The 139,058-nt window shown below is 57.1% G+C and overlaps 5 protein-coding genes across 5 annotated transcripts in view; 3 read left to right on the top strand and 2 right to left on the bottom strand.

The window, feature by feature from the left end:
• FAM78B (family with sequence similarity 78 member B) overlaps positions 1-2,076 on the top strand; it is a 17,321-nt gene extending 15,245 nt beyond the window's left edge. Inside the window, exon 2 of the mRNA XM_004613737.2 lies at positions 1-2,076. This exon is cut by the window's left edge and continues 2 nt beyond it. Within this exon, the coding sequence (XP_004613794.1) occupies positions 1-521 (521 nt within the window). The 3' untranslated portion in view covers positions 522-2,076.
• A 38,283-nt stretch (positions 2,077-40,359) lies between these two features.
• UCK2 (uridine-cytidine kinase 2) lies at positions 40,360-68,187 on the bottom strand. Its single transcript, XM_055122972.1, has 7 exons — positions 68,009-68,187; positions 47,457-47,616; positions 46,255-46,351; positions 45,927-46,069; positions 43,410-43,507; positions 42,813-42,861; positions 40,360-42,521 (listed from the first exon to the last, which is right to left on the bottom strand). The coding sequence occupies exons 1-7, from the start codon at positions 68,102-68,104 to the stop codon at positions 42,382-42,384; spliced, it is 783 nt and encodes a 260-aa protein (XP_054978947.1). The 5' UTR covers positions 68,105-68,187; the 3' UTR covers positions 40,360-42,381.
• Positions 68,188-77,248: 9,061 nt separating this feature from the next.
• TMCO1 (transmembrane and coiled-coil domains 1) lies at positions 77,249-94,103 on the top strand. Its single transcript, XM_055121688.1, has 7 exons — positions 77,249-77,488; positions 78,538-78,615; positions 79,772-79,831; positions 81,179-81,225; positions 82,978-83,045; positions 84,727-84,871; positions 93,659-94,103. Exons 1-7 carry the CDS (start codon positions 77,419-77,421, stop codon positions 93,755-93,757), a joined length of 567 nt encoding a protein of 188 aa, XP_054977663.1. The 5' UTR covers positions 77,249-77,418; the 3' UTR covers positions 93,758-94,103.
• Positions 94,104-102,479: 8,376 nt separating this feature from the next.
• On the top strand, positions 102,480-113,360 carry ALDH9A1 (aldehyde dehydrogenase 9 family member A1). Its single transcript, XM_004613874.3, has 11 exons — positions 102,480-102,702; positions 104,708-104,853; positions 107,553-107,682; positions 107,868-108,002; positions 108,357-108,553; positions 109,313-109,453; positions 109,531-109,719; positions 109,809-109,896; positions 110,526-110,667; positions 111,550-111,662; positions 113,027-113,360. Exons 1-11 carry the CDS (start codon positions 102,534-102,536, stop codon positions 113,119-113,121), a joined length of 1,545 nt encoding a protein of 514 aa, XP_004613931.2. The 5' UTR covers positions 102,480-102,533; the 3' UTR covers positions 113,122-113,360.
• Positions 113,361-116,171: 2,811 nt separating this feature from the next.
• On the bottom strand, positions 116,172-125,733 carry MGST3 (microsomal glutathione S-transferase 3). Its single transcript, XM_004613875.2, has 6 exons — positions 125,578-125,733; positions 118,390-118,507; positions 117,974-118,047; positions 117,483-117,540; positions 116,592-116,664; positions 116,172-116,337 (listed from the first exon to the last, which is right to left on the bottom strand). Exons 2-6 carry the CDS (start codon positions 118,504-118,506, stop codon positions 116,204-116,206), a joined length of 456 nt encoding a protein of 151 aa, XP_004613932.2. The 5' UTR covers position 118,507; positions 125,578-125,733; the 3' UTR covers positions 116,172-116,203.
• Positions 125,734-139,058: the final 13,325 nt, after the last annotated feature.

Here is a 139,058-nt window from a genome sequence, read left to right as displayed (position 1 = left end):
CCAGCTGGGAGCTGCCTGACCTCCGGGAAGGGCGTGTCAAAGCCATCAGCGACTCGGACGGCGTGAGCTACCCGTGGTACGGAAACACCACCGAGACCGTGACCCTGGTGGGCCCCACCAACAAGATCTCCAGGTTCTCTGTCAGCATGAATGACAACTTCTACCCCAGCGTGACATGGGCGGTGCCCGTGAGTGACAGCAACGTGCCCCTGCTCACGCGGATCAAGAGGGACCAAAGCTTCACCACCTGGCTGGTGGCCATGAACACCAGCACCAAGGAGAAGATCATCCTCCAGACCATCAAGTGGAGGATGCGGGTGGACATCGAGGTGGACCCTCTGCAGCTCCTGGGGCAGCGGGCCCAGCTGGTGGGCAGGACTCAGCAGGAACAGCCCCGCATCCTGAGCCGGATGGAGCCCATCCCACCCAACGCGCTGGTCAAACCCAATGCCAATGACGCCCAGGTCCTCATGTGGAGGCCAAAGCGGGGTCCACCTCTGGTGGTCATCCCTCCTAAGTAGCAGTGCCCTGGCCGGACCATGCGGGGAGGGCGAGGACGGCGGGGGGAGGGGCCACCCGCGTCTCGGAGACGGCACAGGGAGGCAGCCAAGGGTGGCGGGAGCCAAACTTGAGTTTCTGAGCCAAAGCAGACCTCCGCGCTCTCGGAGAGGACAGGTGGAACCGTGATCTCTGGGCGGCGCCCCTTCCTTTTCCGGAATAAAGGAAACCGCAGGTTCCACAGACGCGCTGCTCACCGGGACGCTTCGTGCCACGTGCTCCGTCGTCTCCATCTTTCCTGGGAGACGGCGCCGGGGATGGAGGTGGAACGAGGCCGTGCCAGAGGCTCACGCCGCTTCCCCGGGAACGGAAACGTCCACCACGCTGGGTGTTTGTGTGACGGGAGCCGGGCGGGGGCTGGACAGGATGGTCAGTGGGGAGAGGAAGGAACGAGTCGTTACCAGCAATCCCCACGCAAGTCCCGTTGGCTGGGAGGGAGCAGAAAGAAGCTTCAGAAAAGCTCAAAGCTCAGGCCGGTGGGAACCGAGCCGCCTCGAGCCCAGCCGGGAGCTGTCCAGGGTGCTGTCGGGAGTAGCCCACGGGCCGGAGGCGGCTGGCCGGTCCGTCTCTGTCCAAAAACTGTGTCTTCAAAGTACCTTTCTTCACGGTGTCTGGAGGCCTGAGTTCCTGTGTCCTGCAGTAGCTGTTTTGGGGCCTCCACCCCGTCTTCAGTGAAAACCCCACACGGAGATTTTTTTGTTTGGTTTTGTTTACAGCTGCTTAGTCTGTCCCCACACCCAGCCCTAAATTTACAACAGTCTTTCCCGTGTAGAAGCCATGAAACGCTGTCGGGAGACTTTTCGATGGGAAGCGCGTCCCTGTTCTCTCCCTTTCGAAGTTCTGGAACGGTTTGCAGGAGGAAGGCACCACGGACGCTGGGGTGCCCACACTCTCCCTCAGCGGACAGGGCGGTGTGAGCTATGCCCAGCTTCTTCTCCCTACATGCAGCTCGTCTGCCGTGTGGCCACGTGTGTGTAGTTTAGCTCGATTTCCCAGAAGCTCAGCTCTCACGGGGTGAGCGTCTGTGGAAAAGTGCTCCCCAAGAGCTGTTTCGTGCAAATCTGAGCTGCTCACCTCAGTCCCGCGCTGGCTGTGGTGAGATGCGACCCTGGGGCAGAGAGGCAGTATTGACTCACGAGTCAGGTCAATACAAAAAAAAAAAAAGTTTCAGAGTTTCCAGTCTTGACAATAAGGAATTTTCTAACTTGAATCACACCACCCACTCCCAAAAAAAAGGCCTTTCTATTCTCAATAATGCTAATATATATTTATATATAGTGTTTTCTATGTATACATAGTTCCTTATTCAATGCCCCCTGTGAAAATAATGACCAAGTCCCCATCAGATCACGGTGGATTTTCTGGCTGGGCACCCCCCAGCCTGACTTCAGAGGTGAACAGAGTCACAGACCCAGGGCTGGCGCCAAAGATCCATCTTTGAAGATGGAGGAGGAGAAGCAAGAGAAGGGCTTGTTTATTACTTTTATTAAAAATTCAATTTAGTCTAATTTCTCTGTCTCTAGCCCCCAGTAGTAGTGCCTGTTTACAGGAGAGGCTCACGGAGATCCTCCACACTGTGCTGTGTGTTCACCTCACACCCAAACCACCAGCTGCACGAGTATAGATCAGTTATTGGCGGCAAGTGAAGCTATTTATAACAGCACATTAATGACACACCAGTGACTCACCGAAATCCTGGGGATGTTCCGTTTAGAGACAATTCGGCTGTTCCCTTTGGATCCCTCTGCCCCTTCCCATGCCTTCTTGTCCTTGGTGGCAGAGTTAGCCGTGGCTGACACAGAACCGTCTTTCATTGTTTTTGGTTTTGCTTTGGCCGGCCACACCCGGCAGTGCTGAGGAGTGACTCCTGGCTCTCTGCTCAAGAAATCACTCCTGCAGGGGCTGGAGCGATAGCACAGCGGGGAGGGCGTTTGCTTTGCACGCAGCCGACCCAGGTTCGATTCCCAGCATCCCATAGGGTCCTCTGAGCACCGCCAGGGGTAATTCCTGAGTTCAGAGCCAGGAATAACCCCTGTGCATCACCGGGTGTGACCCAAAAAGCAAAAAAAAAAATCACTCCTGCAATGCTCGGGGAATCGTATGTGATTCCGGGGAAATCAAGCTGGGGTGGGCTGCATGCAGGGCCAAGCCCACCCCGCTGTAGCAATACTCCAGCCCGGGCTCTGAGCACGTAGCTTCTCGGCGCCCCGAGGACTCTGACTGTAGCCCTGTGTGGGGGAGGGCCGCTTGGCAGGATTCACCGCCTTTGTCGGCGTAAAGATGGCAGACCTCAAAAGGAATGCAGTTCATTCAGTCCAAGAGCCTGAGCCTCCCAGATCTCACAGCTGAGACCTAGTGCCCTCTCCTGGTCTTTAACCTAAGTGTCACACCCGTCCCCCCTTGGGAGCCTATAGATTCTGAAGGACAGGGGACTGGTGGGGTGTGGGCTCAAGGGGGAGGTCTTGAGCTCTGTCCCCAACCCTGCAGAGCCCCCACCCTCCACCACCAGGCACCGCAGGGTCTGGCCCTACTGTTCCTGAGCACTGCGGGTATCCGCTAGGGGATGGAGGACAGAGACGGCCCGGGGGCCCAGGTCCCATCCCCTGGGCACTGCTGGGTGTGACCCCAAAACAAAGGATAATAACAGACAAAATATTTTGCTACATCCAAGAAATGAATGTTCCCGGCCCCCTTATCTGTGACAGCCACTTCCCCCCCCTCCCGTGCCCCTCCCCACCTCGGCCTGTGCCAGTGAGGAGAATGCATCGAGCACAAGCGTGTTGTGAGCCAGTGGGGGGTGGGGGGCTTTGCTCTGAGGAGTATTTTCCACACACATCTCCTTAGGGGTGCCATATTGTGGTGGAAACTGTTATCCCCACTCCACTGACAGCACGGGATGAAGTGATTTTGCCATGTAGGCACCCAACCAGAAAAAAGTGCCAGGATTCAAAGCGGGCTGGTGGCTCTGGGCCCCGTACCCGTGTCCCCTGCCTGGAGAGGACCCAGGAGGAGGAAGCTGCCGCCCGCACAACCCGGAGCCCCTGCGCCTCTCCTGAGTGGACACGTTAAACTGGAGAGAATCGGAGCTCTGCTTCTGCACAGAGCCTTCTCATCCCCAGGGGCCCAGGAAAATGCCGGTCAGGGCTGCAGTGGGGGGTGGGGGGAACTGCCGGGTTCCTGCAGCTCAGAACTCGGTGCCAGTAATTAGCAAAGTCAGAAATCTGCTCTCCAGGTTCCCCCGGGCCCCTTCAACACCAGCAGCACGAAAGGGGGAGGAAGGCGTGCACCCTGCAGCTGAGGCCCCGGCAGAGCCAGGCCCTGCCGCCGCCCCCCCCCCCCCCCGCCCCACCTCGGGGCAACCAGGCACAGAGCAGCCGGCGGGACAGGGGGCGGTCAAGGAAACAACAGCTCCCTAAGCCCCTTGGCACATGGAACGTTCTAAGGAGAATGGGAGGGCACAATTAGACATGTTCAGAGCCAGCTCCCGGCAGAGCTGCAAAGAAAGATGTAAGCACACACACACATATGCACACACACACACGCACACACACACACACACTCTTCCAGCTGAAAGGAAAATGGATCAAAACCCCAACCAAGCTGGAGCGCTGTAATTAAGTCTATTAAGTCTAAATAATCCTTAGAGGAGGGAGCTGGGCGAATGCGCAGATGTGTCTGCCCCAAGACATGTGGCCATCCACCTCGGGCCATCTTGAGGCCATCTGCCCCAGTCCGCAGTGAGATGCTAGCCAGCCCTTTGGCCAGGGAACAAGCCAGGTGTGGGCCATACCCAGAGAGGCAGGGAGTGGGAAGGGACCAGCCTCTCCCCAGGGCAGGAGTCCACTGTGATTTCAGCCACCTGGTGCTCGGGGGTGCCACGCTCCCCACTTTTCTACCTGGACTTGACATCGTGCCAACGGGACAGGAGAGGAGGTATCTGGGTCAGTCCCTAGGAAAGCAGCTCTGGAAGAGTTTGAGGCCAGAACACCTATGGGCCTTTTAAGGGGAGGAGGAGGAGGAGAATGTGGGACTAGAGCCAGGCGTAAAATCCCAGCAGGAATCACCTAGTTTCAGCAGCGGGCATAGCCATGGTTTCCTGCTTGGTGGTGTGTGTATGCATGTGTGTGTATGCGTGTGCGTGTGTGTGTGAGTGTGAGTGTGTGTGTATGCGTGTGCGTGTGTGTGTCTGGGGGCATACACTGAGGTGAGGGAGAAACAGAGGTGGCTAATAGCAATATAGATGGGGGAATCCCTGACCTCCTCTGGGCCCCGGTTGGCTAAGGGGGTCAGTCCTGGTGAGGTGGTGGTCCTCCCAGAAAGGGCTAGAGTGGTGCCAGAGACATCGATGAATGGTAGAGACAGAGAATAGAGATATTGATGATGGATAGTAAGATGATAGAGGTGGGGGCTGGAGTGATAGCACAGCGGGTAGGGCGTTTGCCTTGCACACCGCTGGCCCAGGTTCGAATCCCAGCATCCCATATGGTCCCCTGAGCACCGCCAGGAGTAATTCCTGAGTGCATGAGCCAGGAGTGACCCCTGAGCATCGCTGGGTGTGACCCAAAAAAGCAAAGAAGAAGAAAAAAAAAAACCAAAAGCCTTCTTCTTCCCATTGCTGTGTCTCCCCCACCAGCCGCACAAATGCCCTCAGCACTGCCTCCCACACCCCCTCCCAGCCTGGCCTCACCACTGCAGCTTTCCAGGGAATAGGTGCCCAGGAGGACCTGCCTGTCTCTCCTGCCAGAGCCACTGTGCAGCCAGGTGGCACCTCAGGGGCATCTCTCCGCCTCCAGGCCTGTGTCCTTGTCTGACCTCAGCACACCTGAGTTCTGGGTCAGCAACAAGTCGTGAGTTCCAAGGGAGGTGACCCAAGACGTAGACGACAGTGCCACTACAGCTGGCGTCGGGGAGAGGGTGGAGGTGCACCCAGCCCCCTGTGGTGACCGACAACTCAGCGGGTGGCAGCAGCAAGCAGAAGTGGTCTCAGATGAGTAGTCAGAGGAGGGAAGAAGGGTCTGCCAACCAGGCCCAGGACCTCTAAAGACCCTCGCCCAGGTGCCCTGAGTCTAGCCTCATCCTGTGCCTACCCGTGGGTGCCCAGGCTCTGGGCCCAGGCTGGCGAGGGGGGCCAGTCCTGGTGAGGTGGCAGGTCCTTCCAGAAAGGGCCTGAGCAGCTGCCCCCCTCTGGACATGCAGCAGGCCAGCGGAGAGACCGCTGCTGCCACTCCATCTGCTCCAGGCCCCTCACCCCACCAATTAGAATATTCCACACAGACGCCTTCCCATGCGATGCTAATTGGAAAAATAACAGGAGTGATTGGACGGGCACCTCGGGCTGAGCACTGCCTCATTAAACTGGGCTCTGGAAGCCAGACTGCCAAGTCCCGATGCACACCCCCGTGTGCGGCAACCGTAGAAGCTATTACTTCCGATTAATTAGGAGGCGAGAAGAACTCGGCATGTACAAAGCGAACCCCCCACTCAGTGCAGGTATGCACCCATACTCATTTCCAGTACAGGGGAACACACATGCAGCAGCGGCTGAAGGCTCCAAAAATGGGACCGGAGAGAGAGAGTAAAAGTGGCTTAAAGCACCTGCCTTGGGGCTGGAGAGGTAGCACAGTGGAGAGGGTATTTGCCTTGTTGGTCTTGCACGCAGTCGACCCGGGTTTGATCCCCGGCATCCCATAGGGTCCCCTGAGCACCGCCAGGAGTAATTCCTGAGTACAGAGCCCGAAGTAACCCCTGAGCATCGCTGGGTGTCACCCAAAAAGCAAAACAAAAACAAACGAACTAAAACAAGGCACTTGCCTCACACACGACCAACCCAGGTTTGATCCCCAACACCACAAAGGGGCCCCTAAGTCCTGCCGGGAATGATCCTTCAGCAGAGTCAGGAGTAAGCCGTGGGCATCGCCAGGGGTGACTCTCCCCCCAAAAAAACCTTTTTTTAAAAAAAATAAGAGACTTCTAGGACTGGAGCTGTAGCACAGCGGTAGGGCGTTTGCCTTGCATGTAGCCGACCTGGGTTCGATTCCTCCACCCCTCTCGGAGGGAGTATCCCGCTCACACGGCAGAGCCTGGCAAGCTCCCCGTGGCATATTCGAGATGCCAAACACAGTCACAACAAGTCTCACCATGGAGACGTTACTGGTGCCTGCTCGAGCAAATTGATGAACAATGGGATGACAGTGCTACAGTGCTTTCCCACTCCAAAAATAAGAGACTCCTAAATGTCACCTGAAGAATTTTGTTACTCTTCCCAAACAGCAGGAAAAAGGCCCATTCCTGGAGCCTCTCAAGTGCAAACAGGAAGTGACAGGGCCAGGCAAAGGGGCCTTTCCACAAGAAAATAAGCAGCTGGAAACCCAGCAGGTGCCCAGCCTCCTGCAGCAGAATCTGACGAAGGTGTGAAGGTGTCCTCTCGCTGAAGGAGGTGCGCCGGGCGGGGGCCAAGCCGAGACCCCCTCCCTGCTTCTGAGCAGGCTTGCTCCTGTGGGCCTCCTGCTGCAAGGTCCTGCTGAAGGACGGCCCATGGGGCAACTGGCATGACTCAGTGACCCTGGCCTGAGGCCTGTGTCTGAGGCACCATGTCCCTAAGGATGAGAAGCGACACCTCAGCCATCCCCACTTGTGACCCCTCGCCCCCCGCCATTTCTCCACAGCTCGGGGTCTGTGGGCTTGTGCAGTGGTCCCCCAAGTCAAACACAGACCCTTAACAAATCCTCCAGAAATCCATGCTGCAACAGAGATGCTCAGTCCCTCCCACCACCATGGAGTTACCTGAAGCAAGGCGGGGGGGGGGGGGGCTCGCTCACGAACCACAGTGCAGGAAATTGCCCTGTTACGGTTCAGCGTGTCGGATTTTCCAGACTTTCCCCACTCACGGGACCCATGGCCACAGCTCCAAATTCCTCGCTAAGAGACCCTCAGGCAGATCCCAGAGCAGCGCATAGATGTACATGCAACCCCCTCACCCCAGCCCTGTCATCCTGAACCAAACAAGCGCTGGCAGAGCCTCCAATCTGACGGCCCATGGCAGGAAGGGAAGTGAGCACTCCCAGGCACGAGACCACACTAGCCAGTCCAGTGTTGTGCCCGAGTTTCAGATTCCCAACTGTCGAGAGACCAAGTCCACACACGAGAGTGCAGAAGCAAAGGAACTTGATTATGAGCCCGAGCCAGCACTAGCCCGAGCTAGGGTCCGAGTCTCATCCAACACAGTGGAGTCTTGACAAGGACCCCGACTCCGAATCACAAGCAGTTTCTATAGGGGTCAGAGTTAAAAAGCAATTTATATACCGGTCTGTTTTTAGTATCGGCCCTATTACAACGGTGGTCAGCCATTAGGCAACGGTTAGCAACAGTTTCTAAGGAGGCGACATTAACCCCTCATGACCAGCCAGACCCAACTGCCCAATTCCTTACCTCAGCAAACTACTCAACTAGAGTTTACCAGAAACTGCAAGTACTGCACCGGGGAAACAGAAACTGAGGCCTCGTTGAGACTTAATGTTGACTGCACCCTGTCATGGCTGCTGAGGAGCCTGCTTTGGGGCCTCGCACCAGATAGGGAGAACATTCTAGAACGGTTCCTAGGGGTTTATCTCCGAGTCTGTAGGTCTAATCTCCACTGGCTGCCTTCAAACCACTGAATGCATTGGCTAGACCCCCGCTTTGTAAGATTTTGGGGTTTGTTTTCTCCCCCAAACTGAAACCAGGCCTCACACCTAGATATGCGCCCGCATTTGCTACTGATCACAAAAGCACACTGCACACATCACCCTGAACACAAGACCAGAATGCCTGGAATCAGGGGGTACCCAGCACAGCAAGTGAGGGGGAGCAAGAGCTGGAGCTTGATTCGCCCTCACCACCATTCTCCACACATGCAAAGGTTTTTCCATCCATTAAAAAAATCCCATTCAGGGGCTGGAGCAATAGCACAGCGGGGAGGGCGTTTACCTTGCACGCGACCCGGGTTCAATTCCCAGCATCCCATAGGTCCCCTGAGCCCACCAGGGGTGACCCCTGAGCACAGAGCCAGGAAAAACCTTTAAGCACCATCGAGTGTGGCCCCAAAACAAATATTTTTTAAAAACCTCCTATCCGTTTGTCTTTTTTTTTTTTTTTGCCTTTTGGGTCACACCTGGTGATGCACAAGGGTTACTCCTGCTTCTACAGTCAGGAATCACCCCTGATCACCCTTGGCGGTGCTCAGGGGACCCTATGGGATGCTGGGATTCGAACCCGGGTCGGCCACGTGCAAGGCAAATGCCCTCCCCGCTGTGCTATTGCTCCAGTCCCCATCATTTTTTTTAATATTGAAAATGTTTGGGGGGACGTGCCCAGCAATGCTCAGGAGATACTCCTGGCTGCATATGTGAGGGTCGGTCAGGTGGTGCTAGGGGACCACGTGGGCCTGCTGTGATGTCATGTCCGCCAACCAGTGCTCAGCCTGCTGCACTTTCTCCCATCTCCCTTTTAACCTAAGACCCTAACTGTGACCTAAAGCAATATAAATTAACAGATACACAAGCCCCCACCCCCCCCCCGCCAAAAAAAAAATAGTGGCATCAAGTTTTTGCTTTTTTTCAAGGACACACCTGGCAGTGCTCTGGGGATACTCCTGGAGGGACTTGGGGAAACTTCTAGACCAATTGAGACAGAGTACAGAAGACCCAAGCAGATCAGAGGTCGGAATCTGGGGAGATGACGGCGGGGGCAGAGGGGGGGTGCTGAGTTGGGTCATAGCTAGAACCGGAGTCACTCTCGGCTGCCAGTGCGACTGACAATATGTCAAACCCCACCTCAGCAGGTAGTCCCCTTCCACCTCTGTATTCAAGGCCTGACACAAGGCGCAATGTCAGAACCCACGCCTGGTTGCCCCCACACCACTGGGGAGAACCCTCCCTACACACACACACACAAAAAAAAAAAAAACCCTGCAAATTAAAAATTTAATCAGGGGTCTGGAGCAATAGCACAGCGGGTAAGGCATTTGCCTTGCACACGGCCAACCTGGGTTCAATTCCCAGCATCCCATATGGTGCCCTGAGTACCGCCCCGGGGTAATTCCTGAGTGCAGAGCCAGGAGTAACCCCTGTGCATCGCCGGGTGTGATCCAAAAAGCAATAAATAAATAAATAAATAAATAAATAAATAAATAAATAAATAAATAAAAATAAAAACTTAATCATCTCTGCATTAACAGACATCCCGACCCACGCTAGGGCTGACCTGGAGCAGGTCCCGGCGTCGCCTGTTCTGTCGAAGCAGGCTGCCCCCATGCTCCCCATGTGTGATTTGCAGAGTAAATAAATATAATTAAGAGGAGTTATTTTATTTTGTTTTTGGGTCACACCCGAGATGCACAGGGATTACTCCTGGCTCTGCACTCAGGAATCACTCCTGGCGGTGCTCGGGGCCCCTATGGGATGCTGGGAATCGAACCCGGGTCGGCCGCGTGCAAGGCAAACACCCTCCCCGCTGTGCTATCACTCCAGCCCCAAGAGGAGTTATTTTTATAATGCACGGCACACACTGTTCCTGAAGCCGGCCTTCTCAGTGCTGGAAAAATTAAAGCAGAATATATTACCGGGTGGTCTCGGTCTATGAACAGGCTTAACACCCTGTTAATCTGACTGCACTTAACACCGCAGAAGCCCACGTCTGGGGCTCTCTGCGATCACTGCGTGGACTATGCCCAGCAGTGCACCCTGGGCTCTGGGCACAATCCTTCTAGGACCTGTGAGCACTAGCTGGAAGAAAGGCCACCCCAGCAGTGGGGGGAGGAAGTGACCAGCAAGTCAGGGTCCTGGTCCTTCCCCAGGTCTGCTTTCCCTGCCATCAAGTGTCAGAGCCAAGGGGAGCACCAACCTGAAATGGGTCCAGTACCCAGGCTCCCAGCTCAGGGTTTACTCCTGACTCTGCACTCAGGGATCACTTCACTCCTTTTTCGTCTCTTTCTCTCTCTCTCTCTCCCTCTCTCTCTCTCCCTCTCTCTTTCCTTTTTGGATAAAACTTGGCAATCTCAGGAGTTACTCCTGGAGGAGTTAGGGGAACCCTATCCCCGTGAGATGCTGGGGATCCACCCCCAGTCAGTTTCGTGCAAGGCAAACACCTTTCCTGCCGTACTATCACTCTGGCCCTCCTTTTCTTTATTTTTTTGTCTCATTTGGGGGCCACACCTGGAAATGCTCAGGAATTACTGGGGTTGGCCACATGCAAGGCAAGCGCCCTCCCCACTGTACTGTCACTGCAGCCTTTGTTTTGTTTTGTTTTTTTAAAGGTAGGCATGTGTAAGTAGAAATACGTAGGTGGTATAATATAAATTCTTTTGGGTCATACCTGGCAGTGCTCAGGGCTTATGTTTGGCTCTACACATAGGCATTACTCTTGACAGTGCTCAGGGGACGATATGGGATGCCGGGGATTGGGCTGCGTGAAAGATAGTACAAGTGCTCTGCCGACTGTACTATCTCGCCAACACCCCCCTTTTTTTTGTTTACACCGGGCAATGCTCAGGGAAAAACTTCCAGCTCTGCACTCAAGAATTATTCCGGGGGGGGGCAGGGGGGCTGGAGCAATAGCACAGCGGGTAGGGCATTTGCCTTGCACGCAGCCAACCTGGGTTCGATTCCCAGCATCCCATATGGTCCCCTGAGCACGGCCAGGGGTAATTCCTGAGTTCAGAGTCAGGAGTGACCCCTGTGCATTGCCAGGTGTGACCCAAAAAGCAAAAAAAAAAAAAAAGAAAAGAATTATTCCTGGGGGCCAGAGTGATAGTACAGTGTATAAGGCACTTGCCTTGCTCACTGCTGACCTGGGTTCAATCCCTGGCTTGCTATATGGTCCCTTGAGCATCTCCAGGGGATAATTCCTGATGCAGAACCAGAAGTAACTGCTGAGCATCGCCAGGTGTGGCCCCCAAACCAATAAATGAATAAATAAATAAATTTGTTCGTGAAGGTTGAAAAAATAAAAAGAATTATTTCTGGCAGTTCTATGGGATGAAGAGGATTGAACTTGGGTGGGCTGCGGGCAAGGCCAGCACACCCCATCCTGTCTCTCCAGGCTCCTGTCTATACCCACGGTCTTCGAGCATGGGTCAGCGCCTTGTAATCAGTTGGAAGACACAGGTCCAGGCACTGCTCTGGGTACCAGGAGACCACAGCGGTGCGAGGAGGTGAGGCGGCAGAGTGGCTGGTCCGGGGATGCACAAGCACGATGGTATTTGTGGGGGGGACAGGGAGAGTCATGCCTGGCACTTGAGGCCCCAGGACCCACTCACCTGGCTGTCCCTCAGCCTTTTGCAAGCGGGATGCCCCCTCAGGTGGAGTGCATCTTCCGGCCGTCTCTTCAGGTGGGGCGTGTCTTCAGGGTGCCCCTCAAGTAAGACATGTTTGGGGCGCCCCCTCAGGTGAGGCACTCCCTCAGGTGGGGTGCGCCTTCGGGGCACCCCCTCAGGTGAGGCATCCCCTTGGTGGGTGGGGTGTGTCTTGGGGAGCCCCCTCAGATGAGATGTCCCCTCAGGTGGGGTGTGTCTTTGGGAGGCCCCGGCAGGTGGACACCCATCAGGTAGGGCGTGTCTTTGGGGGTGCCCCCTCAGGTGGAGCATGTTTTGGGGCGCCCCCTCAGGTTTGGTGCCCCCTCAGGTGGGGTGTGTCTTTGGAGTACCCCCTCAGGTGGGTGTCCCTTCAGATGGGGCATGTCTTCGGGGCACCCCCTCAGGTGGGCGCCCCTTCAGGTGGGGTGTGTATTCGGGGCACCCTCTCAGGTAGGGCGTGTCTTCAGGGCACCCCCTCAGGTAAGGTGCCCTCTCAGATGGGGTGTCTCTTCGGAGCACCCTCTCAGGTAGGGCGTGTCTTCGGGGCACCCCCTCAGGTAAGGTGCCCTCTCAGATGGGGTGTGTCTTCAGGGAACCCCCTCAGGTGGGCGCCCCTTCAGGTGGAGTGTGTATTCAGGGCACCCTCTCAGGGTGTGTCTTCGGGGCGCCCCCTCAGGTAAGGTGCCCTCTCAGATGGGGTGTGTCTTCAGGCCACCCCCTCAGGTGGGCGCCCCTTCAGGTGGAGTGTGTATTCGGGGCACCCTCTCAGGTAGGGCGTGTCTTCGGGGCGCCCCCTCAGGCTCTCAGATGGGGTGTGTCTTCAGGGCACCCTCTCAGATAGGGCGTGTCTTCGGGGCGCCCCCTCAGGTAAGGTGCCCTCTCGGATGGGGTCGTGTCTTCAGGCCACCCCCTCAGGTGGGCGCCCCTTCAGGTGGGGTGTGTATTCGGGGGCACCCTCTCAGGTAGGGCGTGTCTTCGGGCGCCCCCTCAGGTAAAGTGCCCTCTCAGATGGGGTGTGTCTTCAGGCCACCCCCTCAGGTGGGCGCCCCTTCAGGTGGGGCGTGTCTTGGGGGCGCCTCCTCAGGTGAGGCGCACCCTCAGGTGAAGCGCCCCCTCAGGTGACGCGTCCCCTCAGGTGGGGCATGCCTTTGGGGTCGCCCTTCCGAGGCCCAGGAGCTGACCCTAGGGAAGGGTCTGGCCCCTCGCGGGCCCCCGCAGGCCTGGCGGCCCCGCGGCCTGTTTTTTCACGCCGCGCTCCTGACTCACAAATTATTCACGAGCCGCTGTCTATTTTTAAACGCGAATTAGCGGGTGTTTGACGGGGCGGAAGGGCCCGTCCTCCCCCCGGTGCCGCTCTGGACTATTTTGGGGGACACCGTCCCATTTCGGGGTCGCTCACTTCCACCGGCCCGAAGTGGCCACGCCGGCCACGCCCCCGGATCTCCTGAACTAATCGGCAGCCGCGCGCCTAGCACGTGACTGCTCCCCGCCAATCAGAATCCGAGGCAGGTGCAGGGCGCGCCGCTCCGGTCTCCTGCAGGAGGCGCTTCTGAGCCACCTGGGACGCCTCAAGAATTTCCACGTGGGGGGGCTGGAGCGATAGCACAGCGGGGAGGGCGTTTGCCTTGCACGCGGCCAACCCGGGTTCGATTCCCAGCATCCCAGATGGTCCCCTGAGCACCGGGAGTGATTCCTGAGTGCAGAGCCAGGAGCAACCCCTGTGCATCACCCAAAAAGCAAAAAAAAAAAAAAAAAAAAAAATTTACACGAGGGCCTGATCCATAGCACAGCAGGGAGGGCGTTTGCCTTGCACACTCGGAACCCCAGATTCGATCCACAGTATCCCACAGGGTCCCCCGAGCACCGCCAGGAGTGATTTCTGAGTGCAGAGCCAGGAGGAACCCCTGAGCATAGTCGACGTGACCCCAAAAGAAAAATATAAAAATAAATAAATCGAGCCCGCGCGGCAGAGCCTGGCAAGCTACCAGTGGCGTATTGGATATGCCAAAAACAGTAACAATAAGTCTCTCAATGAGAGACGTTACTGGTGCCCGCTCGAACAAATCGATGAGCAACGGGATGACAGTGACAGGGAAATAAATTAAGAATTCCCACGGGGTGGGGGGACGCCCACTGAGAGGGGCCCTGAGAGGGGCACAGAGGGGAGGGCGCTGGCTTTGCATGCAGACTCCCCGGGTTCGATTCATGGTACTTGCTATGGTTTTGATTCATGGTACCCCAGGTTCGATTCATGGTACCTCCGAGCCCTGCCAGGAGTGATCCCTGAACAGGAAGTCAGCCCTGAACACTCCCGGGTGTGGTCCAAAAGTTAAAGGGGAAGAACTCCCACTAACAATCCAGAATTTTCAGACTGGGATCCAGGGATAAGTTCCAGTTCTCACATTGCAAATGGCTCCTTTGCTGGGAAGGAAAAGCCCGTCCACTTGTCTCTGGGCCCAGTCCTCTGCCCTGCTCTGCTGGGTGCTGTGAAAGGTCCTGTCAGCGGCTCCTCCATCCCTCATTACCACACCACGTCCTTTGGGCATCTGACTTGGGCTGTGGCGAGAAGGGGAAGGTACCATTTAGCAAAGTCAAAAGAGCAGAGGTGTGCATCTGGGCGAGAAGGAAGCAATGAGCCCACTCTACCTAGGACATTCCGGAATGTTCTGAACTATTGCAGGACATTCTGGAATATTGTCCCATTTAGCAAAGTCAGAAGAGCAGAGGTATGCATCTGGGCGAGAAGGAAGCAATGAGCCTACTCTACCTAGGACATTCTGGAATGTTCTGAACCATTCCAGGACATTCTGGAATATTCTGGAACATTCCAGACCGCCCCCTTTCCTGGCAGCCTGCTCCGTGCGCCACAGCAGCCACAGGAGCAGCTTCCTCCTCATGAACTCCTCCTGGAAAGCGTCACGTTTCCCCGATGCCTGCCAGCACGGTAACAGACAGATAATGTTCCGTGTCATTAACACATCCCTGTCTATTTAAAAACCTCCAGAGAAGCTGGCAGATGAGCCCAGAGTTAGCGCTGCAGCAGGGATGAGAGCTTCGCTAATTATAAACAGCGTCCTCAGAACTCCAGGGACACGGAGGTGGGGGGAGAGGCCCACGGCCCCCCCACCCACCAGGGCCCCGCCGGGCAGGGCACACATGTGAACACCCCAACCCCTCAGGCAAGACTCAGGTGGGGCCCTGCACGCGGGTGGACACAGGAGTGCAAGGATTTTAGGTCACTGTGTCAGCCAGCCCCTGGGCCCAGAAACCAGGCCTGCCACTGCAGGACACTGCCAGTGGGAAACTTCCCGACTTGAGCTTCTGGGTCGCCTTGGCCAGGACGCCCCTCCCCACATCTGTCCCCCTACCGCCTGGCAGCAGCATCTGGGGCGGACCTTCTGCCCGGCCCCCCCATTTCTGCACTAGCCTTCCTGCTGATGCTTCTCCCTCCCCCCCCCCAGGCGTGCTGCGTGTGTGAATCTTGTCAGCGGTGGTCCAGCTCTGACCGCAGTGAGGGCCTGGGGACCTGGGCTCAGGATCTGTGCGGCACTGCTGCTACAGTAGTGCTGGGGTTGCAGGAAACTCAGGGCCTCGAGCCTGCAAAACGCTGGAGGGTTCCAGTCCCCTGGACAGCCCTGGGTGATGATGGTGGATGCACAGGCAACTGCCTTCCTAAGAAAATCTGATTTGGGTCTGGGGATATGCCCATGGACAGGTGCAGGCATACACATACACAACTGCACATACATATACATGCACGTGCACATACACGCATGCACATACACATACATGCACATGCACATACACGCATGCACATACACATACATGCACATGCACACATATGTGCACATGCATGTGCACACATACACATACACGCATGCACATACACATACATGCCTATACGCACATATGTGCGCATGCACATACACATACATGCAAATACATGCTCATGTGTGCATGCAGATACACGTAAATACATGCACATGCATATACACACATGCAGGCACACACTTACATGTACACGCCTGCAGTGAGCACATGCATACACATATACCCATGTATGCATTCACATATACACAGTACACACACACACACACACACACACACACACAGAGCAAACACCTTCCTTTCCTTTCTGCTCAAGGAGTTCCTAACGCAGTCAAGGCCGTGGGTGGCAGAGAAAGCAGAATAGGGCTGTGGCCAGGGCAAAGGGTGAAGCCGAAGGTCAGTCCCAGGACGTCCTGGGGCAGCTGCCTTTTAACTGCAGCTGAGCCGGAGGCGGCCGCTAACAGCCGTCAGGGCTCTGCTCCTCGGAGCTCAGGAGCCGGGAGGCCTCGGAGCAGATGGCGGTGGATCTCTGCGGAAGGCTTCGCCGGGTAACGAGGCTGCCCAGGGCGCGAGAGCGGGCCTGCCAGCGGTGATTAGCAGGGATAAAGAAACCCAACCTGCCTGCTCGGAGGTCTGGGACTGCGCTGCTAACGCCTGTGGCGGAGGGGGCAAGGCAGCTCCAGCTCCCGGGGGCCAGGTCTGCACTGGGGTACTCGACCCAGCTTTTTCTTTTCTTTTTGGGTCACACCCGGCAGTGCACAGGGGTTACTCCTGGCTCTGCACTCAGGAATTACTCCTGGTGGTGCTCAGGGGACCATATGGGATGCTGGGAATCGAACCCGGGTCGGCCGCGTACAAGGCAAACACCCTAACCGCTGTGCTATCACTCCAGCCCCTCGGCCCAGCTCTGTTTGCAGCTGCCCACATCACACAGCAGCAGGTGCGTCCCCGAGCAGAGCACTCTTCAGTTTGATGGGGGGAGGGGGAAACGCCCCATTTTTTCCCAAGGTGCCACCATGCACCTCAGAGTCACTGGAGGTGCAAGGCTGTGGGCTGGGGGTCCCTCTGGACAGACACGTCCAACCTTGCTCTCAGCAACTGGCGTTGCTCTGAGCCTCTGAGCCTCCCTCCCCAAAAAACAAACAAATCGCAATTGATTATCACAAATTGATTTGTATTGATTTGTTTTCTAATAGCTCTACTTGCTATTCATTTCGTTTATTTTTTATTCCAAACAGTATGAAATAAATTTGTCATATACCAGCTGGGGGGGGGGCATCAGACACCCCAGGGGCAGAGATCGGATGGCAGGTCCCCGGCCCTGAGCAACACTGACAGCTCCCCAATAAATCAATCAATCAAGGACCTGCTCTCCCAGGGGAGGCGGCGCTGCCCCAAAAGGTTAAGAATGCAGGCAGGATGGGGGGTGCAGGTCATTTCTAGGGGTGCATGCCCCCCACGTACCCTAAAATGTGAGGCTGGTGGTAACACAGTGTGACCGAGACGGCACCCCGTCAACAGCGTCCTGGGGGCTTGCCCCTACTTCAGAGCCTGCGCAAAGCATTCCCGTGACAAACCAGAGTCCGGTGTACCCCCGACCCCGCTGGGACCCCCCAGAACACGCCCACCAGGGAAGCCCCACTTCAGACTCGTCCACTCAGCACCGTGGACAGAGCCAAAATCCTTGGCGGCTTGGGGTTCCACTCCCAGACATCTAAGGACGCAGATAATCAAATGGGGGGGGGTGCGGAGGGTTGGGGAGGGGGGTCCTCCAAGCCTTGCAAGCTGAGTTTGATCCTTGGCACGGCATGGGTCCAACATTGGAGAAAATGCAACGTGGGTCCTGCAACGTGGGTCCTGCAAAAACGCCCCCTCCCGCTAGTCGCCCCATGCTCGCTGAGGTTCAGGACGATGGGTGGGTGGGAACACCTAAAACGCTGCTCAGAATGCTTCTGTTGCAGGGGTCCCCGCCCACCCACTGCCCTGGGCTTGCAGACTGGCGGCACGCTCCCCCTAACGCAGCCCCGTCGCGCCCCCTGGTGGAGCGCTGGCGGCAGCACACCTCCCGCTGGGGCGTTCGTTGCACCCGCAACACGTGTGTGGACTTTCGAGCTCACCTGCGTCCATGTGCGTGCACACAGACGCATGCATACAGACGCAGGGAGATGCACGCACACACCCACCGCACCGCCAGGCCTGCGCCCGGGCGGGAACTTCCCCCACAAGTTGCAGAAACAGGAGCGGGGATGAATTCCATGAGCAGCAACTTCCCGTCTCTCTGGACCCCTCTCCTGCCCCAAGGCTGACCACCTTATCACAGCATTCCTGAAAAGCAGCCTGGGGGTCGGGGTGGAGTCTGGCTTTAGGGGTTCAGGCAGACCCCAACATACAGTGAGACTCCGGGTGGGGCCCGGAGGGGCACAGTCCTGCAGTAGTTCCGCTCTGCCCAGTCTGGGCTCTGCACTGAGGAGGTCCCGGGGGTCTGGAGGATGCACTGGATCAAAGCCTGACAACAGGAGAGGTGTGGGCTGGGGCAGCCGGGCCTCCCAGTCTGAAGGCGGAGGCCGGAACGGGGTGCTGAGCTCACTGCCGCCACCCTGTGGCGGCGTCAGGGAAGGCTCCCAGCCGCCCCCAGGACCCCATCCTCCCTACCGTTCACCCCTCCTTTGCCAACGGTGCCACGTGGCCAGAGCAGCAGGCAGTTCTTGCACACGCGCTCACAAGGAGCTCACTAGCTTTATTTTATTTTATCTTTTTGGGTCACACCCGGCGATGCACAGGGGTTCCTGCTGGCTCGTGCACTCAGGCATCACTCCTGGCGGTGCTCAGGGACCATATCAGATGGTGGGGATCGAACCCTTGTCGGCCGCGTGCAAGGCAAACAAAAGCCCTACCCGCTGTGCTATTGCTCCAACCCCTTATATTGATTTTTTGCTTTTTGGGTCACACCCAGCGATGCTCCGGGGTGACTCCTGGCTCTGCACTCAAGGATCACTCTTGGCGGTGTTCAGGGGACCCTATGGTATGCCGGGGATCGAACCTGGGTTGGCCGTGAGCAAGGGAAAATGCCCTCCCCGCTGTACTATTGCTGCAGTCCCGGCTCATGAGCTTTAAATACACATGGGTACCTTCAGCTTGTTGGAAGACCTCTCCTGGGGGCAAATTCAGTTCCTCCAAGGCTCCCCCCCAGAGGACCCTGGGGTCAGGCCCGAAGCCTCTATTTTAGAGCCCCAGGACACCCCCTCCCCCAATCCTATGCTCGAAGCAGGATTTTCAGCAGAAAATAACTCATTCTGGGGCTGGAGCAATAGCATAGCGGGTAGGGCATTTGCCTTGCACGCGGCCGACCAGGGGCCGACCCGGGTTCGATTCCCAGCATCCCATATGGTCCCCTGAGCACCGCCAGGGGTAATTCCTGAGTGCAGAGCCAGGAGTAACCCCTGTGCATTGCCAGGTGTGACCCAAAAAGCAAAAAAAAAATAAGAAAAAAAGAAAAAGAAAAAGAAAAGAAAAGAACTCATTCTGGGAAAACCAACAGTTGCTTTTATTTTGGGGCGCGGGGCCAAATTTATACTAATTTTCTCCCTTGAGTGAATCTGTTTGGGGCCAATCTATCTGTATATAGCCTAACTATCTTGGGCCAATCTATCTAATGTCTCTAGAACTTGGGCAATTATATCTTGACTCAACCTATATTGGACCAATCAATCTTGGGCCAATCTATTTAAGGCCAAACTCTTCTAAGACAATCTATACTAATTTCAGGGCCAAATTCTCTTGAGCCAGTCTATCTGGGGCCAATCTACTGGGGCAGTCTAATGGGGCCAAAATATGTTTGGCAAATCTAACCGGGGTAAAACTATACTGGGTTTGGGGGCTGGATCAATAGCACAGCGGGTAGGGCGTTTGCCTTGCACGCGGCCGACCCAGGTTCGATTCCCAGCATCCCATAGGGTCCCCCGAGCACCGCCAGGAGTAATTCCTGAGTGCAGAGCCAGGAGTGAGCCCTGAGCATAGCCAGGTGTGACCCAAAAAGCAAAAAAACAAAAATGAAAAACTATACTGGATTAATCTATCTTGGGTCAATCTATCTCAGGCCAATCAATGTGGGGCCTATCTATCTGGGGCCAATGTATCTTGGGCCAAACTACCTGGGGAAAAACTCTTGTGCTAATCCATCTGGGGCCATCTATCTTAGGCCAATCCATCTAGGGCCAAACTATCTGGGGCAAAGTAATCTGGCTCCTACCAAGTGGGGCTGTCCATCTTGGGACAATCTATCTTGAGTCCATCTAACTGCGGCCAGTCTATCTGGTGCCTGTCTCTCTCTGGCCAGTGTATCTTCAGCCAATCTACTTTCGGCCAATCTATCTTGAGCCAGGCATTCTTTTTTTTGTCCAATCAATCTTGTGCAAATCTGTCTGGGGTCAGTCTCTCTGGGGCCTATCTATCTGGGGCTATTCCAGTGGGGCCAGTCTATCTTTGGTCGCTCTACATTGAACCAATCTATCTAGGGTCACTGGGGCTGGAGCGATAGCACAGCAGGTAGAGCGTTTGCCTTGCACGCGGCCGACCCGGGTTCAATTCCCAGCATCCCATAGGGTCCCCTGAGCACGGGCAGGGATAATTCCTGAGTGCAGAGCCAGGAGTGACCCAGAAAGCAAAAAAAAAAAAATTATCTAGGGTCACTGTATCTAGTGCCAATCTATCTTGCATCTATCTATCTGGGGTCAATCTACGCTGGGACAATCTATCCCAGGCCATTCAGTCTTGGGCAAATCTGTCTTTGGCCAGTCTATCTGTGGCCAATGTATCTGCGACTTATGTATCTTGATCAAACTATGTTGAACCAAGATTGGTTCTCGGCCTGTTCTATGTGGGGTCAATCTATCTTGGAACAATCTATCTGGGGTTCATTTATCTTTGGCTAATCTATCTTGGCGAATCTATCTTGAGCCAGTCTACCTGGGGCCATTCTCTCCTGAGCCAGTCTATCTCCAGCCAATCTATCCTGGGCCCATCTTTCTTGGGTCTATCTCGAGCCAATTTTTCTCTGGTAAATCTATCTCTGGCCAATCTATCTCAGGAGAGTCTGACTTGGGAGAGTGTATCTCAAGCCGATCTATTTTGGGCCAATCTATCTTGGGCCGATCTATCTTTGCCATATGTATCTCTGGCCCATCTACCTTGGGCTAATATCACTGGATCACTGGATCATCATCCCGTTACTCATCGATTTGCTCGAGCGGGCACCAGTAACATCTCCATTGTGAGACTTGTTACTGTTTTTGGCTTATCAAATACGCCACAGGGAGCTTGCCAGGCTCTGCTGTGGGGGCTAGATACTCTCAGTAGCTTGCCGGGCTCTCCGAGAGGGGCGGAGGAATCAAACCCAAGTCTGCTGCATGCAAGCAGACCTACCCGCTGGGCTATCACTCCAGCCCTGGGCTAGTATTTACTGTCACTGTCATTCCGTTGCTCATCGATTTGTTCAAGCGGGCACCAGTAACGTCTCTCATTGTGAGACTTATTGTTACTGTCTTTGGCATATCCAATACGTCACGGGTAGCTTGCCAGGCTCTGCCGTGCGGGCTAGGTACTCTCTGTAGCTTGCCGGGCTCTCCGAGAGGGGCGGAGGAATCGAACACGGGTCGGCCGCGTGAAAGGCGAACGCCCTATCGCTGTGCTATCGCTCAAGCCCCTGTGAGTTTTTAACTACAAGATTAATTTGATTGGGTAACCTGGCAGATTCAGATATGTTATGACTTAGCCAGTTATGTTATGACTTATAGTTATCATATAACTATATGATAAAATATAGTTTCGTATTAGTATGAATGGGCTGGAGCAATAGCCAGCGGGGAGGGCATTTGAAAGACTGGGTATGTTGCCTGGTAATAACCTATATCAATTTTCTTGTCCAGCAATAATACTCAACTGTGTCTAATGCAGAGCCTAGGTTTACACTAATTTCAAAGACTTGCCCCAAGCCGGATTTCAACCTAGAGCCCTGCCAACATGAAGAAAATTGCAACTCAAGTCCAAAATGAAGGAGTCTTATCCCTATAATTAAGCCAGATAGTCAATAGCTCTGCGCCAGGCTGTTTTCACTTGGGGCGTCCCAGAAGAGGGCAGGTGAGAACCCTCCCCACCCCGAGGGACCCAGTCCCGGCAGCCAACCTCCACGACCCAACTGCTGCCACGCTCCAGGCCACTTTCCGGACCATTATAAGACACTTTCTACCCATTTTCCATAATTACCACACCATATTTGATGGAGTTCAGACAGTATGCAACAAATCATAGAGAGTAATATATGTGTACATATATATGCATACATACATACATACATACATATATATGTATAAAAATACATATATATTTACATACCTGTCAGAGAGCCCGGCAAGCTACCGAGAGTATCCCATCCACATGGGCAGAGCCTGGCAAGCTCCCTGTGGCATATTCAATATGCCAAAAACAGTAACGATAGGTCTCATTCCCCTGACCCTGAAAGAGCCTCCAATCATTGGGAAAGACAAGTAAGGAGAGGCTGCTAAAATCTCAGGCTAGGAACTAAGCCGCGGCCCTGTGCCCGCCTAGGAGGGGAAAGGTATTTCTCTCTCTCTCTCTCTCTCGCCTCTTTCTCTCCGGGGATGAAGGGCGCGGTGTCCGCCATATTATGACGACCACAGATGGGGTTTACAAGCGACCTCATTTTTCTCCACAGTAGGTCTGACTCTAGTGGGGTACTCCTAACAACAATAGTGAGGTTTGTGTTGAAATATTGAATGTAACCAAAGTAAACAGAAAGTAAAATGAAACTTATCAGTTACAAGGTGGGGGGGCGGGGGGTGGGGGGACGGGATGGGAGGTGTACTGTGTGGTTTTTTTTTTTTTGGTGGTGGTATATGGGCACTGGTGAAGGGATGGTTGTTTCAGCATTGTATAACTGAGACCTAAGCCTGAAAGCATTGTAATCTTCCACATGGTGATTTAATAAAATAAAATTTTTATTTAAGAAAAAATCTCAAGCTGGGAGGAATAGAGATGTTACTGATGCCCACTTGAGTAAATCGATGAAAAATGGTACGACATACATCAAAACAAGCATTAATCAAAACACTAACTACATAACACTTGCAGCTAAACCAGCAGAAACCATGTATTTAAGCCTAAACCCTCCCTAAACTGACCAAATATTGTCCATAATCATACAAGCATCTATACATAGCATGTAAGTTATGCATAACTCAAATTCATACATAGACTTACATTTTAAGCATAGCTGGCTTGTAAATTGGTGTTTCATGTATTAGACAGGTTCAGGCTCACATTGTACCTATCTTAACAAGATCAGAACTCTGTAAGTCAAAACAAGCATTAATCAATACCCTAAATAACACTTATACTAATCAGGCAGGAACTTAAGCCTAAATTGAACCCTAAACGAACCAAATAATGTCCCTAATCATACAAATATTTATTCATAACATGTATGCTACACATAAAACAATCCTGTACCTGGAATACTATGCAGCTGTTAGGAAAGATGAAGTCATGAAATTTGTATATAAGTGGATCTACACGGAAAGTATCATGTTAAGTGAAATGAGTCAGAAAGAGAGGGACAGACATAGAAAGATTGCACTCATCTGTGGAATATAAAATAACATAGTGGGAGACTACCACCCAAGAGTTGTAGAGATAAGGGCCAGGACGTCTGCCCTACAGCTTGGAAACTGGCCTCACATGCTAGGGGAAAAGGCAGCTCAGATAGAGAAGGGAACACCAAGTAGAGGATGTCGGGAGGACTCAGTCAGGTTGGAAGATGCGAACTGAAAGTAGACTATAGACCGAACATGATGGCCACTCAATACCTCTATTGCAAACTACAACACCCAAAAGGAGAGAGAACAAAGGGGAATGCCCTGCCACAGAGGCAGGGTGGGGTGGTGGGGGATGGGGTGGGGGTGGTGAGAGGGATACTGGGATCATTGGTGGAGGAGAATGGGCACTGGTGGAGGGATGGGTAAACGATCACTGTATCAGTAAAATGCAAACACAAAAGTTCATAAGTTTGTAACTGTATATCACAGTGAGTCTCTAGTAAAAAATTTTTTAAAAAAATCCTGTACCTAGCCTAACGTTTTAACCATAACTGACTAGGAAATTGAGGTTTCATATATTAGACATAGGTTCAGTTCACATGGTACCTCTCTTAATAAATGGGAATTTTATATGTCAACATGTCAACATAAGCAGTAATCAAACCCTAATTGAAATTTCAGCTAAAACAGCTTTCTGTAAGCTTTTTGATAAATCATACCAGGCCTCCTTTCCCTGATGTAAGGCCAATCTAAACTCCAGTACTCGAAAGTTAGGGTAGCTTAAGTTTTGAGTTAAGTTATATCTTATGCTTTTCCAACCCAAAACTGAACACAAACAGTAAAAATCACCCTGCTTAAACATATAGCAGACGTGGGCTGGAGCAATAGCACAGCGGGTAGAGTGTTTGCCTTGCACTCGTCCGACCCGAGTTCGAGTCCCAGCATCCCATAGGGTCCCCCGAGCACTGCCAGGAGTAATTCCTGAGTGCATGAGCCAGGAGTAACCCCTGTGCATCGCCAGGTGTGACCCAAAAACCAAGAAAAAAAAAACATATAGCAGACGATTTCTAACCTTGACTTAAGGCATGTTCAAAAGTTCGCTATCGGGGCCGGAGCGATAGCACAGCGGGTACGGCGTTTGCCTTGCACGCGGCCGACCTGGGTTCGATCCCCGGCATCCCATATGGTCCCCCAAGCACCGCCAGGAGTAATTCCTGAGTGCAAAGCCAGGAACAACCCCTGAGCATCGCTGGGTGTGACCCAAAAAGAAAAAAAAATTAAAAAAAAAAGTTCGCTATCACGAAGACAGTGTTGCTTTACATATAAGGGAACATGAGCTTTTTTATCCGCAAGCATAAGCCAAATAAATTTAATGAAAATGTATATGCAATTCTACAAAAATAATTCTTAGTGACCTAACAAAATTACCCTATTAATTCATCCGAAATCAACTTCAGGAAACCTAATTCTAGAGCCACCTGTTTCTAGATTGAAATAGGAACAGATAGAAAAAAAAAAGCCATATTGGAGAAGCCTGTGTCCTGAAACTCAATATTTACCTATATTTGTAAGAGAACATTGAATAAACAATTCAAATATAACACTTATCTCCTACATGGACATCTCAAGCGAACAACAATCTAATCAATAACCACGATAGTCATTAAACCTAACACTAACACAAAAACAACTAATCTCTTAGTGAACCAAAAAAATATAAAAGTCAAACTATGTCTGAAACTAAATGTGAAACTAAAGTGTAAGTCTGAAATTAAATACGAAAGTAAAACTAAAAGTTAACTTAAAAGTGAAAGTAAGGGCTGGAGTGATAGCACAACGGGTAGGGCTACCCGGGTTCGATTCCCAGCATCCCATATGGTCCCCTGAGCACGGCCAGGGGTGATTCCTGAGTGCAGAGCCAGGAGTGACCCTTGAGCATTGCTGGGTGTGACCCAAAAAGAAAAAAAGTGAAAGTAAAACGAAAGCTGAACTCCTGAAAAACCTTAAATCACCTGACTCCTACTCCTGCCTCCTAGGCAAATTCTAAACTTAAGAAAGCCAAACATTTTCACAATTCCGAAATCTGACCCTAGCCAAACTAAAGATTAGCCCAAACCAGACTCCTTTATACTACACTTAAAGCAAAACCCACCCCTAATTTAGAATCCCCAGACATTATACAAACTTGTTATAACAATAATTCTGTCCTGAATCTCACGAGAGTGAGGATTTATTGGGAAGGCATAAACCAAACAGAGAATGTTCATATACATAGTGGATCTTTGAACAAGGTACAAACCTAAAACTGTAACTGTAGTTAAAAGTGAACTGCAACTGGGGCTGGAGCGATAGCACAGCGGGTAGGGCGTTTGCCTTGCACGCGGCCGACCCGGGTTCTAAGCCCAGCATCCCATATGGTCCCCTGAGCACTGCCAGGGGTAATTCCTGAGTGAAGAGCCAGGAGTAACCCCTGTGCATCGCCGGGTGTGACCCAAAAACAAAAAAACAAAAAAAATTTTAAAAAAAGTGAACTGCAACTGATAAACTATAACTCTGACTTCAAAGAAACGCACTCACCAAAATGTTAGCCTAACTTCAAGGCCGTCTTAACCTTAATGTAACATTAACATTAAATATCATTTAATAAAATGATATTAAAACCCTTACCCTAAATTCATCCAAGCAAATGCCTTACTGTTACTATGACTAACAAACACTGTTGTGTACTTAAATCTAAAGTCTCTAAGCAAACCCTAATGGTAAAATATTGCACAAATTGTTACCTGATACCCTAAGACCGTTAAGCCTAACTCCTAATATCACATAAAACCTTAATGCTATCTATCAGTATGCTATAGATAATCATGTAAGTTAACATAAGAAAGGTGTGAAAGGGGCTGGAGCAATAGCACAGCGGGGAGGGCATTTGCCTTGCACGCGGCTGACCCAGGTTCAATTCCCAGCATCCCATAGGGTCCCCTGAGTATCACCAGGGGTAATTCCTGAGTGCAGAGCCAGGAGTAACCCCTGTGCATCGCCGGGTGTGACCCAAAAAGAAAAAAAAAAGAAAGGTGTGAAAAACACTCCAACTCGATGTACCATAATGGTCAAAAATCTCCATTGTGTAGTTTTTTCTGACAAATCCATACCAGACAATCACTGCTCCCCAGTGTGTTTTCCAGTCACTTCGTGAATCCAGAGTCCTACGTGTACTTGCTTATTCTTTCCTGTCATAGTGGTGGACTTGTGAGTTCTGAAGCTGACCTAATGGAGTTGTTAGAAGGGAGAAGGTTACAGATTATACACTGTGGTGAGTATCAGGCTAGTTTTCAGGTGGTCTACAATTAGGTTTTTGTTCTCATTTAACGATAGAGATGGGCTAGTGTTAAAGATTGGTATTAGGTAGTCATAAGTTCAAGGACAGTTTTGAATGTATTGTATAGGGGCTGGAGCAATAGCACAGCGGGTAGGGTGTTTGCCTTGCACTTGGCTGACCCAGGTTCGATTCCCAGCATCCTATATGGTCCCCTAAGCACTGCCAGGAGTGATTTCTGAGTGCAGAGCCAGGAGTAACCCTGTGCATTGCCAGGTGTGACCCAAAAAGCAAAAATAAATAAATAAATAAAATGAAATGAATGTATTGTACAATAAAGAATTTTGGATCTGGGAAGACATATAGTAATGTGCCGTCTTTGTTTCTAATTTCCCTCTAAAGACTAGGCCAAATATCTGATGTCATTTTCAGGATTATTTTAAGAGTATAGATTTCCATCTTATGAGTTTAGTTGCTTTCAGAGTTTGACTTAGGCTAAGTGGGTGGCATCAATTTTTCCCAAGCTCCGCCTCTGTTGGCAACAGATAATCTTAAAACAGTGATGATCAAAAGTCTCACTATCCAGGCTGTTTCATTCGGGGGCACCCCAGATAGGGGCCAGTGACCCAGCCCCCACAAGGGAAGCCTCCAGAACTGCGCATTCCCAAAGGCCGCGTGACATCTCTTACCTCATAACACAGATATTGATGAGGTTTTAAGTTAATGGCAGCCTATCTTAGATAAATAATTTTAAAGATACATATATAATTTATATCATACATATATATATTTAAGCACATAAGGTTCAACCTTAAAAACACGTTAGAAAGATGAAACTAAGAAATTTGCATATGTAGCACTGTTCACAATAGCCAAAATCTGGAAACAACCCGAGTGCCCTAAAACAGATGACTGGTTAAATAAATTTTGGTACATCTACACAATGGAATACTATGCAGCTGTTAGGAGAGATGAAGTCATGAAATTTGCTTATAAGTGGATAAACATGGAGAGTATCATGCTAAGTGAAATGAGTAAGAAAGAGAGGGACAGACATAGAGGGACTGCAGTCATTTGTGGAGTGTAGGATAGCATCACATGAGGCTGACGCCCAAGGTCGGTAGATACAAGGGCCAGGGGGATTGCCCCATAGCTGGAAGACTGCTTCATGAGTGGAGGGGAGAAGGCATATGGAATAGAGAAGGGATCACTAAGAAAATGATGGCTGGAGGAACCAGTTGGGATGGGAGATGCATGCCGAAAGTAGATAATGGACCAAACATGATGACCTCTCAGTGTCGGTGTTGCAAGCTATAATGCCCAAAAGTAAGAGAGAGAGTATGGGGAATATTGTCTGCCATGGAGGCAGGGGGAGGGTGGGAAAGGGGGGGTATACCCAGGATACTGGTGGTGGGGAATGTGCACTGGTGGAGGGATGGGTGTTTGATCATTGTGAGATTGTAACCCAAACATGAAAGCTTGTAACTATCTCACAGTGATTCAATAAAATTTTAAAAATTAAAAAAAAAGAAATTTGCATATATGTGGATCAACATTGGAGAGTATCATGCTAAATGAAATTAATCAGAAAGAGTGGGATAGACACAGAACAACTGCAACAAATTTGTGGAATATAAAGTAACATAATAGGAGAATAACACCTAAGGATAGTGTAGATAAAGGCCAGGAGGGGGGCCCCACAGCTCAGAAGCCAATCTCATTTGCTCTTGGAAGAGGCAGGTGGGATGGAGAAGAGATCACTAAGTAAATGATGATTAGAGGGATCACTCGGGGTGGTAGATGCTTGCCGAAAGTTGCTGTAGACCAAACATGATGATGACTGCCTAGTGCCTATGTTGATAACACCAAAAGCAGAGAGTGAGAGGGCCTATGTCAGTCACAGAGGTAGGGAGTCAGAAGGAGTTGTGGTGAGGGAAGGACACTGGGAACATTGGTGGTGGAAAATGGGCACTGGTGGAGGGATGGGTACTTGAACATTGTTTGACTGAAATGTAATCACGAAAATTTGGAAGCCTGTAGCTATATCTCACGATGATCCATTAAAATAAAAAAACAAATTGGGGCTGGAGCAATAGCACAGTGGGGAGGGCGTTTGCCTTGCACGTGGCCGACCCAGGGTTCATTCCCAGCATCCCATAGGGTGCCCTGTGCACTGCCAGGAGTGATTCCTGAGTGCATGAGCCAGGAGGAAACCCTGTGCATCGCCAGGTGTGACCCAAAAAGCAAAAATAAAATAAAATAAAAAACAAATTTAAAAATCCATGTAAGTAATATGATGGAAGGGTTAATAGCCCCTGTGTGAAATACACCAATCTTCACGCACTTTCTTGTAAGGAAACTTTTGGATACTTTTCAGTGGTTTTTCATAACAAACCATAGAAAATCAAGTATTTTGGTTCTGCTTTGGCACTGCAGTTTAGGATGAAAACTCCCAAATTATGGTGGTGGAAAGTGTAATGGTAGTGGGACCAGTTTGGTAATATTGAATGTAATATACATTTTTGGAAATACTTTATAAAATTAAAATGATATTTAAAAACATTTTGAAAAAAATAGAATGTCGAAGCGGTTATTTAAGGGTTTTCTGCTGAATGTTAGTCAGATAGATTTGCCCATGATAGATATATTGGTTCAGTTTGATTGTTCTAAGTAGGACTAACCAAAGATTTATTGGCCCAAGATAGATTGGCCCCTGACAGATTGACCCCAGAGAGATTGTCCCCAAGCCAGTCTACAACAAGTTAGATAGGCTCGGTATTGATTGGCCCAGAATCAATTTGTCTGGGATTTAATGGCATGGGATAGATTGGACCATGAAAGATTGGCCCACGATAGATTGATCCAAGATATATTGTCCAAAGAGAGATTGAACCAATAGATTGAATTCATCTAGATTGGCCCCAAATATACCAGGCAAAGAGAGATGGTCTCAAGTTTCATTGGCACAAGGTAGATTGACCCAAGAGACCTTGGCACAGGACAGATTGACCCAAAATTGACTGGGCCAAGATAGATTGGCCCCAGATAAATTGTACCTTGATAGACTGGCTCCAGATAGCTTGGCCCCAGGGAGATTGGCCGAAGATAGATTAGCCAAGATAGCTTTGTCCCAAATAGATTGGACCCATATAGACAGATTGGCCCGCATAGATTGGCCCTAGAGAGATAGTTGCAAGATAATTTGACCGAAGTTAGTTTGGCCCAGGAGCTGGAGTGATAGCACAGCGGGTAGGGCGTTTGCCTTGCACATGGCTGACCCAGGTTCGATTCTCAGCATCCCATAGGGTCCCCTGAGCACCGCCAGGAGTAATTCCTGAGTGCAGAGCCAGGAGTAACCCCTGTGCATCGCCGGATGTGACCCCTCAAAACAAAAAAAACAAAGTTAGTTTGGCCCAGGGTAGATTGGGTCCAAATAGTTTCGCCTACTCTATTTTGGCCCAACATAGATCAAACCAAGAGAGATGGGCCCAATGGAGAATGGGCCAATGATCTACTGGCTGAAGAAAGATTGGCACCAGATCTATGGGCCCCAGACAGATAGACCCAAGATAGAGTGGCACAAGATATATTAGACCCAGATAGATTAGCCCAAGATAGTTTGGTCCAAACAGATGGCTCAAGAGAGACTGGCCGGTGATAGATTGGCCCAAAATAGATGATTGGCCTGAGATATTAGCACCATGTTCTAACCAACAGAGCTAACCTCCCGGGATTGATTGGCCTGAGATAGATTGGCCCGAGAGATTTTGTCCCCAGATAGACTGACCACAGGTTTATGGTTCCAGAAATATTGGCACTAGAGAGACTGACCTGAAGTAGATTGGTCGAAGGTAGATTGGTGACAGATAGATTTGCCTCAGATTGAAAGGCCCAAATTAGATTGGCCACAGATAGATTGGCTCCAGATAAATTAGTCCATGGTAGATTAGGCCCATATAAATTGGCTCTATATAGATCATCCCAAGGTAGACTGTACCAAGATTAATTGGCCCCCGGTCAGTTTGCCGAAGATAGCTAGGCCCCAGATTGTACTGCCCCAGATAAATTGATCCCCATAGACAGGCCCAAGAGAGATTGACCAAGATGCAGTGGCACAAGAGAGATTGGTGCAAGAGAGATTGGCCCTAGTAGGATTAGTCCAAGATAGTTTGGCCCATTATACATTGGTCCAAGAGAGATTGGCCCTAGACAGATTGGCCCAAGGTAGTTTGGCTCAAGATGGATTGGAATAGGGGCTGGAGTGATAGTACAGCGGGTAGGGCGTTTGCCTTGCACGTGGCCGACCCGGGTTCAATTCCCAGCATCCCATATGGTCCCCTGAGCACCGCCAAGAGTAATCCCTGTGCATCGCCGGGTGTGGCCCAAAAAGCAAAAAAAAAAAAAAAAAAAAGATGGATTGGAACAATACAGTTGATTGACCCAAGGTAAATTTGCCCAGGATATATTGGCCTTAGATGAATGATTGGCGAAGACTGACTGGCTCAAGATAGATTGTCCCAAGATAAAACTAAGGTAGACGGTCCCAAGGAAGATTGGCCCGAGATAGAATGACTCAAGAAAAATTAGTCCCAGATAAAAAAAAAATTAGTCCCAGATAGATTGGCCCCCACATAGAAAGGCCCCAGACAGTTAGGCACAAGATAGACGGGCCCAAGAGAGTCTTGCACAAGATATATTGACCCATTAAGATCGTCCCAAGAGAGAATGGCCCAAGATTGACGGCACAACATAGATTGGCCTAAGCCAGTTAGGGCCCCAGATACCCAAGATAGATGGGACCAGATAGATTGGCCACAGACATAAGATCAGGAGAGATTAACGCAATATAGATTGGCCCAAGATACCTTTATCCAATATATATTGGGTACAGAAAGAGAGGCCCACGATAGAGTTGCCAAGATAGATCAACTCAAGATGTATTGGCACCAGGTCGATTGGCCGAGATATATTGACCTGAGATAGTTTGGCCAGAGGTAGATTGGCCTGAGATGGATTGGCCCAAGAGAGATCGGTCCAACATAGTTGGGCTGAAAATAGATTGACCCACAAGAGACTGGTTCCAGATAGATTGGCCGCAGAAACATTGGACTCAGCAGGATGGTCCAAGGTAGAATGACCCAAGATAGATTGGCCCAGCAGTAATTGGCCCCAGATAAATTGTCCTGAGATAGATTGGCACAGGATACAGTGGCCGAGGAGAGATTGTCCCAAGAGAAAATGGCCCCAGATATACAGGCCCACTATAGATTGGTCCAAGATTGATAGGTCCAAGATAGGTTGGCCCAAGAGAGTTTGACCCAAGATAGACTGGCCCTAGAGTGATGGGTCCGAGACAGATTGGCCCGAGATAGATTGTCCTGAGCAGGATTGGCCCAACATGGTTTGTCCGAAGACAGATAAGCCCCAGGTATATTGACGTTGGAGAGAATGGTCCTAGATCGTTTGGTTCGATCTAGATTTGCCAATCTCTCTCTCTCTTTTTTTTTTTTTTTTTGCTTTTTGTGTCATACCTGGCAATGCACAGGGGTTACTCCTGGCTCTGCACTCAGGAATTACTCCTGGTGGTGCTCAGGGAACCATATGGGATGCTGGGGATCGAACCTGGGTCGGCCACGTGCAAGGCAAACGCCCTACCCACTGTGCTATCGCTCCAGCCCCTTGCCAATCTCTCTTGGTCCAAACTCTCTCCATCCAAGTTATCTTGGGCAAATCTATCTGGAGCCAATCAATTTGGGGCCAATCTGTCAGTGGACAATTTCACTGGTGCCAATCTCTCTGGCACCAATTTCTCTGGGACCAATCTCTGCGTGGCCAGTCTCTCTTGTGCCAATGAATATTGGAGAAATCTCTGTGGGCCAGTCCCTCTGAGGCCAATCTATTTTGAGGCAATCTACCTCAGGCCAATCTCTTTGGCTAAACTCTCTCTGAACAACCTATCTTCGGCCAAACTATCTTAGGCCAATCTAGGTGGGGCCAATTCTATGTAGGGCCAATCTAACTTCGGCCAAAATATCTTAGGCCAATCTGTTTCGTACCAAGCTATTTCAGGTCCATCTATCTTTTTTTTTTTTTTTGCTTTTTTTTGGGGGGTCACACCTGGAGATGCACAAGGGTTACTCCTGGCTCTGCACTCAGGAATTACCCTTGGCCGTGCTCAGGGGACCATATGGGATGCTGGGATTTGAACCCGGGTCGGCCGCGTGCAAGGCAAACGCCCTACCCGCTGTGCTATCGCTCCAGCCCCAGGTCCATCTATCTTGTTCCAATCTATCTTAAGCAAATCAATCTCAATCTCAACTCCCTTGCCCTATCTATCTTGGTGCAATACATCTGGGACCAATCTATCTTCTGTCAATCAATCTGGGACCAATCTATTTGGGCCGATCTCTCTGGGGCCAATCTATCTTGGGCCAGAATAAATGGGGCCATAATACCTGGGGCTTATCTCTCTGGCCAATATAACTGAGGCCAGTCTATGTGGGGCCAATTTTGGGCCAAACTATCTTAGGCCAATCTACATGGGGCCAATCTATGTTGGTCCAATCTAAAATATCTTGGGGCTGGAGCGATAGCACAGCGGGTAGGGTGTTTGCCTTGCACGCGGCCAACCCGGGTTCAATTCCCAGCATCCCATATGGTCCCCCAAGCACCGCTAGGAGTAATTCCTGAGTGCAGAGCCAGGAGTAACCCCTGAGCATTGCAGGGTGTGACCCAAAAACCAATCTAAAATATCTTAGTCCAATCTATCTTGGCCAAAGTATCTTAGGCCAATCTATCTTGGACCAGTCTACCTTGTATCAACTGATATCAGACCAGTCTATTTGGGGGAAATCTGTCTTGGGCCAATTTCTCTTGAGTCAATCTATCATTGGCTAATCTATCTTGGACCAATCTACCTTGGGCAAATCTATCTTTGGAGAATATATATTGGGCCAATCGTTCTTGGGCTAATCTATCTTGGGCCAATCTATCATGGTCAGTTGATCTGGGGTGAATATATCTGGGACAAATTTATTTATGGCCAATCTATCTGGGGCCAATCTATCTGGTGCTAATATATCACAGGCCAATCTTCCATGGACAATGAACCTAGGGAACAATAGCTGGGGACATTTTATCTTTTGCAAATCTACGTCGAGCATATCTATCTTTGGCCATCAATCTGGGACCAATCTAATATTCGCCAATCTACCTGGAGACTGACTTGTTCTCGTCTATTTGGGAATAAACTGTCTTTGGCCAATCTACTGGCAATCTGCTCCCAACTATCTAGGGCTATCTATCTGGGACCCATCCACGCAGGGCCAATCTCTTCTGGTCCAATCTATCTTGGACCAATCTATCTGGGGCCAATCAATCTTTGTCCAACGTATCTGGGGTTAATCTTGCAGGATCCAACCTATCTGAGGCAATCCCTGGGAGGCCATTCTCTCTTGGGCCAACCTCCCTTGGGAAAGCTATCATGACCACTCTATTTGGGGCTAATCTTTCCTGGTCCATCTATCTCCGGCCTATCTATCTCTGATCAATCTATCTTGGGCCATTCTATGTGGGGCCCTCTATCTTGGCCTATCTAACTTGGGCCAATCTATCCTGAGACAATCTGTCCTGGGACAATCTACTTGAGCTAATTTATATTGGGCCAATCTATCTGGGGCCAATCTATCATGGGCCAATGTTACTTGGGCCAGTCTATCTCTGGCATGACTCTCTTAGGCCAATCTATCTGGGGCCGATTTCTCCTGAGACAATTTTTGATGGAATAATCAATCTGTGGACAAATTTTCTGGGGTCATCGATGTCAGCAAATCTATCTGGGCCAATCCATCTTCGGCCAGTCTATCTTAGCCAATCTCTATTGGATCAATCTCTCGTAGGCCAACCTATCTTGGGGAAATCTACCATGGCCGATATATCTTGGAACAATCTATATGGGCTCAATCTACCTGGGTCCATTCTATCTGGGGCCAATCTATCCGCGGCCAATCTCACTGGGGCCAACCTCTCTGAGTGAAATTTCTCTGGGGTCAACATATCTCAGGCTGACCAATGTAGGCCCAGTCTATCTTGGAACATTCTATATTGGGAAGATCTCTCTTGGGCCAATCTATTGTGGGACACTCTGTCCTGGGCCAATCGAAATGGGGACAGTATATCTGGCGCTAATCTCTCAGGGATATTCTATCTTGGGAAAATCAATATTCAGCCAATCTGAATATTGACTATCAGTCACTGACCAATCTATCTCGGCCAATCTATCTCGTTCCAGTCTACCTTGGGCCAATCTAACTTTGGCCAATCTACCTAAGGCCAATCAATCCTGGGTCAATCTGTCCTATGCCAATCTCCCTTGAGTTTGAGCCCATCTATTTAGAGCTAATCAATCTAGGGCCAATCTTTCTGTGGCGAATCTATCCTGGGCCAGTATCTGGCGTCAAAATATCGGGGCCAACATGTCTTGGGACGATCTATCTGGGACCTATCTACCTTTGGCTTATCTAGCTGGGGCCAATCTATATGGAGACTATCTACCTTGGATCATTCGATCTGGAGCCAATCCTTCTTGGGCCAGTCAATCTTGGGACAATCTATCTCTGGCCAATCACAATCAATCTGGGCCAATCAATCTTGGGCCATACTATCTTCCACCAATCCTGGGGAAGTCTATCTCGAGCCTTGCTCTCCCAGGCCAATCGTTCTGGGGCCCATCTATCAGTGGCCTTCTAACTGGATCCAATCTATCTGAGCAATGTCTCTGATGCCATTGCATCTGTGGCCAGTGTATGTGGGACAAATATATCTTGGACCAAACGATCTGGAACAATATATCTTCGGCCAACCTATCTTTGGACAATCAATCTTGGGCCAGTCTATCTTGGGTCAATCATTCTTGAGCCAATCTGTCTTGGGCCAGTCTACCTTGGGCCAGTCTCTCTTGGGAAAACCGAAATGGGGACAATCTCTCTGGGAACAATCTCTCAGACGTCACAATATCTTGTACAAAACTTACTGGGGCCAATCTCTCTTGGGCTCGTCTGCCTTGGGACAATCAATCTAGGGTGCACCTGCTGGGGACAATCTATCTTGGGGCAATCAATCTGTGGCCAATCTATATTGTGTTAATCTCTTGAGCCAATGCATCTAGGCCCAATCTATCTGGGGCCAAACATTTGGGCCCCATTTATCATGTCCCCAACTATATCGGGCAAACTCTACTTGGTCAAACTATTTTGGGCCAACCTATCTGGGGCCAATCTATCTGGGGACGATCTGTCTGTAGCCAATCTGTATTGGGGCCAGTCTATCTGGCGCAAACTATCTTGCGTCCATCTATCTTCAGCCACTATTTCATGGGACCATCTATCTAGAGACAATTTATCTGGAATCAAACTGCCTTGGGCCAATCTCGTTTGGGCAAATCTCTCTTGAGTCAATCTATCCCTGGCCAAACTATTTTAGGCCAAGTATTTGGGGCCAGTCTATCTTGTGCCATTCTAACTTTGGCCAAACTATCTTGGGCTTATCTCTCTGGGGCCAATTTATCTCGAGCCAATCAGACTACAGAGCAACAACTAATTAACGCCAGTCTATCTGGTCCCATTTAACTTGGGCCAATCTACCTGGACCCAATCAATAATGTGCCAATATATCTTGCGCCAATCTCCCTTGGACAAATCTATCTTGTGTCAGTCTAACTTGGGACAATCTACCTTTGGCCAATCTGTCTGGAGTTAATCTATCTTGGGTGTATCTACTTTGGGTCAATATGTCTTGGTTTAACCCATCTGGGAACAAGGTAGCTTGGGTCAATGTAGCCGGGCCTATGTATGTTGGGCCAATCTATATTTGGCAACACTATCTAAGGCAAATCTATATTTGTACCATGCAATCTTCGGCCATTCTATCTCAGATCAATATATCTGGGGCCCAACTATCTTCGGCCAATATATCTTTCGTCAACCTATCTTGGGGCCATTCCATCTCATTCGATATTTGAAGTGCTCAAATATATTGGGCCAATTTATAACTGGCCAACATATCTGAGGCCAATCTATCTGGGAGACCCTATCTCTGGACAATCTATCTTTGCCCAACATATCTTTGGTCAATCTATATTGGAAAGTCTCTCCTGGGGGAATTTCTCTGGGGCCATTCTATCCTTGGACAATCTATCTTTGGCCAGAATACATTGGGCCAATTTATGTGAAGTCAATCAATCTTTGGTCAATCTGTCTTGAGCCAATCTATCTGGGGCCAACCTATAGTGGGCCAATGAATATAGGACTGATCTCTCTTGGGCCAGTCTCTTTGGGCCAATATATCCTGTGCCAATATATCACGGGGCAATCTATCTTGGGCAAATCTGTCTTCAGCCAATCTATCAAGGGCCAAGCTTTTCGGAGGCCAACTATGCTGGACCAATTTGTCTTCGGCCAGGACATCTCTGGAGAATCTATTGGGGGTCGTTCTCTCTTTGCCAATCTCTTGGGCCAATCTATCTTCAGCCAAGGACTAGTTGCTAAACTATCTCTGGCCAATACATCTTGGCCTGAGCTACCTTTGGTCCATCAGTAAGGGACCAACCTATCTGGGTTCAATCAATCTGGGGCCAGCCTACCCTGCACAAGGCTATCTGGGGCAAATATCCCTGGAGCCATTCTCTCTGGGTTATTTTATGTGGATCCTATCTATCTTGGGCCAATCTATTTTGGACAATCAATCTTGGGCCAATCTATCTTGAACCATCTATCTTGGTCAATCGATGTTCACCCAAACTCTACTGGGCCATTGTTTCCTTTGAACGTACATCTCGGACCGATCTCTCTGGGCCAATCAATGCTCAGAAATCTATCCTGGGACAATCTCTCTAGTGCCAACCTGTCTTTGGCCAATCTCCCTTGAATCCATCTGTTTGGGACTAAGCTACCTGGAGCCAATCTTTCCTTGGCCACTGTATTTTTGGTCAAACTCTCTTGGGGCAATATGTTGGAGCCAACCTATTAGGGGCCAATATATCTGGGACCGAACTATCTCGAGACAATCTATATTGGACCACTCTCTGTGGGAGTCTATCTGGGGCCAATCTCTCTCGGTCAATCTATCTTCAGCCACACTTTCATGGGACAACCTATCTAGTGCCAAACTATCTTGGGTCCATCTACTTTGGCCAATCTCCTTTGGGTCAATCTATCCCTGGCCAAAGTAGCTTAGTATAAGCTATTTGGGGCCCGTCTATATTGTGCCATTCTAACTCCAGCAAAACGGTCTTGGGTTATCTAACTGGTGCTAGTGTATCATGGGCCAGTTTCACTAGATAGCGACAATCTATCTAGGGCCAGTCTGTCTGGGGCCCATTTATCTTGAGCCAATCTATCTGGACTCAATCAATAATGAGCCAATCTATCTTGCGCCAATCTTTCTTGGACCAATCTATCTTGTGCCAATTTAACTTGGGGCAATCTCGCTTTTGCCAGTCTATCTGGGGCCAATCTATCTTGGGTCAATATATCTTGGATTAAACCATCTGGGAACTAGGTAGCTTGGGCCAATGTAGCTTGAGCCAATGTATATTGTCAACTATATTCGGCAAATCTATCTTGGTCAGGGGCTGGAGTGATAGCACAGCGGGTAGGGCGTTTGCCTTGCATGCGGCCGACCCGGGTTCGATTCCCAGCATCCCATATGGTCCCCTGAGCACCGCCAAGAGTAATTCCTGAGTGCAGACCCAGGAGTGACCCCTGTGCATTGCTGGGTGTGACCCAAAAAGCAAAAAAAAAAAAAAAAAAAATCTATCTTGGTCAAATCTCACTTTTGCCAAGCATCTTGGGCATTCAATCTCAGGCCAATATATCTCAGGGCCAACTATCTTCATACAACCTACTTTTGGACAATGTATCTTTGGGCCGTGCTCATCTCTTACGGACCAATCTATCACTGGCCAATCTATCCAAGGCCAATTGATCTGGGCAAAACTATCTCTGGAAAACCTATCTTTGGACAACAACATATCTTTGGTCAATCTATATTGGAGAGTCTCACTTGGAGTAATTTCTCTGGGGCCATTCTATCCTTGGACAATCTATCTTTGGCCAGTATATATTGGGCCAATCTGTGTGTGACCAACCAATCTAGGGGCAATCTCTCTTAGCCCAACCTATCAGGGGAAATCTATTGTGACCAATCTCTCTTGTGCCAATCAATTTTGTACTTATCTTGGGCCAATATATCCTCTGCCAATCTATCGTGGGGCAACCTATCTTGAACAAATCTCTCTTCGGCCAATCTATCAAGGTCCAGTCCATTCGGGAGGTAAACTAACCTCGAGCAATTTGTTTTCAGCCAGGACATCTCTGGACAATCTACCTAGGGTCGAACACTCTTGAGTCAATCTCTCACGGGCCAGTATCTCTTGGGTCAGTCTCTCAGGCCAATCGCTTTTTTTTTTTTTCTTTTTGGGTCACACCCGGCAATGCACAGGGGTCATTCCTGGCTCATGCACTCAGGAATTACCCCTGGCGGTGCTCAGGGGACCATATGGGATGCTGGGATTCGAACCCGGGTCAGTTGCGTGCAAGGCAAACGCCCTACCCGCTATGCTATTACTCCAGACCCTCCTCCTCTTTTTTTTTGGGGGGGGGGGTCACACCTGGCGATGCACAGGGGTTACTCCTGGCTCTGCACTCAGGAATTACTCCTGGCGGTGCTCAGGGGACCATATGGGATGCTGGGATTTGAACCCGGGTCGGCTGCGTGCAAGGCAAACGCCCTACCCGCTATGCTAGCGCTCCAGCCCCTCAGGCCAATCGCTCTTCGGCCCATCTAACTGCTTCCAAGCAGTCTTGGGCTAAACTATCTCGGGTCTCAATATCTTGTCCTAATCTATCTTGGCCTAAGCTATCTTTGGCCAATCGATCAGGGGCCAATCTGAGTTCAATCTATCTGGGGCCAACCTATCTCGGGCACGTCTATTGGGGAAAGAATTTCTGGAGCAAATCTATCCGGGCCATTTTATGTGGGGTTCATCTATCCTGGGCCAATCTTTCTCGGGCCAATCTATTTTGGACAATCAATCTTTGGCCCATCTATCTGGAACCGATCTATCTTCCGCCAATCATCTATCTCACGCCAATCAATGTGGGATCTATCAATCTGGGGCCAATCTATCTTGGGCCAACTCCCTGGGGTCAAACTCTCTTGTGATCATCTGGAGCCATCTCTCTCAGGCCAATCCCAGTGGGCAAGGGGTCCACTGGGGTGCTCCGGAGTTAACTCCGGGCTCTGAGACCCCAAAGTGGCACGTGGGCGGACAGGAGGGGGGAGTCAGCGTCTGAAGCCAGACCAAATGCTGGGGTGTCCAGACGGAGACTCGGGCACAGCTGAGCTCTGCCCCTTTGTCCCCGCGGGGACAGTTTTCAAACAGTTAGACCTTGGTTACTGCAGGGGCTTCCCCAGGGAGGGGGGTGGTCTCAGATTCAGGTTGCAGGGGTGTGAGGGGCCAGAGAGGCGCCAGGGTTCACGGGTTCCCATTCTGCAGGGACAGAGTGAGACGGAAGCGCCGAGGATGCTCCTCCCCACTCCCCCCAGCGAGGATGGCAGTTGGGGAGACTGAGGCAGCCCCTCCCCGCCCAGGCTCCGCCCCCCCCGCCCCCACAGCTGCCGCTCCTTCGTTCGCAGGCATGCCCCGAAGTCGGCCAAGAGTCCTGGTTTTCTGTCCAGCCTTTATTTACAGTACACAGGACGGTCATTTCCGGAACGCGCGACAGTGGGGCGGGGGGAGTGGGCAGGCGGGCGGGGGGCCAGCGCAGAGCAAGCGTCTGAACAGAAACGAAAACATTGAGGGGGGCTCGCTCCGTCTCCCCGCCCACGGGGACCGGGCAGGGCGCCTCGGAGCTGCCGTCACGGCCCCGGAGACCAGGCTCAGAGGGGGAGGGGTCTCAGAGCCCCCACCCCACGCGTGTCCCAGCCTTGTGACACGTGACACCCGTAGCACCTGTGCCCGTGGTGCACTGCCCTCCTGCTCCCGGCTCCGGGGGTGTCCCCGCCCCCCTGCACAGGGCTGTGGAGCCCCAGGAAAAGGGTGGGAGGTGGTCTCACACTGCTCATGCAGAGGGAGGGGGGGCGAGGGGGCGCCTCCCAGGAAGCCCTCCTGGCCGGTTCCAGGAGCACACGGCTGGCACTTGGCGCCGGGGCACGGAGGGCAAAGCGAGCACCGTTAGCGGCCAGAAGCCAAGAGCCTCTAGAGAGTCTCCCCGGGGGGACAGTGGGGGACCCGGGGGGACGCAGGACCAGCCACGGGCTCTGGTCTGAGGACTCGACCCCTGACCTCCACCCCCACCCCTGACTCGCCCCAGCTGCCCCGCGCTGGTCCATCCTGGTCCCGCACACCCAGGAGGGGTGGGGGGTGGGGGGTGCCCTGGGGGGTCAGGGCCGAGGAGAAGCCCCCGCTCTGGGCCGCACAGCCAAGGCACTAAACGGTTTGGCACCTGGGAGCTTCAAGTACAGATGAGCGTCACCCGGCCGGCCTGGGACCCCCGGGGGGCTGGCCTCGCTCCCGCAGGCCGCGGCCGCTGCAGGGGGGCAGGTGGGGGGGTGGGGGGGTACACCTGGTGTGGACTTTGGGGGACAGAACAAGAAACCTGGGGTGCAGATGAGTCTACCAGGAAGGGAGGAAGAGCGACGGGGACGATGCCACGGGGGGCCGGGCCGGGCGGGCGGGCAGGGAGCAGCCCCTCATGTTGGCCCTGTACCCCAGCTTCCTGCAGGGGTCCCCGGAATGCGCACCCCCCCCCCCAGGGAGCACGCCTGGAGGCTGCGGGTGCCTGCGGGGGCGGGGACTCTGCCCCGCCAGCAGGCTACGGGCACCGCGCCCCCTCCAGACTGCTAGCACTCTGCAGAGTGGGTGGGCGGGCGGGGGCGGGGCTTGTGGCCATTCACCAGTCCCCAAGGACACCCAGGGGCCCCCGCCCGCCCAGCTGGCAGGAGTGTGTATGGGGGGGGGAGGGGGCGCGCCAGGGCCGCAGGGCAGCCTGCCCTGCCCGCCCTCCCCTACACTAGACCCCTTCCTGAGATTGGCTTTTGAGTTGAGGTCCTGCCCAATTTCAACTCAAAAGAAGCGGAATTTAAAAAAAAAAAAAAAAAACACCAAAACCAAAGAAAAAAAAACCAAAAACCCACAAAACCCCAAAGAGCAGAACAAAACAGAGAAAAGGGCTTTGCTCAGCATCAGTGCAGCCAAAGCTGGGGTCCCCGAAAGTGGCGGCCGGGGAGGGGAGGGGGTGGCGGTGGGGGTGGGGGGGGGGCGGGGGCGTGTGGACGGCCAAGGCTCCAGCGCTGTGCCCTGCACGCCGCATCTCCCGGGGGGTGGAGAGGGGACACACCCGCGCCACACCCCACCCCTCCCCGCAGACACTCGCCAGCGTCTAGCCGGCCTGCCGGGGTCTCGGGCGGAGAGCTTTACAGTACTCGTACGTGGACACAAAAATAGATCCTCTGGCTCCGTGTATTTCTGACGCGGCGGGCGGGCCGAGGCGGGCTCGGGCACCGCCGGGAGCGGTTGGCACAGTTTCTGGTTTAAGCGCAGGCGAGGGGGCAAGTTCTGTTTAGTTTGGCCGTTTCCAGAAGGGAGGGCGCAGGGCAGGGGTGGTGGTGGGGGGGGGGCGGGGGAGGGAACAGGACGGGGTGTCCGGGCTGGGAGGCGTATGTACAGGGGAGCGGCGGGCGGGTCAGTGCGGCCGGCTGCTGGACTCGGACGCCTGTCTCTTGCGAGCAGGGGTGTAGCCGTTGAGACAGCCGTTGCTCTGTCGTTTGCAGACGCCCCCGTTGAGAATGTCCTGGATGTGTTGCACGATCAGGTTGATGGCCACTGCGGGCAGACAGGGGTAGCGTCAGGCCATGGCTGCCAAGCCAGGCCCCCCTCACCCCCCCCCCAGTGGCATGGACCCCCCAGCATTGGCTGAGGACCCCATCCCCAAACGGAGGCAGAGAGGGGAGGGAGGGCCTTCCCCAACAGAAGGGCCCAAAGCTCTGAAACGTGCCAGACGCACCCTCGCTCTGGGGACCGACCCCAGAGCAGCCAACCGCAGCTCCCAGCCCCAGGGAGACGGTCCTGGGCCCCCAGGAAAGCCCCCCACGAAGCACCCTTGGGTGTCCTCACCGAGGTTATCGGCACCTCTGGGAATGATCACGTCGGCGTATTTCTTCGTCTGCAGGGGGAAGAGAGGCGGGCAGGGCACTCAGGGAGGGGTGCGGAAGCTTTTAGGTTTCGGGTGGCACCCGGCAATGCTTGGGGCTGACTCCTGGCTCCGTGCTCAGGGATCGGGGGTGCTCAGGGATGCTCCGGGGGGGGGGAAGGCATGGGATGCTGGGGATTAAACCCGGGTCGACCGCATACCAGGCAAGTGTCTTTACCCACTGTACTATCTCTCTGGCCCATAAATCCAGGCCTCTCCAACGCCCCCCATGGCAGAGAAATGCAAGGGGGGGGGGGTGGGGGGGTGCCAGAAACAGCCCAGGTTCACATCACCAAGGGCTGGGGGGTCCCTGGGTGCACAGGGGTCAGAAACCCATCAGGCACAGCAGCCCTCGTCCCTGGAACCCCTGACCGGGGCCCGGCGGCTGGAGGGGCTGTGGCAGGAGGGGCTGGAGAGACCCTGGGGGACTCGGCTGGAAGCTGTGCCTCAGTGAGGGAAACCTGGGCCCAGAGACCACCACCCCAAGCCCACCCCTGTGCCAGCACGGCGGGCACACTCACGGGCAGACAGAACTCCTCGAAGGCGGGCTTGACAAAGGTGATGTACTGAGAGAGGATCTGCTCCAGGTCCCGCCCTCGCTCGCTGATGTCCCTTAGAACTGCAGGGGATGGGGGACACGTGCATCAGGACCGACTCCCGCCAGGCCCCGCCCAGTCTCCACTAGGCCCCACCCACTCCTCCCAGGCCCCGCCCAGCATCCAACCAGTTTCCACTAGGCCCCACCCACTCCTGCTCAGCCTCCACCAGGCCCCGCCCAGCATCCACTAGGCTCTGCTCAATATCCACAAGGCCCCACCCACTCCTGCTCAGCTTCCACCAGGCCCCACCCAATCCTCCCAGACCCCGCCCAGCATCCACCCAGTTTCCACTAGGCCCCGCCCAGAACCGTCCAGAGGCCGTCAGAGCAGTTCTGGAGCGGTTCCAGAGCCATACGGGGGCACCAGGAACGGTCCCCTCAGGGATGCCGTGACCCCCACCGGCCTTCGTGCAGGCCAACCAGCCACAGCCTCCGTCCCCTTCCTCCAGGGAACCACAGTTCAGAACTTCGGAGCACTTTTTATGGGGGGGGGGTACGGGGGGTGGGGATTGGACCCACATCTGGGGATGCTCAGGGCTGACTCCTGGCTCTGCACTCAGGAATCACTCCTGGCGGTGCCCAGGGGACCCCATGGGATGACGGGGATCGAACCCGGGTCAGCTGTGTCCAAGGCCTGTGCCTCCCCGCTGTCCTATCAGCCTGGCCCCCTCAAGCCCCTTTTTTTAAAGCACAGTAAGGTCCTATGATGTGAGAGAAGGGGGGGCCTTAGCTCTGCAGCACCATGGCCTCCCCCGAAGCCTCAGTTTCCCCAAATGCAGCCATGAGAGCAGAGGGAGATTCCCAGGAGACAGACACTCGGGGAAAGTCGTCAGCCTCATTCTCTCACCCGGCACCACGACAGGCACGGCATGTGCGCATGTGTGTTCGAGTGGGCGTGCCCGACGGGTACAGGCCCTGGGGGAGACAGGGTCCCATTGCCCTCCTGGACCTGGGACTGGGAAGTGAGGCTCGGGAACAAACATAAGCCAAGGCCCAACGCGCGTCTGGAGGCCCCGAGTGACCACCTCACACAGGGCGCCCCCAGGAGCCAAGGACACGCCAACCCCCGCCTGCTGTACACGTGCTGGCCGGGAGGGGCCCTTCTGGTGAGTCAGGGCAGGGAGCCGCCCTGCTTGTCCTACCCAGACCAAGGGAAGAAGCAGGGTGTGGAGGACAGAGGGGCCCACTAGCCCGCTGAGAGGGGGTTGGTTGGCTTTGCACGCGGCCGACCTGGGTTCGATCCCCCAGCACCGCCAGGAGTGACTCCTGAGTGCAGAGCCAGGAGTCAGCCCTGAGCATCGCCGGGTGGGATCCAAAAAAAGAAGGAAAAAGGGGTTTTGGGTTAAGGTTGACTTGCCTGGGGGTGCACCAAGGGTCCCTCCCTGCTTCTCTGTCCCACCCAAGTCAGGACATGGAGAAGGCCAGGCCAGGAGCACGCAGGAACCCTGGGGTCCCTCCTCGGCACTGCCCGGCCCGGCCCTGAGCCCAGACTCCAAACCTCCGAGAAGAACCAAGACAAACTGAGACACACCCAGTCCCCCCCACCAATGCAGCTCAGACCTGCCTGCACCGAGGGGAACAGTATGTGGGGGCATCTTGGGCACACCCGGGAAAGTCGGTCACAGGAGGGGGCTTACCGCCTGTCGTGGGCCTCCTAGCACCCCTAAGCCCACCGGCCTCCCTTAGGGGGCAGCTCCCGGGCTTGTGGTTCATTCAGGGCCAGGGCGGGGTGGGCATCTCTGCCCTTCAGTCTCAGAGAGTGAAAGGCTGGAAGCCAGAGGCTCCGAGATGGATCCCTCATTCAGAACTTCTGTTGGAGGTTGGTCGGGGTGCACAGTGGTTAGAACCCACGTGTCTCCTGAGAGCCTCTCTGGTGGGGTGAGGCGTGGGGGGGCAGGGGGGCAGGCCAGGTGCCAGCTCTGACGACCCACAGCCTGACAGCAGCTGGGCTGGAAAGTCCCCGGTGGACGAGGGAGGAGGGGTGGGGGTGAGGGGGAGAGAGCGCGCCTCCCCTGCCCCCTCCTTCTCGAATCTCCCAGCTTCCTAATCTGTGACTAATCCCTTGTCAAATGTCACCCGTGTCTAGGAGGCAGACGGGACGTCCCAAGCCAGAATGACGTCCTGGGCTGGAATGACGCAGCTGGGCCTAGGCCACTTGTCCCCAGGGGACCCGGCTTTCAGACCCAGGATAACTGGTGGGGGTGGGGATGGGGAGATGGGGGTACCTTTACGGAGGGGCGGGGCAGAGGCGGGGCATCCCCTGGGAGGGCCCTGGCTCCTGCGAGAGGGCATGGCTCCCTGTGGGGTGGAGCGGGGGCGTGGCTCCCTACAGGAGGGGCGTGGCATAGCTGTGGGATGGAACAGGGGCGTGGCGCCCTACAGGAGGGGCGTGGTGTAGCCGTGGGAGGGCGTGGCTTCCCAGGGGGCAGGGCATTAGTACCTCTTCGGGACAGCCGTGTATCAGCGTCAGTGTCCACGAAGAGCTTCATCTGGAACAGATCTCGCACCTCCTGCGAGTAGAAGGCCAGGATGCCCTCGAAGAGCACCACGTCGGCGGGGTACACGGTCACCGTCTCCTCCTTCCTGCAGGAGCAATGAGACCCGTCAGGCCGGCCGCATGGCCCCACCGCCCGCCTGGCCACCCGGATGGATGCACCTGGCCAGCAGGGAGCCCCACGAGCGGCCATTGCTTCTCCTGCTGCGCTTACTTGCCTCCCTGGGGCCGCGCGGGGCAGGCGATGGGACCCCCGCCCCCACCACACACTCACCGGGAATGCGTGACAAAGTCGTACACGGGGATCTGCACGGTCTTGCCCTCCGTGATCTCTCTGAGCGTCTTGAAGATGAGTTCATTGTCAAAGGCATCTGCAGGGAAGCAGGCGGGCTGGCGAGGGGGGCTCGGACCCAGCTGCCCTGCGCTTACCTCCCTATGCCCCCAGCCCAGCCCCTGTGGCAGGTCCAATTTCCAGCCCGGCAGGCAAAGCTTCAAGGGGTGGGCGGGCGGGTGGGGGCTTCTGCTCTTCTCCCTGCACACCCCAGCCTGCCCTAATCCCGATTTCCCCCAAAACCCGAGGAGGAGGGACTCTGGGAAGAGTGGGGGAGGGGGCTGGGTTTGCCTGCAAGTCTAATTCGACCCCAGGATCACATAGGCCCGTGAGCACCTCAGGTGTGATTCCTGGACACTGCACAGGGTAAATAGCAGCCTGCCTGGAAAAAGCACAGGGTCCAACAACGACCTAGGAAATGCACGATGGCGCCTGGGAGCGGTAGGCGCAGAAGCCACGCCCCCTGAAGGGCGTGGCCTCACCCAGTGGCTGTCAGTGAGAAGCCACGCCCCCTGATGCAGGAGGGTGTGGCCTCACCCAGTACCTGTCAGTGAGAAGCACGCCCCTGGTACTGAAGGGCGTGGCCTCACCCAGCGGCTGTCAGTGAGAAGCCACGCCCCCTGATGCAGGAGGGTGTGGCCTCACCCAGTACCTGTCAGTGAGAAGCACGCCCCTGGTACTGAAGGGCGTGGCCTCACCCAGCGGCTGTCAGTGAGAAGCCACGCCCCCTGACGCAGGAAGGCATGGCCTCACCCAGTACCTGTCAGTGAGAAGCCACTACCCTGGTGCTCAAGGGCGTGGCCTCACCCAGTGTTGTTAGTGAGAAGCCACGCCCCCTAATGCAGGAGGGCGTGGCCTGACCCAGTACCTGTCAGTGAGAAGCCAGGCCCCCTGGTACCTGTGTTGGGGGGAAGTGGAAGAGGAGGTGGGAGACAGATACGAGGCGGTGGGAGATAGATAATAAGCGCCTCTGCAACCCCAGCCCCGGCTCTGCCGGCAATGTTGCAAAATAATACAAGCAGCGCCCTGCTCTTCCCAGGAAGCGCTTGCTCGTGGGTGGGAGACCCTCAGATACGTGGGCACAGGCAACAGCCCCCCTCCCAGGACGGACGGACACACACGCACGCACACACTCGCGCACTCACCCGGGTGATCGAAGTTGAACTGGCCCTTCAGGGCCTTGGCTTTCTGCTCGGAGGTGAGGACGCGGTAGAAGCTGTCCTGGCTCAGGATGACCACCTGCTTCTGCCGGTAGTCCACCTCGTTCTGGCCCAGGAGCTGCACGATCCTGGCGCACACGGAAGACTGCGGGGGAGAGGGGGAAAGAGGGGTGTCAGGGCACCTGCAACTAGAGGGGGTTCAGTGCTGCCTCCAACGGGACCGCACCGCTACCATTCCCCCAGGCAGACTAGCCACGGGCTCCACGCAACAGTCCCACAAAGCTGGAAAGTGCAAACGGCGGGGCCAAGTCCAGGAAGTAGGGGGTCCCCACCAACTCTGCCTCCGGGGAAGGCTGTTTCTATGTGTTTCCGTGGCCCACACAAGCCACGGTCCCTTCTACAATCAGCTTCGCCACACTCCTGCTTCCCAGTCTTATCTCACGGCCGAGAGAGGCCCCGAGTCCATCAGATAAACAGCAACGCAACAGCCAGCAGAAGTTCCGGCCAGGGCCCGCGCGATGGGACAGCGGGGAGGGCGTTTTGCGTTGCACACGGTTGACCCAGGTTCCATCCTCGACATCCCAGAGGTTCCCCCGAGCACTGCCAGAAGTGATTCCTGAGTGCAGAGCCGGGAGGAACCCCTGAGCACTGCCAGGTGGGACCCCCAAAAAAAAAAAAAACAGAAAAAAGAAAAGAAAAGAAAGAAATCCTGCCCAGCTTGGTCCAGGCTCTTCGGAAAAAGGAAGAACCCCAGGGGCTGGAGCGATAGCACAGCAGGGAGGGCATTTGCCTTGCACGACAGGAGTTCGATCCCCAGCATCCCATAGAGTCCCCTGAGCACCGCCAGGAGTAATTCCTGAGTGCAGAGCCAGGAGGAACCCCTGAGCATCACCGGGTGTGACCCAAAAAGAAAAAAAATCCTTCAGGAGTGCCAGGGGTGCACCCCCCCCCCAAAGTTGCTGAATTTCTCTATCCCTGAGAAGCTGAGAGCCCAGCAGGACCAGGGGCCACATTGTGTCACATGCACTAATATGACCCTCTCCGGAGCTTGAGCAGCTCCACAGGCGGGCATGTGACTGCTCGGTTCCCCCGGCATCTGGAAAGCCCCGTTTATGTCACCTTCCTAGAATGCCATAAGCAGAGGCAGGTGCGGGGCCGTCTGTCAGAAAACACACACACACACACACACACACACACACACACCTGTTCAAAAGATGTGAAACCCCAACTCGGTTGTCTGTCAGCACACACACACACACACACACACACACCTGTTCACACACACACACACACACACACACACACACACACACACACACACACACACACACACACACACCTGTTCAAAGGATGTGAAACCCCAACTCGGTCTAGGTTCAAAAGCGCCCAGCTGCGAGAACGTCCTGAGGGGCCCGGGAGGAGCCTTTGAAGACAAGACCCGCAGGACCCCCTGGGCCGGCCAGCTGCGCCCGGCGAAAGCCGCTGGGACCCCCACAGCCGGCACCTTCCCAGGCACTGCCGGGACAACAGCCATGTGCAGGGGGCTCGGGCTCGTGGCCATGCACACTGCCCCCCGCCGCTCCTGTCACCGGCTGCCTGGGTTCAGGATCAAGAGGAGCGCCCCAAACTAGGCAGCCCGGGGTGCAACCTGGCCAGCCAGCAACGGGGTTGGGGGGAGAGATGAAGCCCTCCCCCCTCCTTGCCCCCAGCACTAGGTCTGCGTGGACGGCAGTCTGGAACCCAGGACCAGAAGCCAAAGATGACCAAAGGCCAGAACCCTGTCCCCTTTCCGCCCCTCCCCAAATCCGTCCTGGGGCCAAAGGACGAGCCTGGAGTCTCAGTTCCACTTGGGGACGCTCGTAGGGGTGAGTTCCCACCCCGCCCCCACATCTCGGTTCTTATTTATGCCCCAGACCCAAATGCCTCGAAGGACACGGTCTCGGACCCCAGGGCGCTGCGCTGACCCCACCGGAGTGGACTGTGGTCACTGGTTCTCAGATGGAAACGGGGACCCGGAGTGTGCGGGCCTGGGGAGCAGGTGTCCCCAGCCCACTGCGCTGTCACAGGTGGCCGCGACCTGCCAATCACTTCCCCAAAGGCAGAGGAAGCTGGCGGCAGGGCCCGCCCTCTCCGAGGGGCCCCCACAGCTGGCAGAGGGGGAAGGAAACGGGCTCCGCACCCAGACGGGGGCCCCAGGTCTCCGGGGACAAGCGTAGCTGTCAATCACGCTGGAGTGAATGAACAGCGGGCAGGGCAGGGCGCTCGCCGTGCACACAGCTAGCTGACCAGGGTTCGATCCCCAGTGTCCCCCGACCCCACCAGGAGTGACCTTAACCCCCAAAAGAACGTCTGTCACCAGCTGGGCCAAGAGACAGCTAAGAGTTCCATCCAGCACCGAGCCCCCTGGACTTTGGGGTGTGCCCTGCAAAAAATAAAACTTTAAAAAAGGAAAAGCCGGGGCTGGAGCAATAGCATAGCAGGTAGGGTGTTTGCCTTGCACGCAGCCGACCCAGGTTTGATTCCCAGCATCCCATAGAGTCCCCTGAGCACCGCCAGGAGGAACCCCTATGCATCGCCGGGTGTGACCCAAAAAGCAAATTATATAATTACATATACATATATAAAATCAAGTCTTGTGAACTACTTTTTTAATTTTTATTTATTTATTTTCTTTTTGGGTCACACCCGGCAATGCACAGGGGTTACTCCTGGCTCTGCACTCAGGAATTACTCCTGGTGGTGCTCAGGGGCCCCTATGGGATGCTGGGAATCCGAACCCGAGTCAGCTGCATTCAAGGCAAAATGCCCTACCCAAGTGCTACCACTCCAGCCCCTAAGTATTGTGAACTACTTTATAAAATAAACTTTGAAAAAAAGAAAAAAACGGGGCATGGGGGAATGGAGTGATAGGACAGCAGGTAGGGCGTTTGCCTTGCACGCAGACGACCCGGGTTCGATTCCCAGCATCCCATAGGGTCCCCCGAGCACCGCCAGAAGTAATTCCTAAGGTGCATGAGCCAGGAGTAATCCCTGTGGATCACCGGGTGTGACCCAAAAACCAACAAAAAAAGAAAAGAAAAAGGGGTGAACATGGCACTGCCTTCCAGTCCTCTGTACACATGGACATGCACGTATGTGCACGTGTGGGCCTCTGTTCCTTCCAGGGGACAGGCTTCAGGGAATCGGCCCATGTGGCCGTCCCCACCCGCGGCCCGGGGAGCCAGCACGTCACCAAACATCCTGGTTTGGTTAATAATCACCACCAGAGTCAGGCCCATCCTTCAAGACGTCCACTGTTCCGGTGAGTCCAATGGGGGGGAGGGGTGGCAGAGCGACAGCACAGCGGGTAGGGTGTTTGCCCTGCACACTGCAGACAAAGTTCGATCCTTGGCATCCCATATGGCCCCTGAGCACTGCCAGGAGTAATTCCTGAATGCAGAGCCAGGAGTAACCCCTGTGCATCGCCGGGTGTGACCCAAAAAGAAAAAAAAAAAAACACCAATGGCATATGGGGGGGGAGGGCAGGGAATCCCAGGCTCCAAGGAGGCCCCGTCAGAGCCCACCTGGGTTTCTATAGAAACACCTGTCACACTCCAGGTGGACAAGACCGATCTCAAAGACATGTCCCTGTCCCACTGGGTAGGATGTAAGGTAGACAGCAACCAGCCTCAATGGAAACAATATTAGTGGGGCCAAAGCAACAGCACAGCAGGGAAGGTGTTTGCCTGGTACGCGCTGACCCAGGTTCGATTCCCAGCATCCCATAGGATCCCCCAAGCACCGCCAGGAGTGATTCCTGAGCACAGAGCCAGGAGGAACCCCTGAGCATCGCCGGGTGTAGCCCCCCCAAAAAAAACCCAGAACAGGACTGGTGCTATAGGTCAGTGGGGAGGGCGTTTGCCTTGCATGCAGCCTGCCCAGGTTCGATCCCCGGCATCCCATATTGTCTCCCGAGCACCGCCAGGAGTGATTCCTGAGTGCAGAGCCAGGAGGAAGCCATGAGCACCACCAGGTGTGATTCCCCGAAGCAAATTATATATATGCATATATATATGTATACACACACATACATATGTACATATATTAGCACACAAGGCTCACCCTGCAATAACATGTAAGTGATCTCTCTTACAAGGGAGATCTCAATGGCTCAGGACGAGACAACCATCTTCACACACACTTTCTTCTAAAGAAATCCTTTTTGAGCGATAGCACAGTGGGGAGGGCGTTTGCCTTGCACGCGGCCGAGCCGGGTTCAATCCCCAGCATCCCATATGGTCCCCTGAGCAGGAGTAATTCCTGAGTGCAGAGCTAGGAGGAACCCCTGTGCATCGCCAGGTGTGACCCAAAAAGCAAAAAAAAAAAAAAAAGAAAGAAAGAAAGAAAGAAACCCTTTTTGATTATTTTTAGAGACCCGGGTTCGATCCCTGGCATCCCACAGGGTCCCCCAGCACTTCCGGGAGTGATTCCTGAGCACAGAGCCATGAGTAACCCCTGAGCACCACCAGGTATGACCCCTCCCCCCCCAAAAAAAAGCAGAAGCCTCAGAAACTAGGGTTTCGAGGGGACTCCACGAAACAGCCCTCCGCCCCCCCCTTCCTGGACACACGTCACTGACTTCCTAGAAGCCGCCCACTGGGACACACAGCCGACACCTTCCACGTGCTCCCCGCTGGCACTGCAGGGCTGGGGGTTGGTGCCCTGTTCCAGGAAGAAGCCAATACCCGCTTGCCGAGATTCAGGCCTCCTGGCTCAGTCCCTCGAGGAAATAGCCACAGCCAGCGGGCCCGCCCCCTCCACATGTGCACACACCTGATGTCACCACTGCCGCAGCCCGCAGCAGCTAAGGGGACCACGGCCACTCCCGGAAAGGAAAAAGGAGGAGAAAGGCGGTGGGTTTTTTTTTTTGTTTTGGCTCTTTGGGTCCCACCCAGCCTCTGTGCTCAGGAATCACTCCTGGCGGTGCTCGGGGGGACCCTATGGGATGCCGGGGATGGAACCCGGGTCGGCCGTGTGCCAGGCAAGCGTCCTACCACTGTACTATTGCTCCAGCTCCGAAAGAAATTTTTACATTAAAAAAAAAAAAATCTGGGGCTGGAGCAATAGCACAGCGGGGAGGGCGTTTGCCTTGCACAGGGCCGACCCGGGTTCAATTCCCAGCATCCCATATGGTCCCTTGAGCACCACCAGGGGTAATTCCTGAGTGCAGAGCCAGGAGTAACGCCTGTGCATCGCTGAGTGTGACCCAAAAAGAAAAAAAAAAAACCTGCTATGTTCAGGAAAGGCAGCCCCCAGTGAGTCAGGAGGGGGCCATGCGCTGCCTCTTGACCCCCCCAATGTGTCAAAGCGAGGAGGCAGAGCGGAGAGCACACCCCCTCCAGGGCTGGTACAGGGGGACACAGGGCAGCGGACAGGCTGGGCATCTCGATGGGCTCACCCGAGAGGGCGCTCCTTGGGGGAGGGGGTGCCGGGAGCAGGGGGTCGCTAGGATGCCACTTTTCCCATTATAGAAAGTGGTTGAGTCACATCCCCGCCCGAGCAGCCAGGCACCACCTCGCCCCGGCAATGTCTCGACACACCCAGGTTTCGGGGTCCCGCTCCGTCCCCCAGCTCCCCTGCCTAGGGTCAGGGAGCGAAACCCCCAGTAGAAATTCTGGGGTTCCCCTCGGCTATTTATCTTCATGCCCTCCCAAAAAAACTTTTTTGTTTTTTAAATTTGGAGTCCCACCCCAGGATGCTCAGGGCTGACTCCTGGCGGGGCGGGGGGGGGGGGGCCTATGGGATGCCGGGGATCGAACCCGGGTCAGCCGTGTGCAAGGCAGATGCCCTCCCCGCTGGGCTGTTGCTCCAGCCCCATCGCTCCAGTAACCCTTGGGAGGGACCTAAGTGCCTGCTGTCCCCCGAAGCCCCCCACCGAGACGCCAAACCAACGTCAACGCCCTGTTCCCCCCTGCCCCCACACCTCGGTCTCCTGGGACCAGGAAGTGACTCCTCGGGCCCCTTAAACCACAGGGTCTCCTGGTGCCACCTCTGCCAAGCCCAGTTTCCGGGCAGGTGGAAGCAGAGGTGCCAGGCGAGTCCCACCCAGCCACAAGGGGGCCGAGTCTGCCACCTGTGGACCCCGCGTGGCCCCCACAAGCACAGACCCCCAAATGGAACCAAGACAAGCTCGGACGGACGACGACTCTGGTCTCTCCAGACGTGAAGAGTCGTCTTTCTGCCCAAGGAATAGCCCGGGGGCTTGGGATGCCGTCTGCCTTGCACGCAGCAGACCCAGGTTCGATCCCCGGCATCCCATAGGGTCCCCCGAGCACCGCCAGGAGTGATTCCTGAGTGCAGAGCCAGGAGTCAGCCCTGAACAACACCGGGTGGGACCCAAAAAGAAAAAAATAGAAGAAAAAATGTCTTTCTGGGGCCGGAGCGGTAGCACAGCGGGTAGGGCATTTGCCTTGCGTGCAGCCGACCCGGGTTCGATCCCCGGCATTCCATATGGTCCCCCAAGCACTGTCAGGAGCAATTCCTGAGTGCAAAGCCAGGAGTAACCCTTGAGCATCGCTGGGTGTGACCCAAAAAGCAAAAAAAAGAAAAAAAAAAGTCTTTCTGCCCAAGAGCTGCGGCCTCCCCTCGCTGACCTCTAACCCCAGAACCAGACTCCTCCTCTCAGTCTCCTACCTTCCTCCCCTTAGGTCCGGTTTCCCTGCAGGTGCTGGGGATCCAACCCGGGGGGTCTCCTGCAGGTGAGGGCAGTGCTGGGCCTGGCCCGACCTCCCTTTCCTCAACAGCCTCGAAACCTCGAGCAACAGCCAACCGACTCCCCCTCCCCCCTTCTCCTCACTTCGCTTTCAACCGCCAAGACCCCCCCCACACACACACCAGATCAAAAGAGGGGCGGCGGGGTGGGGGGGGGGCACCATCTGGAAGCTGCTGGAAGGGAAATGGGATCTCCGGGCCCCTTCCTGTGTCTGCAGAGCTGAGAGACATCTGTGGCGTGTCCTTCCCCGAATGCTGGGGGCCGCCCGCCCAGACCCTGGTCCCACACGCGGGGCCAGTGGCACACAGCAGCAACCCAAATGCCAACCCGTGCTCTTTTCTTTCTCTTGCTTTTTGTTTTTTTGGTTTTTTTGCTTTTTTATTTTGGATCACACCCAGCGATGCACAGGGGTTACTCCTGGCTCTGCACTCAGGAATCACTCCTGGCAGTGCTCAGGAGACGCTATGGGATGCTGGGAATAGAACCCGGGTCGGCCGCATGCCAGGCCAAGGCCCTCCCCACTGTGCTATCGCTCTGGACCCCCATGTTCTTTCCTTTCCCCTCTCCCCTTTAAGTAAAATTTTTCTTTTTCTTTTTTTTTTTTTTGGCTTTTTGGATCCCACCCGGCGATGCTCAGGGCTTCCTCCTGGCTCTGCATTCAGGAATCACTCCTGGCGGTGCTCGGGGGACCCTATGGGATGCTGGGAATCGAACCTGGGTCGGCCGCGTGCAAGGCAAACGCCCTCCCCGCTGTGCTATTGCTCCAGCCCCTTTAAGTGAAATTTTTCTTTTCTTTGCTTCCCCCTCCCTGCCACACCCGGTGGTGCTCAGGACTTAGTACTCCTAGCTCAGCCCGGGTGCCAGGATGGAACCCGAGTAAGCCTCGGGCTATCTCCCGTAACATTTCCTCACAAAGGAAAACCCAAAAAGCATGCAACTCCAGGCGGGAAACGGAGGTCCACACTCTACTCGGCCCCTTCTGCAGACCTCTAAGAAGCTTCTGGAATCCCAGGGCACGTGCTGGGGTTCCCCTCGCTACTTGCCCCCCAAAAAACTTTCTTGGCCGTTGCTGGAGTCGATTGGCCGTTTTGTTCCAAGCGGCCGGAATCTTCCTCCAGGGCATGGCAGAGAAGCGGGGCGGGACACCAGCAGTGGGCATGATTCAGTGACCCCTCAGCCAGTTTTGCTGGGCGCCCCGGGCAGCCCTGTCTGTCCACTCTACCTGATTACCCCACGCAACTAACTCCAGAGCAAGTCGGAACCTCAGACGCTGCCAGGAGCCAGAGCAGCGCAAGGCTTGGCTGTGAGCTTGAGTCACGCCCTGCACCCCTCAGCGACTCCTTTTTTTTTTTTTTTTTTCTTTTTAGGTCACACCCGGCGATGCACAGGAATCACTCCTGGCGGTGCTCAGGGGACCCTATGGGATGCTGGGAATCGAACCCGGGTCTGCCGCGTGCAAGGCAAATGCCCTCCCCACTGTGCTATCGCTCCAGCCCCGCCCACAGTGACTCCATGGAGGAGGAACCTATAGTGGGACGGAGCCGGGAATCTCAGGGGCACAGGAGGAGCCGGCAGCCGGGAGGCCGGCCGGCCCGGACGCAGGGGCAGCTCGCCAGAGATGGGCTTTGTTTTATTTTATTTTGTGGTTTGTGGGGCCACACCCGGCGATGCTCAAGGGGACCTCCTGGTTCTGCGCTCAGGAATCTCTCCTGGCGGTGCTCGGGGGACGCTATGGGATGCTGGGAATCGAACCTGGGTCAGCCTCGTGCAAGGCCAACGCCCTCCCCGCTGTGCTACCGCTCCAGCACCCAGAGGTCAGGTTTAGTCCCAGGCACCACATGGTCCCCCCGAGGACACAGCCTGGGGAAGATCACGAGGGGTGACCCTCAAGCCATGAAGGAACTCGAAGAATACTCCTAAGTCTTGTTTTTGCACAGAGGGGCTTAGTTTTCAGGCCTCCAGGAATGCCCCACTTCCCAGCCACACAAAAACCCAATTTAAAAGTGGACAGACTCGGGCTGGAGCGATAGCACAGCGGGTACGGCGTTTGCCTTGCACGCGGCCGACCCGGGTTCGAATCTCAGCATCCCATAGGGTCCCCTGAGCACCGCCAGGAGTAATTCCTGAGTGCAGAACCAGGAGTAACCCCTGTGCATCGCCGGGTGTGACCCAGAAAAAAAAGCAAAAATAAATAAATAAAAATAAATAAAAGTGGGCAGACTCCGGTCAGAGCGATAGCACAGAGAGGAGGGCGTCTGCCCTGCACGCAGCCGACCCGGGTTCAATCCCCGGCATCCTATAGGGTCCCCCGAGCCCTGCCTGGAGTGATTCCTGAGTGCAGAGCCGGGAGTCAGCCCTGAGCATCGCCGGGTGGGACCCAAAGAGCCAAATAAATAAATAAATAAATAAATAAATTAATTAATTAATTAATAAAAGTGGGCAGAGTCGCCTCTGATGCGTACAGACAGGGCAGGAGACTCCACAGGGCGGATAGATGGGGAAAAAAAAGAGCACGTGAGAACCACCAGGTGGCGTCTGTCTGTCACATCCACAAGGACGGCCAGATCCAGGAGAGGGAAGATCACAGGGGCCAGGGGAGAGAGAAGGAAACGGGCTGAGTGCTCTGCAGCTGGGAACAGAGAATGATACAAAAATGATGGGGCGCCCCACGGACCAAGAACCGTGCTGGCAGTACTGGGACCCCGCAACTCCCAACAGAAGTGAGGGGGGTCCGGGCGGCCGGCCACACCCGGCTCTGGCAGCGTGACTGCTCAGACTCCAGCTCTCTGTGCACTGAACCCCCAGGGCGAGGTTCCATCTCTGGGGTTAGAAAAGCAAAGGCCTGTACAGACAGACTGCCAGAGGCTGTTCTGCTCCGGAGAAGGCACCTGGGCTGCTACATCCGTGTTTGTGTTGGGACCACACCTGGCAGTGCTCGGGGCTAATTCCTGGTAGTGCTCGGGACTGACTCCTGGCTCTGTGCTCAGGGCTCACTCCTGGCTTTGTGCTCGGGACTGATTCCCTGCAATGTTGGGGCTGACTCCCAGCTTTGTGCTCAGGGCTGACTTCTGGCTCCGTGCTCAGGGCTCACTTCTGGCTCTGTGCTCAGGGCTGACTCCCGGCTCTGTGCTCTGGGCTGACTCCTGGCCCTGTGCTCAGGGCTGACTCCCGGCTCTGTGCTCAGGGCTCACTCCCGGTGGGGCGGCTTGGGATACCACCTGGGATGCCAGGGATCAAATCTGGGTCAGCCATGTGCAAGGTATGCACGCCACCGGCTGAACCGGGCCCTGCAGGGGCCAGACTCACGGACACCAGGGGAATGACTTCCTGAAAGGGGACTCCTGTGAGTCACCTGGGCCCCGACTGGCCAAGCCTGCGTGTCCCCTTCTCTTGCCAAGCTGGCAGGCAGCCACCCACAGTAGGGGGGGGTGAGGGGGACACTTTTTCACACGGCAGGTCCCAGAGAAGGCCGTGTCCAGGGCCGGGCAGCCAGGCGCGTGTCCTTGATGACACACAAGTGGAAGCCAAGGAATGATTCAAACGATGATTTATTTTCCTCAGGTGAGGCTGATTTCGCCACCGTGGAAACATCCTCGTTTATAGTATGCAATACTCCTCCCGGCTGTCGCCCGAACCGGACACCAGCCCAGGGCAAGGACCTCTGGTCAGTACCCCCAGACTGGCACCACACCCGCCTGCACTCCAGGCAACAGCAGGAAGAAGCTTCCAGACTCTGGGTTTGCCCTGCAAGCATGGGTGCAAGGAGCCAGTTCACACACACGCACACACATGCACACCCACACAGGCACACACGCACACCCACACACATGCGCACACACACACACACACACGCACACACACACACGCACGCACACATACACCACAAGTTCTTCCAGATCAAAGGATCCGGCTTCCTGGTCCACAGCTGACCCCCGGGACTCAGAGCGAGCCTGGGCCTCTGGGGAGACTCAAACTGGCACCCAAGTCCTTTGCTCCCCGAGTCTCCTCTTCCTGGTCCCTGTTCTCAGTGACGCCCCTCAGCCTTTGGGGATCCATCCCCCATGTCTTGTCTGTGCATCAGTTAACGGCTGAAAACAAGAGTTGGGGGCGAGTGGCTCGGGGGTCACCCCAGGCATGCTGGGGGACTGTCGGGGTTACGGGGCCCAAACTCCGTAACTAGCTGTGTGCAAGCCAAGCGCCCTGGACTCCCCACCCCGGCCACAAACAGGGGAGGGAGCACTGCACCAGGAGCACTGCCACCAGGGCAAGAAGCCCTAGGCAGGGAGGCAACAGAGGGAAGTGGGAAGGGGCTGGCCTTGCACGGAGCCGACCTGGGTTCAATCCCCGGCATCCCCTAAGGTTCCCTGAGCACCAGCAGGGGAAGTTCCTGAGTGCAGAGCCAGGAGGGACCCCTGAGCATCGCCAGGTGTGCCCCTCCCCCAACAAAACAAAAACAAAGGGAAGGGGGGCTCAGAATTCACTGCCCGGGAGTCCCCCACACCAGCCCCCCACGGGGACGCCGCCCCCCAAATGGATGGGTGGGCCGGGGGCTTCCTCTGCCAGCGGGATGGAACTCAGAGCCGCGGGGTACACGGGCCAGGCGGGTTCCAGCCCTCCAGGGAGCCCGGAACAGGGCCGGGGAGCAGGAGCAGGAAGACGACTCCCCCCTGCACCCCCCCACCCCCTCCCCCGCCCAGGCTCAGAACAGGCACTCACTGAGGGCTTCCAGGGAAAGGGCGGGACTGAGTGGTCCCGGGAGGGGTGCTCCTCCAAGGACCCACCAGCAGCAGTGCTCGGGGTCAGGGGGTGGGTTCATCCCAGGTGGGGGGGGCCGCCTTCACCCCTGCCAGCAGTTCCGGGGAGGGGCGGGGCTGATGGAGAGATAAGCCGGGGAGAAGCTGAGCCAGCAGCCCTCAGGAACTGACTGCGGGGAGGGGATCCCCTGGGGCAGAGTCCCCAGGGCTATCAGCAGAGGAAAGACCAGCGAGAGGCAGGCTGGCAGCATCCCCAAGGCCGCCCAGGAACCCCCCCTCGTCCCCAGTAGCCCCGGAGAGCAGACGCTCCCGGGGGAGAGGGGCCCAGGGGGGCACAGAGGGAGGCCTGTGGCCCAGCAACCGGGAGTTCTGGGCTCCCCCGGGCGGGGGGGGCTGCGGGGAACTGCATCTGGGGAGGAGAGCGCCCTTGTGGTCAGCCCGCTGGGACTGGTGCAGGAACTGCAAGCAGGGATGAAGGCTCAGAGCCTGCAGAGGCACCTTGGGGTCCCCCCTCCACCACCACGGCGGGTCCGGCCCCACCCTGCCGCTCCCAAGAGACTCATCCTTCTCCAGCGCTGACAGGCAGACAGACAGACAGACATCCCTTGGGTGGGGCGTCCCCACCCAGCCCCGCAATCCCCTCAGCAGCCTGTCTTACTCAGGCCCGCCTTACTCAGCCCCGCCCCGCCCACGGCCCCGCCCACAGCCCCGCCCCATATCTCCTGGCCAGGCTCATCTGCTCAACAGCTGGTGCCAGGAACCCCAGCGGGCGGTGGGGGCGGCCCCGGGCTCCCCTGAGAATGCAGGTGTTGAGAATCCCAGCAACGTCTCAGTGTCCCCCCCCAGCCCCAAAAAGGCTTCCCAGGGAGACCCCCCACCCAGCTGCAGGAACGGCCCCTCCAGAGGTCCCCATTCCGGGGTGGGCGCACGTGGAGGGATCAAGGCGCTCTGCACCCACACACGGGGGGGGGGTGGGAGGGGGTGCCTCCTCTCCTCTCCTCCTCTCCTCCCCTCCCCACCCCTCTCCCCTTCCCCTGCGCCTCAGCCCTTGAAGCCATCGGGACTGAGGGCCGGTGAGCAGCGAGTCCGGCAAACAGAACCAGACTGGTCAGGTCCTGCCTTGCCAAGCTCGGACCTTGGGGCGGGGCAGGCAGGCGGTGGCTGTGGGTGGGTGTCTGGGCCTGGATGAGGCCTTGCCAGGATCCACAGGGGCCGAGACCTGGACACCACCCTGAGCCGCCCGATCTCCCCTGATCACGGGAGCTAAGGCGATCGGCCTGGGCGGGCGGAACCCACACCGGGTTGACCCGCAGCGGGTTGACCCGCAGCGGGCAACGGCCTCTCATAGAGGCCTGGGAATCAGAAGCCAGAGAAACCACGCCCAAAGGGCCTCCCGGGAGCCCAGCAGCAGTGCTGGACAAAGGGGCGGACACACCAAGAGGCTTGCCAGACCCCCGCTCCCCAAATACCTTTCCCAACCCCGGGCTCCCCCCCATTCTCATTTTTTTATTTTTTTGCTTTTTGGGTCACACCTGGTGATGCACAGGGTTTCCTCCTGGCTCTGCACTCAGGAATTACCCTGGCCGTGCTCAGGGGACCCTATGGGATGCTGGGAATCGAACCCAGGTTGGCCGTGTGCAAGGCAAACGCCCTACCCGCTGTGCTATCGCTCCAACCCCCCCTCCCGCCCCGATTCTCACACACCAGGGTGGGCTCAGAAAATCAGCAGAGGGGCCGGAGTGATAGCACAGCAGGGAGGGCTTTAGCCTTGCATGCGGCTGGCCCGGGTTCGATCCCCAGCATCCCACAGGGTCTCCCAAGCACTGCCAGGAGTGAGCCCCTAAAAACTGTCACTGTCACCCTGTTGCTCATCGATTTGTTCGAGCAGGCACCAGTAATGTCTCTCACTGTGAGACTTATTTGTTACTGTTTTTGGCATATCCAATACACCACGGGTGGCTTGCCAGGCTCTGCCGTGCGGGCGCGATACTCTCCGTAGCTTGCCGGGCTCTCCGAGAATCGAACACGGGTCGGCCGCGTGAAAAGCGAATGCCCTACCGCTGTGCTATCGCTCCAGCCCTCCCCAAAAGACAAACGGGAGAAAAAAGAAAAAGGCTGGAATGGGGCAGGAGGCCCACCACACCCCAACCCAGGCCTACTACGCCCCTAAGTGAGCCCGGGAGGGGCCTGGGGCACCCCCCGAAACACACACAATCCACAGAAAAGAGCTACCCCCTCTGGGGACCCCAGGCTCCCCAAGGAGTCACAGAGCAAAGCCTGTGTGTGCCCATGTGTCCCGGTAACGGGGAAGAACCAAAACTGCCAGAGCAGTAACAGTCCAGCCAGGAGGGCGTTCGCTCCCCCCAGCATCCCATAGGGTCCCCCAAGCACCGCCAGGAGTGATCCCTGAGTGCAGAGTCAAGAGTCAGCCCTGAGCATAGCTGGGTGTGACCCAAAAAGCAACATCATCATCATCATCATCATCATCATCATCATCATCATCATCATCATCATAGGGCTGGAGCAGTAGCAGAGAGGGGAGGGCGTTTGCCTTGCACGCGGCCGACCCCGGTTCGATTCCCAGCACCCCATAGGGTCCCCCGAGCACCGCCAGGAGTCACCCCTGTGCATCACCGGGTGTGACCCAAAAAGCAAAAAAAAAAAAAAAAGTTTTTATTTTTTTGGTGGGGGGCTTTTTGGGTCACACCCGGCGATGCTCAGGGGTTACTCCTGGCTCTGCACTCAGGAATCACTCCTGGCGGTGCTCGGGGGACCCTATGGGATGCTGGGAATCGAACCGGGGTCGGCCGAGTGCAAGGCAAACGCCCTCCCCACTGTGCTATCACTCCAGCCCCATAAAAAGACTTTTAAAGATGTTTCATGACAGAGACCAGCAAACTCTGTGTGTGTGTGTGTGTGTGTGCGCGCGCGCACTCTCGTGCGTGTGGGGGGGAGGGGGCAGGGCTTGGGGGGGAGGGGAGGATTCCTTCTCGCCCTCCCCAGCACCCGAGTCCCAGGGCAGCTGAGGAGCCTGGAATCCTGCCGAGCCTCTGGGCCTGGGCCGGCTCCCCTCACCTCCCTGTGCTCCAAGGCCATGGGGAAGTGGGGGGCGGGGAGGCGGGGGGGGCGGTGGGGCAGCACCCCGGGCACCCAGGGTGCAGGAGGCACCCGCTACTGCTGGGCGCCTTGGGAAGGGAGCAGCTCATAAATACACCAGCAACGACGCTTCACACGGCCCCAAGTGAGGCTCGGGAGACAGGGCCCGGCGGGGGTCTCCCAGGGGGGCACGCGTGTTCCCTCTGGGCCGGGGCGGGGCAGATCGTGAGCCTCGGGGCGCTGTTTGCTGACGGATACAAGAGCTGAGGGATGCGCAGGGGACAGAGAAGCAAAGGAGGTGCCACTGCCCGGACAGCCAGACCCGCGACCCTCAACCAACTCCCTCTCCCGCCTTCCCCGGGGGCCCGGGGACACAGCATGGGCCTGGCGAGTGGGAAGCCCCGGGTTCGATTCCTGGTTCCACCAAACAGGAACAAAAAGCCATTCTGGCTGCTGGGGACTCCGGGCGGGAGATGGGGGACTAGGGGGTGACTCAGGCTCTGGAGCCAGAACAAAACACACAAAGATGAGGGTGATGTTGTGGCTGAACCCCCCCAGCCCCCAGGGACTGGGGACATGTAACCGCCAGCCCCCCGACCCCCAGATTCCTGCTTCCAAAGCCCTGAGCGTCTCGGGAGGACCCGGCCAATCGCCGGGAGGACCCAGGGCCCCAGCAGGGAAGGGGGGTGGCAGGTGAGAGGCGGCCAACGGGTGCCAGGCAACGGGGCTCAAACTCACAACTGAGGATGCGTGGGGGGGGGGGGGGGGCAGAGGCGTGGGAACGCAGGGCGGGCGGCTGCCTGGCTTCTGACCAACCCGGGCTGAGCCCGAGCATCGCAGACGGTGCCTGGAGCCTGCCAGGAGTCAGCCCCGAGCACGGCAGGTGTGGCCCCAACACCCTCTCTCTCTCTCACACACACACACACACACACACTCACACACACACACACACACGTGTCTCTGAGGATGTGGGTCCCTGGGGAGTCGGGGAGGGGAGAGCAGGCTTGGGGGGGCTGGACACAGAAGGCGGGGGTTCAAGGTGGGCACTTGGTGGGTGAGTCCAAGGCCAGAGAAGTCTTGGGGCCAGAATGACAACAGAACGGATAGGGCGTTTGCCTTGCACACGGCTGACCCGAGTTCGATACCCGGCATCCCTTAGGGCCCCCCAAGCACCGCCAGGAGTGAGTCCTGAGTGCAGAGCCAGGAGTCAGCCCTGAGCAGCGCCGAGTATGGCACCAAAACAAAACAAAAATACGTGGGGTGGCAGCGAAGCCGGAGCCATAGTACAGTGGGGAGGGCATTTGCCTTGCATGCGGCCGACCTGGGTTCGATCCCTGGCATCCCATAGGGTCCCCCAGCACTGTCACGAGTGATCCCTGAGTACCGCCAGGTGGGACCCAAAAAAAAAAAAAAAGGAAGGAAGAATGAAAGAAAGAAAAAGAAGTTTCTTCTACACAGAAAGGAAGAAAGAAAGAAAGAAAGAAAGAAAGAAAGAAAGAAAGAAAGAAAGAAAGAAAGAAAGAAAGAAAGAAAGAAAGAAAGAAAGAAAGAGAGAGAGAAAGAAAGAAAGGCTGGAGCGATAGCACAGCGGGTAGGGCGTTTGCTTTGCACACGGCCGACCCAGGTTCGAATCCCAGCATTCCATATGGTCCCCTGAGCACGGCCAGGGGTAATTCCTGAGTGTAGAGCCAGGAGTAACCCCTGTGTGACCCAAAAAGCAAGAAAAAAAAAAAAAGAAAGAAAGAAAGAGAAGTTTCTTCTACACAGAAAGAAAGAAAGAAAGAAAGAAAGAAAGAAAGAAAGAAAGAAAGAAAGAAAGAAAGAAAGAAAGAAAGAAAGAAAGAAAGAAAGAAAGAAAGAGAAAGAAAGAGGAAAAGGAAGTTTCTTCTACACAGTTCCAGGGTCTCTGCCAGCCCAGCCGGGCTGAAGCAGAAACACCCCCACCCCCACCCCCACCCCAACCTGCGGCAGACCTGGGGGTCCATCAGCCCTTGAAAGCCCAGCATGTGGTCTTGGGAGCTGACCCCATGGGCAGGGCAGGGGTCACCCGCCTGGGACATGGTGACCGCAGTTGGGTCCCTGAGCACTGCCCTGGGTGCCCCCGCCCAGTGACACGACCCGACCCGATGATCACCCCCTTCCATGGTGGGGGGGTCCTCCACTTCCCGCCACCAACTGCCACGCTCAGGGGTGGCTCCAGCCCACAGCCCTGGCCACGCGGGACCCCACGAGAGGACAGTGACTCGGCAAACCCTGGCCACGGGCAGCGGGTCTGCAGAGATGACAGTGAGACGGAGAGAAGGGGAACACGTCCCCACGCCCTGACCCCGCCGGTGACGGGGGGATGGGCGGGGACACTCCGTGTCCTTGAGCAGCGCCCTCAGGACACGGGTCCGACCTGACCCCCACTTTGGTTGGACGGTGGTCTCCGTACACGTGGGGGGTGGAATGGGGTGGGTGTCCTTTGGGGGGTTCGTACCCTACCAGCTCAGCTTCGGGGGGCCAAGAGATGGTGCCAGGGCTGAAAGGCAACGCATGTAGGCTGAACCTGGTTGAACCCGGGGACGGGGGGGCCCCACTTCGAACCCCACCATCCTGGGGGCCAAGTGGCCCAGGCTCCTGCAGAGAAGCCCCCTGGTGCCAGCTGCCCCGGAAACTCCACACCCAGGGATGGGAGCAGGGGCACAAGAGCCAGCCGGGCCGGACCCGGGCGAGGGGGCCCCATGGCACCCCGGGTGTGGGGACAAGGACAATGAGGGGGAGCACTAGACGCGGCCGCTCCAGTTCCAGGAAGGGGCCGAGGCAGCCCCTGAAGCCGGGGACGGAATCGGGAACACTGGGCATGACTCAGAGTTCAGGCATGTCTGGGGGGTCGAAAAAGCCTAGGGGGAGGGTCTCCCACACAGCAAGTTCCGGCGTGACCCCCCCCCGCCCCGCACCGTGTCCCGTGAGCCCTGAGCACTGCTGGGGTGACCCCAAAGCCAAAAAGTAAAGAGCGAGGGCTGGAGCGATAGCACAGCAAGGAGGGCGTTGGCCTTGCACGCGGCCGACCCGGGTTCGATTCCCAGCATCCCATAGGGTCCTCCCGAGCACCGCCAGGGGTGATTCCTGAGTGCAGAGCCAGGAGGAACCCCTGTGCATCGCCGGGTGTGACCCAAAAAGCAAAAAAAAAAAAAAAAAGTGAAGAGCGAGCTGGGTGGAAACTGGGTGGCATGGCTGGAGAGAGGGGGAGAGAGGGAGGGAGGGAGAGAGAGGAAGAGAGAGAGAGGGAGGGAGAGGGAGGGAAAGGGAGAAAGAGAAAGGGGAAGAGGGAGAGAGAGGGGAGAGAGGAAGAGGAAGAGAGGGAGAGGGAGAAAGAAAGGGAAAAAAGGAGAGAGAGGGAGAGAGGGAGGGAGGGACAGGAAGAGGGAGAAAGGGAAAAGAGAGAGGGAGGGAGAGAGGGACAGAGGGGGAGAGAGAGGGAGAGAGAAGGAGACAGAGGGAGAGAGAGGGAGGGAGGGAAAGAGAGGGAGAGGGGGAGGGAGAGGAAGAGGGACAGAGGGAGGAAGGGAGAGGGAGAGGGAGGGAGGGAGAGGGGTGTGGGGTGACAGCAGGACAGCCACAGCACCCCCACATCTGCCCAGCGTGCTGTCCAGGAAACTGGGGGTCAGTGGCGGGACAGCCCCTAACATCAGGCAAGGCCAGGAACAAGTCCGCGCCCCCCCCCGGGGGGGCCCCCCACAGCTGCCCTCCGCCCCACAGCAGCGGGACGGGACGGGTGTTAAACCGGTTCCAGGGCCACGCGGTGCTCTCCCCACGCCCGTTTTCTGAGCCTGGGGTACCCTCGGCGGGGTCTTGGTTACCCATTCTGCCAAATCCCATGGCGAGCTTTGGGGGGGGTCGGATTCACCGAGTGTCAGACACTCAGATTCTAACCCAAACCCACTGGGTCAGAACAACTGAGTCCGGGACGGGAAGCTCGGGTGCCGAGGGCAGCCACCCCGGGGTGGGGCGAGCTGGGACCCCGAGAAACTGGGCAAGGGGGTCTTATTCCCCCCCCAGGCTAAGGAGAGACAGACCAGCCCTAGCCGGGACCCCCCTTCTGCCTGCTCGCAAGAGGGTACCACTGGCATCTCTGCAGCAGCATCAGGGTCAAGGTGATGCCCAGAGTGACAGGGGAGCTGCTGGACCCGGGAGGCCGGCCACCGTGACGGGGACAGGGACAAAAGGCGACAGGATGCAAGAGCCGGGCTCGGTCCTTGGTATCCCAGACTGCCCCCTGGCACGCCTGCTGCCGGGTGAGAGCTGGGAGGGGGGGAGGGGGTGGAGCTACAGCACAGCCGGAAGGGCCCTGGCCTTGCGTGCCGCCGACCCGGGTTCAATCCGGAGTCCCATATGGTCCCGGGCACCGCCAGGAGTGATCCCGGAGTGAGCCGGTGCCGGGTGTGACTCCCAAACAAACAAACAAACAAACAAGTAAAGAGTAAGAAAAGGCGAAAGGTCACGTCTGATGACACGACAGTCACCTGCCAAGCACCAAACCCGGGGACCCCCTCCCCAGCACCAGCGACAACGTTCAGGCCCCCGAGATCCATAGTTTTCAGGGAAGCAGCTGATGTGTCTTCAAGGGGCCAACAAGTAGCAGGGCAGAGGGACGGGTGTCACGGGCGCCTGCCTGCACGTGGCCAAAAGGTGGCCATCGCGCCATCCCATATGGCGCCCGGGCACCGCCAGGGTTGACTCCCCAAGCGCAAAGCCAGGAAGCAGCCCCGAGCATCGCTGCTGTGCCCACCTTCCTCCCCCCCACACACCGGAAAAGCACCTTGAACACGTGGGCGGACGACCCCCCACCAATACACACACACACATACACAGCCGGGCTGGGTCCCCAATTCCACAGACAAGTTCCCCAGGGCTGGGACTTCTCAGAGGCCTTGGGACCTGGGACGGTGCCCCCCATTCTCCCGACCACCCACCTTCTCACTCACATGTCAGCTCGGAGCTCCTTCCTCCACCCCCTCCCAGGCTTGTCCGAGTCCAACCCGGGGCCCGCGTGCAACCGAGGCGCGAAGGCCCCCTGCACCCTCCCCAAATAAAAAGGTGCCTCTCCGACCTCCCTCCCGACCACCACCACCCCCGGGACGTGGGTGCCTGCAAGGAGGAACTGCAGGAATTCCCGAGGCCAGGTGCACTTCCGGCCACGGCCAGGCTGGCACGCCGGGCCCTGCCCCCAGTCTCTACCTCGTGCCGTCCGGAGTTTGGAAACCGGACAGCCGCCCCGTGCGTGCGTGCGTGCGTGCGTGCGTGCGTGCGTGCGTGCGGGGGGCCGGGGCCTGGCTCCGTCCCGGGGGGGGGGGGGGCACGGGCCAGAGCTCGCAGTCCCGCGCGCGCACCACATGCCCGGGCCCAGACCTCGTGGCGCGCGCGGCCCAGGGCGCCTCCCGCTCGGGGGTCCCCCTGCAGGGCGCGGGGGGCCGATCAGCGGCGGCGCCGGGCCCGGGGCCACGGGGGTGTCACGTCCCGCGAGCACTTGGGGGGGGCGCCGGGAAGGAAGCGCCGGCGGAGAGCACCCCCCGGCTCCCCCCCACCTGCGCCCACAAGGGCCGGCGCGGGGAGCTCGCCAGGCCGCCGTGCGCCCTCGTCCCGCCGGGCCGGGCCCGGGAACAAAGACCGCAGGCTGCGGCGGCGGGAGCGGGGCCCGGCGCCCCCCGAGGGAGCCCCCCGATTCCCCGGGGCCCCGCGCCGCGCTGGGGGCCGCCGCACAACTTTCTCCGCGGCCGGGGGGGGACTCGGGCCGGCGCCCCCCGGCCGCTGCCCGCCCCCTCCCGGAAAGCCGGGCCAAGCGTGACCCCCCGATCCCCGGGGCCGCCCCGGGCAGCTGGCGGACAATGCGCATTCGCCCCCTCCCGCCCCGGCGCGCGCCCCCTCCCGCCCCGCGCGCGCCCCCCGCGCCCCACCTTGCCGCTAGCCGTGCCCCCGCTGACGCCGATGAGGAAGGGCTCGCCGCCCGGCTGCTGCTGGTCCTGCAGGCGCTGCTCGCTGTCCCCGGCCATGGCGCGCGCCCCCCGCGTCCGCCGCCCGCGCCCCCCGCCCGCCGCCGTGGCCGTGGCCGTGGCCGCCGCTCGGAGCGCGCGCGCGCGGGGGCCCGTCCTGGAGGCGCCGGCCGAGCTGCTGGGCCCGCGCGGGGCCGCTGCTTTACAGCCCCGGGCCGGCCAGCGTGATACTGCTGCGCCAATGGGGCCGCGGGCGCGCCGCGATTCGCCCGCGCAGGCCCCGGCCGCGCCCCGCCGCGCCCCGCCCGCCCCGCCCGGCCCGGCCCGGCCCGCAGCGCCGGGACCCCCGCCGGGACCAGGACCCCGCGCGCGCTAAGGCTACCCAGCCCTCGGAAACTTGTCTTGGGGTGGGGGCGCGGAGAGACAGAAGACGTCCTCCTTCCCCAGCGTCCGGAGACCGTGGCACCGCTCCAGGACCGACCCACCCAAACCCTATTCTCCTGGGGATGCGGGACCCCCTTAGCATCAGGACCGCTGGTGGGATTCGGAAGGTCACGGCAGACCTCCCCGGGGGCCTGGGGAACAGGGCCCACCTGCCACCTTGACCCATGCGCGCTGTTAACGGAACCGGTTTTTCTGCGGAGGCCACTGGGTCCCCGCCGAGTGTGACTCAGCGGCGGCCCTGCCCAGCGTGGGGCACTGCATCGCCCCAGCTGGGGGCCTGAGCAGGGACACAGTGACTTGGGAACAGCTGGCACCGGAGAGAAAAGGCCCCTGGCGCAGTGTTTGTGGGTCCTGATGGGTCATTCGCCAAGCAGACCCCCCCCCCGCCCCCGGGACGTTTCCCCACCTGCCTCGTCCCCCTGGCTCCCCGGCATCGGGCCGGGCCTGGATGCTACTTTCGCCAGTGCCCTCTGCGATGTCCACATGCCCTCGGGTTGAGAAAGACTGAAGCGTGGGGGCCTTGGCGGGGCCACCCCGGAGAGGCAGGGACTGTAGTCCTGGAGTGAGTGACCCCCCGCGTAGCCCTGGCCCAGGAATGGGGCGGACGCCGCTGGTCTGGGGCGCAATTACTGCTCACCCTGGAACATTTCCTCAGAGGATGGTGAAATCCAAACTGAGTGGTACTTTCTTGAAAGAAAAAAAAAAAAGCACAGCTGGTGGATTTGGGTTCCGGAGATGACCCAATGAGGCCCTGGGACCTGGTTCCACCACACGGTGCCCCAACACCGCCAGGGAGACCCACAGCCACCTCGGGTGTTGACCCCAAACACCAAAGCAGCCACTTGCCTTAAATTCTGAATTACAGGAGCTGGAAAGATAGCACAGCGGGTAGGGTGTTTGCCTTGCACGCGGCCAACCCGGGTTCAAATCCCAGCATCCCATATGGTTCCCTGAGCACGGCCAGGGGTAATTCCTGAGTGCAGAGCCAGGAGTAACCCCTGTGCATTGCCAGGTGTGACCCAAAAAGCAAAAAAATAAATAAATAAATAAATAAATTCTGAATTACAGGTGTAAAGTGACTAAGATAATTAAGAGCGTTGGAAGACACCACCGATACCTTTACTGTTTGGGGGGCCATAGGATGGAACTAGGGGTACCCCAGCAGTGCTCAGACTCACCCCTGCAATTCTCTCCCGGGAGGGAGGGGTGGAGGGGGGCAGGGACCAGGAGGTTGGTGCAGGATTCAGCTTTCCCTCTGGGCAAGTCCTTTCTCCACAACGAAACACTTCTTCCCAGGCCCGGGAGAGGCCCTATGGAATTCAGAACTGATGGTGCATTCTTTTTTTTTTTTTGGTTTGTTTTTTGTTTTTTGGGTCACACCCGGCGATGCTCAGGGCTGACTTCTGGCTCTGCACTCAGGTATTACTCCTGGTGGTGTTCAGGGGACCCTATGGGATACTGGGAATCGAACCCGGGTTGGCCGCGTGCAAGGCAAACACCCTACCTGCTGTGCTCCAGCCCCTGTTGAAGTATCCTTAAGCAGGGAGTGGATGGTCCAGGAGGGGTCTTCCCAGGGGCTTCTGAGACTCCCCCAGTTCCAGCCTCCCCAGTGCTGGGCACTGAATCCCCTGCCCGCATATACGATGCTTTATGTCCAAAATTTCCCTCAGCACAGAGCCAGGAGTCAGCCCTGAGCATTGCCAGGTGTGAAGATCCCCCCAGCCCCCCAAAAGCCTTTCAGTTGAAAATTATTTTCAAGCCTGATCAATATCGCACAGTGGGGAAGGCATTTGCCTTGAGAACCCCAGTACCCCACATGGTTCTCTGAGCCCTGCCAGGTGTGATCCCTGAGCACAGAGCCAGGAGTCAGGCCAGAGCACCACTGGGTGCGGCCCCAACACTGCCCTGGCTCCCCCTCCCCCCGAAAGAAAATAAATCTTCCTTAGACTCCTCAAGCAGTGCTTAAGCACTGCTTATTGTTACTGTATTTGGCATATCCAATATGCACGGGGAACTTGCCAGGCTCTGCCGTGCGGACTCGATACTCTCGGTAGCTTGCCGGGCTATCTGAGAGGGGCGGAGGAATCGAACACGGGTCAGCCGTGTGAAAGGCAAACGCCCAACCGCTGTGCTATCGCTCCAGCCCAAGATAAAAATAGTAGCCAAGGAAATGCTCTCAGAGGGGCTGGAGTGATAGCACAGCGGGTAGGGCATTTGCCTTGCACTCGGCCGACCCAGGTTCGATTCCCAGCATCCCATAGGGTCCCCTGAGCACGGCCAGGGGTAATTCCTGAGTGCAGAGCCAGGAGTGACCCCTGAGCATCGCTGGGTGTGACCCAAAAAGAAAAAAAAAAAAAAGAAAGAAAGAAAAGAAAAAAGAAAATGCTCTCAGAGATGCTTGAGGAAAGATTGGGTCCTATGGAGCGAGATCGGGTGCTATGGAGTGTTTTGCCAGAGTCCCCAGAGCACAGAATCCTGCATCCGCGGGGCCCATCACTCAGCTGAACGTTGCTTCTCCCGCCCCATGCATCAGTCTCAGTGTGCATCCAGGAAACAGCTGTATTCTTTTGTGGGTTTTTTTTTTTTTGGCTTTCTGGGTCCCACCCGGCGACGCACAGGGGTTACTCCTGGCTCTGCACCCAGGAATCACTCCTGGTGGTGCTCGGGGCACCCTATGGGTTGCTGGGAATCGAACCTGGGTCAGCAGCGTGCAAGGCCAACGCCCTCCCTGCTGTGCTATCGATCCAGCCCCAACACAGCTGTATTCTGCAGGAGCCAGAGGGTAGCTCGTGTTCAGTACCTGCTTATTATCACCTGAAGTGTTTTCAGACTAGAGAACAACACCAGCATCCGTGGGCTCGGGTCTTACTGGACCGGAAGTGTCCTGTTTGCAAAACTCTTTTATCTCCTGTGGCTTGGGGCACCTGGGCGGTGCTCGGGGCCCAGGCTCACTCCTGGGTACAGATGCACCTTCATTTCTGTGTTTTGGGGCTCTGCTGTAGGACACGGGGGGCGGGGGGGCTCAGGGCTCCCGCTCCGGGCATCACTCTGGTGGTGTTGAGAACAGTACCTGCCTCTAGCATGCGAAGCTCTGAGGTCACCGTTCACTCACAGGAAAGAGGGCTGGAGTGATAGCACAGCGGGGAGGGTGTTGGCCTTGTACATGGCCAACCCGGGTTCGATCCTTGGCATCCCATAGGGTCCCCTGAGCACTGCCAGGAGTCAGCTCTGAGCATCACCGGGTGTGACCCCCCCAAAAAAAATAAAAATAAATAAATGGGACTCCGGAGGTGACAGCTGGCCCGGTGACAGGACAGGTTGAGGGTGAGGGCTGGAGCACAGGCTCTGCAGGTAGGTGTCCCGGGTTCGAGGCCCAGCACTGCCTGGAGTGAGCCCAAGTGAGCATCCCTGGAGGGGCCCCAACACTGAGGAGCCAAATCAGGCCAAACCACAGCAACGCAGGTTTCCTCGAGGCTGTGGCACCCAAGACACCGAGGCGGAGTTGACTCACGGGCACGCGGTGGCTGTTTATGCAAACACGCAGAAGCCCAGATGCCAGCAGCCGAGTGTGACGGCTGAATCGGGAGGGACACCTGTCCCCCAGGACAAGCCCAGACCTGGGGAAACAGGACATGGACAGAGAGTGCCACCTGGAGTGCGGGCAGCCCTGGGCCCCCTTCTCAGGAGGGCAGAAAGGCAGGTGGGGTGGCTACGACACGGCTGCCACCGGCCCGCAGGCATCCTTGCGCCTGGCCCTTCTGGAGGGTCACGGAGCTCAGGACCAGAACTCGGGACTGAGGGGCTGGAGCGATAGCACAGCGGGTAGGGCGTTTGCCTTGCACGCGGCTGACCTGGGTTCGAATCCCAGCATCCCATAGGATCCCCTGAGCACCGCGAGGAGTAATTCCTGAGTGCAGAGCCAGGAGGAACCCCTGTGCATCGCCAGGTGTAACCCAAAAAGCAAAAAAAAAAAGAACTCGGGACTGAAAGGTGACAGAGTGTCATTCTCTTCCCTCACAGCTGGGAGGAACATTACACGGATTCTCCCGTCCCCAACTGTCCACTCGGCCAGTTTCACAGACTCCCAGCCCTCCTCCCCCGGGCACCCGGCCTCTGGGAGGGGCATGGTGTCCCCACACCAACTTCCGGTTCTATTCCAGGGCCGTCTGCTGGCCTTTGGGGCGTCGAGACTCGGGTGTTTGGAAAACCAGAAAACGGTCCGTGTCCTGCCTTTCCTGAACTCGGCTGACTGCTGGGGAGGGGTGGGAGAGAACCTGCCAGAAAGTTGGGGGACCTGGGCTGGAGCGATAGCACAGCGGGTAGGGCGTTTGTTTGCCTTGCACACGGCCAACCTGGGCTCGATCCCCGGCATCCCATATGGTTCCCCGAGCACCGCCAGGAGTCATTCCTGAGTACAGAGCCCTGTGCATCGCCGGGTGTGACCCAAAAAGAAAAAAAAAATGTTGGTGGACCTGTTCATCAAGTGACAGGGCCTTTCGAGTCACTCAGGTCCTACTGCCTCCCCTTGTCCCACTCTTCTTTTTTGGGGGATCACACCTAGCGGTGCTCAGAAGGTGCTACTCCTGGCTTGTGGTTGGGGGGGTCGCTCCCAGCTGGGGTGTGGGGGATCAGAGCTGGGCCTTCCACATGCATTCTTTTTTTTTTCTTTTTGGGTCACACCCAGCAATGCACAGGAGTTACTCCTGGCTCTGCACTCAGGAATGACTCCTGGCAGTGCTCAGGGGACCATATGGGATGCTGGGAATCGAACTCGGGTCGGCCTTGTGCAAGACAAACGCCCTCCCCGCCGTGCTATCACTCCAGCCCCTCCACATGCATTCTTTCAAAGCCTGCTACATCCCCGTGAAGTACCAGCAGGACACTTTTCTCTTCCTCCGGCTGCCATCCGCCAAGGCTGGCGCCAGACTAACCCAGCAATCAAACACGTGCCCTAGGGAACCCGGGGGAGGCAGGACCCGATCTCCTCCAAGCCATCCCTGGTGATGTTCAGGGCTTATTCCTGGCTCTGAACTCAGGGATCACTCGTGGCAGTGCTTGGTGGATCACAGCGGGTGCTGGGGATTGAACCTGGGTCACCGACCAGCAAGGCCAGCATCCTCCCGGCTGTCTGATCGCTCTGGCTCCCCCGTGGCTGTCCTTAAAATCAAGTAACTGGGATCGGAGATGCTCTCAGCTGGGCTTATATCCTGGGAAGGCAGTTGCCACATGGCTCTTCTCCCACATTACCTCAGTGGCCACCAGCTGGGTATTTTCTCCAGGTACTGGCAAGAAGTGGTCTGTGCCGGGTGGAATGTGGAGACCCCCGGAACTGCCGCCTCCGGCTGGATTCTCCACAACCCACCTCGCAAGCCCAGGAATGCGCTGGCCTTGAAGGCCAACAATAGTGTTTTGTCCACTCAGGAGCTAAGCCTGGACCATTGTTGTGTGGAATGTTCCCATCTTATACTCGGGCTTTAGCTCCGATTATTTCTCCATGATGTCACGAATATGCAATCACAGACAAATGAGACGCTCTCAAGTGAGTCAAGAGAGGGTTCCAGTGGGTTCAAACCTCTGCCCCGCCAAGAAAAGCCCCGAGCACTGCCTGATATGGCCCTCAAACTAATTTTTTTAATTTCTTTTAATTTTTCATTTTATTTTCATGAAGTTGTTCACAGTAACTGATCACCTTCAATATTTCAACACCAATCCCACCACCATGATTTTGAAGTTTCACACCACTCAAGCCTGCCCCACTGGCAGATGCTAGATACTTTATTCTGTATTGCTGGTTATGAGTAGTGTAAAATGTCTGTAAGGGTGTATCTCACAGTGATTCAACAAAAAAGAAGGAAAAAAATATGAGATATCACCACGTGGTTGTGGTCGATTTTGTGGCTGCGTGCTCTTGGGATCATCAAAATTTAAATGAGGGGCTGGAATGATAGGACAGCAGGTAGGGCGTTTGCCTTGCATGCGGCTGACCCGGGTTCAAATCCCAGCATCCCATAGGGTCCCCTGAGCACCGCCAGGGGTGATTCCTGAGTGCATGAGCCAGGAGTGACCCCTGTGCATTGCTGGGTGTGACCCAAAAAGCAAAAAAAAAATAAAAATAAATGATCAAACTTTTTTTTTTTCTTTTTGGGTCACACTCAGCGATGCACAGGGGTTACTCCTGGCTCATGTACTCAGGAATTACTCCAGGCGGTGTTCGGGGACCCCATGGAATGCCGGGGATCGAACTAGGTCATCCGCGTGCAAGGCAAATGCCCTACCCGCTGTGCTATTGCTCCAGCCCCTCAAACTTATTTAAAAGTTTGAAAACACACAATCACCACCATGGTCTCATCCAGAGATAATAAGTGTGAGCCACTCACAGGGAGGCTGCTGGGCCTTCTCTCTTGCTTCACCCAGGGCACACATCAATTCTGTAAAAAGAAACCCAGGGACTAGAGCAATAGCACAGTGGGTAGGGCGTCTGCCTTGCACGCAGCAGACCCAGGTTTGATTCCCAGCATCCCACAGGGTCCCCTGAAGTAACCCCTGCGCATCACCAGGTGTGATCCAAAAAAAAAAAAGCCCAAAACCAAAGGTCAAAGGTGTGACTGTTGAACCTCCCTCTGCCACGCTGATATTCTGGGCACTCTGAGGCCGCTTGAAGAGATCATGGTCTGGGAGGCAGCAGAGAAAGTGCTGGAAACTCATGCTCCCGCTCTTACCTCTCCACCAGGGCGCTGTCCTCTTCCTGCCATCACTCAGGGTCTCAGAATGTTGTGAGTGATGTGCTGTGAGAAATCCTCAGAGCGTTCCGAGGAATCATGAGCCATTTCTCTCTTCCAGGAATCACACAAGTCAGCAATTGTCTTGATGCACAGACAGCGCCACAGAGGATGAAGTAACCGCTGGTGCCAGGAGCAAATGCTAAGCACAGCACATCACAAACCTTCCTGAAACTGACTACCACCCTAGGAAAGCTCCTGGGGCTCAGGTTAGTGTCACTAAATTCCAGGGAAGAGATCACACACTAAACAACCAAGTTACCCTCGCTCTCTTTAACAAGGAGACAATTCTTGGAAAATGACTCATCAAACTTCCCTCCTCTGGGAGTAAATCTCTGTGTTCCCATTAGTCAGTCTGCAAATTCATTTCCAACAGTTTGCAAAATAGAACGGCCCATTTCTTGCAAAAAAAAAGATGGAAAAGATGCCGGCTTTCGTGAAGGCCTGAGGAGCAGCAATCACTGTTGCAATGGACAAAAATAAGGACAAATATAAGGACAAAAATATGGATGGTATGTAAGACAAGCAGGAGGGAGAAAAAAAGATGAACCAAGGTAGCCCTGTAAACCTGACAGCAAGAGACTAATGCGGATGGGAACAAGGATTTACAAAACAATAAAAGTGGCAACAGTAGCTCCAAGCACAGCTGGTAGGAGTCGGATTACTATTGTCACTGGAAACCCATTGAGAAGTAAAAGACTTCCCCAGTCCACAGCGTACTGGAGCAAAACAAACTCTGGGCCTGGGAGATAATACCGGAAGGGCGTTCACCTTGCTCGTGGCTGACCCTGGTTTGCTTCCCAGTATCCCCCAGCATCCCATACGGTGCCGACTGACCGCTAGGGGTAATTCCTGAGTGCAGAATTCTGTAAGCCCTGAGCATCTCTGGGTGTGACCCAAAAGGCAAAAAACAAATAGATAAGAAAAAGAGAGAAATGCAATTTGCAATTCCAGCCAAAGTAAACCCAAAGAACACAGGGCGAGTTAAATTTATGAGAGTAGACTTTTTTTTTTTGGGGGGGGGCGAGGGGAGGTGTAGCTTAACAATGGGAGAACTGCAGGCCAGATCTTTGTCTCTTTAGGTCTTGGGCTTTCCTGGGGCTTGGGCGGCTGCTCAAACGATTGGTGGGCACTGATTTGCACGCAGGAGCCTTCAGTTCAGTGCTCCTTAGGGTCCTTAGGGGACCCTAAGCGGGGAGATTTTGCAAGAGCGGAACCGATATGGACACATTTCCAGTTCTGTCCGTGGTGCTTGGAGCTGCCAGCAGCACCTGGGTAGGTCACGCCGGCGCCCAGCACGTAGCTGGGGCTGGGCGCGGCAGGGCGGGGCCACCTGCTCTTGCTCAGCGGGGCTCAAGGGGGGCTCCGAGGGGCCAGCCCAGTGCCACCCACGGCGGGAGCCCAGTTCACAGGCGGGGGAGGGAAAAATCGAGCCCCGCCGGCTGCAGGCTCGCGAGCGTCCGGAAAAGGCGGCGGGGCCGCCCGCACCTGCTCCCCGGCTTCCCGGGCACGGCCCTTCCCTGGGCAGAACAGCGCGGAACGCTGGACACCGGGCCGGCTAGCTCCGTCTGACCGGCTCCTACCGCCCCTCAGACCCTAACGCACCTACGTCCAGTCTAGAGGCCCCCCACTAATGCCCAGCTGCACCCCGGCGCCGCCAGACTGGCACCTGGCGCGCGCAGGGGGGCGGCTGATGTCCCCGAAGGGTATCCCGGGGCCGACCCGACACCCTGAGCTCGGCCGAGCAGGGGGAGGAGCAGCGAAGCAGCTGCTCCAGGTCTGCATCCCGCCCCCTCCCCCCCCAGCAGCCCAACCCGGGCCCGGGACCAGACGGCACGCGCGGGGCAGCGCTTCCGGGTCTCGCCGCGTCGCCGCCATTCGACGTCACCGCCCCCACGGCCGATCTCGCGAGAATCCGCGGGGAGGCCGCCGGCGAGCGGCTCCGCGGCGGCCAAGCGAGGGAGGGAGCCCTTCCGGCGCGCGGCCCCGGAAGCGGAAGTGGGGTCTGTGCCCGCTGTCGCCGCTGCTGCCTGTCAGTGCCCGCGGCCTAGCACCTGCGCCAGGGGGGGATTCGGGGGGCGGTTCCCTAGAAATTCTTCTCCGAAGTAACTTCCGGCCCCCGAGCGCCCGTCCCGGCGCCGGCCGTGCGAGATGAGCACCATGTTCGCGGACACGCTGCTCATCGTCTTCATCTCGGTGTGCACGGCGCTGCTGGCCGAGGGTGAGCGCGGCCGGGCCGGGGGCGGGGCGGGGTCGCAGGGGGCCGCGCCGCAGGGCTCCTCGAGAGTTAAGGGGTTTTTTGGGGGTTTTTTTTGCATCACCCGCGGCGGTGCTCAGGGATGACTCCTGGATCAGTGCTCAGGGCTGACTCCTAACTGTGCTCGGGGCTGACTCCTGGCTCTGTGCTCAGGGCTGACTTCTGACTGTGCTCGGGGCTGACTCCTGGCTCTGTGCTCAGGGCTGACTCCTGGCTCTGTGCTCAAGACTGACTTCTGGCTCGTGCTCAGGGCTGACTCCTGGCTCGGTGCTCAGGGATCACTCTAAGTGGGGCTCAGGGCTCACTCCTGGCTCTGTGCTCAGGACTGGTTCCTGGCTCGGTGCTCAGGGATCACTCTAGGGGGGGCCTCAGGGCTCACTCCTGGCTTAGTGCTCAGGGCTGATTCCTGGCTCGGTGCTCAGAGCTGACTCCTGGGTCAGTGCTCAGGGCTGACTCCTGGCTCTGTGCTCAAGACTGACTTCTGGATCAGTGCTCAGGGCTCACTCCTGGCTCGGGGCTCAGAGATCACACTTGTTGGGTCTCAGGGCTCACTCCTGGCACTGTGCTCAGGGCTGATTCCTGACTCTGTGCTCAGGGCTGACTCCTGGGTCAGTGCTCAGGGCTGACTCCTGGGTCAGTGCTCAGGGCTGACTCCTGACTCTGCTCGGGGCTGACTCCTGGCTCTGTGCTCAAGACTGACTTCTGGCTCGGTGCTCAGGACTGACTCCTGGCTCGGTGCTCAGGGCTGACTCCAGGCTCAGTGCTCAGGGATCACTCCCGGTGGGGCTCTGGGGCGCTGTACAGGGCAGGGGGTGGGGAAACCCCATATGCACTGGCCTGTTCCTGCCCAGGCGTTGGCGGAGTCCTTGATCGATCTCTCTCCTGGTCATACGGGATTTTGCGTGTCTGAGAGTGTTGCATCAGTTCAGGTGGAGGAGAGGCGTTCAGCTCCGGCGACTGCTGCGTGAACTGCAGGGCACTGACGTCCCTCTCCTGTCCTTTGCTCTTCTCAGGCATAACCTGGGTCCTGGTCTACAGGACGGACAAGTACAAGAGGCTGAAGGCAGAGGTGGAGAAGCAGAGTAAAAAATGTGAGTCGCGCACCCCCGCCACCCCTCATCCCCTCCCCCAGCTGTCTGCACACAGACTCGGATGGCCTGGGTCTCTACAGGACCTCGGGACCTCTTCTGATGGACTTATGAGTATACTTTGTTTTCACACTCAGAATCTTTTTTTGTGTGTGTGTGGTTTTGGGTCACACCCGGCGACACCACTCAAGGGTTCCTCCTGGCTCTTCATTCAAGAATTACTCCTGGTGGGGCTGGAGAGATAGCACTGCGGGTAGGGCATTTGCCTTGCACGCGGCCGACCCGGGTTCAAATCCCAGCATCCCATATGGTCCCCTGAGCACGGCCAGGGGTAATTCCTGAGTGCAGAGCCAGGAGTAACCCCTGTGCATCGCCAGGTGTGACCCAAAAAGCAAAAAAAAAAAAAAAAAAGAATTACTCCTGGTGGTGGTGCTTGGGGGACCCCATGGGATGCCAGGGGTTGAACTCGGGTCGGCTGCATGCAAGGCCAATGCCCTCGGGGCTGGAGCAATAGCACAGCGGGGAGGGTGTTTGTCTTGCACGCGGCCGACCCAGGTTCGATCCCCAGCATCCCATATGGTCCCCTGAGTACCGCCAGGAGTGATTCCTGAGTGCAGAGCCAGGAGTAACCCCTGTGCATCGCCGGGTGTGACCCAAAAAGCTAAAAAAAACAAGGCCAATGCCCTCCCGCTGGACGATCGCTACGACCCAAAACTTAGCATCTTGGGGGCTGGTGAGAATCCCCCGATTCCCGGCGCTATATGGCACCCCACCTCCCCCCCACACCCCCGGTGGTGCTCAAGGCTTAGTCCTGGCTTGGTGCTGTAGGGGTCACTCCTGGCAGGACTTGAGGGATCCTGCGCTGGCTCTCTGCCCTCTCGTCACTGTCCCCTGGCAGCGCCCTTAGGCCCTAACAGAGCCCTGAAGGAAGGTCTCAAGAGTCCTAGAGGTTCTGTCCCTGCCCAGGCGTTGGCAGAATCCTTTATGGCCGTCTCCCCAGTCACACAGGACTTTGCATTTCTGAGAGTGTTGCGTCAGCCCTTAGCCGTCAGCAGGTGGGGGTTCAGCTCCCTTGACTGTGCCCCACTCCAGAAGCTTTTCGCTAAAGCTGTACTGACCATCTGTAGCATACGATCTTTGCTACCGCTCTTGTTTGCAGTGGAGAAGAAGAAGGAAACCATCACTGAATCGGCTGGCCGGCAGCAGAAGAAGAAAATTGGTAAGATGAATTATCGACATCCACCCGAGCTTCCAACTGCTCCCCTCCTCCCTGCAAATCCACCCCCGGAACCGTTTGGGGGGTGGTAAACTCAGATGTTGGGGGCACTTTATCTTCATTCCTGCAAAGGAGGTAGATTTCCAGGGTAGCTGAAGATTGGGGTTTTATTGTTTCTTTTTTTTGGGGGGGTCACACTCAGCGATGTTCAAGGGTTCCTCCTGGCTCTGCACTCAGGAATTACTCCTGGCGGTGTTCGGGGGACCCTATGGGATGCTGGGAATTGAGCCTGGGTCAGCCGTGTGCAAGGCAAACGCCTTACCCGCTGTGCTATCGCTCCGGCCCCCTCATTTTGTTTTTTAATGTAAAAGGCAGGTGGTATGCAATAAGTTTGGGAGTGAAATTTAGGTTTTCCTGGGAAAACTAAATAGGGGTTTTCTTAGGGGAAAAATTGTCTCCTTGTAGTTGCGTGCTAAGAGATCAAACCCAGGTTTTCCCTTATTCAAGACATGTATTTTCCCACTAAACCACTTCCTTGGTAAAAAAAATTATTTATTTATTTTTCTTTTGGGGTCACACCTGGCGATGCACAGAGGTCACTCCTGGCTCTGCACTCAGTAATTACCCCTGGCGGTGCTCAGGGGACCCTATGGGATGCTGGGAATCGAACCCAGGTCGGCTGCGTGCAAGGCAAACGCCCCACCCGCTGTGCTATCACTCCAGCCCCAAGATTTAACTTTTTGTTTAATTTTGAGATCCACGGAGCAGTGCTCAGGGCTTTGCCTTGGCTTTTTTCCTGGATCACTCCTGGCGGGACTCAGGACACCAAATGCTGGGGATTTGACCAAGTGCTGGGGATTGAATTCGAGTCAGCCTTTAGCAAGGCAAGACCCCTGCCTGCTGTGCTAGCTCTCTGTCCCCTCCAAAATTGATTCTTTTTGTGGGGGGGGTCACACCCGGCAATGCACAGAGGTTACGCCTGGCTCTGCTCTCAGGAATTACTCCTGGCGGTGCTCAGGGGACCATATGGGATGCTGGGAATCGAACCCGGGTCCACCGCGTGCAGGCAAATACCCTCCCCGCTGTGCTATCGCTCCAGCCCCCTGAGATTGATTCTTAAATAATGGGAGAGTCCCAGCCATTCAGGGGATAATTTGCATCTGTGTCCTCTGCAGTGTCCCTGGCTCTCTGCTTGTTTGTGGCTGTGGGCTCCTTTGAGTCTCCCGCTAGGATGCGCTCTGCCAGACGCTCTGCTCTGTGCCCATGTGCTCCTGAGTCCCCAGAGGGTGGCGGTCCCCGGCCTCCTCGGGCTCTGCCCGGTGCGTTCACGTTCCCCTTCATTCTTTCCAGAAAGGCAAGAAGAGAAGCTGAAGAACAACAACAGAGATCTCTCCATGGTAAGGGGCCCGGAGCGACGTGGAGCCTGCGGGCAGCATGTCCGGAGTCTGTGCCGGGGACAGCGGGGAGGGAGGACGGTGGCCCTGGCTGAAACGCCACTGGAGTGACCTGAGGGATGTTTGCCCGCTGTCACCGGAGCCATCGCCTGCCCTTTCAACTCGGCCCTTAAGCTTCTGTCTGCTGTGACCTTCCCCTTCCCATCCCTCCGCTGACGTGGCTGTGACCAGGGTCACACCGGGCTTGGTGGCCCCGAGTGAGGGGAAGAAGGTCCCGTCTCGGTGCTCACGTGTGTGGCTGCGAGAGTTCTGAGGGTGTCAGGCTTGGCTCTGGTGCTTCCTGCCATGGAGCCCCTCGGCCTCTTGCATTGGGACACTCGCTCACATGGCTGCAGTGTGGCTGGACGTCACATGTGGCCCGGGGGCCCGCGGACAGCAGGTGCCAGGGAGGGTCCTGCTTGAGAGACAGGCCCAGCTGCCACCGGGCCACCACCCTTGGCGCCAAGTCAGGCGCTGCTCCTATTTTATGTTATTTTTGTTTGCTTTGGGGCCACACCCCGCAGTGCTCAGGACTTACTCCTGGCTCTGCCCTCAGGGCTCACCCCGGGCAGGCTCAGGAGCATACAGGGTGCTGGGGACCAAACCCTGGTCGGCGTGTGCAAGGCAAATGCCCTATCTCTGTGTTATGGAGTTGATTTTTTTTTTTTTTTTTTTTTTTGGCTTTTGGGTCACACCTGGGGATGCACAGGGGTTACTCCTGGCTCTGCACTCAGGAATCACTCCTAGCGGTGCTCAGGGGACTATATGGGATGCCGGGGATCGAACCCGGGTCAGCCACATGCAAGGCAAACGCCCTCCCCGCTGTGCTATCTCTCCAGTCCCAGTGTTATGGATTTGACCCCTAAGTTTTCTTTCCTTTTTTTTTTTTCTTTTTGGCAGTGCACAGGGGGTGCTCCTGGCTCTGCACTCAGGAATTACTCCTGGCGGTGCTCAGGGGACCATATGGAATGCTGGGACTCGAACCCGGGTCAGCCTCATGCAAGGCAAATGCCCTCCCCGCTGTGCTATATAGCTCCAGCCTACCCCCCCACCCCCTCATCCTGTTTTCCATCTTAAAAAGAAACAAAGAAGGGGCCTTTTTATACCTGAAAGCCTGACCAGCTGTGACTTTCACAGATAAAGGGTCATTTCCACCTGGAGAAACCCAGAGGTGTCACCAGGATGAGGCCTTGGGTCACTTTTTTTTTTTTTTTTCTTTTTGGACCACACCTGGCTCATGCACTCAGGAATTACTCCTGGCGGTGCTCGGGGCCCCTATGGGATGCTGGGAATCAAACCCCGGTCAGCCGTGTGCAAGGCAAACGCCCTCCCCGCTGTACTATCGCTCCAGCCCCCTTGGGTCACTTTTAGCTTGAGGTTGGTGACTCCGTGACACTGTGTCCTGGGCATTGTCCTTCCTCCTGTCGTGCCAGCAGGAAGACCGGACAGAAGGGCTGTGGGCCAGGGGTGTCCTCGGGGGGCTGCTTTGAGAGACCCAGCCAGGTTACTCCCCGGCTCGGCCAGTTGCGTGCGTGCCCCTGCCAGCCTGTTCCGAGACATCGGGAGGTGCCCGGCTCAGTGCCGTGGAGGTCAGGGAGGGTCAGCCAAGAGCAGCTGTTGCTCAGGAGCACATTGAACAGGAAGCCCGAGCTCGGGGCGTGGGGTGCGGGCTGCTGGCCTGCGTCTTGAGTGTGAACTGCGCTGGTCTCCTTCCAGGTGCGGATGAAGTCCATGTTTGCCATCGGCTTCTGTTTCACCGCCTTAATGGGCATGTTCAATTCTATGTGAGTATCCGGCGTGGTTTCAGCCGACGGTCGCCCCCGTGCACATGTGAACTGCTCACTTCGGGGCGATGCTCTAGTTTGCTTGTCCAGACTGAGGGGAGGAATGAAAGCGTAGAGTGTCTGCCAGGAACACTCGTCCGCGTTGTCTCTCTTCTCCCTCTCTCTGTCCTTAATCAAACAGTCACCAGGTACGAGTTGTGTTTTTTTTTTTTTGCTTTTTTGGGGTCACACCCAGTGATGCTCAGGGGTTCCTTCTGTTTCATTTATTTATTTCTTTTTTGTTTGTTTTGTTTTTGGGTCACACCTGGCGATGCTCAGGGGTTACTCCTGGCTCTGCACTCAGGAATTACCCCTGGTGGTGCTCAGGGGACCATATGGGATGCTGGGAATAGAACCCGGGTCAGCCGCATGCAAGGCAAACGCCCTACCCGCTGTGCTATCACTCCAGCCCTCAGGGGTTCCTTCTGGCTGTGCTCGGGGGACCCCTTGGGATGCCGAGGATCGAACCCGGATCAGCCTCGTGCAAGGCAAACGCGCTACCCGCTGTACTATTGCTCCAGCCCTGAGATCCGTTTTGTTGGTCACTTTTTTTGTTTTGTTGTCACAGACCGAGGGCTTCTTGCCCATAGTTACTTCTGTCTGTTTCTTGGATTTCTTTTTTTTGTTTGTTTGTTTGTTTGTTTGGTTTTGGTTTGGTTTTTGGGTCACACCTCGCAGTGCTCAGGTCTTATTCCTGGCTCTGCGCTCAGGTATCACTCCTGGCGGTGCTCAGGGGACCCTATGGGATGCCGAGGATTGAGCCCGGGTCGGCCGCGTGCCAGGCCAACACCCTTCCCGCTATAATGTTGCTCCACTGTGTCCGTTTTTTAGGTTGGACTCACACACTCTAAACTTAGTTGCCAAGTCAAGGATATCTACTTTTGGTCGGCGGTAATCATACGCTGACTCTTTTTCTATTCTTACTATAGGCCAGAAGTTCCCACCCTTACTTGGCACTTTCCAGAGAAAACAAAAAGTGACTCAGTGTGCCCCTGGGAATCTCCCGTAGTCCCGCCTCTGTGCTCAGGGGTCACTCCGGGTACAGCGTGGGGGACCATCTGGGGTGCGGAGATGGAGCCCCGAGTGGGCAGGCCAGACCCCCTGTCTCTCCAGCCCCTACCGTTCAATTTCTTTCCTTTCTTTCTCTTTCTTTCCTTCTTTCCTTCTTTCTTTCTTTCTTTCTTTCTTTCTTTCTTTCTTTCTTTCTTTCTTTCTTTCTTTCTTTCTTTCTTTCTTTCTTTCTTTTTATTTTTTGTATCAAACCAGCAATGCTGGGCTGGAGCGATAGCACAGCGGGTAGGGCGTTTGCCTTGCACGTGGTGACCCGGGTTCGATTCCCAGCATCCCATAGGGTCCCCTGAGCACCGCCAGGAGTAATTCCTGAGTGCAGAGCCAGGAGTCAGCCCTGTGCATCGCCGGGTGTGACCAAAAAAAAAAAAAAAAAAGGCAATGCTCAGGGGGGTTAAGTCCTCACTCTGCACTCAGGAGTTACTCTGGCATGGGATGCCGGGATCGAACCCAGGTCGGCCGCATGCAAGGCCAACGCCCTCCCTGCTGTGCTGTTGCTCCAGCCCTGCCTTCTGTTTCTGACCTGGGGCCTTGCCCGGGGCCTCCAGGAATCACGTGGTTCTTCCCTTTCCAGATTCGACGGGAGGGTGGTGGCCAAGCTCCCTTTCACCCCGCTGTCCTACATCCAAGGCCTCTCGCACCGGAACCTCCTGGGGGATGACACCACAGACTGTTCCTTCATCTTCCTCTACATCCTCTGCACCATGTCCATCCGCCAGGTGAGTGACCACAGGGCCTGCGGGGGGGCCCCCCCCACCCACCCCCCATCACTTCGTGCTTTGTTTTGCTTTGGGGACCACACCTGGCGGCGCTCAGGGCTTCTGGCTCTGCGCTCAGGGATCAGACCTGCCTGGAGGGGTTTGGGGGCCACACCAGATCCCAGGATTGACCTCGAAGGCGGGGCAAGTGCTTCCCAGCTTGGGGCTTGGTGTTTGTTTTTTGTTTTGTTTTGTTTTGTTTTGTTTTGTTTTGTTTTGCTTTTTTGGGTCACACCTGGGGATGCTCAGGGGCTATTCCTGGATCTGCACTCAGGAATTACTCCTGGCGGTGCTCAGGGGACCCTATGGGATGCTGGGAATCGAATCCGGGTTGGCTGCATGCAAGGCAAATGCCCTACCCGCTGTGCTATCGCTCCAGCCCCTGGTGTTTGGTTTTATTTATCTCGGGACTAGGATCTTAGCAGCCATCAGCGGCATCTGACTTCCTGCCCAGGGAATCCCAGCCGGGCTTGCTGACCTTGGGCTCGGTGGGTCCCTTGGCCATTGAGCAGTGGGTGAAACGAGACAGAAATGTCACCGACTGGGCCTCGCCCCTCCAGGGTCCCCGGCCAGGGGCACACCAGATTCTTCGCACACGCTCACCTGCCAAGGATGTGGGGAGATGAGAGTGAAAGCTGCTGCCTTGACAGCTCTTTATTTATTATTACTTTTTTCTTTTTAACTTTGTTGCGCTAAGGTTTGGTTGGGCGGTCTGAGCCATTGAGATATGCATGTGAAAGAAATAATTTACAGAGGAGGGCTGGAGCAGTGGCACAGCGGGGAGGGCGTTTGCCTTGCACGCGGCCGACCCGGGTTCGATTCCCAGCATCCCATATGGTCCCCTGAGCACCGCCAGGGGTAATTCCTGAGTGCAGAGCCAGGAGTCACCCCTGAGCATTGCCAAGTGTGACCCAAAAAGCAAAAAATAATAATAATTTATGGAGGATCACAAACTATCTCTGGTATTGTGACCCAGAGCAGCCTGTTCAGCCCTTTTTATTAACTAGCTTAATATCCTAACCAATGATATTTAGCCACATAGGCAGAATATGCAAATTAACTTAGTCAACAAAAACAGAATCAAAGTCAATTACATAAATAGAAACATAAATGGAAACATTGTCAGTTACAGTAACGGAAAAACAATTTTTACATCTACGCCTACCTAGGCCTGAGATAAGTGAGATGTTGTACACCAACATAACTTTTTTATTGAATCACTGTGAGAGAGACCCTTCCAAAGCTGTCCATGAATTCATTTATTCTGCCTTTGGGGGCACACTGGCGATGCGCAGGGGTTACTCCTAGTGGCAGCTCTGCTTAGATATGGGCTGGATCTCTTGAGTCTCTTTTTGCGTCTTCTTTCGTCTCCACCTGGATGCCAGAGCCCCTCAGGAGGGGATTGGAGGCCCACTTGCAGGTGGTGTGTGGAACCTCGTGTTCCCTGCAGCCTGGCTGTCGATCCTGGGAGTTCTGAACCACCTGATGGGGAAGATTTGTTCCCTCCTGTCAGTTTTTCCGGCAATGCTCAGGGGTTCCTCCTGGCTCTGCACTCAGAAATCACTCCTGGGGGCTGGAGAGATAGCACAGCGGGTAGGGCGTTTGCCTTGCACGCGGCCGACCCGGGTTCAAATCCCAGCATCCCATATGGTCCCCTGAGCACGGCCAGGGGTAATTCCTGAGTGCAGAGCCAGGAGTAACCCCTGTGCATCACCAGGTGTGACCCAAAAAGCAAAAAAAAAAAGAAATCACTCCTGGCGGTGCTCGGGGGACCATAAGGGATGCTGGGAATCGAACCTGGGTCGGCCGCGTGCAAGGCAAACGCCCTCCCTGCTGTGCTATCGCTCCAGCCCCTCTTGGAGTCTTTCTAGATTTTATTGCTGCTGTTTGTGTGTGTGGTCGGGATCGAGTCCAGGCCCTGCAGCTGTGAGGCTTGTGCCAAGTCTCCCCAGGGGAGTTTGAATCTCAGTATTTCATTCCCAGCCCAGGACAGCAGTTTCTTTTTTCTTTTTTTTTTTTTTTTTTGGCTCTTTGGGTCATACCTGGCGATGCTCAGGGGTTACTCCTGGCTCTGCACTCAGGAATTACCCCTAGTGGTGCTCAGGGGACCATATGGGATGCTGGGAATAGAACCCGGGTCGGCCGCATGCAAGGCAAACGCCCTCCCCACTGTGCTATCGCTCCAGCCCCCGAGGACAGCAGTTTCTTTGCACAGATTGAAGCAGGCTGATATGTCATTTATCACGATCACACGATCACGATCCTGAAATCCCGCTAATCATCGATTTCTCAAGTGGTCTCAGTAACCTCTCCATTCGTCCTTTCCCTGAGATCTTAGAAGTCTCTCTCGACTCGCCCTCCCAATGATGTCGCACTGGAAGCTCTTTCAGGGTCAGGGGAATGGGATCCAGCTTATGACTGGCTTTAGCATATGAATACACCATGGGAAGCTTGCAAGGCTGTCCCATGTGGGCAGGAAACTCTCAGAAGCTTGCCAGTTTTTCCCAGAGGGAGAAGTAGGCTACAGGATATCGTGCGGCTGCAAAGCTTTTAAGTCTCTGGATGTTGGCCTTTGATGGGATTACACACACTTGGTTTCCTCTGCCAGTACCTTCATGCGTGAGGCCTGTCCGAACGTGTGGAGAGGGGCCTCGAGCATGGCTGTAGCTAGGTTCCAGTGGTCTTCAGCCTCCTGAGCTCTGCTCAGGGTGGGGAGGGAAGCTGGAGCCCATCCCCTCCGAGGGTCCCCAGGGAAGACAGGCGTTCGGACAAGAGACACTGCATCAAGAGACACTGCATCGCTCTCATCTGGGAGCTTGCTTTTATCAGCCAAAAATAAATCTCAATTACCCTCTCTCTACTCATCTGCCTCTGCTCACTTCCTCAAGGCTCAGTGCTGAGTGGCCAGGGGCCTGACCTTCACATCTAGGCTATTTCCTGTGTGTGCATTGGTGGCCGCGGAAGCGGTAGGTCAGCTGGTTTCCGGCAGAGGTGTTAACTCGGACCCAGGCAGTGCCAAAAGCTAAGAATGAAAGGAAGTTTTCTTAGCTCCTAAAATTAAAGGACTGTGTTCAGTTTTGTTTTTTTTGTTTTGTTTTGTTTTTTTGTTTTGTTTTTGTTTTTGGTCCCCTGAGTCAATAGTAGCTGGTGATTCCTTCTTAAATCCAGGCAGAGCTGGGCTGCCCTAGACCCCCAGGCTCCAGTTACCCTCAGCAAGTCTTTTTGTTATTATTTTAATTAATTCATTTTTAATTGATTTTTAAACTTTTTAAATTTATTTGTTTTGCTTTTTGGGTCGCACCGGCAATACTCAGGGGTTCCTCCTGGCTCATGCACTGAGGAATTACTTATGGAGGTGCTCGGGGGAACATATAGGATGCTAGGAATCAAACTCAGGTTGGATGCGTGCAAGGCAAGGGTGTTTTATGCTATCGCTCCAGCCCGAAATTAATTTAACTTTTAACCAAGTCCCTTTTTTCTTTTTGGGGCCACACCCGTGTTCTGGGGTTACTCCTGACTCTTCACTCAGGAATTAGATTAGGATCCCCGAGAGTATCTTCTTTAGAAGGCAAAGATGTGGTAATTCCAGGGCCTGAACCATAGTAGAGCCACTGGGGCAGCTGCCTGGCACACGGCTGACCCCAGTTTGATCTCTGGCATCCCATGGAGTCCCCTGAGCGCAGAGCCAGGAGTAAGCCCTGAGCATTTCCGGGTCTGGCCTACAAATCAAAAACAAACAAAAAGATTCAGTGATTCTAAGGAAAGGCAGGAGGAAAAATGGTTTATCCTGAGTTTCTTTTGTTTAAATGCTGATACCCTGGAAAAATTTTTAAGACTTAGGCATTGCTTCTTTTATTTTATTTTATTTTATTTTATTTTTGGGTTTTGGGTTTTGGGTCATACGCAGCAATGCTCACAGCTGACTCCTGGCTCTGCACTCAGGAACCACTCCTGGCAATGCTCGGGGGACATACGGGATGCCGGGGATCGAACCCAGACACCCTCCCCGCTGTACTATCCTCCAGCCCCGGCATTGCTTCTTCTTTTTTTTTTTTTTTGCTTTTTGGGTCACAGCGGGCGATGCTCAGGGGTTACTCCTGGCTCTGCACTCAGGAATCACTCCTGGCGGTGCTCAGGGGACCATTTGGGTTGCTGGGATTCTAACCCGGGTCGGCTGCGTGCAAGGCAAACGCCCTACCCGCTGTGCTATCGCTCCAGCCCCGGCATTGCTTCTTTTAGACGCTCAGGATAGCAAATAAGAAGGAAGTGGTTTGAGGTCTCTGTCACACTTTCAACTTTCCTCAGAATGTTTTGCTTGGTGTTTGGTTTTGGGGCCACACGTGGCGGTGCTCGGGGCTCCATCCTGTCTCTGCCCTGAGGGATCACTCCTGGCGGGCTCAGGGGACCGGATGTCGTGCTGGGAATTGAAGCTGGGTTGGCCCTGTACAAGGCAAGCGCCTCACCCCTGCATTCTCTCTCCAGCCCAGAATTTGTTTGATATTTTTTAGGTTGTTTTTGTTTTGTTATTTTTGGGCCACACCCGGTGCTGCTCAGGGTGACTCCTGGCAGTGTGTGTGTGTGTGTGTGTGTGTGTGTGTAATAGCAAGGTCCAGGTGAATGGTGGCGGGGTAGGGTGTCTTCCAGAAGGACCGGCTGTCTGCACCTCGTTATTTGCTGCAGTACCTTATTTCAGGAAGCCTGAATCCGTTCACACCGTGCAGTTCCACAGTGGGAGGCTGCTTGTCTTGTGTGCCGCCAATGGGGGTTTGATCCCCAGCTGCCCCTATGATCCCGTGACCCCTGGCCTCCCCATGTGGCCCAAAAACGAAGATGAAAAAAGAAAAGGCAGGCTCCTCCGAGCAGGTTTCGTGGGGGAGGGGTGTGGTGTGGGGAGCGCACCCACGGGCTTCACGGGCCGGCTGCTGCCTGCAGGGTTGTCTCCGTGCCTGAGTTCAAGGCTTTTGTGGGAATATTTACTCTGCCCCTTGTTCTTTTTTTTTTTATTTTTATTTTTTTTTGCTTTGTGGGTCACACCCGACGATGCTCAGGTGTTCCTCCTGGCTCTGCACTCAGGAACTACTCCTGGCGGTGCTCAGGGGACCCTGTGGGATGCTGGGAATCAAACCTGGGTCGGCCACATGCAAGGCAAACGCCCTCCCCACTGTGCTATGGCTCCAGCCCCTCCAAGGATGTTTTGACGGGGTCTAGGCCCTGGGCTGACTCGGCTTTAGTTTCTGGGGCATGTGTGAGTGCTTTCCCTGTGGGCGTTCCCTGGCGATGCTCTGGGACCACGCGTTGTTGGAAATCGAACCCGGGGCCCAGGGCGCCCTCATGCAGAGCCTCCGGCCCGTTGAGCCTGAGTTTGACAGCCCGCGTGGTGCCAGCTAGGTCCTCCCATCCATTGTGAAATGTTTTCTTGGATTTTTTTTTTGGGGGGGGATGTCATACTCCCAACTCTGTGCTCGGGTCACGCCTGGGGGTGCTCAGGGGACCACGTGGGACTGGGGAGTGATCCTGGGCCACCCCGGGCCGGGCGTGCCCTCAGCCTACTGAACTCTCTCTCGGACACCGTGACAGTTCTTCTGGTTATGTTAAAGCAAATCGCTTACCTACCTCGTGCCCTAAACCAAAGCTTGTGCCTTGTCCCTGACTGACCGTCTCACTGGGGGCCAGCCAGTGACATCGGGAACTTTCTCTGGGAAGCGGGCAGCAGACACGCAGAATCTTTCCACCAGACTCCAACTCCAGTGCTCACGAGGCTGAGGGCAGGGACTTTCCGCGTGGTCACCCAGGGTGTGGAGTTTCTCTCTGACAGGGACGTTGAGTCATCTGAATTGTGCGGTCGGGTCTCCGCCGGCAGGCACAGTGCTGGCTTGAGGGTCCCTCGTGGGAGCAAACGGGTGGGGGGGCACTGGGGGACCCCGACCCACCCCTGCCTCGTCTGTGTTTTTGTTTTGTTTTGTTTTTTGCTTTTTGGGTCACACCCAGCGATGCTCAGGGGTTCCTCCTGGCTCTGCACTCAGGAATTACCCCCTGGCGGTGCTCAGGGAGATGCAGGGAATTGGACCCAGGTTGGCCGCGTGGTGCAAGGCAAACGCCCTCCCCACTGTGCTATGGCTCCAGCCCCATGGTCTGTTTTTATATGACGTTTGTTCAGATAAAGCAAAGTGGCTCAAAGGCCATGAAAAGCATTGCTCTGACCAGCCCCTTTGATCTACTTCTTTGTTTTGTTTTGTTTTGGGGGTCACACCCGTCAGAGCTCAGGGCTGACTCCTGGCTCTGCATTCAGGGAGTCACTCCCTGCGGGGCTCCGGGGACCCTGTGAGATGTCGGGGATCAAACCCAGGTCCAGCCACGGGCAGGCATGCGCCCTCCCTGCTGTGCCGGCTCTCGGCCGCCCAGCCCCCCTTTCATTTTTCTTTTTATTTATTTATTTTTACTTCTTTTTTTTTTTTGCTTTTTTGGGTCACACCCAGCGATGCTCAGGGGTTACTCCTGGCTTTGCACTCAGGAATTACTCCTGGCAGCGCTTGGGGGACCATATGGGATGCCGAGGATCGAACCCGGGTCGGCCGCGTGCAAGGCAAACGCCCTACCCGCTGTGCTATCGCTCCGGCCCCTATTTTTACTTCTATGTCGAGCCCACAGTGGGATGCACAGTTCCAAAGGTGTTCATGATGGGGTCTCAGTCCTAGAGTGTCCCAACACCCATCCCTGGACCAGTGCGCATTTCCCACCCACCCCCCCAGGGCGTTAGCTTGACCTTGGCTGGGACCCGCAGGGCATTTCCGCTGCCCGGAGCTGGCCTGTGGTTCCCGGGGTCTCCCGTTGCGCCTGTTCACAGCAGAGTCAACACCCCGCGTGGGGCGGGGTTTGATGGTCAGCGTGACAGTGAGGGGAACCTGAGCGGAAGCAGCCTCTCGGCTGCGCCGCCCACCTCAGGCTGGCCGAGTTGGAGGTCAGCTGGGTGCCTGCGGGAGGAACGTTAGCAGTTTGTGTTTATTGCCAATGACCTGGGCGTCCCAGAATATCCGCTGAGCCACCAACAACTTCCCCTTCGTAATCACCTTCGCCCAGAGGAAGGAGCGCAAATCCTGTGGCCGTGTTGTCCGGGGTTTCCTGCCCGTGCCGGCGGCCTGCCGGGAAGCAGCTCGGCCTTTGTTTGTCCCCCTCTCGCCGCTCTCTGTCGTGCCCCGTCATTCCCCGGGACCAGGCAGAAACCCCTTTTCCCATACCCGCACCCCCGTTCCCTTCGCGTCCACGTGGGGTACGTCGTATGTGAGCACTTCTGTGTCTTTTGTTTTGTTGCTTTTTTTTTTTTTTTTTTTTTTTTTGCTTTTTGAGTCACACCCAGTGATGCACACGGCTGACTCCTGGCTCATGAACTCAGGAATCACTCCTGGCAGTGATGGGGGACCCTATGGGATGCTGGGAATCGAACCCGGGTCAGTCACGTGCAAGGCAAACGCCCTCCCCGCTACGCTATTGCTCCAGCCCCTGTTCTGTTGCTTTTTTTGGTCACACACAGCCAGGGTTTGCTCCTGGCTCTGCACTCAGGAGTCACTCCTGGCGGTGCTTGGGGGACCCTATGGGATGCCGGGGATTGAACCCAGGTCGGCCGTGTGCAAGGCAAATGCCCTCCCCGCTGTGCTATCACTCTGGTCCCTATTAGCACTTTAAGCAAAGCTCAGGTTGTTAAATTAAATCTTACTTATGAGGACCAGGGAATTAATTAAGTCTTCCTTAAGAGGACCTGGAAAGGGACCGGGACAATAGCACAGCCGGGAGGGCCTTTGTCTTGACCAGCCGACCTGGGTTCAATCCCAGCATCCCATAGCATCCCCAAGCACCACCAGCAGTGATGCCTGAGTGCAGAGCCAGGAGGAAGCCCTGAGCATCGCTGGGTGTGACCCAAAAGGCAAAAAAAAGAAAAAGAAAAATACCAGTTACAGGGCCCTGGCTGAGGGGTTGAGAGCCCAGGGAGCCAGAAGCTGGTGGTTGAAGTCGGCCATGTGGGGGCGCTGGTGAGCTGCTCCCCCGCCAGCCCTGGGCCTCTCTCCCCCAGCCTGTGGCGGGCCTGTTGTGGGGGCGCATGCTTACAGGTTGCCCACCTCAGAGATCAGAGCTTTATTTTGCACCTCTGCTAGAAAAAACAGGAGAAACGGGGTGGGGGGGGACAAGAAATGAGGCAGAGGATCCATCTCCTTATTGTCACAACTTCTGTTTTCCCACAGTGTGACCCCCACCTTCCCCCCAGTGCATTTTCTTTTCCACCTCCTGGTTCGACCCCCAAGAAAGAATTCCTGGGCTGGAGCGATAGCACAGCAGGGAGGGGAGGGCGTTGGCCTTGCAACCTGGCCATCCCAGGTTTGATTCCCAGCATCCCATAGGGTCCCCCGAGCACCACCAGGAGTGATTCCTGAGTGCATGAGCCCCGGGTGTGACCCAAAAGGCAAAAAAAAAATCCTGCATCTGGTGTTGAATTGGGGGGCTTGCAGGCAGGGTCTGTGGAAACGTTTGTGTGACACTTTCCTGGGTAGCTCTGAAAGGAGCCCGGGACAAGGGTCACCTTGCACGACCCGGGCTCTGGCTGGGCTGAGGCCTGGCACGGGATTCTGTGAGCCTCACCACTTTCCAGAACATTCCGGTGCTTCCTGCAAGCCTTGTGGTTACACCTGCCCCCGGCGAGGGTACAGTCTCTCCCCCTGTGCTGCCACGGAAACCAACTCTTCTCTCTCTCCTCCACAGAACATCCAGAAGATTCTGGGCCTGGCCCCTTCACGTGCTGCCACCAAGCAGGCGGGCGGATTCCTCGGCCCCCCACCGCCTTCTGGAAAGTTCTCTTGAGCGCGGGAAGAAGTTGCGCGCGCTGTCACCCTCTGGGGACAGCCTTGGCCTGGCGCTTTTCCATCTGAGTCCCTCGAGTGGCGGTGACATGGTGTTTCTGGCCGCAGCTCAGCGCGGGGGTCCCAGGGGAACAAGTAGCATCTCTCTAGCCGCACATCCACCCGACCACGAGACCACGTCGTGGCCACGCACTGAGGAACTGGTTCTTCGGGGGAGCATGTGAAGATCGGGAAGAAAATTTTTACTCTGTGTAATTCTTCATTGGAACTCTGCATTGGTTTTTTTTTTAAAAAAAAAATAGCCAAATACGACCCAAGATCAATAAAAAAAAAAAAATGGAAGACCAGCCTTTTAGCTAGACCACCTGTGTGTGTGTGAGGGTGGGGTGGCCTGGTTCCTTCTGCCCTAAGGCTTCCTGCGGGGGGAGGGGGAGGGCTGAGGCAGAGGGGAAATGGGAGTTTTTCAGGCACATTTTGTCACCTTTGCTGCCTGGCTCTGGCAGGCTTTTCTCATACAATCATTGAAGGCAGGGCTGGAGTGATAGCACAGCGGGGAGGGCATTTGCCTTGCTTGCAGCCGACCCGGGTTCGATTCCCAGCATCCCATAGGGTCCCCCGAGCACCGCTAGGGGTAATTCCTGAGTGCATGAGCCAGGAGTGACCCCTGTGCATCGCCAGGTGGGACCCAAAGAGCAAAAAAAAAAAAGGGGGGGGGAGGGCTGGAGCTGGAGTGATAGCACAGCGGGTAGGGCGTTTGCCTTGCACTCGGCCAACCCGAGTCCGATTCCCAGCATCCCATAGGGTCCCCCGAGCACCGCCAGGAGTAATTCCTGAGTTCATGAGCCAGGAGGAACCCTTGTGCATCGCCAGGTGTGATCCCCCCCCCCCCCAAAAAAAGGAAGTGATAGGACTGGAGCCATAGCACAGCTAGTAGGCTTCCTTGCCTTGCACAATCCTGAGTGCAGAGCCAGGAGGAACCCCTGAGTGTGGCAGGGTATGACCCCTTCCCTCTCCCCAAAAAAAGGTTGAAGAAAGTACAAAAGAGCATGAAAATGGGGTCCTTGGGGCTCCCCTGAGACCCTCCGGCAGTCAGGAATCTTAGATCTGTCTCCTCCCTCTGTGTCCGTCCCCTCTCTCTCATCTTGCTCCAAGGGTCTGGACTGAGATCACCTCCTTTTTTTTTTTTTTTTTTAAATTTTACCCATACTTTTATTTTTTTATTTTTATTAGTTTATTTTTAGAGAGTCATCGTGAGGGTACAGTTACAGATCCATACATCTTTGTGCTCATGTTTCCCCCATACAAAGTTCGATAACCCATCCCTTCACCAGTGCCCATTCTCCACCACCAGTTAACCCAACATCCCTCCCCCCCTCCCCAGTCACGTCTCCCCCCACCCCACCCTGCCACTATGGCAGGGAATTCCCTTTTGTTCTCTCTCTCTGATTAGGTGTTGTGGTTTGCAATAAAGGTGTTGAGTGGCCATTGATCACCTCCTTTTTTTTTTCTTTTTTTGCTTTTTGGGTCACACCCAGCGATGCTCAGGGGTTACTCCTGGCTTTGCACTCAGGAATTACTCCTGGCAGTGCTTGGGGGACCCTATGGGATGCCGGGGATCGAACCTGGGTCGGCCTCGTGCAAGGCAAATGCCCTACATGCTGTGCTATCGCTCCGGCCCCGAGATCACCTCCCTTAGGTCCAAACTCCGCCTTCTGGCCAGTTTGGTCCATCACAGCCATGTGGTCAGCTACCAAGTTTTGATTCTCTGCCCTGATCACTCCTTTTGTGTATTCTCACAGCTCCCTTCAGTACAGGGTGGAGAGTCCCAGAGTTTCTTGGAAGGGGAGTTAATCCCGGTTCCGTTAAAGTGTCAGGAAAACAGGAGCTCGTTCTTCAGCTTTGGAAATCATTGACCCAACCTCCTGCCCGCCTCTGCGTGCTTCCCTGTAGGTTGTTCCAAAGCAAGTTCATCGGTACATCACCTCTCCGAATATTCCAGGGCATTTTGTTTTTATTTATTTACTTTTTGCTTTTGGAGTCCCACCCGGCGATGCTCAGAGGTTACACCTGGCTCTGCACTCAGGAATCACTCCTGGCGGTGCTCAGGGGCCCCTATGGGATGCTGGGAATCGAACCCAGGTTGGCCATGTGCAAGGCCAACACCCTCCCTGTTGTGCTATCGCTCCAGCCCCTCCAGGGCGTTTTACTTTTTCAGAAGTGTTTTTCACGTCTTTGGGTCTTCTGGTACCACATACCCTGGTACTCTGGTACCTGGGTCGTAAATTGGAGCCAGCAGCATTTTTCCACTCGTGTGTGTTTTGTTTCGGGGTTCTCTGAGACTACTCCAGACTCAGCTCCGGTGTCACCCCTGGGGGTGCTCAGGGGACCCTGTGGTGGTGCCGGGGCCCAGACTGGGGCCTCCTGTACTGCAAAGCTCACCCCCCGGCAGCTGGCCGTACCAGTCCTCCAGGTCAACGCATTTCACAGTTCCTTTGAATCAGGAGTTAAAGATTAGTGCAGTAAGCGCTGTAAGTCCCTTAAAAATAGCCCCTTTCCAGGGCTGGAGCAATAGCACAGCAGGGAGGGCGTTTGCCTTGCACACGGCTGACCCAGGTTCGATTCCCAGAACCCCATATGGTCCCCTGAGCACCGCCAGGGGTAATTCCTGAGTGCAGAGCCAGGAGTAACCCCTGTGCATCGCCAGGTGTGACCCAAAAAGCAAAAAACAAAACAAAAAAAAGCCCCTTTCCAAACCAGGAAGCGTGACGCTCTGACTTGCTAAGGGACAGGTGGGCCTCACCCAGAGATTCTGCTGCCCAGCTGGGGGTGTGACAGCAATCTGCTTACCTGTGATTCTAGGTGAGGCTCGGCCAGCTGGACTCCGCTCTGTAACCCCCCTTTTCAGTCCCCCTGCAGCTTACTTGCTGCCTTATAAAGGAGTACAGATGACAGCCTCCAAGCCCAACACCCCTCTGTAGGAAAAAGGCCTCAGTGGTTAAACTTTCTCTACGGCTGGGAAATGTTGTCAAGTAAATGCGCAAATGAAAGGCACATGACCTAGGGCGCCTCATCACGTGATCAGAGAACAGCTGTGTGAAAACAGAACCAGCGGCCAGAGCGATAGTACAGCGGAGAGGGTGTTCGCCTGGCTCACAGCTGACCGGGGTTCGATCCCCAGCATCCCGTAGGGTCCTCCAAGCACCGCCAGGAGTGATTCCTGAGTGCAGAGCCAGGAGGAACCCCTGAGCACCTCTGGGTGTGACACACACAAACACACACAAAGCCAAAGAAAAAATATTAAAAGTAGAATGAGGGGCTGGAGCAATAGCACAGCAGGGAGGGCGTTTGCCTTGCATGCGGCCGACCCGGGTTCGATTCCCAGAATCCCATAGGGTCCCCCGAGCAGCGCCAGGGGTAATTCCTGAGTGCAGAGCCAGGAGTAACCCCTGTGCATCGCCGGGTGTGATCCAAAAAACAAAAACAAAAAAAAGTAGAATGAGAGAGGGCTGGAGTGATAGCACAGCAGATAGGGCATTTGCCTTACACATGGCCAACTGGGGTTCGATTCCGGGCATCCCATAGGGTCCCCTGAGCACCGCCAGGAGTGATTCCTGAGTGCATGAGCCAGGAGTAACCCTTGTGCATCGCCAGGTGTGGCCCAAAAGCAAAAAAAAAAAAAAAGAATGAGAGGCTGGAGCCAGTGCGATCCCTGAGCTCAGAGTAAACCCTGAGAACCACTGGGTGTGGCCCATAAACAAAAACAGAATAATTAGGGGCCTGAAGAGATAGTATGGCGCTCTAGGCGTTTGCTTGGCATACAGCTGACCTGGCTTCCACCTGTGGCAGGACACACCCTGAACATACACACTGCCAGGTATCGGCCCCCCAACACCATGAAATAAATTTATTAAAATCAAGAGAACAGGGGCTGGAGTGATAGCACAGCGGGTAGGGCGTTTGCCTTGCACGCAGCCGACCCGGGTTCGAATCCCAGCATCCCATATAGTCCCCTGAGCATCACCAGGGGTAATTCCTGAGTGCATGAGCGAGGAATGACCCCTGTGCATTGCCGGGTGTGACCCAAAAAGCAAAAAAAATAAATAAATAAAATAAAATCAAGAGAACAATTAATTTTCTGGACCTCGCTGGCAAGGAGTGTGACTTCTTTTCTCAACTCTTGAAGGGCTGATCTTTCTGGAAAGTCCCAAGAACTTGCCCTTAGCTATTGGGGTATGCCTGCAGACACTCATGCCCAAACACACAGCGAGCCCAGCACTGCCCAGCTGCCGAGGGCACAGAGGCAGGAGGCGAAACTGAGCCTGACTCTAGATTCCTTCAAAATGTATTCCTCAGGGCTGGAGCAATAGCACAGCGGGGAGGGCGTTTGCCTTGCCCGCAGCCGGCCCAGGTTCGATTCCCGACATCCCATAGAGTCCCCCTGAGCACTGCCAGGAGTGACTGCTGAGTGCATGAGCCAGGAGTAACCCCTGTGCATTGCCGGGTGTGACCCAAAAAGAAAAAAAAAAGTATTCCTCACAGCCATTGTAGATTCCAGCTTCTTCACCTGATGAGGATGGTAATTCCTGCAGTGAGCTGTAAACTCCCAAACAGGATGGAGGTGATGGAAGAGTGTACACACACACACACACACACACACACACATACACACACACCGTCATTACCAAAAGACAACTGAAAAGTAAGACGTTCCGTTTGTTTCTCTTTATAGTAGGGAAACGGTTTGTTTTTTCCCCTTTGAGTCATGAATTTATAATACCAGGTTGTCGCTAGGCGGTTCTTGGTCTAAAGGTTACCAACTGGAACACCTTGGCTGTACCTAAGGGAATCTCGCTGACGAAGCACAAGGCTGGCAGATGAGCAACCTTCATTCCCTTGGAGACCTGGAGGTACCACCCGTCCGCTAGATAATTTAGGGGATGATCTTATCATCGCCAATAAAATATATGTCATAAACCCTTTCCTTGCCTATCCTAGAAGATAAGGTTTACTTAGGCATAAGACAGATCAAAAAGTGCCACGGGCTTGAGAGATAAGACAGGGTAGGGTGGGGGAGGGCAGAGTACTTGTCTTTGTACTCAGCGGACCTCTGACCTAGATTCGGTCCCTGGCATCACATCCCCGAAAGAAGCACCCCCAAAAGATTTCAGGAAAAGGGACTCACTAATAAAACGAAGAGGATGTCCAGTTTACCGAGTGGGAGAAAATACTTGCAAACCAGCTGAGAAGGAGTTAATATCCAAATCTTACAGAGAGCCGATTGAGATCCAACAGCACCCACCTAAAGTAACAGATTTAAAATGGGCAACGTGGGGCTGGAGCGATAGCACAGCAGGGAGGGCATTTGCCTTGCACGCGGCCGACCCGGGTTCGATCCCGGCATCCCATAGGGTCCCCTGAGCACTGCCAGGAGTGATATCTGAGTGCATGAGCCAGGAGTAACCCCTGTGCATTGCCGGGTGTGACCCAAAAAGAAAAGAAAAAAAATAAATTTAAAAAATAAAATAAAATGGGCAACGTGGGGCCAGGGGTGTGGCTCAAAGGGGATGGGGATCAAGACCCACAAAAGTTGTGGTTCAGGGACCAGAGAGATGGTTTAGTGGGGAAGGAGCTTGCCTTGCAGACGTCTGACCTGGTTTTGATCCCTGGCATCCCATAGGGTTCCCTGAGCACTGCCAGGAGTAGTAATTATTGAGTGCTAAGCCAGGAGTACTGCTGAGTGTGGGCCCTCCACCCCCTCAAAAAAAAAAATATATATATATATAGTGGTTCTAAGATATAAGATATTTGAGGAAGCCAGATCATCAGGTCAGCAGTGCTTCCCAGAATAGGTAAATCCTACAAGGTAACTTACTGCGGCCAGCGTTGCAGCACGTTGGCAAATACAGGACCGTTCTGCGGTTCACCAGATCCCAGCACCAGATCCCAGGGCCTGGGATCTCTACAGTACTGCTCAAGAGACATCCCTGGCTGACTACAACCTGCATCGGCCTGCTTAGCCTGTTGCGTTGGACACGAACAGAAACTCCCCATGGCGCTGGGGAGGCTACAAATCCTGGGGTGAGAATACAGTGGGCTTTGGCCGCAGCCCCTCACTGTGTCTGGCTATCTGCTGCCCCCTGGTGCAGAGACGGGTCTTCCCACCCTGACGGTGGCCTGCTTGACTGTCCTGGAGAGTAGCTGGCTGGCAAACAGCTGGCAAATGCAGTGGGTGGTAAAAGGAGCCCACCCTCTCTCCTGAACAACTTGCCTGCCTTTAGGGTTTTTTTTTTTTTTTTTGCTTTTTGGGTCACACCCGACAATGCACAGGGGTCATTCCTGGCTCATGCACTCAGGAATCACTCCTGGTGGTGCTCAGGGGACCATATGGGATGCTGGGATTCAAACCCGGGTTGGCCGCGTGCAAGGCAAACGCCCTACCTGCTGTGCTATCACTCCAGCCCCCTGCCTTTAGTTTTTCTTTTTTATGTTTTTGGCTTTTTGGGTCCCACCCGGCGATGCTCAGGGGCTCCTCCTGGCTCTGCACTCAGGAATCACTCCTGGTGGTGCTCAGGAGACCCTATGGGATGCTGGGGATTGAACCCAGGTCACCACATACAAGGCAAACGCTCTCCTATCCCTCCGGCCACTGCCTTTGCTCGCTCTTTCTCTCTCTCTCTCTCTCTCTCTCTCTCTCTCTCTCTCTCTCTCTCTCTCTCTCTCTCTCTCTCTCTCTTCTTTCTTTCGCTTTTTTGGGTCACACCCGGCGATGCTCAGGGGTCACTCCTGGCTCATGCACTCAGGAATCACCCCTGGCGGTGCTCAGAGGACCATATGGGATGCGGGGATTTGAACCCGGGTCGGCCGCGTGCAAGGCAAACGCCCTCCCCGCTGTGCTATCCCTCCAGCCCCATGCCTTTGCTTTTTCTTTCAGTGTTTATGGGCCATACACCTGGCAGGGCTCAGGTTTTGCTCTTGCCTCTGTGCTCAGGGAGCACTCCTGGAGGTGCTCGGAGGCCCATGTGTGGTGCCAGGGGTCAAACCAGGCCGGGCTCCATGCAAGGCACGTGCCCAGCCCGCTGTGCCATCTCCGGCCCCCGGCTCTGAGTTTTCTCCAGTGCTCACCTTTCTCAGCCCACAGCCCGCTGCTTACGCGCCTGCAGTTCCCGCCGAAGGGAACGACCCACTTGTTATTTTCCTTTATTTTCTTTCTGGTTTTGGGGTCATACTCGGTGGTTCAGCACTTGGGGGTGGCCTCCGGCAGTGTCAGGATCCAGCTGGGCTTCCCCGGCCTGAGATGTGAGCTCCAGCCCACCTGCCCGCCCCGCCAGCCCCCTCCAGGCTCCGACCGTGCAGCCGGGCTGCTCCAGGCACGTGAGGCCTTTGATTAGGGGAGGCGGTTCCTGAGTTCTGGAGTAGAGGGACGGACAGACGGACAGGGGATGCGCAGCAGGATGCAGAGAGACGGTGTGTGCGTGTGTGCGGGACCCTGGCGTCTCGGCCCATCTGTCCAGCTAGAAGGGCCTGACCAGGACGGCCTCCTCCGTCTGCCCCACGCTCACTCAGACTTCCGGCGGAATCCCCGCCCCCAGAGCGCTCCCAGACCCCGCCCACCACAAACCACGCCCCGCACAGCGGGGCCACGCCCGCAAAGTACCGCTCTGACCCATCCCTTGACGCGAAGCCCCGCCGCCAGCGCCCCCCTCGCCCCACCTGGGCTCCCATTCCCTCACAGGAAGCCCCGCGGACCCCTGCTTAGGCCTGAATTCCCTTCCCTCTGAAGCCCCGCGGAGGCCCTCGGCCAAGTCACCCTCACCCCGCCCCGTCGCCCCCAGAGGCCACGCCTTTCACAGAAGCCCCGCCCCATCCGAGGCCCGCCCAATAGAGCGAGGCCCCGCCCTGCCCGGGCCCGCCCCTAAATCCTTCACCCATGGCACGAGGCTCTACCTCTGAAGCCCCGCCCCACGGCTCGAAGTTCCGCCACCCGGGCCCACCCCACGGCTCAAAGAGGCCCCGCCCCATGGAGTGGAGGCACCGCCCCAATCCCCGCCCCATCACGTGATTCCCCGCCCCCGAAGTTCCGCCTAATTGCCTGAGGCCCCGCCCCTGGGGCCCCGTCTCAGAGCCCGGGTCAGCCCTAAGGCAAAAGGCTCCATCCCATGGAACAAGTCCTCTCCTCACCCGGGACCAAACCATGGCTCGAAGCCAGCCCCGCCCCTCCCGGGCCCACCGGGCTCTAGGTGGCTCTAGGTCCCAGCCCAGAAGCCCCCTCCCAGCGTCCGGGCCCGCCCCAAGGTATGTAGCCCCACGGCCCGAAGCCCCGCCCATCAGTGAGGCCCCGCCCCAGAAGTCCCACCCAGTGTCTGTTCCCGCCCTTTGGCAAGAGGCCCCGCCCATAAAGCGAGTTCCTGACCTCAGGCCCCAGCCACTAAGCCCCTCCCCCGCCCGGACCCGCCTTATGGCCTGAGGTCCCGCCCCGAGGCCCCGCCCATAACCTGAGGCTCTGCATCGGAAGCTCCGCCCCGAGCCCGCCCAATTGCATGAGGTCCCGCCCCTGAAGCCCCACCACAAGGCCCGAGACCCCGTCCCAGGGCCCGGGCCCACCCTATGGCATGAGGCTCCGCCTCAGAGGCCCCGCCCACAGCAGGAGGCTCCGCCCGGGAATCCCCGCCCCAGGCCCAGGCCCGCCCAATGGCACGAGGCCCCGCCCCGCGGCCCCGCCCCCGCGGTCCGGTCGGCCGCCGGGCGTGCGCCAGTCCCGGGCCGCGCGCCGCTCGCTCATGTTTGCCCTCGCGCGCCCGCTGATCCTCCGCGCGCTCCGTCCCGCCGCCGCCGCCGCCATGAGCACCGGGACCTTCGTCGTGTCGCAGCCGCTCAACTACCGCGGCGGGGCCCGCGTGAGCCCGGCCGACGACTCGGGCAGCGAGAAGGCGTTCGAGCCGGCCACGGGTAAGGCGCGCCGGGGGTCGGCGCCGGGGCAGCCGCGGGGCTGTCCGGGGCCTGCAGGGTCCCGTGCGCGTGTCCCCGTGCACGCCCTGCGCCTGCAGACCCTGCCCCTTGCTTCCCCAGCCCTGCAGACCCTGCCCCTCGCCGCCCCCAGCCCTGCAGACCCTGCCCCTCGCCGCCCCCAGCCCTGCAGACCCTGCCCCTCGCCGCCCCCATCCCTGCAGACCCTGCCCCTCACCGCCCCCCAGCCCTGCACACCCTGCCCCTCGCCGCCCCCAGCCCTGCAGACCGTGCCCCTCGCCCCCCCAGCCCTGCAGACCCTGCCCCTCGCCCCCCCAGCCCTGCAGACCCTGCCCCTCGCCGCCCCCAGCTGCACCCCCTGGGTTTCCTGTTTGTGCCAGGGCTCTCTGCGGCCGGGAAAAGTATAAATACCAAAAAAAAGTGCAGCCAGATGCTCAGTTCGTTTCATTTTTTGGCACGGAGATGGGCCCCCAGTGACCAACCCGGCCCCCCCGGGAGAGCTGGGCTGGCCTGTTGGCCCCAGGAAAGTCTCAGGGCCCCACCCCCAGCCTCGGACACGGACAAAAGGCTCTTTATTTGTAGCGCCACCAGCTCATGCTGACCTCCCCGAGCGGTGTCTAACTCCCCCGGAGTCTGTCGGGAAGATTCTCCCCTAAAAATCACTTAGAAGGAGGCGGGAACAATAGCAAATCTGGGAGGGCGTTTGCCTTGCACACGGCCAACACGGTTCGATCCCCAGCATCCCTTAGGGTCCCCCGAGCACCGCCAGGAGTAATTCCTGAGTGCAGAGCCAGGAGGAACCCCTGTACATCGCCAGGTGTGGCCTGAAAACCAAAAATAGATAATTTAAAAAAAAAGTCACTTAGAAGTCTCTGGATATGTGGGGCCAGAGAGGTAAGACGGCAGGTAGGGCCTGGGTCGCAGCTGATGGGGTTGAATCCTCAGCACCCATCTTGGTTCCCCTAGCCCTGCAGTGACATTAAACAAACTTTGTTTTAAATTTTTTTTTTTGCTTTTTGGGTCACACCCAGCGATGCTCAGGGGTTACTCCTGACTCTGCACTCAGGAATTACTCCTGGCAGTGCTTGGGGGACCATATGGGATGCCGGGGATCGAACCAGGGTCGGCCGTGTGCAAAGCGAACGCCCTCCCCGCTGTGCTATCGCTCCAGCCCCTAAACAAACTTTTTTTTTAAATAAGCTAAAATCAGAGTTAATAATTCAAGAGACTGAGCCCTTTATTTTTTCTTTTTTAAAAAATGAAATTTTTTTTCCCTTCTCTCTGAGACAGACCACTTTCACTTTTGGTTTTGCAAGACCCCGGGTCCCTCAAACACTGTGAAGGAGCTTGGCAGAATACCTGCTAGGATTCTGCTCAGTGGCCTTCGAACTGAGCCAGGAGGGCGGGCGCCCCAAGCCCACGTCTCGTGAGGGCAGGGCAGAGGTTGAAGCGCTGTGTTTGTTGGAGGGAGGCCCGCGGCATTTATTCAGCGGTGTTCTGGGTTGTATTTTGGCATTGGGCCAAACCTAGCAGTACTCACTGGACTGTCCTGCCTTGTGCTTGGTGGTGCTTGGGGGACCTTAGGTCTCTCTGGGGACTCAAACCTGGGTCAGCAGATCATGAGGCCAGTGACTTCACTCCAGTACTGTTTCCCCAGCCCTTCAGTGTTTATTCTGAAAGGGTTCAGTGACCCCCAAGCTATGTATTTTTTTTCCTTTTTGGGCCACACCCGGCGATGCTCAGGGCTGACTCCTGGCTCTGCACTCAGGAATTACTGGGGCTCGAGGGGACCCTATGGGATGCCGGGGATCGAACCCGGGTCAGCCGCCTGCCAGGCCAACGCCCTCCTTGCTGTGCTGTCGCTCTGGCCCCGACCCTCAGGCTATTTGGGGGGGGCGTCTGGTGTTTGTGGGGACGGAATCGCAGGGATCGGGAATACCGTGAGCTCATGCGTTTCCCCCCCCCCAAACCCCCATCCCGCCCACAGGCCGGGTGATCGCCACCTTTCCTTGCTCCGGAGAGAAGGAGGTGAACCTGGCCGTGCAGGATGCCCAGGCCGCCTTCAAACTCTGGAAGCAGAAGTCAGGCATGGAGCGCGGCCAGGTCCTTCTGGAGGCTGCCAGGATCATCCGGGTAAGCTGTTGGCTGTTTTTGCGCCGCCTGGGTGGGGGTGGGGGGCACACATTTGACCACGTTGAACACGGTCTTTTTTTTTTTTTTGCTTTTTGGGTCCCACCCGGCGATGCACAGGGGTTCCTCCTGGCTCTGCACTCAGGAATCACTCCTGGCGGTGCTCGGGGGACCCTATGGGACGCTGGGAATCAAACCCGGGTCGGCCGCGTGCAAGGCAAACACCCTCCCCGCTGTGCTTTCGCTCCAGCCCTGAACACGGTCTTATCCCACATGCACAGCCGCTTTCTGAGCTCCCGGCTGAGCCGGGTTTGACCCCCCGGCGTCCCATAGCGAGGGGCAGTGGGCGTGGGCTGTTTCGTTTCTGTGAGCGGCGAGCCTTGCTTTCCAGTTGGTGCCGGGTTTTTTTTCCCTTCCTTTGACTTTTTGGGGGCTGCGGGTGAGACTTCGAGCCACACCTGGAGCCGAGGGCTGCTTCCGGCTGGAGTCGGCGGGGGTCAGAGGGTCAGTACACTGGCCGAGCCGGGAGGCTGGGGCACAGTGCGTTGGGCAAGGCCAGGGTTCAGAGTGGTGTCCCTCCCGCAGGTAAGGCAGGAGAAGGCCAGCAGCTGCCCCCGTGCCCTCCAGCCGCCTCCTGGGCCCTGAACCCCGGCCCCTGCCTCGCGGGGCAGCCGGCCCCTGAGGTTTTCCGCCCCGTCCCAAGCTTTGGCACTTTCCTGCTTTGGGGTTTCAATCCCCCAGACCATGCACGTTTGACTGCAGGATGCCGGGTGCCATGCCTTTCCCCCGCCCTCCAGCCCTGCCCTGCTGGGCCGTGGCCACTGGCCGTCTCGCTTTGGTGCTCTGCCACGTGTGGGTCCACAAACACTGCAAGAGGCTGCTTTTTTTTTTTTTTTTTCACCCAGCGATGCTCAGGGGTTACTCCTCGCTTTTTTCTTTTTTTTTTGGGAGGGTCACACCCGGCGATGCACAGGGGTCACTCCTGGCTCTGCACTCAGGAATTACCCCTGGCAGTGCTCAGGAGACCCTTTGGGATGCTGGGAATCGAACCCGGGTCGGCCGTGTGCCAGGCAAATGCCCTCCCCGCTGTGCTATCACTCCGGCCCCGAGAGGCTGCTTTTGTTCGCCCTCTTCCTCCTCGTCTGGCGGCTGCCTCGTCCAGGGCTGTTTCCAGCCAGGGGGTGGGGGGCAGCCCGCCCTCCTTGGGGTGCTCTTTGCCTGCAGTGCTCCCCACCCCATCCTCTCTCTCCCTCCCTGCAGCGGCCCGGCGTCTCAGAGCCCCAGAACCATCTCAGAACCACCCCCCCAGAACGAGGTTCTCGCCGGGCCAGCCCGGCCGATGGGGCCTCTCCGAGGGTCGAGTCTGGAAAAGGCCCGAGAGCTGATCCCTGGTCCTTGAACTGAAAACTGAACCTCCTCCTCTTCCTGCTGTCCTGCTTCCTTCCTCTTCGCTCTGGACTCCGAGGGGGCAGGCTGGCCGGTCACTTCCCCCCACCCCACCCACCAGGCGCGGCCCCGTGGCCAGCGGGCGCCTGTCGGCCATCTGCTCCTTCCCGCTGACTCGGTGCTTCTCCTGGGGACCCCCTGCCGCTCTCCACGGAGCCCGGGGTAAGCCCCGAAGCCCCTCCTGCCCGGGCCCCTGTGGGGGTCGGACACGTCTCAACACCTCGAGTGTCAGCGACACCCGCCTCCCTTCTCTGCTGAGAGCTGCCATGGCCCGCTGCCTGCTTTCTTTTTTTTTTTTTTTTCCTTTTTGGGTCACACCCAGCGATGCACAGGGGTCACTCCTGGCTCTGCACTCAGGAATTACTCCTGTCAGTGCTTGGGGGACCCTATAGGATGCTGGGAATCAACCCGGGTCAGCCACGTGCAAGGCAAATGCCCTTCCCACTGTGCTATCGCTCCAGCCCCCGCCGCCTGCTTTCTGTTGCAATTCTCTCACTTCTGACTTCTCTGGTTTGGTTTGGTCGCTTGGAGTCACACCCAGCGGTGCTCAAGGGTTACTCCTGGCTCTGTGCTCAGGAATCACTCCTGGCAGTGATCGATCCGGAGATCCTCTAGGATGCCAGGGATCGAACCCAGGTGCCAGGCAAAAACACGCTGCTGGACCATCGCTCCTTTTGTCAGTTGTAGTCTGGGGGGCCGCACCCGGGGGCTCAGGGGTCCACGTGTGATGCCAGGGGTCGAACCCGGGTCTGCTGTACGCAAGGCAAATGCTCGGCCCGCTGCCCTCTTTTCTCTGGTGACCGCAGCGGTCGGCTGCATTCTCGGTCTTTGGTTCCTGAGCTGATCGACCGTCTCCGGGGACAGGGAAGTGACGGGTGTCACCAGCCAGCAGGTCGTGACTATGTGTTTTCCTGCCCTTTCCCTGCCGTGACCCCACAAGACTCATCCCCTAGGGCTGGAAGCCGAGCAGCCCCCCCCCCCAATCCCATGCCGTGGCCCCCCCCACATTGACGTGACTCACGGGGTCCCCAGCCGACATGTCAGACAGTTGGTATCAGGTCCTGAGTCTGGGGGACCTGCTGGCTCGGCCCGTCCATGCAGACGTGTGTCTACGGGAACTGCACGCTCACCACGCGTCCACGCGCGCTCTCCGCCTCCCACCAACACGCCTTTACCCGCTGGGCCCGGCGCGAGGCCCAGGCCTGACCCCTTGGAGCCTTGACGCTTGTCCCTGTCCCCATGCTCCCCCCACCCAGGAGCGGAAGGACGAGATCGCCGTGATCGAGACCATCAACAACGGCAAGTCGGTCTTCGAGGCGCGCCTGGACGTGGACACTGCCTGGCAGTGCCTGGAGTACTACGCGGGCCTGGCCGGCTCCATGGCGGGTGAGCGGGGGGACGGCCCCGGCCTGGCCTCTGCGACGGACCCCAGCGGCCGCAGCCCCGAGGGAGTTAGGGGGGGCCCAGGGCGGGGCCTGAGTTCCAGTGTCTCCCCGCCTGGAGGTGGACCTGGGCGGATGGGGCGCCTGTGGGGGGGTCCTTGCGCCCTCACTGCCCTCCCGTCCCTCCAGGCGAGCACGTGCAGCTGCCCGGCGGGTCCTTCGGCTACACCCGGCGGGAGCCCCTCGGGGTGTGCGTGGGCATCGGGGCCTGGAACTACCCCTTCCAGATCGCGTGCTGGAAGTCGGCGCCCGCCCTGGCCTGCGGTGAGTACCCCCTCCCCCCCAGCAGAGCCAGCAGTGGGGCAGGGGTGGGCTGGGGAGGGGGAGGGTGTTGCTGCGACCCAGGGAGGTGCAGGTCCGGCCACCCCACTGGGCCGTCCGAGAGGCCTCCGGCCTGCTCTGTTTGAGGAGAACCTTCTAGAATAAGGAATAAGGAAACGGGTTCTAGAAGCTTCCCCGGGAAGCCAGCAGACCCGGGGTCCTGGGTCAGGAGGCCTGAGGTGTGGCCCTGAGTCCCTGCGTGGCCGCGTCCACCTGTCTCTGGGCCGGTGTGGGGGGAGGGGCAGTCAGTCCTGCCCCCCATCCCCCGCCGCTGAGGCCCCCAGTGCCCACCCGCAGGTAACGCCATGGTCTTCAAGCCGTCGCCGTTCACGCCCGTGTCGACCCTGCTGCTGGCCGAGATCTACACGCAGGCCGGGGCCCCCCCGGGCCTGTTCAACGTGGTGCAGGGCGGGGCGGTCACGGGGCAGCTGCTGTGCCGCCACCCCGACGTGGCCAAGGTCTCCTTCACCGGGAGCGTGCCCACGGGCAGGAAGGTGGGTCTGCGGGCTGCCAGGAGGGGCGGGCGCGGGCTGAAGGTCAGCTGAGCCCCCGGGTGTGGCCTCCCCCAGCGCCAAGGGCGGCCGGAACCCTGCTCCGGGGTTCTCTGGGGCTGGGCCACACCCAGGAGGCATGGAGACTCTGCCCGCTGACCTCTGGGCCAGGCCTGCGAGGGAGGGGAAGGGCAGGCGAACGGAGCAGGGTTGGTGCGTGCTCTGGGCACGTGTGCATGTGTATGTGGAGGGTGTCGGGTATGTGTGCTGTGTGTATACACTGCACGCGTCTGCATGTGTGTGCATGGAGGAAGGCCAGGTGTATGCTTATGTGTGTGTGTGTGTGTGAGAGAGAGAGAATGGAGGGGGGTTAGATACATGCTCTGTGCCTCTGTGTGTGTGTGTGTGTGTAGGGTGACCAGGTATGTGTTGTGTATGTGTATATTTTGCACATGTCTGCATGTGTGTGCGTGAGGAAGGCCAGGTGTATGTGCATGAGTGTGTGTGTGAGAGAGAGAATGGAGTAGGGTTGGATACGTGCTCTGTGCCTCTGTGTGTGTGTGTGTGTGTGTGTGTGTGTGTGTATATACTTTGCACATGTCTGCGTGTGTGCGTGGAGGAAGGCCAGATGTGTGTGTGTCTGTGTGTGTGTGTCTGTGTGTGTACGTGCACACACATGAGGTCCCCCGTGACCATTGGTGCCAGAGGAGAGGTGGGGTTGGCTTTGGCGCTCAGCGCCCCGTCCTTCCGCCCCGCCCCCAGATCATGGAGCTGTCGGCCCAGGGCATCAAGCCGGTCACGCTGGAGCTGGGCGGCAAGTCCCCGCTCATCATCTTCTCGGACTGCGACCTCGAGAACGCGGTGAAGGGCGCACTGATGGCCAACTTCCTCACTCAGGGCGAGGTGGGTGCCCCCCCCCCCGCCGCGCGGCGGTCCCTGTGCGCCGTCCCCGCCCAGGCTCACGCCCCGCCCCCGCCCAGGTGTGCTGCAACGGCACGAGGGTGTTCGTGCAGAAGGACATCCTGGAGCGCTTCACGGCCGAGGTGGTCAAACGCACGCAGCGCATCAGGATCGGGGACCCCCTGCTGGAGGACACGCGCATGGGGCCCCTCATCAACCGGCCGCACCTGGAGCTGGTCCTGGGCTTCGTGCGGGAGGCGAAGACGCAGGTGCTCGGGGTGGCCGGGCCGGCGGGCGGGTTTCCGGAAGCCCCCGGGGTCCCGCGTGCCCCCACGGTGCCCGTGTTTCCTCCCCGCAGGGCGCCAAGGTGCTGTGCGGCGGGGACCCCTACATGCCCGAGGACCCCAAGCTGAAGGACGGCTTCTACATGACCCCGTGTGTGCTGGGTAAGCACCGTCCCCTCCGTGCCCCGCGGGGGTGACATCCTGGGGCCACGCCCAGAGGCGGTAATGCCGGTGTCGGGGTGAACGGCGGGGAGATGGACCCACGCCCTGGGATGGGAGACGGGCTTGTCCTGAACTCGGGGCTTTGCTTTTTTGGGTTTTGTTTTTTCGGTCCCACCTGGCAGTGCTCAGGGCTGACTCCTGGCTCTGCACTCAGGAATCACTCCTCGTGGTGCTCAGGGGAGCCAATGGGATGCCGGGGATTGAACCTGGGTTGGCCGCGTGCAAGGCAAACGTCCTCCCCGCTGTGCCTTTGCCTGCTGTGGTTATCGCTGCATCCTTGCCCCAGGATGAGCTTGCGCCCCCAACTCGCCTCTGACGGCTGCTGTGGCCTTGACGGTTCTGTGGTCTCTGACGGTTCCATGGTCTGATGGTTCCGTGGTCTCTGACGGTTCCGTGGTCTGACAGTTCTGTGGTCTCTGCCGGTTCTGTGGTCTGACGGTTCCGTGGTCTGACAGTTCCGTGGCCTCTGATGCTTCCGTGGTCTCTGACGGTTCCGTGGTGTCTCTGATGATTCTGTGGCCTCTTCTGGCTGCCGTGGTCTCTTGACGGTCTCTCGGGGGTGTCCGCAGCCGGCTGCACAGATGACATGAGGTGCGTGAAGGAGGAGATCTTCGGGCCCGTCATGTCCATCCTGCCCTTCGACACGGAGGACGAGGTCCTGCGCAGAGCCAACGACACCACGTTCGGGCTGGCCGCGGGCGTCTTCACCAGGTGCGGGAGGGGCAGTGTCCCCTCATGGCCCCGTCCTCTCCCTCCTATTCCATTCTGCCCCCCTCTCCTCACTCTTTTCTTTTCCCGCTCCCATCTTCTCCCCACATAGTTGATGTCCGGCCTTATTTTATTTTTTTTTTTTTTTTATTTTTTTTTTTTATTAATAGTTTATTTTTAATTAGTGAGTCAACGTGAGGGTACAGTTACAGATTTATACATTTTTGTGCTCATGTTTCTCCCTTACAAAGTTTGATAACCCATCCCTTCACCAGTGCCCATTCTCCACCACCAGTAAACCCAACATCCCACCCCCCCTTCCCAGTCCCGTCTCCCCCCACCCCACCCTGCCACTATGGCAGGGAATTCCCTTTTGTTCTCTCTCTCTGGTTAGGTGTTGTGGTTTGCAATAAAGGTGTCCGGCCTTATTTTAAAGTCAGGGGCTGGAGCGACAACACAGCGGGGGTGGAGCTTGGCCTTGCCCGTGGCCGACCTGGGTTCAATCCCGGCATCCCATAGGGTCCCCCGAGCACCACCAGGAGTAATTCCTGAGTGCAGAGCCGGGGGTCAGCCTTGAGCATCGCCGGGTGGGACCCAAAACCAAAATGATGCATCTGCTGACACTGAGAATAAGGCCCGGGTCTGGTGCCCGGGTCTGGTGCCCGGCGCCACCCAGCCCCGCGGCTGCAGCCGAGGCCCCCAGCTGCCGTCTGTCCCGCGCACGTGAGACCCTGACTTCTGGTCTGAGGCCACGGGACACCGGGTCGATGCATCAGGCCCCCAACCCCCTTCTCCTTCCGGCCGAGCTGTCGGGGCTCTCGGGGCGCCGGGTGGGAAGAGGGGGCTCAGGGCCGCGGCTGACGGGCCGCGCTTGTCCCCCTGCAGGGACATCCAGCGGGCGCACAGGGTGGCGGCCGAGCTGCAGGCGGGCGTGTGCTACATCAACAACTACAACGTCAGCCCTGTGGAGCTGCCCTTCGGGGGCTACAAGAAGTCGGGTGAGCCCCCTTGGGGGCGGGACCCTCGAGCCGCGACCACCAGCCGCTCTCGGGCTCGGGGTTTCTCCAGAGCTGCTGAACCCTAAACCCAACCTGAACTCCAGGCCAAACCCTAACCTGAACCCTAACCCTAGCACGAGCAATAACCCAAACCCCTAACCCTAGCCTGAACGGTAGACTTAACCCTAATTAACCACAACCCTAACCCTGAACCCTAACCTAAACCCAAACCTGTAAAGCTAACCCAAACCGCTAACCTTAACCCTAACCCTAACCTTAACCAAAACCCCTAACCCCTAACCTTAACCCTAAGCCCAACCTTAACCAAAACCCCTAACCCTAACCCAAACCGCTAACCCTGAACCCTAACCTTAACCCTAACCCCTATCCCAAACCCCTAACCTTACCCTAACCCTAACCTTAACCCAAATCCCTATCCCAAACCCCTAACCTTACCCTAACCCTAACCTTAACCCAAATCCCTAACCCAAACCGCTAACCTTAACCCTAACCCAAACCCCTAACCTTAACACAAACCCTAACCCCTAACCCAAACCCCTAACCTTACCCTAACCCTAACCTTAACCCAAACCCCTAACCTTAACCCTAACCTTAACGCTAATCCTAACCCCTAACCTTAACCCTAACTTTAACCTTAACCAGAACCCCTAACCCTAACCTAAACCCCTAACCTTAACACTAACCCTAACCCAAACCCCTAACCTTAATACTAACCCTAACCTTAACCCCTAACTTTAACCCTAACCTTAACCCAACCCCCTAAACCTAACCTTAACCCTAACCCAAACCCCTAACCTTAACCACAGTCCTAAACCTAACTTGAACCCCAGCCCTAACCTAAACCCTAACCCTAACTTGAACCGTAATCCTAGCCTAATCATCACCCAGCCCAAACCCTAACCCTACCTGACTAAAATAACCCTAACCCCTCACCTAACCTTAACCCAAATTACCCTAACCCCTAACCTAGCCCTAACCCTAACTCTACCTTAACCTTAACCCTAATCCTAACCCTAGCCCCAAAACTAACACTAATTCTAACCCTAACTCCAACCCCAACCCTGTCCCTAACTCTAACCCCCAACCCCTAGCCCTAACCCCAATCCCTAACCTTAACCCTAACCCTAACCTTAACCTTAACCCTAGCCTTAACCATAACCCTAACCCCTATCCCAACCCCCAACCCCTAACCCTAACCCTCGGGTGCTGAGGCACCTTCAGGCCTGCTTTAGCGCGTCCATTCTGAGCACAGTGTATCCTGCGGGGCGGGTTTGTGGTCCCTTAGTCTGCCCCAGATCCCAGACCTGTCCCTCGTGGCCCCTGACCAGCCCTGTCCCCCGCAGGCTTCGGCAGAGAGAACGGCCGGGTGACCATCGAGTATTACTCCCAGCTCAAGACCGTGTGCGTGGAGATGGGGGACGTGGAGTCGGTCTTCTGACAGGAGCTGCCCCAGTGCCTTGGACGCCGCTCGCCGGGGACTTGTGCCCACCCACGGCGCTCCTGGAGGCCTAGCAGGACGGAGGGCACCCGCTGGCCTTCAGCTCAGGCCCCTCGAGGCAGCTGACCTGGGCACAGCTGGCGGGGGCGGGGCCCCAGCCCACGGGACGCTGCCAGGGTGGGCGTCTCTGTTCTCCGACGCTCGGGTGCGGTGGGATCAATAAATCACCTGCAGACAGACACCCCCTCGCCCTCTGACCGTCCCCACTCTGCAGGGTTCGGGCAGGCCCGAGGGCTGGGCTCGAGGCCCTCCCCGCTGATCTGGTTTGGGTTTGGGGGGGTCACCCTGATGGTTCCCAGGGCTGGCTCGGGGGACCCCAGGCGGTAGGGTCTTGAGGTCGTGCCAGGGTCAGCTGCTCGCAGAGCACTGTGCAGCCTCTCCGTTGCCTTTTCTCAGCCACAACCTGATGGCGGAGCCTGGGCACCCCTGATCCCCGCCCCCCTGCAGGAAGCCGCTTGTCACCGCCGCTGTGCTAATAGGGTTCTCGGGAGGGAGAACCAGGAACCCAGAGCAGGATGGGAGGGGGATTCAGCAACACCCCCCACCCCCCCCGTCACTGTCACCAGCCCTTTGGAGTCCATTTCTTCTTCTTTTTTTTTTTTTTTTTTTTTGGGTCACACCCGGCAATGCACAGGGGTCACTTCTGGTTCATGCACTCAGGAATACTCCTGGCGGTGCTCGGGGGACCATATGGGATGCTGGGATTCGAACCCGGGTCGGCTGCGTGCAAGGCAAACGCCCTCCCTGCTGTGCTATCGCTCCAGCCCCTGGAGTCCATTTCTTTACAAAACTTGTTGAATACATTTTTTTTTTCTTTTTGGGTCACACCTGGTGATGCTCAGGGGTTCCTCCTGCCTCTGCACTCGGGAATCACTCCTGGCAGTGCTCGGGGGACCCTGTGGGATGCTGGGAATTGAACTCCGGTCAGCCGTGTGCAAGGCAAACACCCTCCCCGCTGTGCTATCACTCTGGCCCCAAATAATTTTTTTTTTTTGCTTTTTGGGTCACACCCAGTGATGCTCAGGGGTTACTCCTGGCTCTGCACTCAGGAATTACTCCTGGCGGTGCTTGGGGGACCATATGGGATGCCGGGGATCGAACCCAGGTCTGCCGCGTGCAAGGCAAACGCCCTACCCGCTGTGCTATCGCTCTGGCCCCCCAAATAAATATTTTTTAATGGCCCTCCTCCCCTCGACCCTACCTTCCCTTCCTTCCGGTGACCTTTGTTCTGTTCCCGCTGTCCTGTTTCCTGCTTTATCTGCACCCCCACGCCCCACCCTTCCGCCAGGCTGTGCCTGTCCTCTTCCTTCTCTCTCCGCCTCCCCCCTGTCCAGACGGCGGCCACCACTGGGCACTTGGAACGGGGCCATCAGCGTCGGGGCAGAGAGGTGGCCCCAAGTGGGACTGTGTGACACAACCTCAGCAATAGTTCTTCGCTTTCAAATGCACGCAGAGCGTCACCCGGGAGCTGTCGGGACCCCGGGCTGCGCCGGCTCCCCCTCTGCACCCCTGCGCATCTGACTCTCACCCACCGCCCAGGTTAGGACTCAGTTTCCCCGCAGTGTCTCACAAAGTGCTTCTGGGCCCGGCTACGTCCCGCTGCTTCTCCTGAGCTATACTGAAGCAAGGACGGCCAGTGGCCCCAGTCGCTGACTTTGAGGACACGCGGCCACGAAGAGGGGCAGGGGCCCCTGGCCCGGCCAGCTGCAGGGCAGGGCTCGCGCGGCTGGCGCTGCCGGAGTTCTGCCAGCAGGTGGCGCCCTCTCCCTGCCGTGGCTGCACCTGCGTGGACATTGGCCGCGCCCTGCCCCTGGCACCTCTTGTCTGAGCCTGGAGAACTTTAGACCTTCTGGGGGGCTGGGGAAGCGAGCAGGGCGTAGGCTGGAGCAGGCCGCACCCGCGGTAGCAGCAAAACACGCATGTGCGGGCTGGGGCAGGGACCCCAGCCCATTGGCTGCCCTACCCACCCATCCTGAGTTTTTACTGGCAGATGCAGTCTGCGGTGGGCATTGAAAAGCTCTCCAGCCAACCTCGACTGGTGAGCAAAGGCTCTCACCCCCTAACTCAAGGGCAGAGGTTTTGGGTTCCTTCACATCCCAACTCAAATGCCAAGATTGGGGGGTTCCTTTCCATCCTAATTCAAGTGCAAAGGTTTTGGGGTTCCTTTTAGTTTTAGAAAGTGGAAAACGTTTACTGGGAAGTAGAAGAGAAAAAGAGAAAGGAACTCGGGGGCTGGAGTGATAGCACAGCGGGTAGGGCGTTTGCCTTGCACGCAACGCAGCCGACCCGGGTTTGATTCCCAGCATCCCATATGGTCCCCCAGCACCTCCAGGAGTAATCCCTGTGCATCGCTGGGTGTGATCCGAAAAGCAAAAAAAAAAGAACTCCCCAGGTGGAGGGGAACGGAACATTAGCATAGGACTAAAGTTATGGGTTTTGGTTTTTTTTTCTTTGCTTTTTTGGGGTCACACCCAGCGATGCACAGGGGTTATTCCTGGCTCTGCACTCAGGAATCACCCCTGGCTGTGCTCAGGAGACCCTATGGGGTGCTGGGAATTGGACCCGGGTCAGCCGCATGCAAGGCAAATGCCCTACCCGCTGTGCTATCGCTCCAGCCCCAAGATGATGGGTTTTTTTAAAATCATTTTTGTTGTTTGGGGGAACACGCCGCTGACACCCCCCCCCCACCCCCTGGCCCCAGCCCTCTCTCTCCTGCCACAGTGCCCTGACCCTGAGTGCATAAACAATCTGACATTTCCAGACCCACCCCCCAGGAGGGGAGGGGAGCCCAGAGAACCAGAGTGGAAGTTTCGGGGGCAGGAGCCCTGGGCTCAGCCCCCCACATCCACACACCAGTGCCCCCCCGCCAAAGAAAAGACCCCAACCAGAAACAGGTGCGAGAGTCACTGTTAGGTATGAGGCAGATGCCAGGTCATTTTTTTATTATACTTAGAAAAACAAACAGTTAACTGGGAGGGAAACAGGCCCCAGGCGGGCGCCTCCGGGCCCCCCCCCCCCCGGCCTAGTGGCAGCACCGGCCCCCGCCTGGGCCCGGCTTGATCCAGCCCAGCTGCTGGAAGGCGGAGCACACAGTCGTTCCCATCAGGCCCAGGAGGGCGATGGAGCCCAGGGCACCCCGGCTGCGCTTGCTGGGCTCTGGAAAGGAAGAGCGGGAAGAAGTGACTGGCACGTTCCAGAACGTTCCGCCCGCCAACACCCGCAGCGAGAGGACAGCTGCCAGCATGCCATGGGGTGGGGGGTCCCGTGTGGTGGCAGGGATAGAGCCTGGTTGACCTGCACCCTGCACGACCCTCCCACGCCCATCCCATCTCCCCACCGACCCACCCGCAGAGAAGAAGCCCCCCAAGGGCCCCCCCGGGGTCCAGGCCGCGCCGGGCGCCCCTTCTTACCTCCCGTGTAGTAGCCGTGAGCGTAGAGAACTCGCCCCACGATCCACGCCAAGCCCAAGCCGGACACTATGCGCTGGAGGGTGGGAGCGGGGGAGGCACAGGTGAGCCTTTATTGTGGGGGGCAGAGATCCCGGCCGGCCACCCCGATGGAGCTTGGGGGAGCCAGGTGCTGTCGGGGATTGAACTCGGGGCTTGTGCTCCAGCCCTTCGCGACACAGCCGCAGCACGGCAGGGACAGACACTCGCCATGAGAGCGAGGTTGATCCAGCCCATGGGAACTACATGTGAGGGTGTGATGCAGCCCAGGGGAACTGCATTTGAGGGCGCGATCCAGCCCACAGGAACTACGTGTGAGGGTGCAATCCAGCCCAGGGGAACTGCATTTGAGGGTTCGATCCAGCCCAGGGGAGCTGCATTCGAGGGTGTGATCCAGCCCAGGGGAACTGCATGTGAGGGTGCGATCCAGCCCAGGGGAACTGCGTGCGAGGGTGCGATCCAACCCAGGGGAACTGCGTGCGAGGGTGTGATCCAGCCCATGGGAGCTGCGTGTGAGGGTATGATCCAACCCAGGGGAACTGCATGTGAGGATGAGATCCAGCCCAGGGGAACTGCATGTGAGGATGTGATCCAGCCCAGGGGAACTGCATGTGAGGGTGCGATCCAGCCCAGGGGAACTGCATGTGAGGGCATGATCCAGCCCAGGGGAACTGCATGTGAGGGTGTGATCTAGCTCAGGGGAACTGCATGCGAGGGTGCGATCCAGCCAAGGGGAACTGCATGCCGCATCACTGGGCCTGCCCACCGAGACAGCGGTGGGACAGACGGACGCCCACTTCCTCTTTCCCTCCCGGCCAGCTCAGCCCGCAGACAAGCCAGGTGTGGGGGGCTCACCGGGTGGTAAACGCCGCCGACGGCCAGGAAGAACAAGAAGGGTGGGTACACCTCCAGCCTGGAAGAGACACGTGGACCAGGAGTTGCCCTCTGACCCAACTTGGCAGCGGGGCGGGTCCTCCCAAGAGAGCCCGCGTGCAGCCCCGAGTTCTCTGCCCAGCTCTGCGTGTGACACATCCCGGGTTCCGGGTGCTCGGAGAGACGGAGTTTGGATCAGGGGAGGTCAGGGCACCAAAATGAGCTGTCCTGGGCTACCCATGGCTTTTGTCTGGTTTTGGGGTCCCGCTCGGAAGTGCTCGGGGCTTATTCCTGGGTAGGGAGCACTGGGCGTGGTGCCAGGGCTGAAAGCCGGAGAGGCAGCCCTAGCTCGGGATCCCTCCTGGCCACTGGGGGGGGGCCTTAAACTCTGCTGGGAGTCGACCCCCAGGACGTGTGTTGGGGACAGCGGGAGGCGGGCGACCCCCCCGCCCCCGACACTAGCTGGCACTCACGTGTTCTGGTGCGCCCGCTGGATGCAGTTGAAGAGGTGACCGTTCTCGGGGTCCGTGCTGTACATGGTGGGGTACTGAGGGGGCAGAGGGCAGGGGTCAGCCGGGGGTGGGGCTGAGACCCCCATCCCCAAGCCTTCCTGGCGCAGGGGAGGTGGAGGGGGGATGACCAGGCAGCCTGTGCCCGAGCCAGCGCCATCCCCCATCTCCTTCCCAGGGGGGCCCCACGCCCAGCAGAGACCCCTTGATGGACGCCCCCACCGCACCCCCTTACAAGGCCCCCTGGGCAGGGCCAGCAGGGCACACCTGGGAGAAGGCGTGGGGACGTGGAAGCAGGAACAGGTGGTGACCGTCGGCTCCCACGAGCTCCGGGAATGGCCGCCACCCTACGCCCGCCCCCATGGCCCCTGACCCCTCACCTCCACTTTGTATTTCCTGCGGGCCTTGGAGACGTTCATAGCGAGGTGGAGCACCAAGACGAAGCTGGCGGCACCCGTGAGCACCACGAAGCCATATTCCTTGGAGAGCACGGCCATCCTGGGGGGGGACAGGCACGTCACACCCTCCCACCCACGGCCATCCTGAGGGGGTCCAGGAATCTCTCTCACACACACACACACACACACACACACACGCAGAGCCTTCCTGCAGGGGTCCAGCACAGCAGGCCCACCCAAGCCGGGGGCCGGGGGTGCAGTGCCAACCCCGGTTCCATCCCAGCACGGCAGAGGGTCCCCCAAGACGGGGCAGGCCCCCCAATCGAGACCACCCGAGAGTCTGGCACTGCACTGAGCGCCCGGAACCACTGTTCTATGCCAGTCCTGCATGAAAGATGTGAGTCCCGAACTCGAAAAGGGGAAAATGGGGGCTGGAGCCATAGCACAGCGGGGAGAGCATTGGCCTTACAAGCAGCCAACCCGGGTTCGATTCCCAGCATCCCATAGGGTCCCCAGAGCACCGCCAGGAGTGATTCCTGAGTGCAGAGCCAGGAGTAACCCCTCAGTATTGCCGGGTGTGACCAAAAAGCCAAAATAAATAAATAAACAGAAAAAGGGAAAATGGGCTGAAGCAACAGCCCAGTGGGTTAGGCCTTATACGCGGCTGACCCAGGTTCGATCCCCAGCCTGGAGTGATCCCAAAGCAGCATTGGGTGTGGCCCCTCCCCAATGTTATCCCCCAAACACCGCCAAGAGTAATTCCTGAGTGCAAAGCCAGGAGTAACCCCTGAGCACGGCTTGGGTGTGACCTCAAAAAAAAAAAATAAATAAAATAAAATAAAGGACATCTATACAATGGAATACTACGCAGCCGTTAGGAGAGATGAAGTCATGAAATCTGCCTGTCAGTGGACGGACACGGAGAGGATCAGGCTGAGTGAAATGAGTCAGAAGGAGAGGGACAGACATAAAATGACAGCATTCATTTGTGGGATATAAAACATATATACATATGCTAGAAGACTAATATCCACGGCCAGGGAAAACAGGGGCTAGGAGCACCAGTCAATGGCTGGAATCAACCACAAGTGTGTGTGGGGCGGAGGGTGGGTAAGACAGAGAAGGGGCCAGGGTGACAATAAAAGCTGGGAAGGGTCACGCTGGACAAGAACTGAAGATTCAAAGTAGGTAAAGGGATTTTTTTTTTTTTTTTTTGCTTTTTGGGTCATATCTGGCAATGCTCAGGGGTTCCTCCTGGCTCTGCACTCAGGAATTACTCCTGGCGGTGCTCGGGGGACCCTATGGGATGCCGGGGATCAAACTTGTGTCGGCCATGTGCAAGGCAAACGCCCTCCCTACTGTACTATCACTCCAGCCCCAAGGGCGATATTCTTGATAGCCTTTCAGTACCAATATTGTAAACCACAATGCCCAAAAGGGGGGAGAGAGAGGGAGGGAGGGAGGGAGGGAGAGAGAGAGAGAGAGAGAGAGAGAGAGAGGGAGAGAGAAAGAGGGAGAGGGAGAGAGAGGGAGTGAGGGAGAGAGAGACAGAGGGAGTGAGGGAGAGGAAGAGAGGGAGAGAGAGAGGAAGAGAGGAAGAGAGGAAGAGAGGGAGAGAGTGAGGGAGAGAGAGGGGGAGAGAGAGTGAGTGAGTGAGAGAGAGAGGAAGAGAGGGAGAGAGGGAGGGAGAGAGAGGGAGAGGGAGTGAGGGGGAGAGAGAGAGAAGGAGGGAGAGAGGGAGAGAGGGAGGGAGAGAGAGAAGAGAGAGAGAGAGAAGGAGAGGGAGGGAGGGAGAGAGGGAGTGAGGGAGAGAGAGAGAGGAAGAGAGGGAGAGAGGGAGGGAGTGAGGGAGTGAGGGAGAGAGAAAGGAAGAGAGGGAGAGAGGGAGTGAGGGGGAGAGAGAGAGAGAGGGAGTGAGGGGGAGAGAGAGAGAGAGAGAGAGAGAGAGAGAGAGAGGTGTCTGCCATAGAGGCATGCTGGGTGTGATGGATGATAGGAACACTGGTGCTGGGGAATGTGCCCTGGTGGAGGGACGGGTGTTGGAACCCTGTGTGACTGACACCCGATCATGAACAGATTTGTAAGGATCTGTCACAGCAATTCATTTAAAAAGAAAAAAGCAGGTGGGGGCCGAAGCAATAGCACAGCAGGGAGAGTGTTTGTCTCCCTGCCGACCTGGGTTCAATCCCTGTCACCCTGTAGGGTCCCCTGAACACTGCCAGGAGTGATTCCTGAGCACAGAGCCAGGAGTCAGCCCTCAGTGTCGGCGGGTGTGGGCCCAAAAGCCAAATAAATAAAAATAAAAGGGAAAATGAAGGACGTCCTGGGGGCTGGAGCAATAGCACAGCGGGGAGGGCGTTTGCCTTGCGCGAGGCCGACCCGGGTTCGATCCCGGCATCCCATAGGGTCCCCTGAGCACAGCCAGGAGTGATTTCTGAACGCAGAGCCAGGAGTGACCCCTGTGCATCGCCAGGTGTGACCCAAAAAGCAAAAAAAAAAAAAAAAAAAGAAAATGAAGGATGTCCAGAGAAGACCCACAGGAAACAAAACGGCAACGGCCCTGCCCAGGGGCGAGGGTAGGAGCGGCAGCCCAGCTAGAGGGCAGGGGGCTTGGCATGTGGGGTCTCCAGGCTCAGGTCCCCACACCTCACAGTCCACCTGAGCACTGAGCATGGAGCAGCCCTGAGCACCACCAGGCTCGGCCACAGAAAGCAGACACAGCCTGGGGAAGCCAGGCCAGCCCACTGGGGTAGGTACCCAGGACTACGGTCAGGGGTCAAGGGTCAGGGGTCCCAGCTGGCACTGGGAGGGGCCACTCGCCACCCCCCAAACAGCTGGTACCCATTAGCTCCTCCTCGCAGGATCTCCCACCTGGAGGGGGGCAGGGGCGGGCTCATGAGGGGAGGGGAGTGTGGGGGGGGGGCCCCAGAGCCCCCTGAGACGCATCTGCTCAGAGTCTGCAGGGGACAGAGCTGCCCCGAGAGCAATTCCTGGGGTCCGCTGGGCCCTTGTCGCTGGGCCAGGAATGGCTGCAGCGACTGGGGGCCCCAAAGCCGGCTGTCCCCGCCCCGCCCCCTCCCTGCTGTAGGGGCCACTGAGGGGGGGGGGCCCAGTTCCGGGCGGCAGCCACACCCCAGCCACACCTGGGCCACACCCGTGTGCGCGGCTGCTGATAGCTTCCAGGGCAGGGCGGGGAGCCCCAGAAGCCGCAACCTCTGGCACTCCTGCCCCAGGCGTGAGCTGGCACCTTCCACCACCGCTCACGGGACGTGTGACCGTACACGTGAAAGAGCCCCATTTTTAGAATTAGTATGGATTTTTTTTTTTTGCTTTTTGGGTCACACCCGGCGATGCACAGAAGTTCCTCCTGGCTCTGCACTCAGGAATTACTCCTGGCGGTGTTCGGGGGACCCTATGGGATGCTGGGAATCGAACCCGGGTCGGCCGCGTGCAAGGCAAATGCCCTCCCCACTGTGCTATCGCTCCGGCCCCATTATGGATATTTTTTTCCTTTTTGCGTCACACCCAGCAGTACTCAGGGGTTCCTCTCGGCTCTGCACTCAGGAATCACTCCTGGCGGGGCTTGGGGGACCTCATGAGATGCCGGGGATCGAACCCGGGGCGGCCGCGTGCCAGGCAAACGCCCACCCCGGTGTACCTATTACTGTGTCACAGGTTATTGAGCAGCCGGCCAGGGCGTTACTCCTTCACACCCTCGGAGGGTAAGTTTTCCTACCCTGATAACCTCTCAACTTTTTGTTTTGTTTTGGGCCACACCCGGTGATGCTCACCCGGGCGTGCTCCTGGTTCTGCACTCAGCACCCCGCCTGATGGGACTTGGGGAACCCTTATGGGGTGCTGGGGAACTGAACTCTGGTGGGCCAGGGTTTGCTTGCAAGGCATGTGTCTTATGTCTTACTCTCTCTCCAGCCCCAATCTCTCAATTCTGAATCCCTTTTTGTAGATGAGGAAATGGCATCAGAGAGGGTAGGTAATCCACCCAAGGTCACACAGCCAAGGTCACACAGCACTCAGAGAAAAAGTCAGGCCACCTGGCTTCAGCCTGGACCCGGGCCTATCCCCTCTCCCCTGTGTGGCCTCTCCATGGGGTGGGAGAGCGGGTTTGTCCACTCCTGACCTCTCTTCGGGAACCGTGTCCACCTCCCCAAACCCTCTCCTGAGCATAAAACATATTCACGAGACTTGGAAGCTAATCATTAACCCCAGGTCCCCCAGAGGGCCAGGGACAGTCCTAACGGGTGGGGGCAGAGCACAGAGAACTCTGGAAAAAAAGCATTTTAAAAGGCTGGGTGCTGATGTGCCCCGAACGAAATCAGGTCCATTTCAAAGTAAAAATTGAGGGGGCTGGAGTGATAGCACAGCGGGGAGGGCGTTGGCCTTGCACGCGGCCGACCCAGGTTCGATTCCCAGCATCCCATAGGGGCCCCTGAGCACCGCCAGGGGTGATTCCTGAGTGCAGAGCCAGGAGTAACTCCTGAGCATCACCGGGTGTGACCAAAAAAGAAAACAAAGTAAAAATGAGAGGGGGAGAGAGGCTGGCCCCGATGTTGGATTTCGAGCTGAACACCAATGCCCGCAGCCGCAAGACTGGGGCCAGAGAAGCAATGAGATGCTTAAAATCGCGTTCTTTCCCCAGCACCCCATACGGAGCCCCAGGCCCCGCCAGGAGAGAGCCCTGAGTATCACCTCACCAGGGGTGTACCACCCCAACCCCATAAAGTTAATGGGGAATCCAAGGTGTCCCGGGGAGAAGATGCTTTTTTTTTTCTTTTTGAGTTGCAAGTTGCCTTGCACTCGGCCGACCCAGGTTCAATTCCTGGCATCCCATATGGTCCCCTGAAACACTGCCAGGAGTAATTCCTGAGTGCAGAGCCAGGAATAACCCCTGTGCATTGCCGGTGTGACCCAAAAAGCAAAAATAAAATAAAATAAATGAAAATTAAAAATGCTCAATTACTGGGGCCAGAACGACAGGCCAGCAAGGAGGGCATTTGCCTTGCATACAGCTGACCCAGGTTCGATCCCTGGGATCCCATAGGGTCCCCTGAGCACCGCTAGAGATAATTCCTGAGTGCAGAGCCAGGAGTAGCCTCTGAGCATTGCCGGGTGTGACCCTCCCCCCCAAAAAATTAAATTTTTTTTTTCTTTTTCCCCCTCATCCCCCTTCCTGCGCCTCATAGTATGGTGTACGCCACGCCGCGTCGGCCAGCGTGGGGCTTTTGCTTAGTTCACAGTCCAGAGAGGTGGCTGCTACATTAAAAACCTTCAATATTTCAACAAAAACTTATTGTTATTATTTGGAGTTTCCTCCCCAAGTCAGACCTGTTCAAATGGAACCGTTTCACATTGCTGACAATTATAAATGTTAAGTCGCGCGGACGGGAAAAGGAAAAAGGAAAAAAAGAGAGAGAGAGAGAGTTATGTACTTGTAGCAGTGGGGCTACATATCTCTTCATTTCCAGCAATGAAAAACTAATTATCAAATGTAGTAGATCTGTCTCTCTTGGTTAGGAACTCCAACAACTATAGTGAGCTTTGTGTTGAATTATGGAATGTAATCAAGGTAAAGAAAAAATGAAGTGAAATTCATTAGTTATACAGTAGGGGGTAGGGGGTGGGGGCGGGGGATATACTGGGGTTTCTGGTGGTGGAATATGGGCACTGGTGAAGGGATGGGTGTTTGAATATTGTATAACTGACATATAAACCTGAGAACTATGTAACTTTCCACATGGTGATTTAATAAAAAGTTTTAAAAAAATAAATATTTACATGAATATTACATCACTGAAGAGTTCAAAAAAAATTAAATTTTTAAAACTGTTCAAGTACATACACAAAGTCCTAGCTCCTTTGGGGTCCTTTGGGGTCCTTTGTGGCTGGCCAATATTGATTATGCAAGTATAAACCGTGTGTGTGTGTGTGTGTGTGTGTGTGTGTGTGTGTGTTGGGGTGTCCAGTTAAATACAGCCCATTAGGTGCTAAATCACCTTCTGGATGACCGCTGGCTCTCTTACTTGAGGCCAGGGGCATGCTGTCCGGTCCACATCTGCAGAAGGGGCGCTGCTGCCCCCCAGTGCTGCCCTGACCCTCTGGGTGCCTTAGTTTCAGGAAGCCCCTGGCGTCGGGTTTCAGGGCTCGTCACAGTATCTCTGTGGTTTTATATATAGTAACCGCTTTAAAAAAAAAAAAAAACCTGCTTGACAAAGTTTTCTATTTCTGTAACAGTGTCCTTAAGGGAGCTTAGCAGGCTGCTTCCCAGCAGGGAAAGTACGTTGGGGCCCTTGGGAGCGACACTGTCGAGCGCCTCAACCCAGGGAATATCAGGGAAGTTTCCCAGAATCTTCCCCAGGCAGTACCCAGGGGACCCCAAGATCTGCCCCGTGCAATGGCACGCGGCCCTGCTGGCCACCGCCACCTGCTCAGGGTCCAAGTCTGCTGCGGGGTCAAGGTGTGCCATCCCGCCCTCTCCGGACTCCCTGTCCCCTGCTGGGGGATTAAGTCCCCACCCTCCAGGTCCCTGCGTTTCCGGTGCCGCCTTTCCCGTGCCAGTCCCCGGGGCTACATGTAGCTCGTCACCTCGTGACTCCCAAGGAAACTATTAGCACGAGCCGCAGCTCCAAGGGGATGAGTCACGGCAGGGCACGGAGGGGGGCCCCAGCGGGCCCCACCCGGTACCCGCGCCCTCCCTGCACCCCTGGGAAAATAAAGAAGTCCTCCAAGACCCGGAGCGGCTTCTGGGGGCGCAAGCGGGAGGGCCGCGCGTTTCCAAGAGGCAGGAGGAAAAACAACGCGGGTCCCCCCGGGGAGGCTGTCCCGCGCAGGGCCCCGCGGTCCCTCCAGCACCCGCCTCGCAGCCGCAGGCCCAGTCCGGGCAGAAGCGCGGACAGGGCACGGCTGACCTTGAGCAGCCGCCCCCACGGCAGCCCGATCGGGGCCTGCACACGGATACATGCACCGGGCCCGGGGTGCAGCTGCAGTGCGGCTGCAGGGGCTGCGGGGGCCGCAGGGCGCCGGGCTGAGACCCCCCCAGACGAGCGGGCCAGGGCCAGCGAGGGCCCCGCAGCTCCCGGCGGATGTCGGGAGGCTGGTGCCGCCGCAGGGCGAGGCAGATGCCCGCCGGGCGCAGGGGCAGGTGCGGGGACCTACCTGGATGCCCTCAGCTCGGCTGGTGCAGGAGGCAGCTGCGCAGTGAGGCTGCGGCCGCCGCGGCTGGAGCGGGGCGGGGCGGGGCGGAACGAGGCTACGCCCGCCAGACCACGCCCCCCAGCACGGGGCTCCGCCCCCGGGCCCTGTTCTCGGGCTGAGGCAGCCGCGCAGTGAGGCTGCAACGCTACTGACGGGGCGGGGGCCTGATAAGACACGCCCATAAAGACCACGCCCCACCATCTGGCTCCGCCTCCAAGCTGAGGCAGCTGCACGATGAAGCTGCCGCTTCCGCCTGTCGGGGCGGGGCCAGTGAGACCACGCCCACGTATACACCACGCCCCCATTGCGGGGCTCCGCCTCCGGCCCAGTTCTGTGTCCTCCGGGCTGCGGAGCGTCCCCACCGCGTCCTCCCCTCATTTTCCCGCTGGCCAGCTTCTCCCGTCTCCAAATCCGCCTGCCGCACATGCCCTCGTGGCGGCCTTCCGAGAGCGGCCCAGCCGAATTTGTACTTTGTCAGTAGGTGTCAGGAAAAAAGGGGAAAAAAAAACAAGAAATGGTGCGTTGATAATTTTGCCCCTGCCGGGCCGCCGTAACCGCCGCTTAGCGACGGCGCGTGCGCGGGAAGATAAAGTCTCGCGATGGCGGGCGGCGGCTGCTGTGAGGGCGCGAGGCTGCCGTTGTGCCCCGAGACCCCGGGCAGTGGCCCCAGGCCCGTCCACCCCGTTGTCCCCGCACATACACACCCCAAGTGCAGCCCCTGGGTTGTCGGACCCCCGGGCACGTCCACCCGCAGTGCCCCCACCCCCAGGTGCAGAGCCAGGGCGGACCCCCGGGCAGCGGACCCCGGACCCCCACCCCGTAGTGCCCCCACCCCCAGGTGCAGAGCCAGGGCGGACCCCTGGCAGTGGCCCCGAGGCCCGCCCACCCCGCAGTGCCCCCACCCCCGGGGCAACCCCGGGGCCAGCGCTGACCACCGGGCGGAAGGTGCTTCCCCAGGTCCTGCACCAGGCACCAGAGTGGAAGGGCTGAGGCGCGACCTTCCCTCAACACAACCCCCGCCCCGCGCTGCCACCCACCCCCTCGGGGGCTCCTGGGTGTGAGCTGAGGGGGGGACGCGAAAGGCCATCCTGTGGCAGGCTGGGCCGGGGGCCAGAGCCCAGGCCTGGAAGCACCACGGTGGCTTCCAGGTTGCTTTTGGGTCACACCCGGCGGTGCTCAGGCTGACTCCCAGCTCTGCACTCAGGAATCACTCCTGGCGGTGCCCGGGGGACCTATGGGATGCCGGGGATCGAACCCGGGTCAGCCGCGTGCAAGGCAGACGCCCTCCCCACTGTGCTATCGCTCTGGCCCAGAGCCCTCTTTATTTTATTTTATTTTATTTTATTTTGCTTTTTGGGTCACACCCAGCAATGCACAGAGGTTACTCCTGGCTCTGCACTCAGGAATTACTCCTGATGGTGCTCAGGGGACCCTATGGGATGCCGGGGATCGAACCCGGGTCGGCCGCATGCAAGGCAAATGCCCTCCCCGCTGTGCTATCGCTCCAGCCCCCCAGAGCCCTCTTTGTCGCATTGCCCCATCCATACAGCTGGATTTATGAGACTCAATTCCCCACGGGGGGCTGTTAGAGCATCGCTCTGCCCCCTTCTCATGCTACCCCCATAGCAGACCCAGGAGGGCCTCATGTGTTAGGGCTCCTGGCCTGTTGCTTGTCAAGGGCTGTAGATACACATGTACACACGTTACAAAACATGGTTACAATAGTGCTGACGTTTCTGTTTATGCTCTTGCTGCCCTTCAAGACCGAGCAGGGGGGAGGACCGATAGCATAGCGGGGAGGGCGTTTGCCTTGCACGCGGCCAACCCGGGTTCGATCCCCGGCATCCCATAGGGTCCCCCAAGCACCGCAAGGAGTAATTCCTGAGTGCAAAGCCAGGCATAATCCCTGAGCATCGCTGGGTGTGACCCAAAAAGCAAAAAAAAAAAAGACCCTGAGCAGCCTCCACCTTGCACCACTCTTCTGGAATCCCCTCACTGGTTCAGTGTTCGTGATCAAGTGCTCGTGAGAAGGCAGTAACCGGCCTTCCGTTGAACTTGGGGGGAACTGCTGATGCAAACAGCAGCGTGAGGCGGTGATGCTGAGATGTCCACCCGGAGCCTGGGGATGCAGGGGGCATCGCCCCCCTCTGGGGTTTCTGCCTGCTACTGCTACCCCAGCTGCTGCTGAGGGGACCCCGTCTGCTTAGCTCAGCGCCAGAACAAGTCCCACACCGCCCAAACGTGCTGAACGTCTGAAAGGAGACCTAGCTGAGTCACCGAGTCAGCGAGCCAGGGACCAGCCCTGGCGATCACCCAGAACCGCCTGCAAGTCTGGATGTGTTTGTTCTGGAGCAGAGGCTGTCCTGCAGCAGGCCGGCCGGCCTGGCTCGAGCACTGATGCATGGAGCAGGGAAAGAAGGCAAACACCGAGCGACCTGGCTGAGCAGGACACAGACAGAGGGACTCCCAGGGAGTTGGAGCCACGGGTGTCCTGACGGAACGTGGCCACTCTTGGTAATAGTTCCTTCTTCCTCCCTCCTTTTCTCCCTTCCTCCCTCCTCCCCTCCTTCCCTCCCTCCTCCCCTCCCTCCCACCCTTTCTCCCACCCTTACTCCCTCCTTCCCTCTCTTGCTTCTTCTTTTCCTTCCTTCCTTCCTTCCTTCCTTCCTTCCTTCCTTCCTTCCTTCCTTCCTTCCTTCCTTCCTTCCTTCTTCCCTCCCTCCCACCTTTTCTCCCTCCCTTCCTCCCTTCTTCCTTTTCTCCCTCCCTCCCTGCCTTCCTCCCTCCCTCCCTCCCGCCCACCCTTTCTCTCACCCTTACTCCCTCCTTTCCTCTCTTGCTTCTTCTTTTCCTTCCTTCCTTCCTTCCTTCCTTCCTTCCTTCCTTCCTTCCTTCCTTCCTTCCTTCCTCCCTCCTTTTCTCCCTCCCTTCCTCCCTTCTTCTTCCTTTTCTCCCTCCCTCCCTGCTTTCCTCCTTCCCTCCCTCCTCCCCTCCCTCCCACCCTTTCTCCCACTTTTACTCTCCCTCCCTCCCTCTCTTGCTTCTTCCCTTCTTTCCTTCCTTCTGGGAGTCAGCCCTGAGCACAGAGGCGGGAGTGAGTCCTGAGCACAGAGTCAGGAGTCACCCTGACAAAAGAGCCGGGAGTCAGCCCTTCCCTCCCTTTCTTCCTTCCTACCTTCCTTCCTTTTCTTTCTCTTTTTTTTTTTTTTTTTTTTTTTGCTGGAGCGATTGCACATTGGGTAGGGTGTTTGCCTTGCACATGGCTGACCCAGGTTCGATTCCTCCATCCCTCTTGGAGAGCCCAGCAAGCTACCAAGAGTATCCTGCCCGCATGGCAGAGCCTGGCAAGCTCCCCGTGGCATATTCGTTATGCCAAAAACAGTAACAAGTCACACAATGGAGACGTTACTGGCACCCGCTCAAGCAAATCAATGAGCAACGGGATGATAGTGATACAGTGACACAGTGATTTGTTTTTGGACCACACCTGAGAGTACTCAGAGGTTATCGTTGCCTCTGTGCTCAGCGTGCTCAGGGAACCCTATGGGATGCTGGAGATCGAACCCAAGTTGGCCGCATGCAAGGCCTTTCCCTTCCTTGCTGTGCTGTCTCTCCAGCCCCTTGGCAGTATTTTCTCCATCATGAGAAGGGACCTGTGTGCGAGCAGGAAAGGATCAGAAGGGCTGGGTCAGAGTGTAGGTGTTAAACTGCTTCCGGTTCTTCCTCACTCTGTTTCCTGAGTTAGGCCTGGGGATCTCAGACCACTGAACGGCCAGGATTGTGCCTGACACATGTGGGGCACCGGGGATTTGAACTTGGGACCGTACGCTTGTTAGACCGGAGCCATTGCTCCCAGTTCCCTTGTGCTCCCTGAAGGGGCCCTTGGCAGCCAAGGCTCTGCTGCTTGGGGTCATTCAGACCCCCAGACCCTCGTAGTCCAGTGGGCCAGGGAGACCCTAGCTGCCCAGGCTGCTGTGAGAGGACAGTGGGGACAGAAGCCACAGAATTACGTGCCGTTCTTCAGGAGGTCTGACCACGGTCACAGTAAGGATCGGGGAGTCGGGGGAGCACTGTGACTCCCAGGAGTGAGTCCGCTCCCCGGCCGCTTCACTGACGGTGCCGAGGTGAAACCCAGGGCCCATCCGCAGAGCAAGTGTTCCCCCATCCAGCCGCCCCAGCCCTCTTGCTTCCTCTTAAAAGTGAATGTTAGGGCACTTGCCTTGCATGTGGCTGCCCTGGCTTCCATCCTTGGCACCGCAGAATTTCCCCTGGGCACCGCCAGGAGTGAGCCCCAAGCACAGAGCCAGGAATGATACAGAACACAGAGCCAGGAGTCAGCCCTGAGCACAGAGCCAGGAGTGAGCTCTGAGGATAGAGCCAAAAGTCAGCCCTGAGCACAGAGGCAGGATTCAGCCCCGAGCACAGAGCCGGGAGTCAGCCCTGAGCACAGAGCCAGGAGTGAGCCCCAAGCACAGAGCCAGGAGTGATCCAGAGCACAGAGCCAGGAGTCATCCCTGAGCACAGAGGCGGGAGTGAGCCCTGAACACAGAGCCAAGAGTCAGCCCTGAGCACAGTCAGGAGTCAGCCCTGAGCACGGAGCTGGGAGTCAGCCCCGAGCACAGAGGCTGGAGTGAGTCCTGAGCACAGAGCCAGGAGTCAGCCCTGAGCACAGAGCCGGGAGTGAGCTCTGAACACAGAGCCAAGAGTCAGCCCTGAGCACAGTCAGGAGTCAGCCCTGAGCACGGAGCTGGGAGTCAGCCCCGAGCACAGAGGCTGGAGTGAGTCCTGAGCACAGAGGCTGGAGTGAGTCCTGAGCACAGAGTCAGGAGTCAGCCCTGACAACAGAGCTGGGAGTGAGCCCTGAGCACAGAGCCAGGAGTCAGCCCTGAGCACAGAGGCGGGAGTGAGTCCTGAGCACAGAGTCAGGAGTCAGCCCTGAGCACAGAGGTGGGAGTGAGCCCTGAGCACAGAGCCAGGAGTCAGCCCTGAGCACAGAGTCAGGAGTCAGCCCTGAACAGAGCCAGGAGTCAGCCTGGCACAGTTAGGGTGTGGCCTAAGCCAAATTGTTTTGTCTGGGCAGGAGCATGTTGAAACAAGCTCTGACTGTGCGGTTCCCGGCGTGGGAGGAGCCCCCCCCCCCCCCCGCCCCCCCAAGGCGGGGCTCTCCGGTTAGTCTGTTCCTTTCTCCAAACATCCTGTGAGCCTCCCCGCAGCAGCTGCGTTCTGTCACCTGCCTGTACAGAGTCCCACGGGAGACCCTGTTCTCGCGGGACCCAAAGCACAGGTGCTCATGTCACGTGACTCACAGCCACCTTTTCTGGAGCCCTCACCCCTGCGAGAGCACGGGGCGCCCTCCAGGCACCTGTGGGCCCCCACCCCCCACGCTGCCAGCACTTGAGACCTTTTCTGCCCAGGTGACACCCCGTGGGTCTGGTGGGGTACAAGGGCAGCGGGCTCCTTTATTGCTGTTTTTCTTTTATTTTTTGGTCCCACCCGGCGATGCTCAGGGGTTCCTCCTGGCTCTGCACTCAGGAATCACTCCTGGCGGTGCTCGGGGGACCCTGTGGGATGCCAGGGATAGAACCCGGGTTGTCCGCAGGCAAGGCCAAGGCCCTCCCCGCTGTGCTGTCACTCCGGCCCCTATTTCTCTGTTTTGGTCTCGGCTTCAGCTGGCTCAGTGCTCAGGGCTCCCTCCTGACAATCTTGCAGGTCCATATAGGGGCTGCCAGGGCTCGAACCCGGGTCAGCCGCGTGCAAACCGTGTGCCCTGTTTTCTCCAGCCCCAGCCAGCTGTCACGTGGGGCGCTGGGTGTGGAAGCTGGGGTCTCAGGATCACAACAGGGGTTTCCCCGGGGGACAGTGGGAGCCGGGGACAGGCTGGGGGAGGGTTTCTGCATTTGCTAAGCGGACGCTTCCGGGTGTCCCAGTGGGCCAGAGGGCGGGAGGGCGGGAGCTGGGGGGTGGCGTCTGCCATGGCCCCCACCCCATGCTGCTGCTGGCCCCTGGGGGCTTCCCTGGGCACCTCAGGGCTCACAAGACCCCGTTGGATGGGCCCCGCCCCATCTCTGTATTTTCTCTTGTGCAGGCAAGGTCGGGGCCCAGAGCCTGTCAGAACCAGCCTCAGTTTCCCCGTTCGCTCTATCCTCTGCCCAGATGCTCTCCGTCCCTCTCCCCTGTGGCTACATCTCAGCCCAGACTTCTCCTGTGCTGGGTGGGGGTGGGGGGTCCCCACAACCTGGGGGGCTCTGGGGGGGGTCTCCTGGAAATCTGAGCACTGCAGTTGCGTGGTTTGACTCGGGGTCTGTGAGTGGGGGGCTCTGAGCGCTGCCCCTCCCTCTACCCCAATCCCAGGTCGCTGCCCGGGGCACCTGCCTTCCCAGCCGGAAACGGCGTCTGACACATTCTCTCCCCTCTCAGCCCCTGGCTCAGGAGCGCAGGGACCCGGCCAAGCCCTTCCCGGGGCCTCTCAGATCAGAAGCCGGAGGGGAGGGTGGGGGCCGGGCCAGGTGTGATGAGGGGCCGGGACTCCAGCAGCGAGACGGGGGAGCGTCAGTGCTCATCAGAAGCGGCTCCTGGGGGCCTGGTCAGTGCTGGCTGCAGGTCCGAGCACTGCGTCCCGGGTCTGTGCTGGGCACGACCATGTTTGGCCCTGGCCCGTTTGGTTGTGATTTGCTTTGGCCCCTCCGTGCTCAGGGGTCACTTCTGGCAGCACGTGGGGGCTATGGTGTCCGGGGACGGGGCTCCTGGTGCCTCTCCCTGGCCCCCGTCTTTCCCACCTTCCCTGGTGCCCTGAGAACGTGCGTCTCCATGGGCTGCTGGTGCCCACCGATGCGTGCCCGGGCCGTGCCCTGGCCGTCAGCTCTCACCGCCCGCCCGCGGCCTCAGACCCCACGTGCCTCCCCAGGGCCACTGCTGGTCATTGTCATGATGAGTGACGCCCGTCACCTTGTTTCCCGCCCCAGGTCGGTGGTCCAGGCCGGCCTCTGCCTGTCCCCCAAGGAGGGTCGTCGGACGCCTGCCGCCTCCCAGCTCCCCCCGAATCGGTGAGTCTCCAGGCCGCGCGAGTCTGGCCTCCTGCCTCCTGCGCGCTCGGCAGCTCCTGGGCAGCCTCTGCAAGGCCGGAAGCGCCAGGCTCAGGGCAGCTTCCTGGTGAAGCGTGTGTGTGCACGTGCACATGTCTGTGTGTGTGCATGTGGGTGTGTGCATATGCAGGTGTGTGAATGTATGCGTGTGTGCATGGGTGTGCATGCACATCTGTGCATGTGTGCGCATGTGCGTATATGCATGTGTGTGCATGTATGTATGCATGGGTGTGCATGTATGTGTGCATGGGTGTGCATATGTGCATGTGTGCGCGCATGGGTGTATGCATGTGCATGTGTGTGCACATGGGTGTATGCATGTGGGTATATGCACGCATGCGTGTGCACAAGCATATAGGCACATCCCTGCCCCACCCCCACCCCCGCAGTGCACTGTCTGTCTGGCCCAGTGTGGTAACCCAAACACCCATTCTGTTTGTTTTTTTTTAATTTGGGACCACACCCAGCAGTACTCAGGGCTGACTCCTGACTCTGCACTCAGGGATCCTTCCTGGTGGGACTTGGGGGACCCTATGGGATGCCAGGGATTGAACCCAGGTCTGCCACGTGCAAGGCAAACGTCCTCCTGGCTGTGCTATCTCTCCCCCAGGCCACCTCTTTAGGAAGCCTTCCCAGACAGACCCCTCATCTTTATTCTTTTTTTTTTTTCTCTTTTTGGGGAACACCCAGCAATGCTCGGGGCTGACTCCTGGCTCTGTGCTCAGGAATCACTCCTGGCGGTGCTCGGGGGACCCTAAGGGATGCTGGAAATCGAACCTGGGTCCCTCCCCACTGTGCTATTGCTCCAGCCCCTCATCTTTATCCTTCATCCCCAAGGCATAGTCATGTGCTTCTGCACTGGGCTGGTGGTCCCCAAATTCTTGTCACTTAGTGAGGTGACGTATTGCCTGTGACCTCCAGGAGCAGGAAGTTGTCTCTGCTGGCTGTGTGCCTCCTCCAGGGAGCCCTCCTGGGTAGCTGTGTCCATAGAAGCACATTACTTACCTGTTTGGAGGCAAGCACTGACCCTGATACAGTCCAGTCTCCCCCATTGGACATGTCCCCACGGGCCCTGGGGTGCTTCTCTGGGTTAGTCCAGCGAGAGCCAGAGAAATGCCCAAAGGCTCTGCCTGCAGGGGGCCCAGCCTCCACCCGCCCCAGGCACCTGGGTGTGTCCCCTCCAAACCAAACACCCACAACACAGCACGCCTTTTCTCTCCCGCTTTGCCGTCTCTGGTTTTTGCAGAGACGGGAATCAGGGACTCCCTGTAATAGGTTTATTCCACTTAGAAAACCATTTTGGGGGGCCGGAGCAGTAGCACAGCGGGGAAGGCGTTGGCCTGGCACGCGGCGACCCCGGCATCCCATAGGGTCCCCCGAGCACCGCCAGGAGTGATTCCTGAGTGCAGAGCCAGGAGTAACCCCTGAGCATTGCCAAAATAAATAAATAAATAAATAAAATAACCTTGATTTCCAGCAAAAAAAAAAAAAGGCGGGGAGGGGGCTGGAGTGATAGCACAGCGGGGAGGGCGTTTGCCTTGCACGCAGCCGACCCAGGTTCGATTCCCAGCATCCCATAGGGTCCCCCGAGCACCGCCAGGAGTGATTCCTGAGTGCAAAGCCAGGAGTCAGCCCTGAGCATCGCCGGGTGTGACCCAAAAAAGCAAAGAAGAAGAAAAAAAAAAAACCAAAAGCCTTGATTTCCACCACCTTGAACTTTGTAGGATTCCTGATGCTCAGATTTGTCCTGTGTTGCTCAGGGAACAGATGGGGCTCGTGAAGGGGCCGGGGTTGAGGTCAGTTCAGGGCAGAGTCTGTGTCCCCTGGTCACCCCAGAAGCTGGCCTCGCTGGAGGGGCACCAGCGCCTCCTGTGGCTTCGGCCGTGTGGTTCGGTGGCGTCTCTGCCGTGGGGACTCGGGAACTCAGGGCCACGGCAGCCCCCGGCATCGGCCCCCCCAGACCCCCTACCCCCACCTCGCCCCCAGCACCGTCCAGCACCAGCTGCAGAGCTGGCCCGGGGCCTGGCCCGGTCACTGTCGTTACCTTCCTGCCCGCATTTCCAGGCCCCCGACCCTTCTGTTGTGGGGGTCTCCCCAGAGAGGGTCACGACTACGATGGGCCAGAGCGATAGGACAGCAGGGACGGCGTTTGCTTGCACACGGTCGACCTGGGTTCGATCCCCGGCACCCCAGAGACTCCCCGAGCCCCCGTGGCACGCCAGACCCTCTAAGCCTCCTGTCCCAGGGGTCCTGGTGTTCAAGGCAAGGTCAGAGGGGCAGCCCCTGAGCCACGCCCCCTGCACATGCCCTTGACCTGGTGGGCGGGAGGAAGCAGGCAGGCCGGACGAACCCGATGCACTTCCGTGCTCCACCCATAGGTGGCGGCATCGCCCCAACCATCGCCCCAACAACCCCCCCCCATGCTGCTGCCTCCGCCGTCAGACTGGGCTCTTTGGTGACTGCTCTGCCAGCCTCTGCGTTGGGGGCTGGGGTCCAAGTTTCAGTGGTGGGAGTGGGAGGGCGGGCGGGGGTACCAGGCTGCAGGTGAGCCCCCCCCCAGCCCCTGAGTGGGGTTGGGGCAGAGCAGCCTCCTAGCGCTGCCCGGGGCCTTTGCTGCTCTACCGGGTGGGCGGGGTCGGGGGGCGGGGGCAGGAGCCCGGGCAGGAGCGAGAGGGGCCATGCCAGAGGAGAAACTGGCAGAGTCTCCGGGGATTCCCCCCGGTGACGCTCGGGGACCATGTGGTGCCAGGGACGGGCTGGGGGGCCCCCGTGCGCCCATGAGCTGCCTCCGTCCTCACGGGGGGGGGCTGCACCCGGGGCTCCCACTGGTCTGCGGGGGGGGGGGGGAGGGGGCCGAATTAGCCCCGCCCCCACGGCTGTTTCTAGCACTCGGCCGGGCCCCTCTGATCCCCCCGCCCCCCCCCCACCATGGCTGCGTTCTCGCGACTGGAAATCGGGTCACTCCCGCCCTCCCGTGGAATCCGTGCGAGAGAATTCCTGCAGTCCCGGGGGAGCCCCCTCCTCTCGCATGTGGCCCACTCCCCCCCACTCCTCTTCTCTTGCAGGGATTAGGCCTGAGGATGGAGGGATTTGGGAAATGACAGGAAGTGGTGCACTGGTCTGCTGGCTGCCCTCCGAGCCTCCAGCTGACCCTGGCCCTTGGGCACCTGGGTGGGTGGGGACCCGCAGGGTGTGTGTGTGTGTGCATGTGTGTGCGTACGCGTATATCTGTGCATTCGCGTGTGTATATGTGTGTGTGTGTATGTGCGTGTATGTGTGCATTCATGTGTGCATGTGTGCGCGCGTGTGTGTATGTGTGCATTCGCGTGTGTATATGTGGGTGTGTGTGCATGTGTGTGTCTATGTGTGTGTTCATGTGTGTGCGTGTGTGTGCAAATGTGTGTATGTGCGCATGTGTGTGTGTGTGTGCGCGCGCGCGCGCGCGCGCGTGTGTGTGTGTGTGTGTGTGTGTGTGGTTCCCTGTTGGGATCTTCATCTGCTTCCAGAGTTGGGGGATCCTCAGCCCCGGATGAGCCCCCGGGGGCGCTGAGCCAGGACTCGGTTGGAGAGACACTGCCGTCCCCGTCCCAGCCCCTCCGCCCGGGGAGTGGGCTTCGGGCCAGGCCCCCTGCCTGCCCCGGGTTCCCTGGGCCTCGGCTGTCACTCGTGTGCAGGACCCGCTTGCCGCCGTGCCGTGGGGCAGCTCTGGCCCTGCCCAGGGGTAGGTTTTCCTTGCTGGGCCGCGGCCGTGGCTCTCGGCTCCCCCGAAGACCTAAAGTATTTATGACGCTTATAGGATTTCTGCAAGGTGAGCTCCCGGCCGAGGGCCGGCCCAGCTGCTGCGGGGGCTGCGGGAGCTGGGGGGGCTGGCTGGGGGCAGGGGACGTGCCGCAGGTCGAGGGCCTGTTCTCAGGGCAAGGCCTGCGCCCTGGCACCAGGGGGCACTGCCAAGGCGCGTCCCTCCCCCTCTCCTCCCCCAGACTCCTCACCGTGAAGGAGCCCTGCTCCAGCGCCTGTCTGACTTTGTCACGTAGCAGGGAGGGACAGTTTCAGAGTGACACGCCGGGGCACCCATTTGTGCCCCCACTGTGGTGCCCGGAATGCAGCACAGCCTTCACTGCAAGGCGCTGAGTGCATCGCCGGCCTCAAGGAGTTTTTGTTTTTTATTTTTTAAATTTTATTTATTTATTTTTTTTGCTTTTTGGGTCACACCCAGCGATGCACAGGGGTCACTCCTGGCTCTGCTGCACTCAGGAATCACTCCTGGCGGTGCTCAGGGGACCCTATGGGATGCTGCGAATCGAACCCGGGTTGGCTGCGTGCAAGGTCAACGCCCTCCCTGCTGCTATAGCTCCAGCGCCCCTGAAGGAGTTTTGATGGGGGGCTCACCAGCAGGAGTGGGGCCGGGCAAGGCAGGGGCAGGGGGTCAAGATGTGCTCAGCCTGCGTTGACCCCCACCCAGGCCTGAGACCCTCAGAGCCGCTGCCTGGGCTTTGGAGAAGGCACAGCAGGCCGGGTAGGGACCCCCACAGCACCTGGGGCCCAGGGCGAATCCGAGCCGGCTGACCACTGAATCACTGATCAGTCTGAATCAATGACCTGGTTAAGAAAGCAGCCGGCAGCCCTCACTAATCCCTGCCGCCCGCCCATCACCCCGGGAAGACGCTTTGATTTGACCTTTTTTTTTTTTTTTTGAGGCAGGGGTCACACAGGGTGAGGCTCAGGGTTGACTCCTGGCTCTGCACTCAGGAATCACTCCTGGCGGTGCTCGGGGGAGCATCTGGGATGCCGGGGATCGAATCCGGGTTGGGTGCATGGAAGGCCAGCTCTTAGCCACTGTTCTGTTTCTCCAGGCCTCATACATACATTTTAGATCCTTTATGTTATTTTATTTTATTTTTTTTTTTTTAGGAGGGCTTTGGGGTCACACCCAGCGATGCTCAGGGGTTCCTCCTGGCTCTGCACTCGGGAATCACTCCTGGCAGTGCTCGGGGGACCCTATGGGATGCCGGGGATCGAACCCGGGTCGGCTGCGTGCAAGGCCAACGCCCTCCCCGCTGTACGGCATACAGCTCTGTCCCCAGAGGCTGCAACCTTGGACCCGCCTGTCTCTCTGCATCCCCGGCAGAATTTCCGGGTTCTGTGGGAATTCTGGGTTCCGTGGGAGATCCTGGGTGCCCTGGGAAGTTCTGAATCCCTGTGGGAAGTTCTGGGTCCCCTGGGAAATTTCGGGTACATTGGGAAATTCTGTGTCCCTGAAGGAGTTTCCAGGTCCCGTGGAAATTTCCAGGTCCCGTGGGAAGTGTGGGGTCTGCCGTTCTCACCGGCAGGTGCCGGTTTCGTGGCTCACACGCCCACGCTCCTCTGCCCTGTTCCCCCCCCCCCCCCGCACGCCCCCCACCTGCATTTTTGAGGGCCCGGTGGTGTGGGAGTGGGTGAGTGGCTGTTCCCCAGCCCTGGCAGGTGGGCGGGTGCCCCCGCCCCTCCTCTCTCCCCCTCCGTCCTGCCCCTGAGGTCAGAGGGAGACTGCGCCTGGAAGTGGCCAGCAACCGTTTTATTTCTCTTCTGAGATACTTTCTGCAGTAAAGGGGGAGGGGGGCGCCAGGCCCATTGCCGCCGCCACACAGGCTCTGGTTCGGAGTACAGGCTGTGGTTCCGTCCGGCCCATACAGAACACAGGCTCTGGTTCCACTTGACCCACATGAGGTGAAGGCTGTGGTTCCATCCGCCCATACAGAACCCAGGCTCTGGTTCCACTTGACCCACATGAGGTGAAGGCTGTGGTTCCGTCTGGCCCATACAGTATACAGGCTCTGGTTCCGTTTGACCCACACGGGGTGAAGACTGTGGTTCCGTCCGGCCCATACAGAACCCAGGCTCTGGTTTCGCTTGATCCACTCGGGGTTAAAGGTTGTGCTTCTGCCCGGCCCATACAGAACACACAGTGGTTCTGCCCTGCCCACAGGGGTTAAAGGCTGTGTGGTTCCGTCTGGCCCGCACGGGGTAAAGGCTGTGGTTCCGTCCGGCCCATACAGAACACACACTGTGGTTCCGCCCGGCTCACACGGGGTAAAGGCTGTGGTTTGGTCCGGCCCGCACGGGGCGAAGGCTGTGGTTCTGCCAGGCCCACAACGGGCCGAGGCTGTGGTCCCGCCCGGACCACACAGAGAGTCAAGGCTGTGGTTCCATCCGGCCCATACAGAACACAGCGTGTGGTTCTGCCTGGCCCATACAGAACACAGGCTATGGTTCCATCCGGCCCACACGGGGCGAAGGCTGTGTCCCGCCCGGCCCATCAGAACACAGGCTGTGGTCCCGCCCGGCCCACCCGAGCGCAGGCAGTGGCCCGCCCGGCCCACC

Source organism: Sorex araneus, chromosome X (assembly GCF_027595985.1).
Source record: "Sorex araneus isolate mSorAra2 chromosome X, mSorAra2.pri, whole genome shotgun sequence".
NCBI classification, from domain to species: domain Eukaryota; kingdom Metazoa; phylum Chordata; class Mammalia; order Eulipotyphla; family Soricidae; genus Sorex; species Sorex araneus.
The sequence above is the reverse complement of the archived record's forward strand: the minus strand, read 5'-3'. Positions and strand labels throughout refer to the sequence as shown.

What these genes read in the sequence shown, in the direction of transcription:
- UCK2 (XM_055122972.1), bottom strand. Translation starts at nt 68,104, where the DNA reads ATGGCCGGGGACAGCGAGCAGCGCCTGCAGGACCAGCAGCAGCCGGGC. An exon ending in GTTCAACTTCGATCACCCGG is followed by an intron (nt 46,352 to 47,456) that starts GTGAGTGCGCGA and finishes GCTTCCCTGCAG; the next exon opens with ATGCCTTTGACAATGAACTC. An exon ending in CAGAGGTGCCGATAACCTCG is followed by an intron (nt 42,522 to 42,812) that starts GTGAGGACACCC and finishes GTCTGCCCGCAG; the next exon opens with TGGCCATCAACCTGATCGTG.
- TMCO1 (XM_055121688.1), top strand. Translation starts at nt 77,419, where the DNA reads ATGAGCACCATGTTCGCGGACACGCTGCTCATCGTCTTCATCTCGGTG. An exon ending in CACGGCGCTGCTGGCCGAGG is followed by an intron (nt 77,489 to 78,537) that starts GTGAGCGCGGCC and finishes TGCTCTTCTCAG; the next exon opens with GCATAACCTGGGTCCTGGTC. An exon ending in ACAACAGAGATCTCTCCATG is followed by an intron (nt 81,226 to 82,977) that starts GTAAGGGGCCCG and finishes GTCTCCTTCCAG; the next exon opens with GTGCGGATGAAGTCCATGTT.
- ALDH9A1 (XM_004613874.3), top strand. Translation starts at nt 102,534, where the DNA reads ATGTTTGCCCTCGCGCGCCCGCTGATCCTCCGCGCGCTCCGTCCCGCC. An exon ending in AGGCTGCCAGGATCATCCGG is followed by an intron (nt 104,854 to 107,552) that starts GTAAGCTGTTGG and finishes CCCCCCACCCAG; the next exon opens with GAGCGGAAGGACGAGATCGC. An exon ending in CATGACCCCGTGTGTGCTGG is followed by an intron (nt 109,897 to 110,525) that starts GTAAGCACCGTC and finishes GGGTGTCCGCAG; the next exon opens with CCGGCTGCACAGATGACATG.
- MGST3 (XM_004613875.2), bottom strand. Translation starts at nt 118,506, where the DNA reads ATGGCCGTGCTCTCCAAGGAATATGGCTTCGTGGTGCTCACGGGTGCC. An exon ending in CAGCGGGCGCACCAGAACAC is followed by an intron (nt 117,541 to 117,973) that starts GTGAGTGCCAGC and finishes TGTCTCTTCCAG; the next exon opens with GCTGGAGGTGTACCCACCCT. An exon ending in TCGGCGGCGTTTACCACCCG is followed by an intron (nt 116,665 to 117,482) that starts GTGAGCCCCCCA and finishes CCCACCCTCCAG; the next exon opens with CGCATAGTGTCCGGCTTGGG.